The 115421-nt window shown below is 40.3% G+C and overlaps 2 protein-coding genes across 4 annotated transcripts; both read left to right on the top strand.

Annotated features, from left to right (window-relative positions):
• Positions 1-21861: 21861 nt before the first annotated feature.
• pold4 (DNA polymerase delta 4, accessory subunit) lies at positions 21862-35804 on the top strand. 2 transcript variants are annotated; one of them, XM_072383542.1, is made up of 5 exons: positions 21862-21915; positions 22597-22712; positions 23279-23362; positions 34221-34332; positions 35642-35804. In XM_072383542.1, exons 2-5 carry the CDS (start codon positions 22607-22609, stop codon positions 35664-35666), a joined length of 327 nt encoding a protein of 108 aa, XP_072239643.1. In that variant the 5' UTR covers positions 21862-21915; positions 22597-22606; the 3' UTR covers positions 35667-35804. The 2 variants fall into 2 exon arrangements, with proteins under 2 accessions (XP_072239643.1, XP_072239644.1); XM_072383543.1 differs by lacking the exon at positions 21862-21915 and adding an exon at positions 22150-22197.
• Positions 35805-35897: 93 nt separating this feature from the next.
• On the top strand, positions 35898-113917 carry LOC140304771 (sarcoplasmic/endoplasmic reticulum calcium ATPase 2). Of its 2 annotated transcripts, XM_072383537.1 has the most exons (24): positions 35898-39651; positions 40836-40955; positions 41696-41713; positions 41899-41981; positions 42316-42420; positions 58305-58443; positions 80085-80251; positions 81462-81617; positions 81758-81899; positions 82105-82271; positions 87024-87112; positions 87261-87363; positions 87456-87587; positions 91558-91683; positions 91783-92004; positions 92262-92373; positions 95176-95414; positions 95996-96216; positions 96375-96577; positions 97401-97486; positions 98090-98223; positions 109508-109625; positions 109824-109958; positions 110071-113917. In XM_072383537.1, the coding sequence occupies exons 2-24, from the start codon at positions 40838-40840 to the stop codon at positions 110251-110253; spliced, it is 3198 nt and encodes a 1065-aa protein (XP_072239638.1). In that variant the 5' UTR covers positions 35898-39651; positions 40836-40837; the 3' UTR covers positions 110254-113917. The 2 variants fall into 2 exon arrangements, with proteins under 2 accessions (XP_072239638.1, XP_072239639.1); XM_072383538.1 differs by lacking the exons at positions 35898-39651; positions 41899-41981 and having other exon boundaries at positions 40864-40955.
• The last annotated feature ends 1504 nt before the right edge of the window (positions 113918-115421 follow it).

Below are 115421 nucleotides of genomic sequence, written 5' to 3'. Positions count from 1 at the left end.
TTATTCTCCAAAAAAACAGAACAGGGAGCAAAGGCAAAAAACAAAGCGCGGCAGAGCCGGATCAAAAAACAATTAACTGTGGAAAGGGACTATGACAAAAACAAGACTATAAATAAACTCTATGACTATGATTAACATAACAAGGCTACGACAAAACAAGACTATGAGGCACGTAACCAAACTTAGCTTTTCGTGACGAAGCATGGAGGGATCGTGAGGATTCTGCGATGAATGAAAGTAAACCAGGAAGCTAAATACTGTGAGGGGAGTGATCAGTGACATGAGGTGCAGCTGTGAACAATTAGACAGGTGACGTGAGTGAACTGAACGTGACAGGGGAAAAACATGACTAGAACATAACATGGTTAAACAAACTGTGACATAACAATACAAACTAATAGTGCAGACTGTGACAGCCTCACTAGTGGTCGCTTTTTGCTGTAGTTCTGTTCATATTCTATTTCTATTTGTATTTTGCATTTTAACTCTGCTGGGTGGCTGTGCTGCTTTCTACTTGTTCTTGCAACCCAACATCTGTTATACTGAGAAAACATGTCAATGGAAAAGTTGTTTACATGTGGGGACAACTGATTGAATTTTCAAAAGCCAAAATAATAAGTAAGCAACATCTTGGATGTAAATCCATACTGATCATATCAAAACTTTTTTTTTTACTACTTTTACAGAATTTAGTATTAGGTGAACATATCATCATGGTTTGAAATCACAACCATCAAGACAAACCTTTCAATTTATTTCAGAAGTTCTGAGCAAAATTGATTTAAACTGCATTATATCCATCATGTATGAGGTTGACCACAGTGAATTAGAGGAGAAGTCATTTTGTTTAAAAGGCTACTCTAATCCCAATGGATCAGTCTCCACAGCCTAAATGAGCACGTCAAACCATATCCAGGAGATAACATTTCATGCTAACTGACTTAAACTGTCTTCTGTCTAATGCTATTGAGACTCAGAACTCCTCCATTAAACATCAGTCACTTATGATGATGAGTTGATAATGGACTGCCATTCGATAAGAACCAGAAAGTTGTCATTGTCTTTCTGCCTTGCTTTATTTCTTTCTTGAGGTTGGGTAAAGGAGCAAGGAGATGGGCGAAAAGAAGGTAGTGGAAATAAATTGAAGGAATAGCAAAACAAGGGAGTAGCTTTTTTTGGACAATAGAGTCTGGACTGGGAAAGACTTGAAAGGAAATAGGAGGGAAGAAGTAGTAGAGGACAGAAACAGAAAGCAAAGACATATGTTTAGGGCTGTTTTACACATGTTTACAAGAAAAGCTAAATAAAACAGAAAGCCCCCTTGTTTATGTTATGGCCAGTCAGACTGACTACCCACATTCCAGGAACATGGAGAAAATATATCCACACACACAAGTGCTTAAAGACACATACACATACTCAGCAAGAGGTCTTTAAGCTCTAGACCACATAGGGCAAAATGTTTTTATGGTCAGCGACAATATTTGTAATGACATTTTGATACTTGTTGGTGTCACTCTTAACTCTGTGTAGCTTTTATCCCATGATGAGGGGTGTCAGTGCTTCAATTATTTTGAGGAGGCTCATTCCCATCATACTGTCATTCTCACTCATTGTCATGAAATGCAGCCATGCCTTGTGAAACACATAATACTTGTTTTCCAATATTCCAACTGTGCCCTCTCCTGTACTCAAAGCTCTTTCATTTTATCTGCCAGTGATCTAACATTGCCAATGAAGATCAAATGTGGAATTAATTTAACGTTCCTATTCCTTTTTCTGCACTAAGTTCTAGAATCTACCAGGAGAATCATTCGGATAGCATCCAAACTAGTTTTTGCCAGTTGCTTAGTGTGTACACACATAAACACACACAATCTTGACAAATCTTTACTTTCATCCTAAACTACACCTAACATAATCATAAACTAAGTCTTCACCATGAAATGATACTATCTACTTTGATAGTATCATTTGCTTTTTGTCTTCAAAATAGAAGTAGTTCTTTCTAATTAGTATAAATGCATACATTATACATACACATTATGCATACAAACATAATATGAGCAATACAAGTAGACACCCACCCACACATGCCTTGATTGGATTACATGAAAGTGATCTTACATGATAGAAAAATAAGGTAGACGGAGAAGAAAATACCATGGAAGAAGGGTCCAGAACCCCTAAAAAAGATTTGTATTGATCTGAACATTCACAACCAAAGAAGAAGGGTGAGAGAGCTTTCTGCCAGCAATTGTAATTAGGTTAACTTCTAACATTATCATCATAATTTCCATTTCAAACAATGCTTTCACCAAAGAAGCTGCACAGATCATATCACTAGAGTTTTTATGGGCCTTCAACCACTTTGTGGGAGCTAATGGGAATCCAGATAAAGATTACAGTAAATGTCTTCTTTTCATTGTCTAATGGGTTAACGTTTATGCGTTCATCCACTGGTGAGTTTAGCTCTCTCTGAACTGAGCCTGTTGAAGCAAATAAATGATCAAATGAAACAGTTTATAGTTTTTGTAATTTTGTGTAAAGTTATTTATTTCACCATTTTTGTATTTTTAAAAGGAATAAATAAATTACTTACATTAGTAAGGTATTAAGTAAACATTCAGTTTTCTTTATGAAAACTCAAATGAGAAAAAAGAGAAGTAATTTTTAAAAAGTAATTATTTGAATGAGACTGTCTCATTGGAGACATCATCAGTATATAGAACCAGTCAGGCCAGTTTATTGATGTAGAATTTTAAAGTAATAAAATAAATATTAAAATTTCAACATTGTTTATTTTCTTATCTTTTTTTTGTTTACCACAAGATTACATACATAAAGGGAAGCTTAGCAATTGATGAGCCAAGTGGAAGAACCAATAGACACTTTTATGAATTGATCTGGGAAAAAGGGGGTTCACTGATTTAACATTAAAATGACAGCTATAGAGAAAGGAGTAGTTTTAAAATGGGACAATAATATAGAGGTTCTGCCTTCAGTCAGGTAATGGGAAAAGCCAGAAACAAGAAGAGAGAGTAAGTGTTAAGGTGGATGGAGTGGAACGCTTAAGCCAAAGTGCGAGGCTGAAGAGCAAGTTTGACAGTTTTATCTTCAACCTAAAAGATGACTGCAGAATGAAAGCAAATATCCTGCGGCAGGATATCTTTTGACTGCAGGAATGTACTCAAATGGGTGAATACAGGTAGAGCAAACAAATATGTACCATTATTAACTGTGAGAAAGAGAAGCTAAATATAAACTAGAAAAAGCTGTTCCTGCAAAACAGCAGTGAAAATGCTTATTAGCTGAATGGGGATAGCTGACCATGCTCAAAAAGTTGAAAATAGTGAAAATTTTGCAGAAAACCAGTTGCTGAAGTCTGGGTTGAAAGAATTTCAAGATTGAACATTGGAATGACTTGAACTTACTGGAAAAAAAAAAGAATTTAAAAAAAGGCAGTCTTAAAGAAAGTTACAAGTCCTAGCAGAAAAAAAAATTATATGAATTCTGTTCATAATGCAGAAAAATGTGAATATTTAAGCCACCTGAAGCTAGATGAAGGCAGAAAAGTACAGGAAAGAGAAGAAAAATGCAAAACTAAAAGGGAAAAAAAAATCAGATAGATGTCAATATTTAACAGAAAAGGATTTGCTGGAGTTTCAAATGGTCGGAAATGTGATTTTGAAAGGAGCTGAAGCGTTATGAAGTCAGAAAAGTACAGAAAAGAGAAGAAACATGCAAAAAGGACTGGCAATTGGAAGATGATGTGCTGAGAGGCCTGCTAATTGCCAGTCAAGCATTAAATATTGCAAATCCAGTCTGAATGCCAATACCTTGCACCCATAATAATGAGTATGAACAATAGTAATATGTGTGCCTTGTCTTTGGCATTGGCACCCATAACTAAATAATTTCTGAAAAAATTTGCCCGCCGACAGACAGATGCTGTGCTCTGCTAGTTTTATGTTTATGTTTATGTATTTAGCAGACGATTTTATCCAAAGCGACTTACAAATCAAGATATAACAAGTTATACAAAAAGCTAACAATAAACTACATAGAAGAAACCCAATAGTCCGACTCTGTCAGAGGTGACAGAGTAGAGATAGGGTGCAGGCATAGAAGGAAGTGCAGAAAGATAAAGTGCAAAGATAGAGGGGGTAGGGAAGTACAAGGTAAGTGCTAGGATACGAGGTGCTCTCTGAAGAGCTGGGTTTTCAAGATTCAAGTTACCAGTCAAGCATTAAATATTTCAAATCCAGTCTGAAATATGACAGTCATGATGCCTAAAGCAGTAAGGTTTCACCAGACCAGTATGAGGGAAAGCACACAGTAGGACGTTCTAAGCCAGAGACAGAGGAGGACAGATTGTGCTTCTTGAGAACAATCAGCTGCTTCAATAGATTTATAAGTCATAGTAAAAGACTATTTTGACCTGTTAATAGCAGAAAGGTATGCTGCAGACAGTTAAGTTATTTCTATCAAGGTCCTGTGTAGAATACAAGTTTTACGGCAGTTTTAACACAGCCCTCACTATCAGTTTAAAGGAGAGAAGTGCAGCTTCTTTATAATGGAAGTTTGTGCTGTGATGGCTGAGAGACAGATAACATCATGTTACATTGCATTAGGAGCACACATAACACAGGCTGGCATAAAGCTTTTACAATAGGGCAGCCAGGTTGGCTGGAGTAACTGTCAGCAAAGAAAAGCTGAAGGGTTAAAAACAAAAGGATTTCAAGCAGATAAGTGAAAAGTGTCGACATTTCTAAAGTGTGAAATTTCTAATACTCAAATGTGAATATTTAGCAGAAAATTATTTGCTGGATTTCCAAAAGGCTTGAAATGTGTTTTTGAAAGGAGCTGAAGCGTTATGAAGTCAGAAAAGTACAGAAAAGAAACATGTAAAAAGGACTGGCAGTTGGAAGATGCTGTGCTGAGAGACCTGCTAGTTGCCAGTCAAGCATTAGATATTTCAAATTCAGTCTTAATGCCAATGCCTTGCCTTCCATAATAATAAGTATGAACAATAGTAATATGTGGGCCTTGCCTTTGGCACCCATAACTAGACAATTTCAGAAGAGATTTTGCCCGCCGACAGACAGATATTTCAAATACAGTCTGAAAAATGACAGTCATGATGCCTAAAGCAGAACGGTTTTACCAAGCTAGTATGAGGGAAAGCACACAGAAGGACGTCCTAAGAGAGACAGAGGACAGGTTGTGCCTCTTGAGAACAATCAGCTGCTTCAATAGATTTATAGGTCATAGTAAAAGCAAATTTTAACCTGTTAATAGCAGAAAGGTATGCTGCAGACAGTTAAGTTATTTCTATCAAGGTCCTGTGTAGAATGTAGGTTTTATGGCAGTTTTAACACAGCCCTCACTATCAGTTTAAAGGAGGAGGTGCAGCTTCTTTATAATGGAAGTTTGTGCTGTGTTGCTGAGAGACAGATAACATCATGTTACATTGTATTAGGAGCACACATAACACAGGCTGGCATAAAGCTTTTACAATAGGCAGCCATGTTGGCTGGAGTAACTGTCAGCAAAGAAAAGCTGAAGGGTTAAAAACAACAAAAGGGTTTCAAGCAGATAAGTGAAAAGTCTTGACATTTCTAAATGTGACATTTTTAAAACTAAAAGTAGTGAAAGTTTAGCAGAAAGCAGGTTGCTGAAATCCTGGTTGACGAAGTTTGAAGGTGAAACTTAAATAGTGGAATAATTTAAACCAGTTGGAAAAAAACTGCAGTCTTAGTTGAAGAAGTTGAAAGGTTAAACCACCAAAACTAATTCCACTTTAATCTAATTCCAAGAGATATAGCAGTAATCTCCTAAAAGAGCTGAACATTTGGATACAAAAGTTGCAGAAATCGGTGAAAAATATGCAGTAGTTAATGTCCAAAAAAAAATTGCATGTCAGTACCAGAGAGGGATTCAGGACGCAGATGCAGGGTTTTAGGGTTCAAGATGGTTTTATTATCAACACAAGACAAGATCACAGCGGCACTGCAGGGCGATCTCCCGCAGCGCAAACGAAAGGGGCTATAAACGCCTAAGCGCTCTCCTCCGTATCTACGAGGGAGGAGGAGCGCGGCTATGAAAGTTAACAAACTGAAAATCTCTCCACAACGGGAGGAAAACCAAAAGCTATGAAATCTTAACAAAACAAAGTCACGCTCTCAAATTGAGGCGGAATAAAACAAAGGCGCACTCTTGCAAAACAGAGGCTCTATAAAACTTTAACTTTAACTGAAAGGCTCTCCTTTAACAGAGGCGACTATGAATGGTTACAACTAGTGATGGGACGAACGACACTGGTGCGTCAGCTCTGTGTCGAGAGCCCAAGAGTGAAACCCCGTATTGGTGCGTGTATCACTTTAAGAAAAAAAATCACGTGACCGATACAGGAACGGTATCGCTTGAATGTGACGGCGCCAAATTGTGTTTATAAGAAAGCAAACTGTGTCAACATGTTGTGGGTTTGTTGGATGGAGTTTTGTTGTTGGAGTTGGAGTTTGTTGTTATCCAAACCTTCATCAACTTGCACTGAAAATGTTGTGTTCACCCTCTTCATCTGTACCCTGTGAAAGAGTTTTTTCCAAGGCAGGGGAACTGGTGTGTAAGAGGAGAAATCGCCTTGGAGCAAACACCCTACAAAAACGGTTGTTCCTCAATAAAAATGCATAAATTAATCTATATGTAATTTGTTTTATTTTTTATGCTTTAACACTTACGTTAACAAACTTCCACACATAAGATAAAAAGTTGAACTCTGAATTTTAATACAAATTTGCTATATTTTACAAACCAACTCAGTTTAGCATTTACATCAACAAGGTTTGAAGCCTATTTTGAACTCTTCTCATGGGCAACTTGACTCACAAATTGAGCGAATGAAGTTATACAATAATGAGATTATATCTTAAATAAAGGACTGGTGATTAAATGTTTCGCAGGCTCATGTTGGATTTGCCGCATTTTACCTGGTCCATCTTCTTATTTCATTTACCTGCAATGATTTCAGAACACCTGAAGGGGTCACTATTGAGTGACCAACACAGTTTCAATACAGTGCCGACACAGTTTGTGTAGTGTGTCAATACACTCCTTGAGGTAGCATCATCCCATCACTAGTTACAACGAAAAATCACTCCGTGAAAATGGAGGACAAACAAAGCTATGGAACTTACCGTGACAATAAGTAAACTAAGGCTATGGCTGTGGAATAAATTACAAGGCAAGGTGCGCTGCAGGAGAGTCGCTCACTGCAGGCTCGTGGGATCTGTGGCAAACAAGACGAGGTGGCTGGTAATGACGCTCGAACAGAGACAACATACTGGCACAAGACAGGGGAAACGCAGACTATTTGAACACATGAGGGACCAAGGGGAACAGGTGGAAACACTTGGAATCAGGGAAGACAATCAGACGCTTGACACGGGAGGAAGGGCAAGTTACCTGAAACGAGAGGACAAAATTAGTGCTTTTTCAAAATAAAACAGGAAATGACGAGACAAGACATGGAACGGAAAATAAACTGTGACATTGCAGAAGTCTGAGTTGAAGAAGTTAAAAATAACAGAAAGCTTTAAATCCTTCAAAGGCCTTTTGCTGGAGTTTCAAAAGGCCTGAAATGCATTAATGAAAGGATCTGGAGATGTATGAAGGCCAAGAAGTACAGGAAATAGAAGAAACATGCAAAAAGGACTGGCAGTTGGAGGTACTGCTGTGATTCAAAGACTTCTAATTAAAAAAGTTAAGTCCTGAAGGCTATGAAAGTCACATTGGCTGAAAGAGGACACAGTTACCTATGTTTTAATTCTAAAATTATTTCTGTGGCTTAAATATTTTAAAAATAGTGACAGGTTAAAAACTTTTTTTCTGAAGAATCGTTCAGTATTCTTCCACTCTGCCAGTTGGAGCCTCCACTCTACACATGAACATTCCGTGTCATTGGAATGCATTGTAAACTCAGAAATCATAAAGAATTTTACACGATATTTAAACTGTGATAGTTTAAAATTGACTGAATATTTTGAAAAAGCTGAATCATTCAGAAATAGTGGAATGTCTTGTGAACATTTTAAAGTTTAAATAGTGTCTCTAGCTGAACGTATGCTGGAGTAGTTAAGTTTGAAAGAGGAGGAAGCTCTCTGAATGATTTGAAAGGATTTACCATTACTTTTAAAGGGAGAATAATTTGCACATAAACCTTAATATTTTAAAAACTATAAAACATTAGAAACACCAAAAGTCATGGCCATCATGTCCAGAAAGAGCTGAATGTTTTGTGCAAAAATGGTTTAATTTGCTTAAAGTGTGCGGAAGTAGTTAAACAGCAAAAAACCTACGGAATATATTATAATAACTACAAAAAAAGCTGTTCCTGCGAAACAGCAGTGAGAATACTTTTTAAGTTGAATGGGATTAGTTAACCAAAAGCTGAATCTAGTGAAAATTTAGCAGAAATCAAGTGAGTAATAGTTAAAATGGCTTCAGTGTAATATACAGCAGGGAAGTTGAAGAGTGATGTCATCAGTGATAGGAATGTTTGTAAACAGCTGCGGCTTAACAAGCACTCTCCCTGTATAACCTGCAGAAATTTTTTTTAGTTACTATGACCTCCTGTGAGAAAACTGGAAGAGCGAGGAAAATAATTTGAAGACCGTAAGAACCAGAAGGCTTGGAGGAACGCGGCAATGTAGTTTTTATGTCAATTGAGTGCAAAAAATTTAAAGGGCAGCCAGTTGACCAAAGTTGAACCTGTCTCTGGTGTCAGACCAAATTTTCATTGGAGTTAGTGAGAGAAATTTAAAGGTTTCTCTCGCTTCAAGACTCATAGCTGAAAATTCTGTAAATGTGAGCTCTTTAGTAGTTACATCAGCTGAAAGAGGACAAGTGTACCTACATTTTAAGGTATAATTTGTTTGGCTGAGTAAAACAATATAAAAGTTAGAGGAATTTGTTTGAATACGAGAAAAAGTTCAAATGATCAGTGTGCCACTCTAATCTTCTCATTCATAAAAATCAGGAAGGAGCAAAAATGTTCATGTTTCAAAATTGGCTTAATATTTTAAAAAGCTGAATCTTTTGGTAATAGCTGAATGTCTTGTGACCCATTAAAAGTTTGAATGGTGTCTCTAGCTGAACGTATGCTGAACTAGTTAGGTTGGAAAGAGGAGGAAGAGCTGAAAGCATTTCCCATTCATTTCCCAGTCGTTATGGTGTTTTTTCCCCCCTCTTTTCCCTCTTTTCTGTCTTCTCAAACCCCAGCTGGTCGAGGCGGATGGCCACCCTTCCTGAGTCTGGTTCTGCCAGAGGTTTCTTCCTGTTAAAAGGGAGTCGTTCCTTTCCACAGTCGCCACAGGCACGCTCAGGACGGGCGATTGGACTGAAGACAAGTTTCGGTGCAATCTGTTGGTTTCCTTAGCTAGGATATTAATTTTTTTAATTGGCTCTATATGAATTAATTGGATTATGATTGCAATGAATTGAATTCCAATTGGCTTGAATTGGACTATATTACTTAAGTGCCTTGAGATAACAATTGTTGTAATCTGGCGCTATATAAATAAAATTGAATTGAATTGAATTTGAATGACGGGAAAATTTGAATAAAAGTTAAATAGTTTAAAACGTATAAAAATGATAAACACCATAGCAATAATCTCCTGAAGGAGCTGAACGTTTTGATACCAAAAAAATTGGTTAAAGTATGCAGTTAAGCATCAAAAAATGTACGAAAGAACTAAGAATAAAGAAAAATAATCAAGAGAAACAGGAAAACAATAGTGAGAATGCCTTAAAGCATTCTCACAATGATAATAATGATAATAAAGAGAAACAGGAAAACAATAGTGAGAATGTCTTAAAGCAGAGTGGGGGATATCGGCCGACGGCCTGTACAGGTCCGGTAGCGATATCCTAGCGCTACTTTCTGTAAGTGGGTATAAAATGGAGGGAAACGAGGGGGACAGAGATAGTTTCAATACTACGGAGATGAGTGAAGAGCAGTTTGAGATTGATCAAGAGGGTGGTGAATGGGAGCAAGTAGGGAGAGGAGGAAGGGGTAAAGGGAGAGAGAGAAACAAGTGGTGATGGATATTGGGCAAGAAATTGAAAAGAAAATGGTGGAGGAAAAAAAGAAAGATTGGTAACATTCATAGCAGGGGTCATAAATGCGACTGCAGATGTTAAATCTAAAACAGAAAGAATACAGATCATATTTAAAGCAGCAGTACAACATATGGGTATGAGAGGGATAAGATGGGAAGAAATGAGAGATGAGATGAGTGTCAGGCTACTCAAGAATCATCATGTATTGGATAGTATTAATAATAATGATAACCCTTCAATGGAATGCAAGAAGCCTAATTGCTAATGGTCAGGAATTTAAACAATTCATCTATAGTCAGCAGGAAAAAACAGATATATTGTGCATCCAGGAATCATGGTTAAAACCAAATTTAGCTTTTATTATTAAAGGATATGTGGCAGTCAGAAAGGATAGGGAAGAAGGTATAGGAGGTGGGTGTGTCACGTTTGTAAAAGAGTTATCGATATTGGAGTTGAGATGGAGACTATTGTAATAGAAATATGGATAGGGAAGAGAAAGTTGGCAATAATACATTTTCATAACCCATGCAGGAAGTTGGATATAAAGAAACTGGTAGAAATGGAAGGCAAGAGCAATGGAAACACAGTGTGATGTGGAGATTTTAATACTCATAATACATTGTGGGGCAGTGAGAAGAATGACAGTAATGGGGAGATAGTGGAAGAAATGTTAGATGGACAGTATCTGGTTTGTGTGAATGATGGAAGAGGGACGAGGATAGATGTAAATACTGGGAAGGAATGTATTAACACCACTGTGGGAATGGAATGTGTATCAAAAAGGGACCATAGGAAGTGATCACTACCCTATATATATTAAAATAAATATAGCGACAGTGCAGGACATGGAGAGAGTAGGGGGAAGATGGATCTTAGAAAAAGCTAATTGGATAGAGTTCCCAAAGGAAAGCGAAAAAAATCTGGCTCGTGTTAGTAATAACATGGAGGTGGATATGATGGACAGGGACATAAAGCAGGGGATCATATCAGCAGCAAACAGATATATACCTAAAAGTTAAGGAAGAAGAAAAATGAGTTAGTACCATGGTGGGATGAAAAATGCAAACAAGCAATAAAGAGTAGAAATAAGGCGTTTAAGTTAGTTAAAAGATACCATAACTTTCAACATATGATTCAATATAAGCGCAAGCAATGGTAAGGAAAAGAATAAGACAAGCAAAGAGGTTGTATTGGAGGAAATTTTGTGGATTGATTGGGAGCAAAACGAAGATAGGAGAAGTATGGGGAATGTTGAGGAAAATGGGTGGGGATAGGAAGGATTGAAATTATCCAGTCCTGAGTTCTGGAGATGAAGTGGCTATAACTAATAAAGAAAAGGCGAAATTAATGGTTAAAACTTTTGTTGAGGTTCACAGTTCAAATAATTTAACTGAGGAGGGAGTGTTAAGGAGGGAGTGTTAAAAAGAAAGGAAAGTAGAGAAAATGAATTAGATGTCCCATTTACAAGTAGAGAAATGAAAAGAGCAATAGAAAATACAAGACGGAGTGCACCAGGCAAAGATGGGATATGTTACACTATGATCAAACATTTAAGTGAGGGGGGATTAACAAAGATATTATCATTATTCAATAAAGTCTGGAAAGAGGGGAAATTACCACGAAGTTGGAAGGAGGCAATAATAATACCAATTAGGAATCCGGGGAAAGATCATAGTAAGACAATACAATACAGACCCATAGCACTAACATCACATATAGGTAAGATAATGGAAAGAATGATAAATGAAAGGCTGATGTATTATATAGAAAAAATGGGATTGGTGACGAGATATCAGATTGGGTTTAGAAGAGGTTGGGGCACTGTGGATCAAGTAGTGTGCCTCAAAGATGGTATAAGAAAAGCACAAGTAATTAAAGAAACGGTGGCAGCAGTGTTTTTTGATGTTGAAAAGGCATATTACATGTTGTGGAGAGAGGGATTGCTAATTAAAATGCATCGAATGGGAATTGAGGGAAAATGTTTAATTGGACTATGGATTTTTTATGTGAAAGAGTTATACAAGTTAAAATAGGGTCGGAGGTGTTAGAGAGCTATATGGTAGAGAATGGCACGCCGCAGGGCAGTGTGATAAGTCCAACGTTATTTACAATAATGATAAATGATATATTTGACAGTATACCAGCAGGAATGGGAAGATCTTTGTTTGCAGATGATGGGGCATTATGGAAGAAGGGAGGCAATATACATCACATAGTTAAGAAACTACAGGAAGGGATAGATCAAGTGGAGAAATGGGGAGAAGAGTGGGGTTTTAAATTTTCAGTGATGTAAAGTAAAGTAATATTCTTCTCAAAAAAGAAAATTAGTGAAACTAAAAAGGTAAACTTTTATGGAAAGAACTTAGACAGAGTAAACAGCCAGGAGTGATTTTGGATTCTAGATTACCATGGAGAGAACCATGTGAAGGGAATAGTGGAGATAAGTAAGGGAGTATTGAATATTATGAGGTGTTTGGCCAGGATAGAGTGGGGTGCTGATTTTACAGCGTTAAAATATATATACATTGCATTAATAAGGTCTAGAATAGATTACGGCAGTGTGGGATATGGATCAGAAGCAAAATCAGTACTCTCGCAATTAGACATAATTCAAGCTAGATCATTAAGAACTTGTCTAGGAGCAATAAAAACAGCACCAATATGCTCCCTCCAGTTGGTTGAAGCAGGAGAAATAACATTATGACTTAGAAGAAAACAGTTAATAACCAATTACTGGATAAATTTAAAAAGGATACAATGATGAACATCCAGAAGAGTTCTGGAGATGTGCTGGTGTTGTGTTGCGTTTCTTAATAAGGACCGACACTCTTTCAGCTTCAGACTGGACTTTTATTGCCTGGATAACAATACGGAAACCGACTGGTCAGCTCATGGTCAAGCACAGCACTCATTCGGCACAGCATGGGGTCAATCTTCGTATACTGGCACTGCATCTACATCACAGCCCATATTTATTTGCTGAGGAGAGCCCTTCCAACCAGTGAGCATCCATAATACACAAGTAAAGGTAAATATGATTGGCAGTCATTGTGGAAGTGGAATCAACAGCCAACCCGTTGCACTCCCACCTGCTGAAATCCACTTGCACACAACACTGACCAAAACAAAAAACAACTAAAGCGAGGATAAAGTAAAAAAAAAACAACAGCTGAGCACGTGAGCAACACATCAGGCACCAAACATAAGCACAACCCAGAACAACATAACAACAAAGATAACAACACAATGTGAAAACAACCACAGCAGAGAAAGAAAAGAAAGAGGGAAAAAAAAAGTATGACAAAGTGAGCACCTCCATGAAGTCACATGCAGCCTAGTCAAGAGACCATTCTCCGAAATAATTAGAAGAGAAAGAGGCCAAACCTCCTAAACCACCTCAGGTAAACATGCCTGTTACATGTCTAATACACAATGTGACACCACAGTAAAAAATAATGCCCAGAGACATAATCATGGGAAAGAAAACTGTCCCATCTTGACTCCACGCATGGGAACCAACCCAAGCCACACAGAAGTGAGAAAAGAAGAAATAAGAAAAGCAACTCACATCTCAAGTGTAAAAGCAGTCATACAATCAATATCTTATTGAGCAGTGAGAAAGGTGCACCCTCTTAAATAATCCAATAGAACCATAACACTCATAAACACATAACAAGAGAATATACAAAACCCCAGTACACCCCCGCAAACTTCATTGAACCACTATCAGTTAGCCTTTATTTTCTGGTCCATTATCTCAATAAGCCTAACCACAGGCTTAAACAACCTCCCCACTCTAGACCTAATACTTCCTAAAGCTTCCACTGGTGGCACTGGAACAGCAGCATCAAATAGTGTGGGAACATGGTCACTAGACTCAGCAACATCAGCCAACGCAAGGCAAGATCCGTCACTCTGACCAGATCCTACGTCACATAACTCAGAGACTGGTGTTCTGGGGTTCTGAGCTTGAAGTCCCACTGACACAGGTGAAGGGTCATCTGGACAACTAGGTTGGTCAGAGCCACCATCGTCTGACTGAGCCTGAGATGGTTCAAGATGTGTCTCATGCAGGACATCGTGACAATGGTTATCAACCTCCACACTTTGCTCACCATACGCCTCGGTCTGTGTGGGAGCCAGAGAAGTCCCGCTCATCTTCGGAAACCAGGTCAGGCAATGGCAGAAAGTTAACCGGTGTTATCAGGTTCCGATTAACTGTTTTCATATTACCAGTCATGCTATGCTGAACCTTAAAGGTGTGACTGTCAACATTCACCCCAATGACAAGGTAAATGGCATCCTCCCAACGGTCAGCAAGCTTGCGCTTACCACGTTTACCTTTGTTGGCCAACAATACACGATCCCCGACCTCAACTGAAGCTCCCCGGACCTTACGGTTGTACAGTTCAGCCTGTCTCCTCAACTGTTTGGAAGCTGAGACTTGTGCAACCTCCGTAGCTTCCTTCAGACTCCGCTTCAGAAACTGAACATAGTCATCATTGTTCACGATCTTGGGGACATTCAAGACAGAGCTGAAAGCTAGATCAATAGGCAGCCTAGGCGTCCTCCTGAACATCAGGAGAAATGGGGTGTACCCTGTGGTCTTGTAAATGGTACAGTTGTAAGAAAATGTGAGAGATTTCAGCGATTGAGGCCACCTATGCTTTGATCTTGGGGGCAGGGCCCAAATAATGCAACCCAGCGTCCTGTTCATCCTTTCACATGGGCCATTGCCCATTGGATTATATGGCGTTGTGTGGGATTTCTGAACACCGGCAATCCTCAAAAGATCAGCAATAAGGGCACTCTCGAAATTGGCCCCACTATCTGAGTGAATTTGCTTCGGAAACCCATACACACAAAATCTTTTTTTTTTTTTTTGCTTATTATTCATCATTGATAGAAGAGAATAAGAATAATCCCAGGTTTTCTTTTCAGCACTGTTGCCAGGCTGACAAAGAGTCCGAGCTCTGTTGAGCCATGTATTCCTTTAACTCTCAGCAGTGATGATTTCATGAGATTCTTCATCAATAACATTGTTTCTATCTGAGAGAAGATTAATGGAATCCTTCCCACTATTATCACTGATGTATCATCAAGTAGAGCAGCTTTAGAAGTATCTTTAGAACCTGATTTGTATTTAGACGGTTTCTGCCCAGTTGATCTCTCTGAGCTAACAAAAGCAATAGTCTCTTCTAAACCATCAACTTGTATTTTAGACCCAATCCCAACCAGACTGTTCAAGGGGGTTTTCCCCTTAACTGACACTTCCATATTGGATTTGATCAATTGGTCTTTGTTGACAGGATATGTACCTCAGACTTTTAAGGTTGCTGTAATTAAACCTTTACTTATAAAACCTACTCTTGATTCAAAAGTGTTGGCTGATTATCGACCTATATCCAATCTCCCTTTTTTGTCTAAAGTTCTTGAAAAAATAGTTGCAGTTCAACTTTGTGATCATTTACATAGAAATAATCTGTTTGAAGAGTTTCAGTCAGGATTCAGAGTGCATCATAGCACAGAAAGAGCACTAGTGAAAGTTACCAATGATCTCCTCTTAGCCTCTGATAGCGGACTTGTTTCTGTGCTTGTCCTGTTGGATCTCAGTGCTGCATTTGATACGATCGATCACAGCATTCTGTTACAGAGACTTGAACATGTTATTGGGATTAACGAACTGCATTAGGCTGGTTTAAGTCATATTTATCTGATAGATTACAGTTTGTTCTTGTAAATGAAGAATCTTCCTCACACATTGAAGTAAGTCGTGGAGTTCCTCAGGGTTCCGTACTTGGACCAACTCTTTTTACTTTGTACATGCTTCCATTAGGTAACATTATTAGACAGCATGGCATAAATTTCCATTGTTATGCTGATGATACTCAGCTGTACTTATCTATGAAACCAGATGAAACCAATAGGTTGGTCAGACTGCAAGCCTGTCTTAAAGACATAAAGACCTAGATGACTCAGAACTGTCTGCTTTTAAATTCAGACAAAACTGAAGTTGTTCTCTTTGGACCTGAGCGCTTCAGGGAGAAATTGTCTACTTATATAGTTACTCTAGATAGGTATTTCCTTGGCTTCTAGTTCTACAGTGAGGAACCATGGAGTTATTTTTGACCAGAATTTATTTGCAACAATGTTCTTAGGACCCGGAATGTATTTGATGTCGAATTGGTATGGTGCCAGCTTGGTGACTCATCTCTGTTCGCATGCATCAAGTTTAGCTTTGGACAGAATATATGTTAATGGATTATTATCCATTATTATCCATTATTATCCGTCCACACAGTAAAAGGGTGTCCCCGTAGCCAATGATGGAATTTGTCGCAAACCGCCCATTTCATAGCAAAGAACTCTAACCTGTGTGCCGGGTACCTTGACTGTGCATATGAGAGTGACTTGCTCGCAAAGGTAATCGCCATGCTATTGTGCCCCCTTCTGGCACCTGCGACTGGACAGCTCCAAGGCCCTTGCTAGACACGTCCACTGAAAGGAGGAAAGGTGGCCCGAAATTTGGGTGAGCCAAGACAACTTGATCCAGCAGAGCCTACTTCAACAAATGAAAGGCCTGTCTACACTCCTCTGTCCAATCAGCAGCCACCAGTGTCCGCTGGAGAGGGCGACACTTTCTTCTCTTTTGGAGAAGAGCGTTAGGTCCAGCAGTCAGGCTGAACAGTGGTTTAGCTAATGAGGAAAAACCCTCAATGAACTGCTGGTAGAAAACCACCATTCCCAGAAAAGATCGTATCTTCCGCTGCGAAGGGACCCCTGTCCCATCTTCTATAACGTCCTTCTCAGATAGGGAATCATGGCCCAAACCTTTTCGGGGACAGTAGCGATGCCCTCCGCACTCACAATATGACCCAAGAACCTCACAGATTTTTGCAAGAAATTATATTTCTTTGGAGCGAGTTTCAAGTTGTGCTCCTTAAGACAGCCAAAAAACATTTCCAGGCGCTCCAAGGCCATATCCTCGGTAGGAGCAAACACTAGGACATCGTCCAAGTAGCAAAGGAGACTCAGAAAATTTTGTTCCCCGAAGATAGAAGCATCATCTGCATGAAAGTTGCAGGGCTATTGCAAAGACCCTGCGGTAGGCGGTTGTATTCATACAACCCAAATGGTGATGTAAAAGCCGTATATTTCTTGTCATCTTCATGGACCTCAACATTGCAGTAACCAGATGTGAGGTCCATGGTAGAGAAAAAGGCGTTTCCACCCAATGCCGCCAGTGCATCTCAGAGTCTCAGGTCCCCTGACTTTTTACAAAGAGGACCAAAGGCGAAGCAAAGTCACTACTGGACTTTCTTATGATCTCTTGTTCTTCCATGATAGAGAAAAAGGCGTTGCCACCCAATGCCACCAGTGCATCAGCCTGATGGGGTAATGGATGTGTGTCCTTAATGGTGCAGGCATTGATCCAACGAAAGTCGGTACATAGTCTCAGGTCCCCTGACTTTTTACAAAGAGGAACAAAGGCGAAGCAAAGTCACTACTGGACTTTCTTATGATCTCCTGTTCTTCCATCTCAGTCAATACTTGTTTCTCGTACTGGTACTGGTTAGGTGTAACGCGTCGGTATGGCAACCAAAAGGGTCTCTCATCACTGAGTCTAATTCGGTGAACACAGCCCTTAGCCTTTCCACAGTTCAATCTATGCCTGGAAAAGATGGACTGGTACCGAACTATCAGCTGCACAAGTTTCTCTGTGCAAGCAGAAGACACATCACAAGAATCCACATCAATGTCACCCAACCCCAGGTCAAGTAGGATTGAGATCGGTCCATCATGAGACCCACTGGGACCTCCATTCTCATCACAACAGTATGGGAGGCTATGTCTGAATCCTCAGACATAAGATGAAAGTCTTTCCCATCATCAGTTAAAGCATCGCCTGTCTCTTGCACCTGTTGTTGGACAATACATTGTGTGCTGTCATACATATCAGAGCAGTCAAAGTCTTCCAATTCTACACAGGGATAAACGTGCTTGGTATTTCGTTTCAGTGTCGTAGTCTTATCAGAAGGATTTATCACTTTAAGAGGCAACCAACCATCACCATGAAGCAATGCCACAGTCCTCCCGATCAACACAGACTGTGGACATGACCTGGCAACAGTAGGCTCTATGATGACAACACTACCAACTGCTATGTTGCCAACACTGCTGAAGCTGAGCCCAAACTAAATATTCCCTTAAAGTATCAAGAGTCACAGACTTCTTTATCTGTACCGTGCCCACCTTTTTGGGGATGTCACTGCCTGACCACATCTCCACATTAGCCAACAAGCTTAGCAACCTACGTTGCTTAGCATCACTGCGGTCAGGTGCAAGCGTGCGGTTTAAAGCATCCTTTGAAGATTTCAAACACAGAATCAAGTGTTCTAGAAGGTTACTCCCCACAATGAGATTCCCCACATTTTTGCGTAGCGAACGATAACGTTGGGACAATCAGTGGGAAGCCAAACAACTCAATCTCTAGGTCACAAACTCCTAAAGGATTGGTCCGTGACCCTCCACAACCAACCAAAACCACATCTGTGGGTGCCAGAGAAAGGTTCTTCATCACTCCCTCTTAGGACAGTCACTTCCAAACTCTGGAACTCAAGCTGCATGCCATTGAACCACTGTCGAGCATAGGATCCACTTCCACTTTGTTACCAATCAGTACTATAGCATGGAAGAGCTCGTCATAAGGGGCAACTCTCTGGGTGTTCTGTAACTCTCTGGGTGTTCTGTAATATGACTTTACTCTGGCGTCCTGGTCTGTCATAGTACTGAGCCTGCTGAGGTCCCTGCCTGAGAATGTTCTCCAACATGTTAAGTATACGGTCTAGAGGCTCTGCAGGCTCTTGAGATGACTAGCATAATGCTGGGCCTGTATTGTGTTGTGCAGTCCACTGCTGCAGAGGCTTGCATCTGAAAATCAGGGACAGCTCAGAATCAGGGCAGTGTCTGATAAACATAGTAGTGAGTTCACGTGATGGATCATCCATCGTCCTATTCTGTCTTTTCAGACAGTCTTCAGTCACGTCCATAGCCTTGTTCAACCTGAGCCAGTACTCAAAAGAGTCCTCACTAGGGAATGGCAGAGTGGATTAAAAATCAGCCAACGGCGTGATGGAGGAAACTGTGTCACTGAAATGTTCTTTTAATATGTCAAAAATGGGACCTGGGCCATCAGATAGAACAAGAAGGGGGTTACTGCGGATGCCTACTCTAACCACCTCCCTTGCCTTCCCCATTAGCCTGCTCATGACCTCTTCTGCCTGCTCTGCTACAGGTATTGCCTGCTTTCTGAGATATGTCATGACCACTGTCTCCCATTCATGCACCGTATAGGTATCTAAACTATTCCCCTTAAAGCATACTGGCTCTTGGATTTCCAACTTCACTACCCAATTCACGAGAGAAGAGTCTGCCCCCCTTGATCCGGATGTGTTACTAGCAACATTCGTATCTGCTCCACTACTAAGCTGTGATGCAAAGCAGGAAGCAATACTCTCTCCAATTGACATCATAATTTCTTTAGCTATGCTAGCAATAACATGAACTGAAGAATTGCTCACAGTTGTGCCAGGTAAATCGTGCCCAACACAGCCAATTTGGGGTGGAGTAGCAAAAGCATCATCAGTATTTGATATGTCAAGATTTGGCATAGGATTGGACATGATAGGTGTAGACTGGAACCAAGCCCTTCCCCTACCCTTACCCACAGGTGTTATAGGAGTGCACATGAACGCACCTCTCCCCCTGCCAACACCAGCACCAAAGTCCATGGTTAGTACGGCAGGCACAGGAAAGACAGAATAAAAATATTTTAAAATAAAAACACAATCAAGTGTCTGAATATACACACCAAAAAAAAAAACACCCAGGTGATAGGCAAAACTTGTAAACGAAAACAACTCAAACAAAGTAATAGAAAATAACAGTCATATGAGCAAAATCACTAATAATCATGAATAAAAAACTTTTTAAAAAAATGTTTTAACTGAAGGCACACAAACAACAGAAGCAAATAAATCACAAACACCAAAATGAGTAGTAAAATAAAATAATGTTCAAAACACTCACAGGTAACCTGTCAAAAACTTCACCTCAGTATAGGAAAACAGTGAAGAAATTGACTCCTGCTGTCACCAAAATAAAACCACCGCCCACCTACTGGCGAAAGAGCAACACTGCACCAATTAAACAATCCCGTGCGTCAGCTGCAACCACGGTAGTTTTCTCCGGGAATCGATGACTACTCTCCCGACGTGAGGAGTCCTGGAGTACGGTCACGGCACCATTGTAACCGTTGTCTGCAATTGTGTTGCGTTTGTTAATAAAGACCGACACTCTTTCAGCTTCAGACTGGACTTTTATTGCCTGGATAACAATACGGAAACCGACTGGTCAGCTCATGGTCAAGCACAGCACTCGTTCTGCACAGCATGGGATCAATCTTCATATGCTGGCGCTGTACCTGCATCACAGCCCATATTTATGTGCTGAGGAGAGCCCTTCCAAGCAGTGAGCATCCATGATACACAAATAAAGCTAAATATGATTGGCAGTCATTGTGGAAGTGGAATCAACAGCCAACCCGTTACACTGGGAAAAAGGGAAAATGAGGGTTTGGCAGAACAACAAAAAATACAACATATGGAATTCAGTCCAACAGTTCTTTGGACAATACCAAAATGGATGTTACAAGAAACAAATATAGACTTAAATATGTGGAACATCAAGGAAATAAATAAAACAGCAGATCTGGTACAGGAATTTTATAACTATGTGGAGGAAAAATATAGAGAATATGTGTATATATATATTCAGATGGGTCCAAAGGGCAGGCAACGGGAGTAACAGCAGCAGCCATGGTGGATCCCATTTATAATAGGACAATTTCAAAAAGAACATTGGATCATTTAAGTATATATGCAGTGGAATTATGTGCAATATTGCTAGCAATAGAATGGATGGAGGAGATGAGGGATAGGAGAATAGTTATATGTAGCGATTCATTTTCATCACTCTCAATTATTAAAAACGGAACAGCAAAAACACAGGAAATTTTATCTGAAATACAGTTGAAAATATACAGGTTAACGCTATAGGGGAGGGAAATAGTGTTCATGTGGGTACCAGCTCATGTAGGAATAAAAGGAAATGGAAAAGCAGACAAAGCTGCTGAGGAGGCAGTCAATAAAGAGGTGGTGGAAATCAAAGTGAAATTATCAAAAACAGAGGGGAGAAGTTTAGTATGGAAAGAAACAAACAAACAGTGGAATCAGGAAAAAGGACATTTATATACGTAAATTACAAAGTGTAGCAGGAGAGGCAGGGTGTTATGGACAGAACAGAACAAGTAATTATGAGCAGGATAAAAATAGGCCATTGTAAACTGAATAATACACTTAAGATAATGGGGAAACATCCAACTGGGCAGTGTAGCTGTGGGGAGAGGGAGACAGTGGAACATGTGTTGATAGCATGTCCCAGATATGGAAGGGAGAGGGAAATAATGAAGATAGGGCTGCAGAGGGCAGGAATAACAGAATGTAATTTGAAAAATATAGTAGAATCTACTACGTCTACAGAAGGGAGGAGAATAACAATAAGATTCTTGGTAACTACTTGAATAATTAAAAGAATATAATTGTCAAAAAAATCAATTTAGTCCAGTAGATGGCGGCATATGCAACACCAAGGATGCCAGCTGCCATTAAAAATCAAAGAAGAAGAAGAAGAAGAAGAAGAACAACAACAACAAGCAAAAGAAAGGCGTCACCGGTGAGTTCATTTAGTTTTCGTTTAAAACCATAAGCTTGAACTAAACATGCATTTTGCGCTGAAACTAAACAGCTACTACAATGCGTGGCTTAAGTCAAATTTCGAATTAATTTCTGCAGCTATTGATAAGGTGAAACTCTGAAGCGTTGCTCTTTGTTTGAACCGATAGTTTCTTCAGCTATTGAATGAAATTATGTTAGCGATGATTTAACCAGATATGTTTTTATGTGCGTCTTACTCCAGTTGTTAACAGTGGCATGGCAGCAACTACTGTATTTTAAGGTATAAACAAGTATGAAGGATTGAGTTAAGTGTATCAGCAGTGTGAAGTCCCGCACATACAACTGAGTCGAGGCTGGTTACCTAATAATAATAAAGCTAATCATTTGAAATCACGGATTTTTGCCATACAGACTCTGTGAGGCTGCAGACTGTTCTATATAACGTGGAAGAAAATGTCGCAAAGTATTTGTATCATGTGCATCACAGAACACGCAGGATGCGCAGAAGACTCAGAATGTTATCAAATTTAAAGAAACCAAAACTTATGGTTATAACTGGTTATAAAGCTGTTAAATGAGCTGTGTTAGCAATAACATAAAGCATGCCATAAAGGTGAGTGTTAAGAAATGTACTTTTTTTTTAAATTAAATGTATTACTACTATTAACGTGTGTTCTAGATTGGTCACCATGACAACCAAGCTTGGCCTGATAACTGATTCCTTTAAGGTGGTAAGGAAAACGAGAAAAGGGGGGAAGCAAGGGAAGAAACCCATCCCTCCACCACCACAGAAAGGTGAGGAGCTACACCACAATAATAAAGGTGGTGTATGCTTGCAAGCTATGGTTTACTCTTAAAGGTAGAGCAGGCTTTAATTGTTCACAACATCATTTAGAAAAGTAGTCTGTTTACAGAATAGAATAGAAAAATACTTTATTCATCCCCCAGTGGGGGAAATTAAACTTAGTCAAGTAGCTAAAACAATTACATATTTACAATAATTGTATATTACAACAATAATAATAAATTAATAAATACATTTGAGAAAAAACATCACTGTTAAAATGGGGACAAAGGACCTCCTGAACCTCTCAGTCCTGCAGTGCAGAGAAGAGCCTCTCACTGCAGCTGCTCCTCTGTCCTGCCAGGATGCTGCGGAGAGGATGTTTATTGTTATCCAAAACAGAGTATAATTTCTTCAAGTTGTCTTTTTGTATTCTATTTATTCATTCCATTTTAATTTGGAGTCATCAATTTGATATTTCATTTTGATAATGTTAATGTCAGTGTTGAATTTCCCAGAAACTTGGTTTTGGTGAAGCAATGACTTGATTTCTCTCAGAATTGTCTTTTTTGAACAGTGGATGTGACTAAAACTGTCCGGGAGGAGGAACTACAGAAGCTCAGACAGTTTGACCTGGACTGGAGATTTGGACCCTGCACAGGTAATGGGCCTGTTTCTGTACTGCTTAAACAAATTTAATTAAAGTTTAATTATGGTACAATTTTATTATTTTAGTTGAGCAGCCAAGCTGGTTTACTTTAGATTATGCAGTATTTACAGTTACTACAAATGATAAACACAACTAGAATTTCAATGTCCTGCAGAAAAGGCTGTGTTACAGCTACAGGCTGTGTGAACCAATGTTATCTGCAACTGCTAAAGCTGTCTTACTTGATAGCTGGTCACAGGGTGGTCCTGTTGCTACAATGCTTGACTTCCTTAGTGTTTCATAAAGTAGTAGCTCTATACCAAATTCCACCTCTGTCGCCTTTACTGTTTTAAAGGCATTAGTAAATGCTTATACTTTTTGTTAAAAGTCAAACAAGACCGAAGTAAATATGGGGGGGGGGGTGCTTTGCATGTGAAAAAGTGTCAGAATGTTTACAATGTCTTCAGCAACATTCCCTGAATCATTTTCTCCCTACACATCAGAGTTGCAGAGAGAATTGAAAAACTTTTTTTTTTTTAACTACTTTTCTCATACGTGATTCCAATGCTGGAGCCTCCAGTATATTATTCTGTGAGGAACAGGAGCTTGGGTATACAGTACACCTAGTTTTACTCTTGTAGCTTAAATAGTTTATATTTGCATTTTTAATTTTCTAGACTTTCAGCTTTTTTTGTAATCATGTCTCAGTCAAAGGAAAAACATAAAACAATTCAGAAAAAGTCACCATCACAAGCTACATGAATCAGTAACATGACAAAAGAAGGACATGACAAATGAAGACTAGAAAGTCCAACAAATAGATCAGTGAGACTCATAAAATATCTTTAAAAAACAGTCAAATTAAATTTTGGAAATACACCTTGGTTCCCACTTTATCACAACAAAATGAAAAAAATAGTTTGAATGCACCCATTTATGTAACTTAGTTAACTCCATGTGTATGTTTTTTATTTTATTTTTTTTTTATACTAGGTGTCAAAACAAACATATCTCTTCATTAAGTGTTCTTTTAGAAGGTATTTCTCTATTCCTAATTGTGAATTGCCAAGACTTATCACAGTCAGACTCTGTGAAACAAAATGTGATCTATTCTCACTTACGTTCTTGGAAATAACTTTTTTTTTTCCATTGACATTTACAATGGAACTTATTTGAATATGGAAGGGGTTCAGTGTTGACTGTGCAGAACTGTCAACTAGTCATGTGCACGAACAGCACACATAGTGGACTACTTTTTTTTTTTTTTTTCGAAAGTCAACTAATTTTTGTTCGGACAGGGGGATAATTGTGTTTCACTTCATAGAGATGTGTAATTAATGTTTACGTTTTCTGATTCTGCCAGAGTTTGTACCTATAGCAACATACTGGAACGGATGTTGATAACAAAACTGAAGCATGTTGTGTATTTCACTCAACTGAACAACAAAGTCGAATACGCATTATGTGAGATGAAGCTAGCTTGCCATGATTCTAATAGCATGATGAGGACTCACTTACTAAACCATCACAAAAATGTTGCACTTCAGGAGCAAAAAGACCAGACACAAAGACAATGGAAAAAAATGACTGATTAAACAAGTGTGTGACTTCGTACTGACAGATACCATGATACAGTGTAAACAATGACACAGGGATCACACAAGCTTGGGCCTCAAATTAGATCCTTAGGCTCTCCATTACATTCATTCAACAAGTCCAGCTCCATCTCTAAAATGTCCCTGTTGCTATTTCCGTGACTCCATCAATGTCATGATCTGTGTCTTTTTGTGTTTTTTCTGTCTCGTCTCAGTCCTGTTCTCTTCCTCAGTCTCTCTTCAGTCCAGTCATCAGCTCCACTCCCTTCACCTGTGTTATTTCCATCAGCGGTCTTCACAAACCAATTACCCTCCTCTGTATTTTAACTCCTGGTTTCATTCACTCTTTGTCAGATCCTCTGTTTTCCCCTGGTTGTCTGCCCAATTTGTCGTTGCAGGCCTTTTTCAGTTCTGTATTATTCCTGGCTTTGCTAGTTTGGTCTGCTTTTCGGTTTTGTTTTCTAGTATTCTTTTTTTGGAAATGGTTATCTGGCTTTGCCATACCTTTCGTTTAAAATAAATGGTTTTCTTTTAATTTTACCTCCTGGCTCTCATGCTGTGTCTACACTTGGGTCCCCACCTCCCTCACGTGACAATCACAGGGTATCCGCGGGGTCTTAAAAAGTCTAAAATCCAATTATTTGAATTTAAGGCCTTAAAATGTTTAAAATTCTCTTGAAATCTCATACAATGTCTTAAATACAATTTCAATTTTGAAAGGTCTTAAACATATACTGACGTGACTTTTATTTAAGAATGAATATATAAAGTTCAGTTTCGCTTTTAAATGTTTTGATTTTTGAGGACGCTATAATGGAACTAAAGTACCTGTGCAGCCCGGTCAGAATTAATCAAGCACAACCTGCTAATATAGTATGCTGTTCGTGGTTGCTAGCAAAGCGGCGACTCGCAACGCAGTGACTGAGGAGCGGGAAATCAGTGAACGCTTTGTTTAAGATGGGTAAATGCAAATTTGACAATGTGTGGCTTCAGAACAAAAAATTTAACTCATGGTTAAAGCCGCAAGATGGAAATATTTATGAAGCACACTGCACCTTGTGCAAGAAAATTTTGAAACTCGGCACATTGGGCATCAAGGCCTTGGAGTCCCATGCCAAATTAGAAAGGCATAAAACGATCTTAAAATGCCAGCAGCAAACTCATTCCATCCAGTATTATTCCACATCAGGATCTGGAGCATCGAGGTTTGGTGCGACCCAGTCTACTACAACTCCAGTTTGGGTCTATGCCCTCACTAAAAACGGAAATGCTCTGATCTCTTCACACTGTAGCTAAGTATCAGTCATATACTGGTAATGAGAACATTGATGAGCTGTTCCAGACCATGTTCCTGGATTCTGAGGTAGCGAAAACCTTAAAGTGTGGAAAAGACAAGACGGCGTACATCGCGCGATTTGGATTAGCGGATTACATCAAGAGAGACCTAATCTCCAAAGTTAAGGGGCCTTTCATGCTGATGTTCGACGAAAGTCTGAATCGAACGAACAAGACCAAGCAGTTGGACCTGCACGTACGTTTTTGGGAAGGCGAGCGGGTCCAGTCAAGGTACCTGGGGTCCCAGTTTATGGGGCATGCGAAGGCTCAGAACTTACTGAAACATGTCAAAGTAAGTAATTTTTTTTCATGATACTAGATATTGAGCAGGATACTAGATATAATACCAGAAGCACTAATTCAATATACTGTATATATGTTATAACATACTTACTGTATCTACAGTAAGTATAATTTATTCAATCCATACCTGCACTACTCATATGTAAATACTTTGAACTTCTGGTTAGATGCTAAATGGCATTTCATGTACATGTACCTGTTACTGTGTACAGTGACAATAAAGTTGAATCTAATTTAATCTAAATAGCAGAATAAACTTGATATATAAAATTACAATGGTTGGATTTAATTTATTTATTTATTTTCATCTCAGGAGTGTGTGAGCCTAGTGTCCATCTCAATAGATGGGCCCAATGTGAATTTCAAATTTTTTTTAACTTTTCCAACAAGAGTATGCAGAACTGTATTGAGGTGCTCAGCTTGTTTCTGTGGGTAGCTGTGGACTGCACACATTGCACACATTGCACATTGCTTTTAAAAGTGGATTCACCATGTGGCAGCTGGACAACCTTTTGAGAGCCATGCACACACTGTTCCACAACGTACCAGCAAGGAGAGAAGACTACAGCACTGTCACAAAATGTCACACCATCTTCCCCTTACCGTTTTGTGGTCATCGGTGGATTGAGAACCTGCCTGTGGTAGGGAGGGCTGTTGCAGTCTGGCCATCACTTCGGCAGTATATGGATGCAGTGAGAAGAAAGACACTTTCAAACCCTGGGACAACATCCTTTGATATTATTGAAACAGCCCTGAAAGATCCACTCATCTTGGCCAAGTTACAATTCTACATGACTGTTGCCTGGACATTTGATCCCTTTTTGAAGAAGTATCAAACAGACGAGCCAGTGATACCTTTCTTCAGCAAAGACGTGGCTGAGCTGATTAAGGTAATGATTTATATGGGTAGCACACCACATTAACACTACGTCACTATATATGATACCTTATTAATGTGTACACTGTGTTGTTGAAGAATAGCTATATTCGTCAGTTTTTGTCATGCATTAGAACTTTGATAATGATGCATTATAATTAACATGAATATAGTTGACAGGCTCTACTCAGGTGCTTTATCAAGAGAGGTCCTGTAGGACAGCAGCACACTGCAGCTAACTGGCACCAGCCAAAGGACACTGACATAGGCTTGGGTGCTGAGTCAGCCCTCAAGGTAGTGTAATCATTTAGAAAGATCATTTTATAAATTGTGGTCAGGATGCAACTAGCACATTTTATTATACATATGATTTACAGCTTAGTCCCCTTTTCATAGCAGCAGCAGTTCAGAGCTCAGAGTCCTTGAGTTTGGAATGGACTGCATGCAGGGACTATCAAACATCGTCAGTAAAGTGCAGGAGAAGAGCCCCCTCAAATATCCAACAGTTAGGCAAATGGCGTATCTGGACCCCTCTGCCATTTTCAGAGACCCAGACAAGTGCAAGAGGCAGATGAAATGTCTTGCTCAAACATTTCTACAGGACAAACAGTTGACAGGAGGTGTTTCTGCTGGTAGGAATAGTTCTGGAATTTTAGTTCTTTTCTAAAAAAAATTTTAACAAAAGTAAGAGGTCAGCACTTTTTTGCTCCACTTTTAAATCGACAAGTAATTTATTAGCAACAGGCCAATCATAGACATAAACATTTCACATAATCAATTGTAGTGCATTTTTACAAGTTTCTCTATTTTCAGTGGACCTATAATTTGCTGTGTGCACTTTTTTTCTCTACTGGATCTCTTACTTTTGTCATTCTCTCCCCACAACGTTGCACTTGTTCTGTGTGCATTGGCTCACTTGTATTGGAATAGGGTTTGACATTGTACACCATTATAACCAAATTTAGTTAGGACACTGAATTTCTCCCCAATTGGAACTATTACAGGTTGTTAATATTTTTATAAATATATGATTTATCAATATATTTCCACTTTTATTTTATTTCTTTTATCTGAATTTTTCTTTTTTTATATAGGTGATGTCATTCTCCAACAATTTGACGCCTTCCTGTCCCTTCAGAGCAGAAGTGAAGAGTTCCCCTCCTTCCAACCGATGCAAAAGAGGCTAGACACCTTCTTGTGTGGTGTCCTTGTGTGGTGGCCCTATCCACAACTTTGGGCTTTTTGCCAGAAGCTGCTCATTTTGTCCCATGGACAGGCCACTGCAGAGAGAGGCTTTTCTGTTAACAGGGAAGTTGAAACTTGCAACACTGTTGTTGCACACAGCCTTGTGTGCGATTATGTCACTCAACACGGTGGGGTTACCAAGGTTCTCCTCACAAAAGAGCTCTTGACTTCTGTGGCATCAGCCAGGTCCAAGTACCGTGTCCACCTTGATCAAGAGAGAAGGAAGAAGGAGTCTGATGGACAGAGAAATAAGAGAAAGGCTTTAGAGGATCTTCTGGAAGAACTAAAACTTCTCAACAACTGAAACACCAACAATGGCATGTTCATGGAAGCATATAAGCACACACACGCATGGGATGCGTAGATTTCTAATAGTTAATTTATCTATTCAAAATATGAATTTATGCATTGCAAATATATGTGGTCCAAATGTTAATGACCCCTCATTTTTTCACTCCTTTTTCACTTCACTCTCTGATCACTCAGATAACACACTCATCATAGGAGGGGACTTTAACATGGTATCTGACTCAGGAGTAGACAGACTCAGTACTTCCGGAAGTCAGCGGAACTGGGAGTCCACGAATATTGTTAAACAGTATATGAAAGATTTTGGTCTTTATGATGCTTGGCGCTCCCACCACCCCACTCTTAGAGAATACACCTTCTTCTCACTGGTACACCACTCATATTCAAGAATAGATTATTTCTTAGTTAGCAGTTCCTTGATGAGGGATATTTCAGACACCAAAATCCACCCCATCACTATCAGTGATCACGCTCCAGTTTCTATCACACTGAAGAATAACAGAGTTATACCACCAGCTAGGAATTGGAGATTTAATACATCATTACTAAAAGACCCTGATTTTATTAATTATTTCAAAAGGGAATGGTCTGTATATTTAGAAAATAATGACCTGCCAGGAATGTCAGCTTGTACTCTCTGGGAAGCCGGAAAAGCAGTTATGAGAGGCAAAATAATCTCTTTTTCATCAAATAAGAAAAAGAGGGAAAGTTCAAGGATATCAGATTTAGAACTCAGGATTAAATCATTAGAAATGGTCTACAGTACCTCCAAAGAGGAACACATACTGAATGAACTAAGAAAAGCTAAACTTGAATTAAACAAAATTATTGATAAACAAACACAGTTTCTGATACAAAGACTTCGCTTGGAGAACTTTGAGCACGGCAATAAATCTGGAAGGTTCCTAGCTAACCAACTAAAGAGAAACAAAGAGAAAACAACAATCACTTCTGTTAAAGACTCAAAAGGAAATGTCACCCATGACCCCGATGTAATCAACAATGCTTTTAGGGACTTCTATAAAACCTTATATTCATCACAAAATGATCCATCAAACAGTAACATAGATCAGTTTCTTAGTAATATCAACCTTCCAAAATTACAAACCGAACAGGCAATGGCTCTGGATTCACCTCTTTCAATAGGAGAACTCCATGAAGCCCTTCAACATATGCCTAGTAACAAAGCCCCGGGACCAGATGGTTTTCCAGCAGAGTTCTACAAAGAATGTTGGACTGTTTTGGCACCTGCATTTCACAAAATGGTATTACAAGTTAAGCAGAATGGCAGATTATCCCCACACATGAACTCTGCTAACATTATCTTGCTACAGAAACCAGGAAAAGACCCCATACTTCCATTCAGCTACCGCCCAATATCTCTAACAAATGCAGACCTCAAAATAATTTGTAAAGCCCTCGCCAAAAGAATGGAAAAAATAAATCCACTTATAATACATCCTGACCAGACAGGTTTCATGAAGGGTAGACACTCATCCACTAACACTCACAGGCTAATTAATCTCATAGACTATTCTACCATCAACAACCTGGAAACCACAATAGTCTCTCTAGATGCAGAAAAAGCATTTGATCGAGTGAACTGGAAATTTTTATTCGCAGCATTAAACATATTCGGGTTTGGGTCTGGATAACTGGATAAGGATATTATATAGCTCCCCAAATGCAAGTGTCAGGACAAATGATCAAACCTCTCCAAGCTTCAGTCTGCAGAGAGGTACAAGACAGGGTTGCCCACTTTCTCCCTCACTTTTTGCTATTTTCATCGAACCTGCAGCTATCAGACAAGATAGAAATATTAGAGGCATCCAACCCCAAAATATTGAGCATAAAATAAGTCTTTATGCTGATGATGTTTTACTTTTCCTTCAGAACTCTCAAATGTCTCTCACTCACACGATCACACTCATAAATAAATTCTCAGCACTTTCTGACTACTCTATCAATTGGTCTAAGACCACAGTTCTGCCCATTAACTGTAGAGTCCAGAATATACCTGCGATCACTTTACAGTCAGGAAATATTAGATATTTAGGCATAAACATTTCCTCCAGGCTCTCAGAGCTAACAAAGCTAAATTATGTGCAAAACCCCTTATGTCCAAAACCCTTCACACATGAAGGGTTTTGGGGGCGTGTGTGTTCTGTGGGGTGTAGTGGATGGGGCCACGTAGGTGGTCCCCTTGGCTGCACTCTGCAGTTCCCCGCCCCTGTTTTAATTACACCTTAGACATTACTAAGGGGTCTGTGGTGGCTGGGGGACTGCTGGCCCCCTGGTGTGCCCCCTGTACTACACCCCAGCGGAGTCGAGGGAGGACGTGTGGATGTGTGGATTTATGGGACGTGAAAGTGTGTGTGTGGTAATGACTGAGCCTGGATCTGGGACTTGCTGTCGCCTGGCCAGCCTGTGCTTCTCCCGATGGGTGGGCGGCGTTGCCTCTCCCCGCTGCTCACGACCTCACCCACCTGTGGGCACGTCTTGACTCCCAGGGCACTTGGCCAGGGGCGCTGGGGCAGGCGCTGACCCACTGTGTGGCTGTCTGGGGCGCTTGGCCCTCCTGGGTATTGGGTGGGGCCTCTACCGGGGGGTTTGGGGGCGCTCGGGCTCCTGGGGCCCGGGTCCGGTGCACGGCCCATGTCTGGGCGGCTGGGGCCTGGCGGGGTCGGTGGGCTGTTGCCCCTGGCTCCCGGAGGGCCTCTGCCCTATGCTTATGGGGGCTCTGTCCGGGGGCTTCCTCTGCAGTCTTCTGGGTGGATGCATGGTTGTCCCTGCGGTGGGCTTCCTGGGTTCTGTGCTCCGTGGGGGCTGCTGGTGGCCTGGGTCTTGTGGCCCTCTCTGCCTGCTTCTGATTCCTTGGGGGGGGCTGTGGATTATGGCCCTGTACGCTTATACAATCATAACTAAGCACGGTTATCATGTAGGTCCTGTGCCATGGGTGTTGCATGTTCTCACACACACACACACACATTCATTAGTCCAGTAGCATGGTCGCTAAGCAGTTGATGTATTATCATGTCGTCTCAGGTCATCTATATCCACAGCTGTGTTGTATGCGATTGCCGCTTCTTGTGCTTGTTTTTGTTTGTTTGTGTGTTTGTTTTTTTGCTACAGGTGTAGCAGCGGGTTGTCTGGTTTTTGTTTCTATTTTTGTTCTGTTTCCTCTTCTTTCCTCTTCTTCTTTCCTTGTCCCCCGGTCCGGTTCAGTTCTATTACATGTTATATATTGTAAAAAAAAATAAAAAAAAGGAAGAACTAAAAAAGAACAGAAAAACTGTCCAAGAAGTTTCTTGAAGTTTGGCCAGAGACAGGCTTGCAGAAGAGGCTGAGGGCAAGGCTGGCAGTCACATGATCCAGCTCATCACAAAGTCCAATGCTTTGAGGAGGAGCTACAAGGAGAAATTAGCAGAGCTGAAGAACATTGAGGAGGGGATTGCAGCCAAGAGACAAGAGCTTCGATAATGTAATGCAGTTCTTGTGTACACACATATAATACGACATATAATATAAATATTGTTTGTCAATATTTTTTTTTGTTCTGAGTTCCATTCAACTGTGAATAAATTCATATATCTCTCAAGTAATTTCGAGCCTCCTTTTTGTCAGTATGGATGTGAAATGGGTCTTAAATTGTATTAATTATGGTCTTCAAAAAGTCTTAAAAAGTCTTAAATTTGACTTGTTGAAGCCTGTAGATACCCTGCAATGACTGTTTTCATCGGAACTCGTACAGGAGTGTCATTGTGAGGAGAGGAACAGGTGGCTGCTCTCTCACATCTATTCTACATTCCTTCACATGCTCCGGTCTCTGCTATTGCACTGCAAAAGAGGAGGGGGAATAGCACGTATTTAAGTGCCTTGAGATGGCATTTGTTGTTATGCACGGTGCTGTGGCGGTTAGCACTGTTGCCTCATAGCAAGAGGGTTCCAGGTTCAACTCCTGGCTGGGGCCTTTCTGTGTGCAATTTGCATGTTCTCCCCGTGTATGCGAGGGTTCTCTCCGTGTACTCTGGCTTCCTCCCACTGGGATGCCTCTCACCCAATGACCACTGGGATAGGCTCCAGGCCCCAACCCCGCTATTAAGCGGGTATAGAAAATATTCATATAAATGAAATTTAATTAAATATTGTTTTGAGATTAATGGAGTATGGATTCAGAGAACTGTTTATAGTTTATAGCCATTTTCACACGAGAGGATTTATTTTGTCCACGAGATGCTCTTAAAGGGTTGCGTGTGAGACAGCAAGTATCTACAAGCCTACAGCCTTATACTTTCAGATAATTTCCCATTTGATATCTGAAAGATCACTGAGTGAGGCTTTGTATAAATTCAGCAATTAAGCTTCTGGAATGATGATTACTACTTGTGAGTGTTAATGCTAGTAAGAGCTGCTGATTTATTGTATTCTTTTCTTTTGAATTACATGTTTCAGTCTGTCAGTATTGCAGATATGTTTAAATACAAGTGATGTTGACATCCATGTATAAAAATAAAATAAACATGATATTACTACTCTGTATTTTAGACGACATGTCCAGTCACCTGTGCACTGAACCTAAATTCTGCTCTGGAGTATTTCAGGCTGTGAGAGCACATCATCATGCAGAATCTCCCCCTGTATTGTCTGCACTTTATCTCTCTGTTGTTCATGAATGAAAGTGGTTTGTCTTTTCACGAGGAGTAAGGGCACCTGTTGCTTTCTCATACGCACACACACTTTGCTTTTAATGTGGGAAACTGCAGAAGAAATTAAACCAGCTTGCCTAAAATTGACCAAGCTTGCAAAGAAATCTGAACAGAATAAACTAAATCCATTCCCTGTTTCATCTCAGAAGACTTATAGCCACTAAGTGCTGGTACCCAATCAAGTTAATTTAGAACCAGGTTTTTATTGGAAACCTTTTTTAAGAAAGAAGTACAGCTAATACATATTATGAGTACATGTTAATGAAACAGGTCATAGTGAGTGGAATAAATAAATGTTTGTTTAATTGTGTTTCTGCTCCATGAATCTCTGTTTGATATTACTGACACTATGTCCATGTTCTTCTAAGGTGTGTGTGTTTATGTGTGTCTTCCACTTAATGTCTTGTAGCTGTAACGGTCTATATTATTTTAGCCTTTTAGGAAAAGCAAAACTGCTGTGATACAGGAACTATTTAATTCAAATAAATCTTTCCTTTAAGGGATCAGCAGGCTGCAGAGGTGGGAGAGAGCAAAGCTTCATGGACTGAACCCACCTGAGGATATCAGAAACCTGCTACTGAAAACACACAATGAGCTTGAGTATAACCTAAGGTGATTCACACACACATGTATTCCAACAGAAGGAGTTTTGTTGAATTCTTGAAATTCAACATTGTCATTCAACATAAAAAATAGCTTCCATGAAATATCAGGTTATGGCTGGAACAACAAAAACAATGGCAAAGGTTTAGTTTATTTTACCTTTATATTTAGTAGGCTTATGCCCTATCACACTGAAGTCCCTATTGCCCTGAAAAAAAACATGAACACTCACAAACATCAGGCTTGTGTGTGCAACAGGAAAATATCAAATCTGCATTCAAATTTGCTTTATGAGTCATTCTAAGTTAAGAGAGAAATGGCACTGCAACTGTAAGTCTGATTTTAGTAACAAAGCTGATTTACATAAAGATGCATTATGAAAATATTAGCTCACACTTTGCATGGTAATAACAAAAAATGAATTGAAATTCAAACAGAACAGAGTATCTCTTTACTACAATGTATTATTACCAACGGATATTGATGACCTTTTACTAAACACAAATACAATCCACTGAACTCGACAGTTTAGATAAATTACTGATGTATTGAGGTTGACTGCAGTTTGACTTTAGCAGGAGTCATTCTGAAAGGAGTCACTGCCCTTTTCCCACAACATCACACAATTTCCTGAGGCCTGGATGAACTGTTCGTGAAATGCTTTGGTTAAAATACCACTGAGATGCAGCACAATAGCTTCCTTTACAGGCATGTCTTCATAGCTCTGTTCATAGCAATGAGTATTCAGGGGTCCAGTGAGCCGTTCCACTCCACTAAAGCCCCCCTCTTTTGCAGGGTGAAGGCATTTTAAGATAAGCTATACAACTTTACTGTTCCATGTAAGATTAATAAGTAATGTTGGTATAAAATGTTGAAAATATCTTTTATTTGGATTTTCTTTTTTAAATTAAAAATGTAATTCTCTCCTTTTTGCCCATATTTTTTCTTGAATCAGTCCCTATATTTTGTTCTTATATAATAGTAAGTACAGTATGTTGTAGACATTTTTTTTAATTCAATTGGGTTAAGTTGCTTTTTACAGTTTCTTTAGATTGTTTTGGATTTTATTGTCAAAAAAACCCACATTTCGTTGATTTTTAAAAAAATGAAAATAAACCCCCTACAGCCAGCAGAAAAAGAGCAAACACTTTTTGTTCAACTCTTGATGGAACCTCTTGTCTCTCTAAATGTGTTTATATCTCTGCCTTAATCATTCTGACTGGTCAACTTTTTGTTTTGATATCCATTTGAATGGAACATATAGTTATGGCAGATTCTGCATCTCTTTTGCATATCATCACTGTGTCCTGTCTTGCAGCCTATGGAGTGAATATCCTCTCTGAGCATGGCATCATAAGGAAAAAACTGGCATTTTGGTATCAAGTGTATTTGTAGATGGATGTTTTATAACCATGTTTGCAACCATCCTTTTGTCTTTTACTCAAAATGTTTAATTTTATTAATAAACAAATTCCACCAAATCACTCTTTTTCTGTTGTGTGATGGAGAGTTTAGAGAAGGACAGGAATGACTGTTGACAATGTAAAAATAATATGGTGAATCAGAGATCAGTGACCAATATATATATTCAGTGTTTTGCTCTCCTCTGGTACCTCCCATGTGGTATGCACACAGACATACATTTGCCATGTCGCTTTATAGTTGATGGAACAACACAGTCTCTCTGTTCTACTCTAAAATCTATTAAATATTCAATGGAGAAATTGAGTGTGCACTGCCAGCATTAATTAATAAGTATATAATTTACAGCACTGTAGTACTCTTGACAGCTCTACAGTTTCAATGCGTACAACACTGGACAATGTTGCCCCTCTGAAAATGAAGGTAATCAGTCAAAAAGGTTAGCTTCTTGTTATAATTCACAGCTGCCAGCTTAAAAACAGTCTGTAAGAAAGCTGGAGAGAAAATGGCATTCTTCTAATTTAGAAGAATCTTTATTAGTCTGGAAAGATAGTTTAATAACGTATAAGAAAGCCCTTCGTAAAGCTAGAACTGCCTATTATTCATCATTGATAGAAGAGAGTAAAAATAATCCCAGATAGAACCTGATTCGAAACCATCAACTTATATTTTAGACCCATGCCCAACCAAACTGTTCAAGGAGGTTTTCCCTTTAATCAACACTTCCATATTGAATTTGATCAATCTGTCTTTGTTGATAGTATATGTACCTCAGACTTTTAAGGTTGCTGCAATTAACCTTTGCTTAAAAAAAACCTACTCTTGATTCAGAAGTGTTGGCTAATTATCAACCAATATCCAATCTCCCTTTTTTGTCTAAAGTTCTTGAAAAAAAATAGCTGCAGCTCAACTTTATGATAATTTCCACAGAAATGATCTGTTTGAAGAGTTTCAGTCAGGATTCAGAGTGCATCATAGCACAGAAACAGCACTGGTGAAAGTTACCAATGCTCTCCTCTGATAGCGGACTTGTGTCTGTGCTTGTCCTCTTGGATCTCAGTGCTGTATTTGAGACAATCACAGCATTCTATTCCAGAGACTTGAACATGTAGTTTGGATTAAACGAACTGCATCTGGCTGGTTTAAGTCATATTCATCTGATCGATTCCAGTTTGTTCTTGTAGAGAGCCAGAGACAGACAAAGAGACAGCCATGAGGCCACAGGTGTCTTAAATCGCCTCAGCCTTATCAGGAAGCAATAGGGAGGGGCTGGCCTGAACACCAGGGTGTGTTCAAGAACCCACTACTTAGTGTATACAACCCTGGTTTCCCCATCACACACAAATAAAACGGTTTCTAGGACTGCCTCTCTTTGGACCTGAGCGCTTCAGGGAGAAATTGTCTAGTCATATAGTTACTCTCGATGGTATTTCCTTGGCTTCTCGTACTACAGTTAGGAACCTTGGAGTTATTTTTGACCAGAATTTATCATTTGACGCTCATATAAAACTGGTTTCTCGGACTGCCTTCTTTCTCCTTCATAATATTGCCAAAATCAGGAACATCCTGTCTCAGAGTGATGCAGAAAAACTAGTCCATGTATTTGTTACTTCAAGATCGGATAACTTTAAATCTTTAGTATTGGGCTGTCCCACAAATTCACTGAAAAGCCTTCAGCTGATCCAAAATGCTTCAGCCAGAGTTCTAATGAGATTTTGCAGTAGAGATCATATTTCTCCAGTTTTAGATTGAACATTGGCTCTCTGTTAAATTCAGAATAGAATTTAAGATTGTTTTCTTCTCATATAAAGTCTTCGTGTCCAAGGTCCATCACATCATAAAGATATCAATGTAAGATATTTTCCCAACAAAGCACTTTGCTCCCAAACTGCAGGTTTATTTGTTGTTCCCAGAGTTTCTTAAAGTAGAATGGGAGGCAGAGCCTCAGTTATCAGGCCCCTCTCTTGTGGAACCAGCTGCCATTATATGTCCGGGACGCAGACACCCTCTTTAACTTTAAGATTAGGCTTAAAACTTTCCTTTTTGATAAAGCTTATAGTTAGGGATGGCTCAGGTGACCTGAAACATCCCATAGTTAAGCTGCTATAGGTCTAGACTACTGGGGGGCCTTTTATGTCACAACTTTCCTCACTTTTCTCATGTGACATTATGTACATTTGGCATTAACTGTCATTGACTTGTGTTTCACTGTCTCAATAGGTCCCCTCTTTTTTGTCCTCTCAAACCCCAGCTGGTCAAGGCGGATGGCCACCCTTCCTGAGCCTGGCTCTGCCAGAGGTTTCTTCTTTTTGAAAGGGAGTCGTTTTTCTCCACAGTCGCCTCATGCATTGGACTGGTGATTGGAAGAGATCGAAGAGAAGTTTTGGTGCAATCTGTTGGTTTCCTTAGCTAGGAACTTGTTTTTGAACTGGCTCTGTATGTATGATTTGGACTAATTTTGAATTGAATTAATTGGATTTGATTGGACTATGATTACAATGAATTGAACTTCAATTGACCCTTCGCTAAGCCCCGCCCCCCTTGGTTACTGTTGCTAAGCCAGTCAAGCTTTCCCTCCTAGAGCAAGAAACTGAGTTTTTACAGGTACCGTTAGGTCATATTCATCAGGAATTACCTGAAATTTTCTGGCAAAATTCTTCAGAGGTGTCACAGAGAAGCAGACAAAAAGGTTTCCAATATGTGTTTGAAAGATACATTCACCCTCCAAACTTCTTGGATATCGACTGTCGGACTTGCAAGTCCCCGTATACACACCGCTTCGGCATATTGCTTTCTACCGAAAGCTTGACAAGCCTCTTGTGCATAGTTAAGGTTGCTAACGTAGTAACGTAGTCTGTTGTAATTCGGCGCTAAATCAATGAAACTGAATTGACTTGAATTGAACTACATTTCACACAAACCGTAACTTTTAATTTTATTAAGAGTAATACCTATCACGGAAAGTAATTTCACTTAAACATACAGTGCAATTTAGCATGACAAACGGGATTCAAAATTAAACATCCTTTATTTACAACACAAACGGAAGGACTCAGCGTTGAACACTTATTGGCTCCCACGTATCAGGTCTGTGACTGTGGACACACCGCCCGCTGATTGATCGAGAGCTAGATACTGGGAAGCTGAGCATTTACCTATAAAGGTTCTCGATAGGCCGAAATTGTAAGAGCTCCTACACGTTGATTCGTTCAGACGAATTCCATGGCCTCTCATTGGTCAGTTTTTAGCTCGTTTTTTCTGCAAAAGTTTTTAGTGGCGTCCACTGCTGAGCGGCGTCAAGCGGCGTGTTACACAATCACGGCAGAAGTGTGACCGTTTTAATTTGATCTTAACGCTTAAAACATATTATGTTCACTGAGTATAACACGAGTAGTTCTCAAAATGACCTTGAAACAATTACTTTATCTAAATCTACATTTGAATCATATACTGATGCGAATTATATCTTTGTATGAAGCTTTTACTTGGAAACTTTATTCCGGAAGTTGTATTTTGTAAGCAGTGTGTTGGCCACGGTAACCTAAAGGGAGGCTCCTGCAGTTACGATGAACAATTTTAATGTTATATTGCATCAATAAGACGTCTTGAATTATATTAAGACAAAATTGGCTTAAATTAGCCTTCATTTTTGAGAGACAACATTTTTACCCTTCAGAATTACCTGAAAAACGTTTTAATGGAAGTACGTTTGTGCTGATTTTTTTGCATTCAAAAGCGTCTGTGACTGTATCTAGGGAGCCTGTTATGAAAAACAATTTCCCGAATTCGTTTCTTTTTATTGATAGTTGGAAGGGATTCAACCTAAACACATGGTGCTTTGATATTCTATCTTCCTCAAACTGAAGGACAGTGCTCAGACGACACACGGACATACTGATTGCTCTGGTAAGCAACCTGTTCATCTCCGGAGGATTAACGTTATACATAATGTTAGCTCACTAGCATCCTCGCTAGTCACCTACAGTGACAGCCCTGTTGCTCACAAGCTAACAGCTAGCTTGATGCTCAAAGACTTTACTGAGTTGTGATTTTTCTCGGGTGTCATTTGATACGCAATTCATGAACCTAAGTAGTTAATCATCATACTGTAAATTCCAGTTGCATTTATACTTTGCCTAAAACCAACATATTGGAGATGTCACGCGAAAAACCTGCGATTATTTCAAATGTATCTTTTATTATTTCAAATGTATCTTTGAAATAATTTGATTGCTGGGCCGCTGTGCTGAATGCAGTTTTCATCTCTCGAAATTGTATTTTGCACATGTATAAACTAAATTATTTTTATCTAAAACACAGACCTAGATGACTAAAGCTGATTTATTTAATCTTTACAACTTTGCGTGTTGCAGTGGGGAAAGGTATTATAACACTCGCCCAATTAACGTTTTTTTAAGATTATTATTATTTTTAATTTTTATAACGATTCCTAGCTGCTCGCTTGCGTTATAGTGAAAAGACATTTATTCGGGATAAAAAGGGAATAGTTGAGCATCGTCCATAAAGAGATGTTTCTAGGTGTAATACGCGTAACTTACGAATGACCTTTATCTGTATGTAAAAGGTTTTGAGTCGTGTACAAATTGGTGCCTTTTAGGCCTTTCTCCGAAGGAAAGACCAAAATTAATATTTTCCAGAATGATGTAAGACGGGGCATGTCTCTGTGGATTCCAGTCTGTGTGGATCATACATGATATAGCATTACCTAGCCAGCTAATTTAACAAGAGGATTTTTACTTTTGTATTTCTGATGCCTAGATACACATTCAAGCAGCAAGCTGCTTTTCAAGTCTGGAAAACTGAAACATTGTTATGAAAAATCTGTTGTGCTCCACCTGGAGTTTAGGAGATACAAGGTCTTATGGAAATCTATGAACATTCAGGCATATTGAGAATCATCAATGTATATATGTCATTTATTTTAAATACAAGGTAGTCTTATTTGCCTTCCAAATTTTACAATTCTGGAAAGGTCATTAAAGGAGGTAATTGCTTAATTTTAAACTCTCAGAACTACAAAGATAATTGCCAGTATTACTACCCTAATAGATTTTCTTCTCCCTTTACAGTGATGGATAATGCTCATACAAAGACAGTGGAGGAGGTTTTGGGCTTCTTCGGTGTAAATGAATCCACAGGTCTGAGTTGTGAGCAACTGAAGAAAAACAGAGAGAAATGGGGACCCAATGGTACAAATCTTTGCTTTATCAAACTGTCATTGAATTTCTTAAGAACATGTCAACTTAGCACTGTGGGCATGCTGTATGGGAATGGAATGGAGAATGCAAACAAAACAAACTAACTTAATTTTTATTCTTACTATTTTTTTTTTTATTAATCCAGGATATTTCATGTTTTGTCTCATCACTCTAATTCAATATGTTTTATCATGGAAAAGAAATGGTCTTGAAGGCAGCATATGTTGCTGTAAAAATTCTGCTGTTTTACTTTATCTACTTTTCTGCATTAATGCTGCCATCACCTAAGTATAAATGAGCTTTGCCAAGGGCACTGATACAACTCCATACCATCACAGCAGGTGATGGTATGGAGGTCGAAAGGACACAGTGTCTATCTTTTTTTTATAGATCTTGAATACTTATTGGTCTGATCACCACAGATTGTGTTATGGACCATTCTTTATTTATAATTAAATTTTATAATACCATCTCAGCCTATTTTGATTTGGGGTTGTAAAATTACCACTACTGACCTAAAAAATAACCGTAGTTAAATAAAAAAAAATTACATGCCAAACTACATGACAGCTTTTCTAAGTCTTCAGTTATATTCACAAATACAAATAAAAATGCATATCTGTGTTTTGTGTAGGTTTTTCAGTCTGAATCATATCAATTATATATTCTGTTTTTAGCTATGTTAGCAATACTGATATATATATATTTTATTTGTTTTATCCATATTCCAGAATTGCCAGCAGAGGAAGGTGAGTTATCTTTCTTTATCTTACTGGATGTGTATACACAGTCTGTGTATTTGCTTTATTGTGCTGCTTAGGATCTTATTACAGCAGTTTTATCACTTTATTAGGCCTCATCCAACACAGTCTGCTTTTGTTTGCTTGTTTCCTCTTTATTCTTCTCACTGCATACCTTGTTGTCCTCTCTGCAGGGAAGTCACTTTGGGAACTGGTCGTGGAACAGTTTGAAGATCTGTTAGTTCGAATATTGCTGTTGGCTGCATGCATCTCTTTTGTAAGAGAATGCAATTGCAAACACACGTATTTCCAAAGACAATGAATCATACATTTTCCTACAATAAATATATGTATAATTTGTATTTGTATAAATCGTACACTGTATCAGTTTATTCATATAGTATACATTGGTGATATAGTGGTAACACAAAATCCACAGTTGGATAAGAATTTTGGTTTTAGAGTTTTGGTACAACAGAAAATACAAAAACATATTTATGAACACATGAACTGTTACACCTTCAGAATACCAAAAGATGACAAATGGATGCAGTACCACAGTGGACACGAGCCTTACCTTTCTCTCTGGTTCATTCATTTCTGTCCTGTAGACCTTGGCGTGGTTTGAAGAAGGGGAGGGAACCATCACAGCCTTTGTTGAACCCTTCGTCATCCTCCTCATCCTCATCGCTAACGCTATTGTGGGAGTGTGGCAGGTACCTGTGTGTGGTTTACTTATGTTTAGTGCATTGGCTTGTCAATATTGTAGTTTGTTGACATTTGAAATTACCATGTTTTTTTTCTTAAGCAAATATTTGAAACAGTGCTAGAAAATAAAGATGTCGAATAAAGTACTGAAATAACACTCAATGGAAACTTAGCTTTTTGCTCATGATTCTTTTAACAGAAATACCTATACACGTAATATTCTTTTAATGAATAATTAAGTTCACACAATGCCCCATCAAGCAGAGAGAGCTTCTTGCAGATGTTGTGTGCAATTTCCCACCTGCTCTAACATCAGAATGCTCTGATTTTTGTACCAGTCTATTACATGTATTTCAGAAGTTGCTGGGAGTATTGTAACAAGTTGAATAGTGTGCCAACACTTTAAATTACATTCTGCATTATAAATTGAAAGAAAAAGAGTAAAGAGTTTTTCATACTACTCTGCCTATGCAGATCAAAGTTATGCAATCTTTTCTAACTGGAAACATGCAGTCTGACACCAGGAGTTGTTAGAGTTACCTGCAGGGGTCTGTTTCACAAAGCAGGTTTAGTGAAAACGCACACGCCATTTAATTTCCTCATTCAGTCACTCAGCTGACGAGTTTTGCCGTAGCCTAGTTCTTCTAGTTCTAGACGTCCATTAAGCACAGTAGGAGGCGACTTTTTTTCACAAACATAGCATGTCTTTTTTACAACGATCCCGTTAATGAAGATGCAACATTATTGCTGTAGCCAAATTATATATCGCCGGCACACAAGGCACCAACAATATATATTTATAGCGGACACACGTAGCGTGCTGTGATAAGATATAAGGATTTATCAGAAAGTTCTCACTATCTGAATAAGCCTTATTTAACCTCGTTTTAGGGCACCACCTTCAATCGAAGGAAAAAGACAGAATCTTACGATTCTGGTATGTTAAATTAATAATCAATGATTAATTAATAACTAATAAATTCCAGTCTCATATAGTCGCTACTCGTGAATTCTCGTTTTGTTTGACTCACACGTACGTAAAAAACACATACACAAAAGCCGGTTGATTTTTATATATATATATATATATATATATATATATATACATATGAACTATTTATTAAAATGACATGACCAAAGACATGAACCTTAAGACAACCGGAGAAATGCTTTGAATATGGATGATTATATAATAAACACTTAGTGAATTGAAAAGAACTAAGGGGAGGGGATGGATGGATACCGGAATCATTCAAATAGTCGCGTTGTGTTACTATTTGAATTTAAAAGCTAACAACTTGGGTTGATTTATCATTTTAACAGCGAATTCTCTCGACACCCACCGCATACCGTCTGAAATGTAACAACAGGGCAGATCTTACGGTTAGGTCAGCTCCGAACCACAGGTCATCGCCAGTGGGTCCCACTGGGTCTCTTTCTGTTCCGCGTCTCGCGGCCTTCGTTGTGGTTGACTTGCAGGGACTGGACCAGTCGCTTTCCTGCGCCGGAGAATAAACCTTCCTTCTGGTAGCTTGAAGACGAGCGGGGTAGTGTGTCTGAATTCACAGCAAATAATGATAAAACTGTCCAAGGGTCGAGTTGGTTTTGGTTGCTGACCAACTCTGATGAGGTGAACTTAAATTCACAAAAGATTGACAAAAAGGTTTACAAGCTGAACGCTGGCTCCTTTTTCTGATCAAAAATAGGTGAGGATGCTGCATCAGCAGAGTTTAAAACGTGCTATAGAGAGGAGACAGGATGACGGACGAACAAAAACGCAAAATATATCTTTCTACTACATTCTTCTCTTTCTGTCTTTGTTCAGACCTTCTTCTTCCATCTCATCTTCCTCTCCTGCCATTTTCAAAGACTCTCCGCCAGACTCTCATTCCATCAATTCGAGCTCTCTGCTCTTCATCTTCTCTACTGATCTGGACCTTCAATATTCTCTTTCAATATTCTGTCCATGTTCTATTCCAGAACTGTCAATATTCTGTTCAATATCTTATGCCATAACTGGGCAATAACTGACTTTTCCTCGCGGTTTCCGGAGTTTGATTCGCGGAGGCGGGGCATGACATAGGCCTACGCTACACTTTCAGCCAATGGTATGCCTGAAACTGTTGTGACGTCTGCCTGGGCGTATTTTGTAAGGCGACCTGCAAGGAGGTTTGCCTCAAAGCAATTCCACTCCTGCATTCCTCCGTCTCATAAACATTTGTTCAGAGGATTCTAAAACACCATAACTTGTTAAGATATAAAGGGAAAGATATAGCATAAACTTAGGATATAAAGACATAAAAACAACATAACATAACATAACATAACATGATGGTTATGAGTCTCAAAATTCAGATGGATATCTGTAAAGTTATGAAGTATGAATAACGAACCAACCAATGTTATTTGTGTTATAGTTGTTGTTATCTGTGTTAAACACAGAATACAATAAGAAACAGCTGAAGCATTGGTTAATAGTTGCATTATTTCAAATAAATGTCACATGTCATATGCAAGTTGTTGACTTAATTTTGGATTTAACTATTCAGGACTACGGACCACTCGGGGGCAATGTGGCTCCATAGGATGATTAGTAATTTTCCAAAATAATAATATCTTCTGTATCGTTCCACGTACGATCATGAAAAAGGTATTAAAATGCAACTTGTGATATCACTGAGAACATGAAAGAACTTGTACAAAGATACAAAGCACATTTAATACAGTTTCAAGATTCAGTTAAAAAGTGATTCTGGGTGAGATCCTTTTGAAAGGTCCATGCAGCGGCTGTCTCTGGCTTGAATCAGAGTCAGGGCAAACTGTCACCATTGTTTACTTTGAACCATATATGGTCGGAGGGGTCCTGTTCTGGTTTGCCCCAATACTCTCCTGAGAGGGTCCGTTGTTTGTTCAGCTTAGTTAGTACTAAGCTATTAATGCATTTATCTAAATTTATGGCACAGGTCTGTGGAAAGAGGGGCTGAGAAAACTCCCCCAAAATGCTTTTGTGGGCAAAGGTGGTTGTAAATTTCTCTTCTTTGATGTAGAATCCCCCATCTGGTATTTCCACACCGACCATTCCCACAAAAGAATGTTGCAGTCATTTAAAATCTTAAGTTTGTATTAAATTCCACACTTGAGTTCACTACATTGCGCAGAGAATTAAATATTCGTTGGGAGATGATGTTTTAGCATTTCCAGACAATTATCTTTTTGAGCGGTACCGTTTCATGTCACAGTCTATCATTTACATACACAACCTAATCCGTCCTTACATTTGCAACATTACCAACCGTAGTCATGCTCTCACATCCAGGCTGATCTTGTGTGTTGCACTGTGTTCTTTGCAAATTGAATTTTTTTTTGTACAATGTCAGAGATGCGAGCACTTGAGCAAGGAAACTGTTTGCAGGGCGGTCAGAGACAGCATATGCAATAATCCCTTTAGAGTTTAAGTCACCACCATCATCACCACCACCACCACCACAGCAGTCAAATAAAGAGATAATACTAATTTAATTTGGTCTTCTTTATTTCCTAAAAATACAAGAGCTAGTTCAGTTAATGTTCCAATAGTTAACATAATTAACATAATTCACCTGTGACCATGCAGTCACCTTTAACTTGTGCTCCAGTATTTAATTGCCACATCTTTCTTCCTAATCTGGCGGTCCAAGTAGAGCATTTCTTTATTGTTTTTTTTATTTTTTTTATTTCAGCAGGTGAATTTTATAAACCTGCCAACTGGGAATACAGAAGGAGGACATTAAATTATACAGTTGCACATGAATTCCACAGAATGAACCTCTGGTGTTTACAGAACATCCATCTCTCTGTGTCAATCTGTTCAGTGGAAGTTGAGGGACCTTCCTGCTGCTGCCCAGCCATGCTCTGTTAAAAATGAGGATGTGGTTGTGAATTCACTGGTGTGAATTTACAACCTGGATGAACCAATGCACTTTAGATAATTTCGAATGTCAACAAACTTCTTCGCCGTATACAGCCATTAAGATCGGAATAGGCAACTTCCGGAAATTATGTTCTGAGCGGACCAATAACAACCCTTACGGCCCGCTTCTACGCGACGTGTAGTTAGAATTTTTTGGAGGTGCACGTCAGGCTACGGCGAAGGGGAAATGAGAGGCAATTAGCAAGACAACCCCTATAAAGGAGTGGTTCTGCAGGTGGTGACCACAGACCATTTCTCTGTTCTCATCCATTCTGGCTGATGTTTTGGTCAGTTTTGCTTGTAGTCAGTGCTCTCACCCCGGGAGGTAGCATGAGGCGGTGTCTACAACCCACAGAAGTTGCTCAGGTAGCTCATCCAGGATGGCACATCAATGCGAGCTGTGACAAGAAGATTTGCTGTGTCTCTCAGTGTCCAGAACATGGAGGAGATACCAGGAGACAGGACAGTACACCAGGAACCCAGCAGCAGGACCGCTTCCTCCTCCTTTGTGCAAAGATGAGCAGGAGGAGCACTTCCAGAGCTTTGCAGAATGACCTCCAGTGGACCACTAATATGCATGTTTCTGCTCAAACTGTCAGAAACAGACTCCACGAGGGTGGTATGAGGGGATGACATCCACAATTGGGGCTTGTGCTTACAGCCCAACACCGTGCAGGGCGATTGGCATTTGCCCAAGAACACCAAGATTGGCAAATTTGCCACCGGCACCCTGTGCTCTTCATGGATGAGAGCAGGTTCCCACTAAGCATATGAGAGAGTCTGGAGACGCCGTGGCGAACGTTCTGCTGCCTACAACATCCCCCAGCATGACCAGTTTAGCGGTGGGTCAGTAATGGTGTGGGGTGGCATTTTTTTGAAGGGCTGTGCAGCCCTCCATGTGCTAGCCAGAGGTACCCTAACTGCCATTGGGTACCGGGTTGTGATCCTCAAACCCATTGTGAGAGCATATGCTGGTGCAGTGGGCCCTGGGTTCCTTCTGATGCATGTCAATGCCTAGCCTCATGTGGCTGAAGTGTGTCAGCAGTTTCTGCATGATGAAGACATTGATGCTATGGACTGGCCTGCCCATTCCCCAGACCTGAATCCAATTGAGCACATCTGGCACATCATGTCTCATTCCGTCCACCAACGCCATGTTGCACCACAGACTGTCCAGGAGTTGACTGATGCTTTAATCTAGATCTGGGAGGAGATCCCTCAGGAGAACATCTGCCGCCTCATCAGGAGCATGCCCAGACGTTGTAGGGAGGTGATACAAGAACGTGGATGCCACACATGCAACTGAGCCTCATTTTGACTTGTCTTGAGGAATTTCCACTGAAGTTGGATCAGCCTGTAAAGTGATTTTCCACTTTTATTTTGAGTACGATTCCAAATCCAGACTTCCATGGGATATTAATTTGGATTTACATTGATCATTTTTATGTTATTTAGTTGTTATGTTATTACTTCCTGCTTCTGCAGAGTGCAGTCTCTGCTTCCTCCTGCTGCTTACTGCTTTATTTGCTTTTAAATCATTCTACTTCTTTCCACTAGTCTTGGATATAATTTCATTCTTTTATTCTTTTTCATGTAAGTATATATTTGTAAATGGTATTAGCCCTCCTGTTTGCAAAGAGAATCGGACAGCATATGTCTACTAACCCTGCATTATCAGTGAGCTGCACAGAGTGTGAGCGACTCTGTGAGGATAACGCAGCTTGAGAAGAGGATTGAAACGCTGCAAGAAATTCGTGCGAGTGAGGAATTTATTGATTCTATTATAGCTCCTGTGCAGGCTGTGGTTGTGGCTGTGGAATATCTGGTGAAGCTCCCAAAGCGGCCGGTCCGACTGATATCTCTTACTAGAACAGCGTTGTTGCCAAAACAAAATCATCAACCCCAGCCAGGACCTGGTCTCATGTTGTCCGTCGCAGAGGTAAACCCAGCACGAAACCTAAACCTCCAGCACTTACTCCACCACCTGAAGTACCATTGCATAATAGATACCATTCTAATTGGGGACTCTGTAACACAGTATGTCAGAATGGCAAAGACAGAAAATATAACTTTTTCTGATACATCAGTCAGGGAAATGATAGATATCTTGCCGACCATTCTGTCTACACATCTAGATGGCATGAGGATCATTATCTACAAGGGGTCTTTTGAAATTCTGAGAAGGAAGACTGGCTCTGAGATCCTGAAGAAAGACTTTTCTCTGCTGTTAGAGATACTGTGTCACTATGGAGCACACCATGTCTCCATTTCAATCCCCATTCCTACAGTGGGTAGAGGAATTGGAACTTTTCAGCAGACGTCTTGGTCTGAACACATGGTTATCAAATGCATGCATCGCCCATGGGATTAAGTTCATTGATAACTTCAATATCTTTTGGAACTGTAAGGAGCGTTTCAGAATTGATGGCGTGCATCCAAATTGAATTGGATGCAGATTACTTGGTGCACACTTACGTCATGCTGTTCGAACGGCAAACCCAAACATGACTGTACAGATAAGGGTGAAGGACACAGCAGCGAGGCAAACAACCCCCAGCCCTCCCCCCTCACCAGCCCTTTTACTCCACATCACCAAAGGTCTCCAAAGAATGTCTCTATCCAAGTCAGGACTCCAGTGACCGCGATCTACCAGGAAATTCAGGGCACTCCCTCCTCTTACATAATCTGTCTTGGCAGAGTAGGGCACAAGGGGATGTGCAGGATGTTCAAGGAGCAGCAGCAGTGCCATGATGCGTTTAGGGTATAGTAGTCTTACTACTGACAGCTGTTCTGAGAACAAGCTGGGACCCAGTAGGATTCCTGTATTAGTTAGCAAAAGAAGGAATCGAAAACAGTCAACTTGCTGGGTGAATCTATCTAATCTGTTAATGGTACCACGTATAACTCAGAATACAACAGAGACCAGTGTAAACTCCACAAGCTAGCTTTACTTAGTATTAGATCTCTGTCCAATAAGTTACTGTTAATTAATGACTTCATAATTTCACACAATTTAGATTTTCTTTCTTCAAACAATTTAGATTTGCTTTCTGTTAACCAGAAACATGGTTAACAGAAAGCACAAGTGCTACTGTTCTTAATGAAACAGCACCCCAAAATTGTAGTTTTATGGATAAATGCCAAAATGGGAGGAAAGGTGGGAGAGAAGCTGCCTTATTTAAAGATATATTCCAGTGTAAAGAGATCTCATTCGGTGATTTCACTTCTTTTGAATATCTTAGTTTTATTTTAAAGGGTGTTCCTAAAATTCTGTTCTTAATCATTTACAGATCTCAAGGATACTGTACAAGTTTTATTGATGAATTTTCTGAATTATTGTCTGTTATTTCAACTGATTTTTAACCATTTTATCTTGACCGGGGACATTTTAACATTCGTACTGATAATATGACGGATGGTAATGCCAAAGAATTTTCTTCTGTGCTGGACATGTTTGGTTTGTGACAACATGTAACAGAACTGACCCACCTTAGAGGTCACACTCTGGACCTGGTCATTTATAAAGGTGTTGATATTTCTTCTGTTGTGGTTATTGATTTGGCCTTGTCTGACCATTTCTGTATTTTATTTGATTTATTGATTACTCAGAATGTTCAAACAACATTAATGAGGTACATTAATGAGAAAATAAGTGCTCAGTTTAGGGAGACCATAGCTATGTCACCTACAATGAGCGATGACGGACTGCTGGATCATTTCAACTTAAGAATTTTGAATGTAATGGAAGCTGTTGCACCGATAAGAATCAAGAGCACCTTGAGCAAACAGAAAACACCATGGAGAAACACCACTACGGTCAAAAACCTGAAAAGAGAATGCAAGAAAGCGGAACATAAGTGGAGGAAAACAAAGCTTCAGATTTACTATGCGCTGTACAAACAAAGCCTGCGTAATTATAACAATGAGCTGTGCAAGGCCAGACAGCTGCATTTATCTGAAATGATTAATAAGAATGCCAACAATTCTCAAACTCTGTTTGTTATGGTTGAAAAACTCACAAGTCCTCCGAAACAGTTAAACCCAGACCTCCTATCTACTGAGAAATGCAACGAATTTGCCGACTTTTTTTAGCCGAAAAATCGAACTAATTAGAAAAAAAATTCACGCCACAGAGACCAAAACTAAAAAACTAATATGTCTCTAAGACCTAGAAATAACTTTGACGGTATGTCACAATTTAATATTTTTGATTTAAAAATCCTGGAAGACACAGGCATATGAAATCAACAACTTGCACTCTGGACATAATACCATCTGACTTTTTAAAAACTGTTTTTACTTTTACCCAAGTCACTAAAGACTCCTAAAGAAGAGAACTCTAAACAGCTCTGTGATAAACAACTACAGACCTGTCTCTAACCTCTCTTTTATATCCAAGTTTATTGAGAAAGTTATATTCAATCAGCTCAGTGGATGCTCTGAATGAAAGTGGAAGTCTCGACAACTTTCAATGAGGCTTCCGACGTCATCACAGCACTGAAACAGCTCTGGTGAAAGTGTTAAATGACATCAGATTGAATAATGATTCGGTTTATGTTTCAGTCCTGGTTCTGTTGGATCTCAGTGCTGCGTTTGATACTGTAGATCACAGAATCCTGTTGGCCAGGCTGGAAAACTGGGTTGGACTTTCTGGAGCGGTCCTTAACTGGTTCAGGTCCTATTTAGAGGCTGGAGTTATTTTGTTACAATTGGCAGCTATGAATCTGAGCGAGTGGCCATGACTTGTGGAGTCCCCCAGGGGTCAATTCTTGGACCTCTTCTGTTTAACTTGTATATGCTACCTTTGGGTCAGATATTGCAGAACTTAAACATCAATTATCACAGTTATGCAGACGATACACAACTTTATGTGTCTATGTCACCAGACAACTACAGACCAGCAGGCGTATTGTGTCAGTCTCTGGAGGAAATAAACACCTGGATGAGAGAGAATTTTCTACAATTAAATGAAGACAAAAAAACTGAGATAATTCTGTTTGGTAGCAAAGAGAAGAGTGTCAGCATTGGTAAATACCTTGAGACCTTTACAATCACTGACCAAGTTCATAACCTTGGAGTGTTGATAGACTCAGATCTGACTTTCAGCAGCCACATCAAAGCTGTCACAAAGGCAGCTTTTTACCAACTCAGAAACATCAACAGAATTCAAGGTTTTCTCTCCCAAAAAGACCAGGAGAAACTCATCCATGCATTCATCTCCAGTATACTTGATTATTGTAATGGTCTATTAACTGGACTTCCCAAAAAGCATTAAACATCTGCAGCTCATCCAGAACACTGCTGCTTGAGTTTTAACCAGGACTAAGAGATCTGAACACATCACACCAGTTTTAAAATCTATACACTGGCTTCCAGTCAGTCACATAATATATTTTAAAAGCCTACTGATGGTTTACAAATCCCAGAACGGTTTAGACCCAAAATACATCTGTGATATGTTCAGAGAATATAAACCTAGCAGAGCTCTTAGATCCAAGGACTCAGGTCAGCTGGTCCAGTCCAGAGTCCAGACTAAACATGGAGAAGCAGAATTTAGTTGTTATGCTGCAAACAAGTGGAACAAACTGCCTGTGGAGATTAAACTGTCACCAAATGTAGACATTTTTAGATCCAGGTTAAAAACATTTCTTTTCTCATGTGTCTATGCATGAAATCTGCACAGTATCTTTTAACTTAAGACTATTGCCTGTTTTTATTAATTTTTTTATTTAATTTAATTTTAATAATTTTAATTTCTATTTATATTCTTTTACATATTTTTTATGCTTTTTCTGCTTCCCACTGCAATGCTTTTATTAGGCTTATTTTGTTTTGTACATGAAATGTGCTATACAAATAAATTTGACTTTGACTCAGCGCATTCCACTATGTAATGAATAACGATTTTCAACTGGAATATTTCATTTGAGATATAGGAAGTGTAATATTAGTGTTCCCTTTATATTTTTCACCAGTGTATAAAGACAAAGCTTAAAGTCATTATTATTTCAATCTTAATATTCAATAGTTGCATCAAATCTATCCAGGGTTATCATGTGTGCTATGACTAGCATACTTTTATATGAACAGATACTCACATTTTGATGAGTTGATGTTTTAGGATCAGAACAGTGCCTGACTTAATTGTTCTCATTCCATTAAATAGAAATCATAGGTTTTTGCTGCTGGAAGACTGAATACAATACTTGATTACCTTGTTATTTCTCCAGATGACCAATTAAACAAAAGTATTGATTGTTGGATAATCAGAGATTCTCAGCGTGCGTTTGCATATGTATCACAGAGTCTGTGCACAGTTGAATTTTGTCAGCTGAGGAGTGCAATTAGTTGTTTAATTGATCTAAAATGCATACATGTGCTATACTGTTTTTTAATTCATTTTTTGGTAGCACACTCAGTACAAGCCATACATAGCACAGGAAGTACCATACTCTATGCAGACTACAATCACCTGACTTGCTTTTTACCAGTGATCAGCATTATAGCAGGAAACAAGATAAGACATACAACTTCATAGTCATCTATGTTCTACATGTTTAATGTCAGCAATATTGGTGCCCAGCTAGGTATTATCACTGTAAGCTTCCTGTTGTCCCCTGTCAAGCATTTTACAAGTTACAGCAGCAATTTGCACAGTCTTCGTGTGATTATGTTTTGTTAATACTGTTGAAATAAAAATAAATTTTGTTTTCGATAATATATGTTGCACTAATAGATCCAGCATGCTTAAAACTGAAGGTTATGATTTTTTATTACATTGGAAAGCAATCATATTTTACATTTAATGTATGTCACTAAGTTTAAAACATCTGAACTATATTAATCTCTGAAAAATTAAAATATCAAATTACCTTGAAAATATGCACACCTCCGTATTTTTAAGTGATTTAGCCCTAATTGTGATAACTTCTGTCTGCCTTCTGGTATTTGTTTTTTTCTTTTCCTTCTGGTACAGTACAGTACCTATTGAGGTGTAGTTAGAGATGTTATCACATTCGAGATACCACAAATCTATGTGTCGTAGCGCATTCACTGTGCTTGTTGGTTTTTTTTTTTTACAGGAGGAGCGGTAGGGGCATGTCATTCTATCAATCCCCAAAAAGTCCCCCTCAGTTTCCAACGGTGGACATTATTTACTTCTATTAGATTTTGTTTCTAAAATTAACCTGATATGCTCAGCCCTGTCACACTAACCTATTCAGGTTTTTTTTTTGTCTTAAAATTGGTCTTTGTCATGATCTGTTTTTATTCTGTTTAGTCTCTTGTTTCCAGTTTAGCCTTGCCATTTCCCAACTTTCCTCAGTTCATTCCTGCCAGTCGTCAGCTCCTGTTTTTTTTTTTTTTGGTGTTTAGTTTTGTGTGGTACTTCGTTCGTTCTTAAATAAGCCATTTAAGTTTCCTCCTGGTTCCTGTTCCGTGTCTACATCTGGGTCCTTCTTCTGATTAAAGTTGGTTTACACAGGGTCAACTTCTTGAACTATAAAATTTCTTCTCTGTCAGGCTATGTATACTCTCTGTTGCTTTGTCTGTGAAAGCCAGTATTCTGTCCTTTTTAATAAGGTTCACCCTGTTTAGAGAACACTGAACACATTCTTTCCAAGTTTGATCTGGAAATGGTGTTACATAAATGCTGCACTTTTTATTTCTACATTTGCGATTGTGGCGAACTGAGACCTACGGTTGCAGTAAGGTGAATTAAAAACCGACCACACCTCCCTGGGAATTTCACCCAGAGAATATTAAAAATGAATTAAACAAATGTGATGCTACAGTTGCAACCCCAAAATCAAAGACACTCAGGTCTGTTTTACTCAGAACAATAGATGTGTGTGGCTTACTAGTGCAGGAGGCAGGTTAGGAGTTGGAAGACCTCTCAAGATCACCCCACAGCACACGTCACCCTCACAATCACACGGTGATGCAACCCAAACAAAAAAGTGTGACGCATGCAGCACACTCGGGAGACTGCCACAAAAAGGATCCTGATCCCCACCACCGGAAGCCTATCAGCATCTGAAATAAGAAAAATGAATTAAAATGATCTATATGGGGAAAAAAGGAAATTTAGATGATATATTCACAGCTTAAAATACATAAAATATACAATCAATTGGGCAGCGCAGCGGCATCATCTGCTGCCAAACAATGATCCGACTCGATCAGCTGTGCAATGGGCACCATGTGAGCCGTGCAACCTATGGATCTATGCCACAAGAGTCTGTGTGGAGTCCAGGTAACAAAAATTAAGTGTAGGAGCAAAGCAGCAGCATTCCTGTAGCTTAGGCCACAGTGGCAGCCAGGCAGGCAATAGTCACGTCCCACTTGCACCATGGATTTGGAGCCAGCCAAGAATTCCGGCCATAAACAAAATGCGTTACAAAGTGACCACAGCAATTGGACTTTCTGGGATGCGGATGTTACGCACCGATCAGGCAGGTAGTCCAAACAAGCGGCAACGTGAAGCTTATCCACTCATTAGAAAAACTGCATAAACCTAAAATAAAACCATACGCTTAATGTACATATAACCAAGACAAATGACAGGTGAGAAGCAAACTTACTGGGAATGTTCCAGACACACGGGAGGTCACACAGTGAGGCGATCTGCACAAGCGATGACAGTAAAGTGGCTGGGTGGCACTCAACACCCGAGTTCAAGCATGAGAGACATAAATCACCGTCTTCCTTTTTTACCTGATTGGCTAGTAATCCCAACATGCCGGAAACTCCATGGGCATTTCCTGCTACAATCCACCCCCACTTTTTGTGTTCTCGCCCCGACGATAAACCGCTTGACCTTAGAGTTGGAAATTAATTTCAAGGCCTGAAAAGAGCGCGCACTGAATGGGATACAGGGTCTAAGGAAGCAGCAATCCTCAGTTATCATCTCCCCACAGGTCCTGGAAGATGGTTAACATTTGAATGCTGACCGGCAGTTGACCTTGTGGTCCTACACACTGCCATTTGTATATAATTTGACTGGCAACTTAATGGAATAACAAAGGAGTCATGCTGGTACAACAAGGGATGGGCGGTACCCTGGTTTGGCACAGCAGGAGGATCTGAAGAAGGACCAGCAGTTAGTTTAGGTTGTATATGAGGAGCCATCTGCGTCAATGGTAAATGGACTTGTACTTGTATAGCGCTTTTCTAGTCTAACTGACCACTCAAAGCGCTTCACTACATGCTGCATTCACCCCACTCACACACATTCATAGAGCACGTCTTAAGATTCTTAACTACGTGCTTTTTCTAATCATTCACACACACACACATACAGTTGTTGATTCACACACACACACACACACACACATACAGTTGTTGATACACTGGGAGGCATTCAGTGTCTTGCCCAAGGACGCTTCGACATGTATCCTGGGGAAGCGAGAGTCGAACCACCGACCTTCCGATTGGTGGGCGACTGCTCTTCCTACAGCCGCCCCCAAATATATGCGACCCTGATCTGCATTATATGCGAGCAGGGACACTCCGTCACTAAAACGTGAGCAATTGTGGAGGCATGCTGGTTACGGGTCGGCACCACCCATGTGTATATACTGAAAACGTCTGTTATTACAAGAACGTTTTTCAACCCACTACTGGTTGGTTCAAATAGAGTGAAATCAATGGCCAAAATCTCATTAGGCTGTGAAGCCAAAAGGTGACCCATGAAGGAACGAGCAGCTGGCCACGTATTCTTGGCAAACTGACACCTTTTTGCAATTTTGACACCATTGAACCACATCAGATGACATGCCTGACCAATAACAGCGGGAGTGCAAGAGTGACAGTGTCCTATCTATACCTTGATGTCCATGTTATTGATGGATTTCTTTTCAACACCTAATTTTTTATCAACTTCCAGTAGCAATAACTGCAACACTGTCTCAGCCTCATCTGAACGGAAAATGTAGTATCCCATTCTCCTCAACTAAACAATCCCACTGACAAAGAAGAACCAATGCAGTTGGAGAAAGGCCTTTACGAGCCTCATAATTGGGACATTGCTTCTGTTGCCAGAAGACAGCAATTTCCTGGATCACAAGGTCAGCCTGCTGAAGTGCATTAATGTCAGAGGCAGTATGCTGAGGCAAAACACAAATTGCAGCTTGCACTACTTCAGCCCTTGGTGGATACAAGGCTTGCTGGATGGGTTCAGGCAGAGAAGTACCAGGGAGCAGAGCTTCCAACACCTGCCTTGGTGTTGGATGTTGACGCAATAAAGCGTCAGCATTTGCATTGCTTCTGCTTGAACGATATTTTATCTAAGTCAAAAGCAGCCAGTTGTGCTGCTCAGTGTTGTTCTGTAGCACCAAGTTTGGCAGATGCCAAGTCAATGGATTATTATTGGTGAAAACAATGCATTTATGACCCAACAAATTCTCCATGAATTTTTCAGTCATGGCCCATTTAAGGGCCAAAAATTCCAATTTCATTTAACTGTAATTGAGCATGTTAGATTCAGGGGAAGCACTGATGCTATTGTAAGCTTGCCCCTTAGTTGGTTAAAGCTTGTTGACACTTTGGTGTCCAGTGTTCAGAAATATCTTGCCCTTCTCTCATTTTAGACTTTCATCCTTGTTCAGCTTGCAATGCAAATGCAGTTTTGCAAATCCCTCCAGAAAACGACAGTAGCAGCTAGCAAAACCAAAAAAGGAGCACAGCTCAGAAACGGTAGAGGGAGACTGCCAATTTGCAACCACATCTAGTTTACCTGGATCTGTAGAGACACCATGAGCAGATATTACATGACCCAAATAATGCACCTCTGGTTGAAAGAAGCTACATTTTGACAGTTTTGCCTTGAGACCTTGTTCTTTGAGCCTTCCCAACACAATATCCAACCTCTCCAGATGTTGCTCTACTGTGGAAGAGAAAACCACAATGTCATCAAGATAAAGGAGCAATGATAAGCATTGCTGATCACTAAAGATTTGTTGCATCGACCTTTGGAATGTACGAGGGGCATTACAAAGTCCAAAAGGCATTCTGTTCCATTCAAACAGCCCAAAAGGAGTACAGAATGCAGTCTTTGTCCGGTCCTCCTCAGTAACAGGGACCTGGTTATACCCTCTGGCCAAATCGGTTGTTGAAAACCAACAATAATCTGTGAGGACATCTAGGGGTTCCTCAATGTGGGGCAAAGGGAATGCATCTTTTATTGTCTTTTTATTAAGCTGTCTGTAGTCAACACACATGCGTAAGGTACCATCCTTCTTACTCACGAGCACAATGCTGCTCTCCCTGATCACTTGTGTCTGCAAAAGCTGGTTAATATGCTCTTTAACAAGGTCGTAGTCTGAGGGTGGGATAATATTCCAATGACGGGATATAAAAAAAAATGAGGTGAATTGTGCGATGAAATTATTTTTTTACTTTAAATTTTGCTATAACACTTTTGTGAAGTTTAGCTGAACTTAAAGACAGATTTAGAATTAAGTCAATTAATAGGAGTGTTCAAGCCTAATGAAAGATGATTATTTGTAGTATTATTTGTAATATTTTTAGTATATTTTTATATTAAAAAAATCGTTATGGACTTCCCTGATATATTTAAATTTCTAGTGATAACATAGTCCTCAGAGCCTCTAAAGGAAACTGGCTACATGTGGAACATGATGCATAATGTGGTTTATTTTGTGTTTATTTATGTTTTAGTCTGGTGCTTCCTGTTGACCCAGTTTTGAATTTAACTAAGGCCAAATTAGGTCAACCACATGTTTTCAAAGTCTATTCCCTTCATTCATTTACCATTGTAAATTGTGTAACAGAATTTTCAAAACTAGCCACTGAAGTTTTTCCTTAAAAATAATTAAGGAAATCACTCCACATGAGTTCATTAGCACCTATAGCTTTCATTCATTGAGAAGTTATGAAACAACATGTACCTGTGAGATGCTGACAGGTTACTGTGTCCCTCAGGAGCGAAATGCAGAGAATGCCATCGAGGCTCTAAAGGAGTATGAGCCTGAAATGGGCAAGGTGTATCGACAGGACAAGAAGAGTGTGCAGAGAGTCAGAGCTCGAGACATTGTTCCTGGAGATATTGTTGAAGTTGCCGGTAAGTTGTAGAATTAGTCATACTCATCGCATTTGTACATAATGAAGTTAAGAAATATTTGACAAAACTGTATTTTGATTTTGAGTAACTGAGAAAATATCAGCACACAGAATTCTCCCTTCACAGAAATATCATTGGAAAAGTGAATGCTTCTCAGCCAGACAAGCATTGTAGATGGTTTTAAGCCACCTCTCTTCCCTTGAAGATACATCAAAATTTCTAATTTCTAATATTTATGACATGGTGAATAACAGTTCATCATAAATCAAAGCAGTGTAAAATAAACAGTTATTACTACCCTGGTTATAAATGAAGTTCAGGTGCTGTGTAATGTGAGAATGAAAACAGAAGATTTGCTTATGAACCCTGTATTTTATTGAATTAAACAAAAAGAAAACATACATTGATCAAGCATAAAATTATGACCATTGACAGATGAAGTGAACAACACTGATTATGTTGTTATAGTGACACCTGACAGTGGGTTGGTCAGGCACATGAACATTCTGCCCTTGAAGTTGTAGTGAAATCAGAAATGTTGGGGCATGCATAAGGATTTTAGCATCTTCGTCAAGGGCCAAATTGTGATGACAAGACAGCCGAGTGGATTGTAGCGTCTCCACAGCTGCAGTGTTAGCACACCTGCAGGGGTGGGAGAGACTCAATCCAGCAGTCGTGGTGTGTATTGATCCTCAACTCTCTATCATCGTGGCTCTCACAAAATCAATCCACTGAGCATCCACTGATCGCAGTTACTGCATTTTACAGAACAAGATTGTTAGTTTGACCCTTCAGTTCACTTGAGCTGATGTGTTGCCAGGTTGGTTTTTTAACTTCCTTCTTCACAAAATTAATCCAGTTTTTCTTGTTCTCATTACTCTGCAATTGAAGTTGATAAGCCAAGATCTGCAAATTCTGTCATACAGGGAAGACACATTTTGAATGAAGGAGTGATGAAGACAGAACAGTTATTTGGCTAGTTGCTAGTCTGAGCCTAATACATTTTAGTAGACCAGTTTATAACATTTGAGTTTGGGATAGGGTCATCTTATGTTTGCCTTTTACACTCAATCCCAGTGAATCATGGAAAGGTGAATTCAGATCTGCCCTAAAAAATCCTCAACAGAAAATGAATGAAAAACTGTTTGACAGTCCAATTTAGTAAAACACATTTCTCTCCCTGTTAACATGTTTCCACACAAATCTCAGAATTTGGTTTACTCAGACCCAGATATGCTACTAACAGCTCTGTACCAGAAGCCTCAGCATACCTTCAGAGGCCTTCAGAGTCAATAAAAGGGGGACCTACATAATATTAGGCCATCGATCATATTATTTTTTGCTGATTGGAGTACCAGCTCTTAAAACATTGTCATATTTTGTTATATATATATGTATATCTTTTACATGTTTTTTTAATGTTTCCCTCCTTCTCCACACCTGATTCAAATGATCAGCCCGTCATCAAGCTCTGCAGTGGCCTGATAAGGATCCATTAATTTGAATCGGGTGCAGAGGAGGAGGGAAACATCGAAAACATGTAGGGCAGTGGTACTCAAGGACCGTAATTGAGAAACACTGGACATTTGTCATTGTGAGGCATAGAGAGAGGGAGTGAGCTGGGTCGCCGTATTTTTTGTTGACCGCTATTTCTTTGATCACTATGATTACTTTGAGTTTGTGCACTTTATCATGTGTTGATCATCTTTCTTTTGATAATGAAAGGTTAAATTTATTAAATCCCAGTGAAGTCTTATGTTAAGTCTCTCAGCAACTAATTTGTTTCATTGAAGTCGCTATATTTTGTCAACAAAAAAGGAATTAATTACAAATATCATCAGACCGAGCAACGGAGCTGAGATCAGGAGTAGGGATCGACCGATTATCGGCCGGGCCGATTATCAATTTCAAACTGGGTTATTTTGGCTCTGATGCAGCCGTAGTCTCTACCCTGTCTCCAGCATTGACCCACCCACCGCACCATCTAATTGGTTACATACAGAGCCAGGTAACAGCCAATCATCAGTGAGAGCTGTGCACGCACACTGCTTACACACACCTTTGATGAGAGGAGAAGCTACGGAGAGCAGATATATGTTTCGAAGGTAAGTTTAGGCGGCAAACTCTCCCGAAATTGTAATAAACATCCTAGCCCTCTACAACTGACAACTACTTGTAACGTCACTGTGAGCCCAATAATGTTATAGAAACAGAAGCGGCAGCTCTGCTCGCTCGCAGGCGCCCCAGACAGGCTGCTGAACATATCGATATGGAAATAGTTCGTGATAGTAGACGTATGTGTGTGAGTGAGAGAGAGAGAGAGAGAGAGAGTAAAAACCTAATGAACTCAGTTCAGTCCAGTTTTATTGCAGGGAAGCACGTTGAGGGGATGACTAGAGAATAGTGTGAGTCTCTCCTATTGCTATTGTACTATTTTTTCAGCTATGGTAACAGTAATTGTTAGTAGAGTAGCAGCCTAGTTTTAAATGATAGGGTCCCTGCTATCCAATGTTAGAATATAACATTTACATAACAAAATCAACTACAGGCTTCCCAAATGCTGTAATAAATTAAGCATTAGACACGCTGCTGAGCCTTGGAGCTCCCTGTACTTTTTGTTAGACAATAGACATCTTAGACAATAGACAAATAGACATCATTTGTTTCAAAATTCTAACAAAAAACTTTAACATGTTCTGTTATCTGAAAATCTGTTTAATAAACATATGCTTAAAGGCGTTTAAACAAATTGTTGGAATTTGTATTACCCAAAATTTTGACAGCACATGGTACTTTTATATAAAACATATGATACATGAAACATGAAATAATGTATGGTATAAAGAAAAAGCATAAGAAAACAACATGGACTAAAATAATCAGAATCAGAAGCATTTATTGTCAATCAAGCATTACAATAGTACTTACAAATGTACTCCATAGGGAGTACAATGTGGGGCCGGGAAAAAAACCTCAGCACATCAAGAACAGTAACATAGGTCACAATCCAACATAAAAAAGACATAAACAAACATTTGCTCGTTTCACACATAAAAACGCAAGACATACGAAGGCGTGGGACGGGGGTAAGCGAGTTGCTATGGCTGGCTCTCAACCAATGTTACAGTTCACAAGATGTCATCGTGATACCACAGCAGGTTGCCATGGAGAAGTCCTTGATTGGGTCCCAGTCAGAGTCAACAATCACCTGGGGCCTCATGTACAAAGGGTACGTACGCACAAAAAAGTGGCGTACACACTTTTTCACGTCAACGATCAGATGTATCAAGAGTGAAATGACCGTGGAAATGTGCAGTGCCTCACGCACATTTCAGGGCTGTCGTACGCACTTTTCTACAGCTGCTGATTCTTTGGCGACACTTACAGGTGATGTTGGGAAACTGTTATAATGAATAAATTTAAACACAATTTGTCCTCAGAATGAGCGATGTGCACATCTGAGACACATGAACAATTATCACTGATAAACAATTAACACACCCATGTGTATGCAATTACAGTGGATATAAAAGTATGCGCAAAGTGGTGCAATGCATACTATTAAAAACAATGGCTGCTTTAGCGGTGTTGGAAGACATAGCAAATGGTGCAATAAGGAGAGAGGTGTATTTAGAGACAGACATGATTTGTTGGCACATGAGGACAAGTGGCTCATCAGCCGCTTTAGGTTCCCGAGGGCAATCCTCTTGGAGCTATGTGCAGAGCTGCGGCCGGCGTTGGAGCGCAACACAGCGAGGAGCCGTGCGCTGCCTGTTCCCATACAGGTGATGACCACGTTGGGGTTCCTGGCAACCGGGGAGCTGGCCGACCGATCGGGACTGTGCCAGTCGACCCTGAGCCGAGCCATGCCAGCCGTATGGGACGGAATTATCCGTATCTCAGCCAGGTATATCAAATTCCCACAATGCAGCTGAACAGGCCAACATTAAAGCGCAATTTGCAGCGACAGCTGGTTTTTGTAATCCGGTTAATGTAATCGGAGCTATCTACTGCACACACATTGCTATAAAAGCGCCATCACAGGATTCATTTGTGTATGTCAACAGGAAGCAATTCCATTCCATCAATGTACAGATCATTTGTGATGCGCAAATGCACTTAACTAACATTGTGGCGAGGTGGCCTGGTTCAACGCATGACTCATACATTCTGAGTAACAGCATTGTTGGGAACAGACTACAAGCTGGCACTGTGGGTGGCTTCTTGGTGAGTAACTTTATCCGTGTAATTGTCCTAATATTATTCCCCATGAAGTGCATTGAGCATGTGCGCAGAAAATTTCTATCCAGTCTTCACAGCATCATAGTTGGTGGTTAAAGTTAGTAACTTGCTGTTTTTTTGCTGGTTAAACAACAGCTTAAGATCTTTCTAACAAGCCCCTGATCATCTCTGTGTGTACATGTTAATAACTCCGTGCTTGTGAAATGTCTCAATGAGTATCACCTTTTCCCCGGCGCACTTCTGCTCTAGATTACTGTATGAACACGTTTGTTATGAGTAATATAGGTATTTACCTTGGGGGTAATCAGAGTCACTAACACTCCCACACCCACCACCCATGAGAGAGCAGTGTCAGCCATAGTTGTGTCGACTCTCTTTTCAACTCCTCAGCATTGAAGGCCTCGCTCACGCTCACCCACCCACTCCTCTTACGTTTGCTGCTTATATCATAGGACAGCATGCCAAAGAGCACATTTTTGCGGGCCTCCATTTCAGAAAGTAGCGCCTCCATCTCACTTTCCTTTAAGTTATTCTTTTTTCCATTTTACGCATTCTTTATTCTTTATTTTCTGATTGTGCAGAGAGGGGAATCGCAGGTGCAGGGCTCATTTAAATATGATTTGCATATTTAAGTAGGGGCGCGGACAGGGAGGAGTCGGGTACCCCGACGTGCGCTCAATTCCACGTTGATTGGGATGTACAAAACGAAATGTGCTTGGATTCATGCTTGCGCACACATTGATCCATCCGGATATTTTTGTACGTTGGAGGGCATTTTGGTTTGAGCATACGCCATGTTTCAGTAGGAAATTCACGCAAGTCTTTGTACATGAGGCCCCAGGTGTCCAAGAAGAAGGGAGGGGGAGAAGTAGTTCAGAGCGTCTCACAGCAGTGATTTCAGGAGAGTTGTTTCAGCAGCGGCCTTGGCCGAGGCCATTGCCAGGAAACCAGGAATGCAGATTAGATTATGATTGTTTAGGATTGGTTAGGGCGAGTAGTCGTTTTCAATGGACACAACTCACTCTGTTTGTCCATTCTGGTCACAAAAACGATCCATCCAACTTTGAAGCCACCAGCTTCACCAAGATGTTTTCCATATTGCGGTTAATGACCACAGTCTGAGTGCCAATAGCTCTGCCCACCAATTTAAACATGCCGGACAACTTGGGGCCTGTGACTGCTGTCTCCGACTTCCGAATTTTCTGATACACCAGGGCAATGCCTAATCCAATCAGCAGAAAGCCCGTTGTCATGGTTCCGAATATGTATAGCTCCTCCACGTCTTCAACGGAAAGAATCGACAGGCACACGATTCTCCACTTCTCCCAGGAGTCCCTCGTGTACCCAGTGGCAAACGTTCCGTCGGGACAGGCGGGTTCCCCTGGACCCGAGCTTATTGTAGCAATGATTTTGTCAATTGCGTTTAGAGACCAGCCGATCAATTCCATGATTTAGTTTGAAAGCAATGCAGAGAGAGGCACTGAAGTTGAGACAGGACCGGACAAGACAAGAGAAGCAGGAGAGATATGGGAGAGGGCAGAATCAGGAGAGAGTAGAAATGCGACCGCCTTCGTTAAGAGCCGGAAGAAGAGGAATGTTGATAACAGTGAGTTTCAAACACTTTGCTACCAAATCCAGATTGGAATTTGTAATGTTATACACATATAAAATTAGATAGAATGTTATCAGTGGGTTTTGACCACTGGAGCATATTGTGAAACACACAGTAAATTGGTTAACAATTTACTGTTACTTGCATGGCAAAGAACAATCTGGTAAAGGATTGAGTGTGGAGCTGGTGACTATATGCTGGCTGATTGCATGTGATGAGAGGCAGCTGTGTGCACAGGTGAGTGGAGTGAACTGATGAGGTGTGTGTGGCTGACAGGCTGAGTGGGGCAGAAGCAGGATCAATGGAAAATTTCTGATGGTTGGATGACTGAACTGTGACAGAACCCCCCCTTCAAGGGACGGCCCCTGACGTCCCCAAAACAAGTCCAAGGAACCAGAGTGGGAGGAGGGGGAACGGGAAGAAGAGCTAAAACTCGGGAGAACCCGAGAACTCCCCATCCTCAGGTTGTGAGGAAGGCGAGTTCGCCGGCGGGTCCACTGCCTCCTCCTCAGACAGGGAGTCCTCCCACTGGTCCGGGGCAGTGGAAGGGCCAGCAGCAGGTGTCCTATGGCGAGGGCCCCTGCCGATGTTGGTGAGGGAGGGCTTGACCTCGGACACATGGAATGTCGGGTGCACCCACATAGACCAAGGGAGCTTGAGCCGGACTGCCACAGGGTTGATGACCTTCTCGATGCCGAATGGCCTGACAAATTTCGGAGCCAGCTTGTTGGATTCCACATGCAGAGGAAGGTCACGGGTGGAGAGCCAAACCTTCTGGCCCACCTGGTATTGTGGAGCTTGAGAGCGACGACGGTTGGCTGCTGCGGAGTATTGGTCTGCCGCCTTCAGGAGGGAGGCCCTAGCATGGCTCCAGGTCCGACGACAGCGACGGATGAAGGCTTGAACTGAAGGGCAAGAGGCCTCCCCTTCCAGGGCTGGGAAGAGAGGAGGCTGGTAACCGTAGGCACACTGGAAAGGAGACAAACTGGTGTTGTGGGCATATTCCACCCACAACAGATGCTGGGACCAAGAGGATGGGTTCTGTGACACCATACACCGGAGGGCCGTCTCCATTTCTTGATTCTTCCTCTCAGTCTGGCCATTGGATTGCGGGTGGTACCCGGATGACAAACTGGTGGTGGTTCCCAAGAGGCTGCAGAACTCCCGCCAGAACACTGATGAAAACTGGGGCCCTCTGTCTGAGACCACGTCAACAGGAATCCCATGAAAGCGAAAGACGTGGTTGAGGAGCAGCTGGGCTGTCTCTTTAGCTGACGGGGGCTTAGGCAAGGACACAAAGTGGGCCATCTTAGAGAAGCGGTCCACAATGGTAAGAATAGCCATCTTCTCATTTGATGGTGGCAGGCCTGTCACAAACTCCACTGAAATGTGGGACCAGGGGCGATGTGGCACTGGGAGAGGCTGCAGGAGACCGGATGGTGCTTGACACGATGGTTTATTCTGGTTGCAGGTCTGGCAGGTTTTGACATAGTCCCGAGTGTCCTCCTGTAACGTGGCCCACCAGGAACGTTGTAGAAGGACATCCCGGGTTCTCTGGATCCCAGGATGGCAGGTCAACTTAGAACCATGGGCCCACTGGAGTACATCCGACCTCAGAGCTGCAGGCACGAATAAGCAACCAGTAGGGCAGGCACTTGGACCAGGCTGACCCTCTGTGGCAGCTCTCACTTTCTCCTCAATTTCCCAAGTCAGGGATGCCACAACACACGGGGACGGAAGGATGGTGTCAGGAGCACTGGTGCCATCATCCTCCCTCTGGAACTGACGTGACAGATCGTTAGGTTTGATGTTGCGGGAGCCGGGTCTGTAGGAGACGGGGGGAAATTGAACCTGGTGAAGAAGAGGGCCCATCATGCCTGTCGAGAGTTGAGTCTCTTTGTGGTTTGAATATACTCCAGGTTCTTGTGGTCCATCCAAACCAGGAAGGGCTGCTTGATTCCCTCCAGCCAGTGCCGCCACTCCTCCAGGGCCAGTTCAACAGCTAGGAGTACCTGGTTACCAATGTCATAATTTTTCTCGGCTGGGGAAAGATGCCAAGAGAAAAAGGCACATGGGTGGATCTTCTGGTCACTGACCAAGGCCTGGAAAACTGCCGGGGCATTGGTGAGGCCGAATGGCATCACCAAGTATTCATAATGTCCGGTGGGCGTGTTAAAAGCAGTCTTCCATTCATCCCCCTCTCGGATGCGGACAAGGTGGTAGGCATTACGGAGGTCGAGCTTGGTGAAGATCATGGCTCCTTGAAGCAATTCAGAGGCTGAGGAGATGAGAGGAAGAGGGTACCGGTTCTTTATAGTGATGTCATTAAGTCCCCTGTAATCAATGCAGGGGTGCAGGGTCTTGTCCCTCTTCTCTACAAAGAAAAATCCTGCCCCAGCAGGAGACGACGAAGGTCGGATAATACTGGCAGCCAGGGAGTCATTGATGTAAGACTCCATGAACTCCCGTTCAGGACCAGACAGGGAGTACAAACGCCCCTTGGGAGGTGAAGTGCCAGGCATCAGGTCAATGAAACAGTCATAAGGCTGATGAGGGGGCAATGAAGTCGCCTTAGTCTTACTGAACACCTCCCGGAAGTCATGGTACTCGGCAGGAACTCTGGACAGGTCAGGGCAGGAACTGGAGTGCGTTGTCTGCTAAGGTACAGAGGCCTCTTTAAGGCAGACCTGGTGGCAGGAGTTCTTCCAACCGAGGATGGCCCCTGTGGCCCAGTCGATGTGGGGGCTGTGTCGAAGCCAAGGGTAGCCTAAGATCAGTGCAATGTTGGATGGTCTCGTGGTGGTTACTGGAAAGTAGCATGTGGACAGGAGAAGTCTGGTGAGTAACAGTCTCCAGAAGATGGCCATCAAGAGCTTTGGCAGGAATTGGGGTGTCAAGTGTATGGCTAAGCTCTCGGCCATAATGTTGGCATCTGCACCAGAGTCTATAAAAGCGGGCAGGGTGTGTGCACCACCAGGAAGGAGAAGCTTGACTTGGAACAGGGAGTGTAAGCTTGAGGAGGAAGACTTTGCTGCCATGTGACTCACCAGGACTTCCTCACTCACTGGTGAGCCCTGTCTTTTAACGGGCAGCGGGAGATAAAATGTCCAGCTTGTCCACAGTACATACACAGATTCCCCTTATGGCGGCGCTCTCTCTAGTTCAGGATTTCCATCATATTGCTCAGGGGTTCCCACTCTGGGCTCGGAGATAATTCTGGGCTGTGGCAGAGCTTGAGCAGGAGTTTCCGGTGTGGGGACTGGAACTGCAGGAGGGCGAGTGGACATCAGCTGTTGCAACTGGGCGGAGAGGGCTGCAAAGGCATTAGCGCTGGCCTCTGCAGCTCATCTGGCGCATGCATCAGCCAGGCTGGGTCAAATTACCAGGAGGCAGACGAAGCAGGGAATGAGGGACAGGCGAGGTCGGTACCGGGAAGGCTGGCAGGAGAACGCTGGAAAGACTTGCATGGCAAAGAACAATCTGGCAAAGGATTGAGTGTGGAGCTGGTGACTATATGCTGGGCCGATTGCATGTGATGAGAGGAAGCTGTGTGCACAGGTGAGTGGAGTGAACTGATGAGGTGTGTGTGGCTGACAGGCTGAGTGGGGCAGAAGCAGGATCAATGGAAAATTACTGATGGTTGGATGACTGAACTGTGACAGCGCATACATGGGGAGAACATGCAAACTCCATACAGAAAAGCCCCAGCTGGGAATTGAACCCCTTTGCTGTGAGGCGATGGTGCTAACCGAAGCTTGAGATGTCAGTGACAATTTTAATCAATTTGTATGACGGTATAAAACATGCTTAGTGTTGTTCTAATAATCTGGTTGAGGATGGCTCTGAAGAAAGTTGTTATTTTCCAAGGAATGATGAATGGAATTTTTTACAGGCCCGTATCTTGTCCGTGGGGTTAAGGTAAATAGGTGTCACTTTTGATTTGCAAGTATAGATAAGGAGGAAGCACCATTTGGTTAGTCTGTATCAAAGAGGGTTCTTTGTGTATTCCAGGCCAGCTCATTAGTTTGCAAAAAAGTGTTAATCTTTCCCAGCTATATCATGACCAAAAGGGGAAATGTTGTGTGGGAAAGTTTCTCAAATCCTCTTTCTAAGACAAAGGTGACTGTAAATACGGTGGTGTCTGTTTCTTACTGGAGGTGGAGACCTCCCTCCTGTATCTTTGAAACAGCATACACAGGCAAAAGGAATGTTAATGGGTCTTCTCCCCACTTGAGTATCCGTGAGACTGCTACAAGGTCTATACACAGTTCTTTGTGAAGTGGAATCCATAATCAACAGCCGGCCAATTACCAAAGCATCAACAGATCCTAATGACCTGGAAGCACGCCAAACCACCTGTCGTTGCTGAAAACAGTACCATGAGTACCCTTACCATCAGGAAACTTTCAGGAGGCTGATGAGTATGCTCGATGGTGATGGAAGCAGGTGCAATACATGTCGGACTTATTCTGGAAAAGATGGGTTCGAGAATACTTAGCAGGAGCGTCAGAGATGGTCTGGAGTGAAGCCAAACATTATTCCATATAACATATATATATATCCCTGTGTAACATCTCACTACTAACAACCTCTTTAAGTTTGAGTTTCTAAATAATAAAAACTGAAAACAAGTTTTGAATAGTCATGACCTTGAGGCCCTCAGTCGGCACTGCGAGTAAACGGGAATATCAGTGCACTGATATACAATATGTCTTGGACTCAGGTAGTGTGCACATGTAGATTACTCCACAGTCATAGTAAAAGAATGACTAACAGTATGTAAAGAAATAAACATGCAGTGCAATAACTCACAATTTTCTTTATTTCACTTAATACCCAACCAGTGGTAAGATGTGATTTTTAAAAAAGTAACACTATTACACAATTCCTACATCTTTAAGTAAGGTACACAAATGAGTTCTTAACATGGTTTCTCTGGTTGAGTTAAGGAGCACTCTATGTATTTCTCTAAATTTTCTGTATTTTCCACCAAGCGTCCATTTTAGAAAATGTGCTTTGTTATGGTAAAAGAGAATTTAGCTTACGATGTTATCCAAGTTAAAAACAAGGTTCTTAAAGGAGCTCACATTGCTTATGTTCTTCTTTAAACCATATACTATGACAGTATATCAGGCTTTTTTCATGCGTTTTTCAGGAAGTATTTTTACATGCATAAATGTCTTTATTTGCTGTCTCATTAAGTGTTTTCTGTGCTATAGTGGAAAAATCTGCATAATAATGCACACTTTTCCATTACATGGTTGTTTAGACATGGTTGGAATGACATTGGAGGATCTCTGTTTAGCCATTCCTGGGAAACATTGCAGTCTGCATGCCTGCTGGCTCTGCCATCATGGAAACCTGGCAAGAAGACCAAACAGCCCTCATGGGAAATATTTGATTGAATTGCATCTTAAAGTAAAGAACTTTGTATGTTATGCTGTAGATATTAATACAGACTAGGCTAGTCTGAAGGACATATATGTGATTGTAGTTGATGGCCTTTGGCACAAATCTTTTTTCAAGTGTTTTTATGCACCACTGTCTTTGCATTAGTGTAATAGAGTGTTTGAGAGCATTTGATATGTGACTTCCAGCATATGGCATATGTTTTCAGTGATATGGCTCTTGGAGAGAGCACTTGGAGTTTAGGGTTGTATGGTTTCTGACATGCTTTTCAGTGTGTTTTTAGCCGTTTTTCCATAATTTGCCTGAGTTTCTCTACTGTAGAAAAACTAGAGAGACAGATCCCCATCTTACTGGCCTGTGTTTTTTTGGTCTAAAAAAGTCAGATGTAGTTTCTATTTAGGCAAACACATTTTGGGCAGCTGCATCCATATAGAGACATGAAATTGTCTTAGCCCAGCAAGAAAACTGAATTGAATTCTCCTGATACCCATGGATATTTCAGGCTGCTCAGAGAAATGAAATGGGGTTATTACTGTATGAATGTATGTGTTTTTGTGTTAGTGCCTTCTGTCTGTAGTAGAATTATTTGTTTTTAAGAGCATGGGAACTCAGTGACACTTATCTAGTGGATGTGTTTTATGTGACTCATTGTTTAGTTATGCATGTGCATTGTTGATTTGGTAACTTGTGTAGTTAGGGCTTGTATTGATTAAAGTCATGTAAAGAGGAAAGTATACTCTCTTTTATTTTCTTAGGTTTTATGTATTGGGATGTATTAGACCATAGATTACAAACAGTTAGGAGCATCGTCATTATACAGTGAGAAAGATTATTTGCAAGTGGAAAACATTCAAGACAACGTTCCAGCAGTCTTTTTTTCCCCATTGTCCTGTCCAGCATTATGGCAGCAGAATTGTAATCTGAATACTGTTTATGCCAAACAGATGTTCCACATCAGGAACAACACAAGCAGGCCAGAGGACAGCAAGTCCCAGACCTTGGCCCATTCTTCACTAATATCAGATAAGAAAATAAATAAGTAATAATAATAATAATAAACAAATAAAAAATAATAATAGTAAAAAATTAAATAAGTAAATACACACACTCGCACATCACATACATCCGCACGTGTCCCCCCTCCCTCAACTCACATCCGGGGGCTAGCAGCCCCCCAGCCACCACAGACTCCGAACCAGCAGAACAACTCCTCCTCCCGGCCCCTCCCGCCCCAGGCAGCAACCAGGCAACAAGGTTGTGGGAAGACCCCAACCCTCGCCCCTCTGGCTCTTCAATAGTTTCTAATAGTGAGCGATTAAAATTGAGGGGCAGGCAACCTTGTAGAACTGGGAGCGTGGCCCTCTGGGCAGCCTACATACTCAAAGAGCCCCGCCCACTAGATACCACTAGACCAAATGTGTGTGTGTGTGTACGCGCGTCTGATAAGTGGTAATGTCTAAGGTGTAATTAAAACAGGGGCGGGGGGCTGCAGAGTGCAGCAAAAGAGACCACCAACGTGGCCCCATCCACTTCACACCATCCACAGAAAACAAACGCCCCCAAAACCCTATGTGTGATCCCTGGACGGGAGCCAGAAGAGAGAGGGGTATGAGATATAGACCAGGGGAGAGAAGCTCCCCCGGAGAGGTCAGCCAGAGACTGGCTGCAATAGGCACCCCTGTTTCCTGGGACCTGCCACAGGGCAGGAAGGCCTGATGTCCACCAGGTCTGGGGCCTGCAGGGACCGTATTCGGGGAGCTACTGTGCACCCAGAAGGCACCCACCCACCCCACCCCAGAGGGCCCCTACAAATAAATAAAAGGAAGAAAAAAAACAAAGAAAAAAAACAGACAAACACCCACCCACACCTTGGCGTGCCCAGGGCAACCCAGACCCCCCCAGGCACAGGCAGACATTGTTTCCATGCTAGTATAATCTAAAAGAAAATTTATAAACTGGCTAATACACAGGGCTGCATGGTGGTTTGGTGGTTAGCACCGTCGCCTCACAGCGAGAGGGTTCCAGGTTCCAGGTGATGGACTGGCGACCTGTCCAGGGTGTACCCCGCCTTTCGCCTGATGACTTCTGGGATAGGCTCCAGCCCACCTGCTACCCGACCGACGGATTGACGGTATAGAAAATGGATGGATGGATGGTTTATACACAGATTGTTCTTCGCTTTCCAGTTCATGAGAATAGTTTTCTTTGCGATACATAACGCTGTGAGGACCAGGTGTGCTGAGTTAATTTCCATGTTGATGTCATCTAAGTCACACAGTATGCACAGTGTTTGGCATACAGGAATGCTACACTTAAGCCATGTTGATAGGTCGTCACAGACTTCAAGCCAGAACTTTTGGACAGGCACAAAACCACAAAGCGTGTGTATAATCATCAGGTGTGTTGCAGGTGTGCAATGTGTGCAGATGTTTGAGTGTGTAAGACCCATCCTGAACATCCTTTGTCCTGTATGTGTTCTGTGAAGAATTTTGTATTGTATGAGCTGCAAATTAAGATTTCTAGTCATTCTGAAGGTGTTCAAACATATTTGTGGCCAGAAGTTATGATTAGAACTGATGGATCCATTTTGAGGATGGTAGAGAAATTGTGTCATCTATCTTAGATAATAATTTCAATATTTTTTATAGCAGTTTTGGGGTGCAGATGCTTAAAAACTCTGTTACCTTAATGTGGAGTTGTAAGTCTGGTTGGTGGAGGATATATTTCTTAGTTATTATAGACTTAAGTTGTTGATATTCTAGAATTTATTGCTGCCAATCCCATGTTGTGATATGTGTGCATCAAATGAAACTAAAGCTGCAAGCTGCGTTGATCAGGCCCGAACACGTGCGCACGTCGGGGTATGCGCTGGACTCCGTCCGATGCGCATTGCATAGCACAACCGTCCGTCAAGTGTAGAGCAGGATGTGAGAATCCAAGTCAGGCGTAATACCGCCGGACACAAAAAGTGACGTTTATGGACACCAGCAGGTGGTGCTATAAGCATGTGTAAGTTTGGTCATATGTATGCGTTCTGGGTGGAGCCTAAGTCCAGCCTATGAAGTTTGCTGAAGATTGGATAATGTATGGAGAAGTTATAAGTGACTTATTTGGCCACCAGTAGGTGGTGCTATAAGCTTGTGAAAATTTGGTCATATTTATGCGTTCTTGGTGGAGCCCAAGTGCAGCCTATGAAGTTAGGTGAAGATCGGACAATGTATGGAGAAGTTATAAGTGACTTATTTGGCTACCAGTAGGTGGCGCTATAAGCATGTGTAAATTTTATCATATGTGTGTGTTCCGATGATCGTGTGAGTGATGCCTTTGAGGAAAAGTAATACATTATCAGCATAAAGACTTATTTCATGCTCAATATTTTTGGGTTGGATGCCTTTAATATTTCTATCTTGTCTGATAGCATCTGCTAAAGGTTCAATGAAAATAGCAAAAAGTGAGGGGAAAAGTGGGCACCCTTGTCTTGTACCTCTGCAGACTGAAGCTTGGAGAAATTTGATCATTTGTCCTGACACATGCATTTGGGGAGCTATATAATATCCTTATCCAGTTGATGAAGTATGACCCAAACCCGAATTTGTTTAATGCTGCAAATAAATATTTCCAGTTAACTCGATCAAATGCTTTTTCTGCATCTAGAGTGATGATTGTGGCTCAATATCCGTGGTATGCGATATTATTGCACCATCTTTTTTTTTTTTATCTAGCAAATTCGTTGGTTAATTACTAAATTACTAAACCCATTGCAATATTTAATCTGAAACATGTCACTTACACATTTAAAAAAGGTTATAAAAAAAAGACATGGCAATTTTATTACACTTTTTATTTTATTGAATGCAGGTAGGTAATGACACAGATGCGAAATGCAAGTTGGTTCTCCGACTGATTGAACTTAAAAACAAAATTCAGGAGAAGGCTGAACTTTTAAATATAAATTTCACTGCAGCATCTCAGTGAAATAAAAAAGACATTGCCCGTTTTTTTTTTTTAAACTAAGTATACAAAATTAGATATACCAGGCACCATAATTTCACATTCACACACACAAAAAGGACAATTATTTATAGCTCGGTCATGTCCTTGTTACGCGCCAGGAAAACCAGCATGTTAACCTTATGCGGTTTGAGAGAGGATCTGAGAGGGGTGACAACATTTCCAGCGACACTTAAAACCCTCTCAGATGGTGGGCTAGTTGCACAAATACACGTACTTGCACCATGCCAGGGGGGTTTCATTAGGGTCGATGGGTTCCTCCTGCAGGTAGCGAGTGAGCTCCAGGTTGGCTCTGGCTCTCTTCGGGACTGTTGCTGACATGCTTGTCCATGACTTCAGCAGGTCTCTGAGTGTTCTTTTTTTGCCACTAATGACTGGTGGCACCGATGCCTGCGCCAAGGACTCTGGCTGGGCAGCAGCTGACACACTGGCACCGCTCTCTCCATCTTCGATGTTTAATATCTCCTCAATCAGCGCGCACATTGTCTCCTCCTCCGCATCATCATGAAAACTATTGGCCCGATATATTGGGTCCAGCAAGCAGAACTTTGCCAAGGTTTTTTGAAGAGCAGCTGGTCTGTACTTCTCCTCGAGAACACTGCACGTCTTCTGCTTAATGTTCGAGGTCAGAGTGGTGTCCTTGTCAGATGGTTTTAAAACATCCTCAGTGAGGAGTTTCAGAACTGGTTTGATGGAAGAGACTCGCTCGAGGTCTCGCCAGACAGTAGATCGGTAAATTCAGCTGCTGGTTTTAATGCCGCGTTCACCGACTCCAAAACTGCAATGTCCTGCCAGCTGGGGATGAGATGCTGATGCCGCCGATCATCCAGTACTCTTTGTATAGCGAGGATTTGCTCCAAGACTCGGTCCATCATTTTCTGTTTGGAGCCCCATCTTGTTGGACAGTCCTGCATGGACGGAGTAATGGTCGTATAATTATTGAACTGAAATTACACCTGCGGTCACATATGGTGATTGCGGTTTACTCTTTGTTTCATCTATTGTTGGTTGGCTAGGAACCTTCCAGATTTATTGCCATGCTCGAAGTTCTCCAGAAAAAGTCTTTGTATCAGGAACTGTTTGCTTATCAATAATTACATTTAGTTCAAGCTTAGCTTTTCTTAATTCATTCAGTATGTGTTCCTCTTCCTCAGGCACTGTAAGCAATTTCGAATGATTTAGTCCTGAGTTCTTATTCTGATATTCTTGAATTTTCCCTCTTTTTCTTATTTGATGAAAAATACATTATTTTGCCTCTAATAACTGCTTTTCCTGCTTCCCAGAGAATACAAGCTGACATTCCTGTCAGGTCATTATTTTCTAGATATACTGACCATTCCCTTTTGAAAAAAATAATAAAATCAGGGTGTTTTAGTTATGTTGTATTAAATCTCCCAATTCCTAGGTGGTGGTGTAACTCTGTTATTCTTCAGTGTGATAGAAACTGAAGCGTGATCACTGATGGGGTGGATTTTGATGTCTGAAATATCACTCAACTGCGTTGTGTGTTATCTGAGTGATCAGAGAGAGTGAAGTGAAAAAGGAGTGAAAAAATGAGGGGTCATCAACATTTGGACCATATATATTAGCAATGCATAAATTCATATTTTGGATAGATAAGTTAAGTATTATAAATTTACCTTCTGGATCTATAACTGTGTTGTTTACCATGAAATTTACTCTTCTACTTATCAGAATGGCTACACCTCTTTGTCTGGAGTTGTAACAGGCTGAGTACACATGAGGAAACTGTACTGTGGTGAGAACATCAACTGCAGTCTTTGATAAATTAATCTCCAGTAATAAAACAATGTCTGCCTGTAGATCCTTCAATTTATTGGAGATTTTTTATCTGTTCTCCCTGGACCCAGCTCCATGCACATTCCATGAAATAAACCTTAGAGTGGACATGCTCAGACTAACGCAGTGAGTGCTGGATGCTTGCTAAAAGCATCTCATGTGCATAGATGCTTGCATGAACATGCAATTGATTGTGCTTCTGTTCGTGAGTGCATGCGTTGTTGCTGTCGATGCTGTGTAAGCGTGGTATTTGAGTGTGAACTGCTCAAATCTCTATGTGCGCTGTGCATGTTAGCATTACATATTAAGGTGGAAACGCAGCAGGTTGGGGAAGAGAGACAGAAGAGAAGAACAGTACAAAAGAGTGGAAGAGTGAGCTAGAGAAAAAACACAAAACAAACCCAAATAAACAAATGTGACCTGCATAACCCTCTATGCTAGTGAGACTGGCAGTGAGCTATCTTTTTTGCCTTTACAGATTACTGTAAATTATGTAGACTATTTCAGAGTTACATATGTATCATCTACAGTGATATGATTTATAAAAGTTAACGAATTCAGATCACCTGGAGTCATCAGAGCCAAGGAGTGGTGTCCTGGTCACGGTACAGCTGCCCATTGATGAATAATTTATCCACCGCAATGACAGCTCGGGAGCCTCCTTCCATGAACTTTCTCCGGATGGGGAACAGGACCCTGTGTCTTTCCAGGATTTGTTTGGGAAACTGGTTGTTGACACTGAAGTCTTCTCAGCCTCCTGCTTCGGCCCCTCACATGAACTTTCTGTTTGTAGTGTTCGAATTTGGCCACAATAAGTCTTGGTCTGTGGGCATCAGGTCTCTTCCCTCCCAGGCGGTGGACTCAGTGAAAGGTGATGTTCTTCACTGCATATCCTGGAAGTTTCAGATGTATTTGGATAAAGTTTTTTATTGTTTGTTCAGGATCCCCGTTTGCCTGGGATTCAGAAAACACCAGGTTGTCCCTCATACTGCTAGCCTGGAGATCAATAATTGATTCCTTCATTCTTTTGTTTTCATCAGTAATTCGGCTCATTCCTTCATTGAGTGATTTCACCGATCCTCTGAGGGTTGCGCTTTCTGCAGCCAGTGTCTGTCAAAAAAATGTCAGTCGAATCATTACAAGCTGGACATGTCGCACTGGGTGACTCTTCGTTGCGACTTCTTTTGGAGGTTGAAGCCGTTTTTCTAGCAGACTGGGTTTGGTTAATTTCCCCCATGACGATCCTGTCAAAACACTTGTCGATTTAATCCGTAAGGCTTTCTTGACTTTCTTCACTGTACTCCAGTGTTTTGTTTTTGTTTTACCCGAAAGTATATCTATTTAAACTATAGTTATTGGCGGAATTATAATCTTACTATATTGTTTGCTCGATTAGAGGTGCCCTATGTTTGAATCTGCCGATAGTCTTCGAGTCACTACAGCATCCCCATCACTACCTGGACCTGAAAACAAGTTTTGAATACCCATGACCTTCAGGCCCTCAGTCGGCACTGCAAGAAAACGGAAAGGATTCTGTTGTGAATATCAGGGCACTGATATACAATATGTCTTGGACTCAGGTGGTGTGCACATGCAGATTACTCCACAGTCATAGTAAAAGAATGACTAACAGTATGTAAAGAAATAAACATGCAGTGCAATAACTCACAATTTTCTTTATTATTATTTTGCGCACTATAAGGCTCACCTGATTATAAAGCGCACCCTCAATTATGGGGTCCATTTCTGTACCTAACCCATACATAAGGCGCACCTGATTATAAGGCGTATGTATTACCTAATGTTCTCTGATTGGTTTATCGCTGCCAGCACACGTAGTGTATGTATTACGTCCCTGTGTCAGCGAGAAATGGTCCAACGGTCAAGGACAACATCGTCGGTCGTTTTTACACTTATAAACTTATAAACTACATATCGTCTGCATCACCCATCTCAGACTGAAGAACAGGCACTCACTGGGACATGGGCAAAAGCATTAATGATGACACGATTCAATTGCCAAGTACGAGCTGGAGACAATCTTCGCCCCATTCAGAGTGAATGGCTGGGATCCGCCTAACCCTGGATTCACTCCGAATGCAAAGCGAGCGACGGAAGTGGCCAGTTGCCATTCTTTTCCAATGTAAGAGAGCGAAGAGGCACAGCAAAAGTGAACGTGGTGGTGAGCGGCACGAAGGGAGAGCGGTGAGTGATGCGGAGGGGGACCAATGCCCCGATGAATGCTCGGCACTCCCCGTGGTAAATTCAAAATGGCGGTATCCGTGACAGATTTTGGAATTTGGTGCACACATAAAGCGCACAGGATTATATGACGCACGGTCGTTTTTTGTGAAAATGTAAGGCCTTTAGGTGCGCCTTATGGTGCGGAACATACGGTACTCCACAGTCATAGTGAAAGAATGACTAACAGTATGTAAAGAAATATACATGCAGTGCAATAACTCATAGTTTTCTATATTTCACTTAATACCCAACCACTGGTAAGATGTGATTAAACAAAAGTAACACTATTATACAATTCCTACATCTTTAAGTAAGCTACAATACGAACAAATGAGTTCTTAACATGGTTGAGTTAAGGAGCTCTATTTCTCTCATTTTCTGTACTTGCTGAAGGAAATCCTGCTGTCATGTTAACTCATAATTCTCATGGTAGTCTATCATACCACACCATGCTTACATCCCATACCTGATTTATGCTTTTTAACACAACCTTCTGGTATAAGACATGAGCTGATTATACCCCATCCACCCAGCGTTCATTTTAGAAAATGTGCTTTTTTATGGTAAAAGAGAATTTAGTTTACGGTGTTATCTAAGTTAAAAACAAAGTTCTTAAAGGAGCTCACATTGTTTATGTTCTCCTTTAAAACATATACTATGACAGTTTGTCATGTGTGACCACTATATCACTATATCAGGCTTTTTTTGAAGATTTTTTACTTTTTATTTACTAGATCGGACATCTATATTAGATTTTTCGTTCGCCCAAAGACGCAAAGAGTTTATTCTTGTATCATTCTTGAGCCTTATAATCAATAAAATAAGTTATTTGTTTAGTTTTTGCCCATGACAATTACGTTATGTTCCACCTTATTAACTGTAAGCTTGCTTTATGAATATTTTTTGTTTTTCTGAGGAAATAATAAAGTGGAATTTGAAGTAATTACTTCCTTAAGATTATGATGCATCATTTCTCTTTGTACCACTGTCCGTTTCTATATTTGTTGTATTTCAAGTGATTTAATGAATATCGTTAGAACAAATAGCCTTTATTCACAAAGTTGTTGTACTGATGAAAAGATCCAGAAGTCAAATTTTTCTGTGCAATTTTTCCATAATTCTCTCTGCATGTTTACTCGTGTATATAAACACTTACAAACAGCTCTGCTCTTCTGAAAGACAGAATGCTAACCATTCATCTATAGCAGTTGATTCTTATTTGCATGAAGCAGAACAGTTTTGTTTTAGCATGGCTTATCATTGTCTCAGATATTTTAGATATTTCAGATATTTCATTGTCTCTGTTAACTATGAGCTTGGTTTTGGCTTGTATTATGGCTACGTTTTTATTGAGGACATGCAGTTTACAAACCCTATTTCCAGGAAATATGTGAGTTTTCTAAAATGCCACAAATCTGAAATTGTTTCAGAAGTTAAATATTTATCTAACAAACAAAAGTACAGAGGAAATTATTTTCAGGGTTTGTACTGACCAGCTATTGTATTTAAAATATATAAACTCATCTTCTGTCATTCTTTTAAATAATCTCAGAACTCAGGATACAAATTACAAATTTAGAAAACAAAACATTTTCAATAGGAGATAGATCTGGACTGCAGGCACGCCAGTCACATCTTACAAAGCTATGCTCTTAAGGCAAATTTGGATCTGTTATTGTTCTCTTGAAATAACCAGACTTCTCAAGAAAAGACATCACCTTGATGGTAACATAAATCCTTCAAATGTTCAATATATATCTCTACAGCAGTGTGATCATCATGCCATGGACACTTTTTATACTTGGGAGGTAGAACCAGTTTATCCCAAATGCAGCTGAAACGTGGACTCATCTGATTTTGGAATGTACATCTGTGGGTGTACTGGAGTGGATGGTACCAGGATGTTAGGGATAGATCCTTTGATTGTAGGTTGAGGTTTGCGCAGACTCAGCTTTCACCCCACAGAGGTTATCAGACTGCTGTCTGGGAAGTTCTTTACACCATTCCTACGACTGGTCTGCAAAATCATTTAGGTAAAAGGCAAGTGTAACAACTGATCTCCATATAAAACATTGCATTCTAACAATATGAGCAGTGTGACACACTTTACTAATTTTAATGTTGTGGCTGATTGGTGTATGTTGTTATGAATAAGTATATACCTCTGCATTGTAAAAACATTTGTTTGTTTTTACTGTATCTGTTACGTACTTATTTGATGTGGTGGAGGGGATTAGATTCACAGACGGGAATATGATAATTTTCCTAATCTAGGTTCAGCGATGAAAGTGATTTTTTTTTTTCTCTTACCCCAAACCGCAAGTTGGTGATAAGGTCCCAGCTGACATCAGGTTGACATCCATCCGATCCACCACCCTCAGGGTGGATCAGTCCATTTTGACGGGGGAGTCTGTGTCAGTCCTCAAACACACAGACCCTGTACCAGATCCCAGAGCTGTTAACCAAGACAAGAAGAACATGCTTTTCTCAGTGAGTCTCAAGCACCATGTTTGTCTTTTATTTTTAGGACTCACTTCTGAACATGTTTCCTTGCTCACATTTAGTCACAAAAGACCAAACACAAAGACATGAAGATGACTAGTACTACTACACTGACAACTAATTGTTTAATTTCACAGAACCAATTCAATTAAATTAAATTCAGTTTTATTCATATAGCGCCAAATTACAACAATTGTCATCTCAAGGCACTTAAATAATATAGTCCAATTCAAGCCAATTGGAATTCAATTCATTGTAGTTATAATCCAATGAAATCCAATTAATTAATTTCAAAATAATCCAATTAATTAATATAGAGCCAATTCAAAAAGCAATATCCTAGCTAAGGAAACCAACAGATTGCACCGAAACTTGTCTTCAGTCCAATCTCCTGTCCTGAGCATGCCTGTGGCGACTGTGGAAAGGAACGACTCCCTTTTAATAGGAAGAAACCTCTGGCAGAATCAGACTCAGGAAGGGTGGCCATCTGCCTCGACCAGCTGGGGTTTGAGAAGCTTGTGATTGTCAGCTTCTAGATGCCCTTCTGTTATGTTGAATTACATATTCTTTCTTAATCATAAGCTCACACTTTTCAGTTTGTTTTGACTATTCCCACATAAGATTTGCTGCTGCCCCAAATCTTTGTTTAAATGACAACCCTTTATATAGAAGTGGTTGATTTAATTGGACCTACAAACTTGAGTCATTCTTTCACAGTAGCTTGTGATAATTGCCGACATAATGAGGCAGCTTTCTCTGAGCGCCAGAAGAGTAAACTCTGCAGCTCTGGAAAATGTTGTAGTGGTATAATATACAGATGTGACAAAAAAGCGCACACCCTTACAGTGTTCTTAAGGTTTAAATCTTTTGGACAATAAAATTCTGGACCTGATCTTAGAATTAAGTTAAAAACAACCTCAGATGAGTGTCTCATGATTTAGTCAATAAAAGCTAAGCCAAAATGCAGAAGAAAGAGTGTGTGCAAGTGGATAAGGCATCCACGGTATTAGTGTGTGTTTGTGTATATTATCAATTTTTTATTTTTTTTAGATTTTTTATTTCAAACCATCTCTCTGACAGACCCCAGGCCTGCAAGCGGTCTTTGTGCAGTTATATGACTATTACTATAACTATTATTATAATGTGATGTCCCACAGTGATATGAAGAGAATATATTAAACTCTGATTTTCTTTCCAGGGTACTAACATTGCAGCAGGTCGAGCCATCGGGGTTGTCGTAGCAACAGGTGTGCAGACAGAGATTGGGAAAATTCGAGATCAAATGGCCTCCACTGATCCTGAAAGGACCCCACTTCAACAGAAACTTGACCAGTTTGGAGAACAGCTGTCTAAGGCAAGAATCTCTGTATTTATGCTCCATGTTACTTTCCACTCCAACTTCAGATTTGTAGTCAGTTCTGACCTTTAAGATAAAACTAGTCTGTAAAATACATGTTGTTACATGCATGTTTTGTTTTTTACGGTAATCTGCAGGTCATCAGTGTGATTTGTGTGGCTGTGTGGGCCATCAATGTGGGACATTTTAATGACCCAGTCCATGGAGGCAGCTGGCTGAGAGGAGCTGTTTACTATTTTAAGATTGCTGTCGCACTGGCTGTAGCTGCCATACCAGAAGGTATTTTTTATTTTTTTACAATTGGAGGTATTTTTATGATTTTGTAAGAACAATCCAAAAATTTTCCTGAAAACTGAGTAGGGAAACAAATTAATTAGCTTTCTTTTTATGTCCTTATTATGCCTTATAAAACAAACTGGTATACAGCAGATTATGAAGCTTCATGAACTACTTCCTTAACCCCACTTGTTATATTCCCTCTCAGGCCTTCCAGCAGTCATTACAACGTGCTTGGCACTGGGCACCAGGAGGATGGCCAGAAAGAATGCTATAGTCCGCAGCCTGCCATCAGTAGAGACGCTGGGTTGCACCTCTGTTATATGTTCAGACAAAACAGGCACACTAACTACAAACCAGATGTCGGTCTGCAGAGTAAGTTTAGAACATCATAGCAATCTGACAGACGTCCAGCTAATGTTTTAACTGCTGTATGGACTCGTCTGCCTGATTTAGTTACTTTGATATTGATAACACACTTTAACTGATCCCAAATTAAAAAGTTATAATTTTCCATACTTTTTCATTAAATTAACAAAAGGGTTAAGACAACCTTGATTCAGTCCATTAAGTTAATGCATAAAATGAATTGTTATGTTAAAGACAGTAGTAAAATAATAGTAACTACCTTTACAAATGTCGGCCGTTTGCATTTTTGGCAGCCAACTACAATGGCTCATGCCAAAGATTTTTTCACATTAAAAGCAATAATGGTAAGGCTGCAATTCTTTGATGTGAAAAATCCAATTTAGTCATGAAAAATCTAGTTATTTTGAAATAATAAGAATGATGATGGAAGGAAGTAACAAAGGAGAAAGAGAACAGATGAGTGAGTGAGTGTGAGTGAGTCAGTGTGACTATGCTCTGGTGCTACCACGATGCAAACTTAACTATTCTTCCATTAATTCACAGCACTGATTCAGTCAGCAAAATAGACATATCAAGTACATTACTCCAATGCTGTGAGATTCTTGTCATGGCAGACATACAGCTTTAGCTGTCATGATACTTCCTGTGGATTTTTTAGACCCTGTTTAACTAATATTGGTAAAAATTAGAATTTTCTGCACCAGTAAAAGTCATTATTGTTCTTAATCCTGATGGGCTTTTAATTTAAAAACAATGCTACCCTGGCTGCACTTTCGACCAACCACACATTCTCCCACACCTCTCGTACATGTGGGCGAGGTGATTGAACGGGCCTGCTAATTTCCAACAAGTGGAAATGCAACCAACTGATACCTAATGCTAAATACAACACCTTTCAATTCCATGCCATCTTGGTAACTGCACTGGTCAAAATATTCATGGTTGTCATATACTGCCCAACAGGACAACTCAGTGACTTTCTAGATGAACTAGCAACATATTCTCATGAAAGGATTCGTATGGAAACGTACGAAAAGTTATGTACAGATTTTCATGCGTTATCCTATGAATATCCGATGACATGAGTGACCAGTGCGCATGCGCAATTCCCTGCAGTGAAAAGTGACTTCCATTCATTTCAGCTATTGAACACGCCCCTTTCCGTCGGCGAAACAGAGTGGCAGGAATCATGTCTAAATTTTTATATTTTCATAACATAGCTTTTCTCACAACATAAACTTAGATGTTAGGGTTTTACTTTTTTAGTTGAAGAATGCGCAGATATGTTTTTTAAACCCTAATTTCACAACCCTGACCATAACCCGGAAGAATGATATAAAAACTACAATTTCTACTAAATTGCCATACACAGTGGCGGGCAGCGCCATATGTTTTGTAGTTCGAATGTGTTTTTGTGTATGTGAAATTATGGCCAGGACTTATTATAGGTTTTGGGGTTGGGAAGCACATCTGTTTGGTCAGATTTGATCTTGCGTATAGTTAAAGGGGTGAAATCCCGTTTTTTCTGGGTTTTGACCCTACTTAGTGTGCCCCCTACAGGTGTGTCACAGGTGATGGTAGTATAGGTCAAGAGCTTTTCAAAACTGTTTACAACTGGTCTGTAGCCCATTTAGTTGCTGCTCAGTAAGCCTTCAGAAGTGTCTCAGATTCAAGGTTCAAAGGTCACCTCTGAGGATCAGGAGCTGCCCACAATTTTCATACTGACATATGTTACTCCCTAGGTCAAGACCTTTCCAATGATGTCTTCACTTTTGTCCTACACCAAAGTTTAAATTTCATCTTGCTCCAAGGCAAGACCCTTTGAGGTGTACTTTCTTAGATCCTTATTAAAGGGGACCTCCGGTATTTTTAAACCTAGACCTTATTTCTGGCATGAAATACGTTTATTTTTATACAACACCGAGAACAGTTTGGCGAAAGTTGGTGTCCTTCGGAAGCTATTTAGATAACTCGCGATCCATATAACGGAGTGAACAGTGCAAAGACGATGCAGCCTCTAAATAAGGCGTTATCTTTCTTTATTTCACCAATACTTTAAGCCGAATGAATGAACGAATGTGTACTATAGCTCTGTTAGCCCATAGATGCTGTTATGTGGCCACTTGCGGCTATAGGAGAGCTAACTGAGGGATTTCTACACAGGCACTCTACTGGGATGACTTCATCCTTACGCCCCCCGAGTACAGTTTATTTACTCCTTGCTCTGTGACAGTCGGCTAACTTCACACAGAGTTTGCTACATGTGTGCAACATGACAGGATATTTATCAAATTTTGACAATGTGAACGCTGACTTTGAGTAAGATGGACATTCTTACCGGAGTGAATGAGCTGTGCTGCAGCCATGCATGTCAATGAAGTCGTCCCAGTAGAGGTGTGTGTAGAATTCCCTCCATTAGCTCTCCTATAGCTGCAAGTAGCCACATAACAGTAGATATGTGCTAACAGAGCAATAGTACGTGTACTTTCATTCATTCTTAAAGTATTGGTGAAATAAAGACAGATAATGCCTTATTTAGAGGCTGCATCGTCTTTGCCCCGTTCACTCCGTTATATGGATATACGCAGATCGCGACTTAGCTAAATAGCCAACTTTCACCAAACTGTTCTGGATGAATAGATAAACGTATGTCATACCAGAAATAAGGTCTAGGTTTAAAAATATCGGAGTTCTCTTTTAAGATCAAGTTGGATTAAATAATTCAAACACTTTTTAAAGGGTAGTTAGTGGCCACATGTGTTCAAAATATTGACGTCTGCTTAATTTACTGTCAGACTTTTAAATTTGGACCAGTTTAGACCCGGTTTTCCCCATAATTTACAGTGAGTTTCATATTATATTTTCTAATGACCTAATATGGCCAATTATACCTACTGTGTCCCTTTCCTCAGGCTGACAGGATAGTCCGAGATGACCAAGACTTCAGTATATTGTAGTGCCAATACGTATCTGGATATACAGTTTTAACTTTTGCATAAATAGCTTTACAAATGTTGTTTATTAGCGATGATGTGAAGATGATGAAGGGATTTCTGTACACTTACAGTGTTTCTTAACATTTTGATCTTGCACTAAATTCAGCCAGCCTGGGTCTCATTTTATTTGCTCCACCCTGTCCAAACTGTTAGTTTTGCTCAAAACAGAACTGCTACAAGTGTGTGGTGTCTGTAGCTGTTTATTTGTTACAGCACCTATTTAATGATCATTTTTATTCTCTTTCATCCCTGACCATTTTTATCTGTTTTGATTTATTTATCCATGTTTCCTTATTTATTGTTGAAATTAACTGGACTGATCTCCAAACGGTGGATGTGTGAAACACAATTTTGTTTTTATATGACGACTGAAAATGACAAATAAAACCTATCTTTATTTTGTTTGTTTATATATTAGCTGTTTGTGAATACATCCTCCTGTAAATATAATTATTCTGGCTCTCTCCATTCGCCTCAGCACTCTGATTTGATGCAGAAGATGTCAGGCAGTGATCTTTCAGGATGCGCCGTTGTTCATCCAAAACAAAGTTATTTGTCTGTTGCCTGCGTGTATTTCCTTTATAGCTTGTTTCAGCAGCGAAGCCGGAACAAAAACAAATTAAAACAAACAGAAAAGTAGCCTATGGTGATTTCCGCCCTTTGCGGAAGGTACAGCGATAGTAGCGCCCTTAGTAACCACCATAGCAACGTTCGAAACAAAAATAAACTTGACAGGTTAATAATTAACAAACTAAAGCTTGCATACTTTCCCTGAGGGAAGATTGTTCAAATAAAAAGTAAATTTTTCGCTTTCACCGATCTATTATAATGTCGAAACTATTCTTAAATGTTTATTTTCCTCTGTGAATAAAAGGCACATCAGCCCTGACTTCAGGCTTTACGCAGGCACACTGGTCGCTCATGTTGATGGATATTCGTAGGATTATGCACGAAAAGCTGTGCATAACTTTTCGTATAATTTCATATGAACTGTGGGTGACAGCAGCCTGTAACTAGACACTTGTTCTCTTCCATCTCTGAACATGAGTATGGCCCCCTTCCACCATCCAAAAACATACACGTTAGGTTATTTGGTGATTATAGATTAACCCTAGGAGTGAGTGTGAGGGTGCATTGTTGTTTGTTTCTGTGTGGCCCTGTGATGGATTGGTGCCCTGTCAAGGTGTACCCCACCTCTGGCAGCTCCTGCCCCCTGAATTGATTTAAGTGGGTATAGACAATGGATGGATCTTTCACCCCATCAGTTTATTAAGACAGGCATCAAAGCTCAGCTCACCCAACAGTCCCATTGACAGCTCAAATGACTGTTTCTCCTCTACATACAGCATGCATTATTAACAGTGATTGAGCTCTCCTACCTGTGCTTTTATCTCTGGAAGTTGTCTTGAAACCTTGTTGTGTTCTGACTCCTCTGTGAGTCTTCCATTGCATGTGCACATGGGGGACAGGGAAATCTATGAATAGCATCAAGCATAAATGACTGCAAATGGAAATTATTATCTCATTAATGAAGTGGTCCTGACTGAATTGGTATCAGTGTGACACAGTAACATTGTGGCCTTGTACATTTCAAAACCTCATGTGAATCACTAGGAAATTGTCCTCAAATTAACTGTGGTGCTGACTTCAATATAAAAATGCGTTAGGCCTCAGGAGTAGAATGGATTAAAATGGTTTTTTTTCTGACATTATGAACTAATCAACTACTTCAATGTTTATGTGTGTATGTGCATATGTTTAGATGTTTGTAGTGGATAGTGTGTCAGGAGAGCGCTGCAGCTTGAACGAGTTCACAGTGACTGGATCTACTTATGCCCCTGAAGGGGAAGTGTGAGTTTCTTTAACCTTTAACACCTTTAACTAACCTAACCCTTACCTAAAAATAACTGCTCTGCTTGTTTTTCTTTTACTGTTTCAACACATTTCTTTCACTCTTCTGTCTTTATTTATTTATTTTTTCTGTTCTCATTTTTTTCAGTCACAAGGATGGCTCACTGGTGAAGTGCAGTCAGTATGAAGGCCTGGTGGAGATGGCCTCCATCTGTGCATTATGCAATGACTCATCACTGGACTACAGTGAGGTAAGAAATGCAAGATTGCAATCTGTACAAGATTCAACAGCACCCTTTAACTTTTAAGTCTTTTTTTACATATATATATGTGTGTGATCCAGGCAAAGGGTGTTTATGAGAAAGTCGGAGAGTCAACAGAGACTGCCCTCTGCTGTTTGGTGGAGAAAATGAATGTATTTGACACCAACCTGAGGGGACTGAGCCCTACTGAGAGAGCCACAGCCTGTTGTTCTGTAAGTGTGTTTGGATATCTAAAGAACTGAAAGATATGTTCCGTTTTTGTGATTTATTGTTATTTTTTGAGACAAGATAGGAAATGAGGCATTATAATTTTTACATAGTTTTTATAAACCTGTTTTTTTTGTACAGCTGTGTCATTGTGAGCATCACAGCTCTCGTTCACTGCTTTGCTCTGCCCTACTCCTAGTCTATGTGTGAATAAGCCTAAAGAGTTGTAGTCTTGCTCTCAACTTCTCCACTCTGTTGCCAACTTAGCAACATTTGTTGCTTGATTTTTTTTCTCAAAAAGGCATATTTGGATCTGTCTAGAACCTTTTTTGATTAACCATAACTAATTTACATTCAAGAAAGTAACCAGATGAGCCCAGTGAGTGCCAAAAGTAGCTTCTTTTTTTTTTTACCTACATCTGTGTTTTGCAAAGTCTGCTGACTGCACAGCAAGGAGTTGTGTTTGTGAATGAACTTTCTTTCTGACTGATCATTTCACATGTTGCCTGAGGTGATTATGTCAGACCATGTGGCAGTTATAAAAGCCTTGCCTGCTTGTTAAATTGTAACCTTTAAAGGAACTAATATATGGCCTAAATATACTATAATACTGGTCTAAAAGCATAAAGATACAGTACTATCCTATGCGGTGATATGTCCGTATACATCACATATACAGACAAAATCCGCATGGCCATACTTGACAGATTCTGTTTTCAGACAGCAACGGATCCTGAAAAATTCTAAAATCCAGATCTGCAACCTATCCAGAAAATACGTGTGTATTTGATCTCCCACAGTTCCTCCTTTGGATCTCTCCGCATACTCGCCGCATTTTTGGCATATCATGTTCACAGATTCACGACAATACACGGATGCCCGCTGGATATTTACGGATTTTTCATTTATGCAAATATGGAAAGCCGATGGTTTATGTACTAGTTATCTTCATTAATTATTAAATATGGCATGTAGGCATTCATGTAAAAGTATTAACTATCTTAAATTATTTTATCTTCTAAGATCTTACCTTATCAGTTTTCTACATCACAATCATAATCAAACTTTGACAGTCTTTAATTTTGGTTTCTGTACCATCATCATGTTGTACAAATCACTAGCTGGATCAATAAACACATTACCATTTCAAAAAGCATTTATGAAATATCAGTTTTATTAAAGGAATAGTTTATAAAGTAGATTAGTAAATCCGGTTTTTCACATCTACATAACTGCACGTATGAATGAAAATATATCAGACATAAAAATATTTTATTAACACACAAAAAAGTCTACAGTTTCATTTCAAATAAATGTTGTTGATGCCTCTTGGACACTGCCTCATGCTGCGTACGCCACTGGGCACTCTGTGGTGTATCCCATCCTGCAGGACTTTCTTTGTAGCTCAGCAAGTTTGCACTGGCAGCCACCTAAAATGTATGAATGAATGAATGAATGAAATCTTTATTGTTGTTATACATGAGTACAATGAAAATAAGCCCGGCAGCATATGCGTGCGCCAACTTTAAAGAGTTGCACAGAGTGGGGAGAGAGGGAGAAAGGGGAGGAAAACAAAGGGAAAGGGAAGGGAAAAAACACAGATCCCAACTATGCCCCTCAGGGAGTACAATGTGGGGCCCGGGAAAAAAACCAACATCAAGAACAGCAAACATTAGCTCACCATCCAACGTAGACTCAAAACATACGCAAACATTTGCTCGCTTCACACATAAAAACGTAAAAACAACTTGAAGGCGTGGGATGGGGGTAAGCCCAGAGAGTGGCTATGTCTGGCTCTCAACCAGTGTCTCAGTCCACAAGATGTCATCATGATACCACAGCAGGTTGCCATGGAGAAGTCCTTGAATGGGTTCCTGACGGTGTCAACAATCACCAGGTGTCCATGAAGAAAGGGGGGGGGGGGGGGGGTTCAGAGCATCTCACAGCAGCGATCTCAGGGGGGGTTGTTCAGCAGCGGCCTTGGCCAAGGAATTTTCTGATACACCAGGGCAATGCCTAATCCAATCAGCAGATAGCCCGTTATCATGGTTCAGAATAAGTAAAGGTCCTCGATGTCCTCAATAGAAAAAATCGCCAGGCACAGGACCGTCCACTTTTCCCAGGAGTCCCTCATGTAACCAGCAGCGAACGTTCCATCACGGCAGACAGGTTCCCCCGAACCCGATCTTCTCGTCGAGAAAATTTTGTCAATTGCGTTGAGAGACCGGTTGACCAATTCCATGATTTTAATTTTGAGAGCAATGTGGAGAGAGGCACCAAAGTTTGAGACAAGACAGGACAAGGCGTCAAGAAAAGCAGGGAAGATAAGAGAGAGGGAAGATAGGTGAGAGAAGAGAAATACGACTGCATTCGTTAATAGCGGGAAGAGAAATCTGTCTTTAGTTAAACTGACCCCTTAAACAGCTGATGACAGAACACCACTCTTAACTTCCACTTTGGTTTTAATTTAGCTTTGTATGTGAAGTAGTATAGTTATTGCACTCACGTCGTACTTCGATTAAAATTAAAATGGCCAAACAGAAGTAAGGTTTATCTCATTGTCGGAGACTCGGGCCTCTGCAGCCACGCAAGAAATGTAATGCATTGAAAACAGTGGCTGACTTCAGGTGATAGGTGATTTACACAATTTAACACAAAGACATCCGGAGTCTGTCAAATATTGCATCCATAAAATCAATTCAATTCAATTCAATTCAATTTTATTTATATAGCACCAGATTACAACAATTGTCATCTCAAGGCACTTAAGTAATATAGTCCAATTCAAGCCAATTGGAATTCAATTCATTGTAATCATAATCCAATTAATTCATATAGAGCCAATTCAAAAATTAATATCCTAGTTAAGGAAACCAACAGATTGCACCGAAACTTGTCTTCAGTCCAATCTCCCGTCCTGAGCGTGATTGTGGCAACTGTGGAAAGGAACGACTCCCTTTTAACAGGAAGAAACCTCTGGCAGAACCAGACTCAGGAAGGGTGGCCATCCGCCTCGACCAGCTGGGGTTTGAGAAGACAGAAAAGAGGGAAAAGAGGGGGGAAAAACACCATAACGCCATTCAAAGGATATCTGTTGGAACAGGGAAACATACGTTAATAACCACAATAATGTCACATGTACATAAAATCAATTGTGAAATTAAACAGGGGGAAAAAGAGAGCAAAGTGAGGAAAGGTGTGACAGATGTGGTCCCCCAGCAGTCTAAGCCTATAGCAGCTTAACTATGGGATGTTTCAGGATTACCTGAGCCATCCCTAGCTATAAGCTTTATCGAAAAGGAAAGTTTTAAGCCTAATCTTAAAAGTGGAAAGTGTGTCTGCTTCCCGGACATTTACTGGCAGCTTATTCCACAAGAGAAGGGCCTGATAACTGAAGGCTCTACCTCCCATTCTACTTTTAGAAACTCTGGGAACAACAAGTAAACCTGCAGTTTGGGAGCGAAGTGCTCTGTTAGGAAAATATCTTACAATGAGATCTTTAAGATATGATGGAGCTCGGTCATTAAGAGCTTTATATGTGAGAAGAAGAATCTTAAATTCTATTCTGAATTTAACAGGGAGCCAATGAAGAGAAGCTAAAACTGGAGAAATCAGTACTCACATTAATCTAAAAAGCCTCACAAATCACATTTGTAATGGTTCCTTTTAATTGGCTGCCTTTGAGTTTTAGAGTCATTCTGCTGTCACATACCTGGACAGAAAAACACAGATAGACAAAAATCTTAAAAACGGCTTTAATAGGAATACTTGTTATGTAGCACTGTTATAATAATTATTGTAAAACTGAATATCAATAAAATATATATATAATATATTTGATAATAATAACACACAGTATATTATAAAAACATTAATATATGAATTCTGGTCCTTATCACCAACCCTATTTCACAAACTTTCTCCTTTCTTGCTTTTCCTGTTCACATCTTTCCTGGTTTTATTGTTTACTTTCAGGTCATTAAGCAGCTGATTAGGAAGGAGCTGACACTTGAGTTTTCCAGGGACAGAAAGTCCATGTCTGTATTTTGTTCATCCAATAAACTCACCATGTCAACCTCTGGAGCCAAGATGTTTGTCAAGGCCAGTTACATATCACATTCTATGACACATTTATTTGTCAATTGGTTATAAAGAGATAGTCATGTCCTTGTGTATCTTATCTTGTCATCTTGTCCTCAGGGAGCTCCAGAGAGCGTTTTGGAGCGGTGTAACTACATCCGTATCAGTGGCTCTGCTCGTGTGCCTTTGAGCCCGGTTGTTCGAGAACAGCTCCTGTGCACTGTACGGGAGTGGGCATCAGGGCGAGACACACTACGTTGCCTTGCAATGGCAACCAGAGACACACCACCTGACATCCACAGCCTGAACCTGGAGAACTCAGTAGCCTTTGCTGATTATGAGGTACTGATGAAAGTAGCCAAGTCTGTACTCTAGCACATGTATAAATAGAAAGTATAAATACAGTATTAAACTTGTTATTTCTATCACTATGAATGTGGTCACTTTTTTTTTACAAAAAGAAAAAAAAATGCCTTCTGACATGAAATTGGGTTTTCTACTTTTTCAGTCAGTGGCTCTAATATCTGTTAAAGAGTCTAATGTCTGTTTAAAGAGTCAAAACTGATTGTTTACACCATCTCTTTTTTTTTTCATCCCAGTCAGACCTGACTTTTGTGGGCTGTGTGGGGATGTTAGACCCCCCTAGGAAAGAGGTTCTTGGTGCAGTTCGAATGTGTCGACAGGCTGGCATACGAGTTATCATGATCACAGGTGAGCATGCACACAGACAGCAAAACGTACCCTTACATATGTAGAATCAAATAATTTAAGCAGTCTAATAATATCTTATTAGAGAGCAATTTCATTTTTATGTTATTGTTTATATTTATGCATTTAGCAGACTCTTTTATCCAAAGCGACTTACAAATGAAGATGTAACATTACAGCTAACATCAAAGCTAATACTAAGCTACATAGAAGGAAACCGCTAGTCAGACTCTGTCAGAGGTGACAGTGTAGAGATAGAGTGCAGGCATAGAGGGAAGTACAGAAAGATAAAGTGCAGTAGAGGGGGTAGGGGAGTACAGGGTAAGTGCTAGGATAGGAGATGCTCTCTGAAGAGCTGGGTCTTCAAGACTTTCTTGAAGATAGACAGTGGCGCCCCTTTTCTAGTAGTGCTCGGTAGGTCATTCCACCATCGTGGAACGACATATGAAAAGAGTTTGGATTATCTTAAGTGTGGTGTAGGCACTGCTAGACGACAATCCTGTGACGATCTGAGTGACCGAGTTGTGACATAAGCCTTTTCAAGAGCATTGAAGTAGATGGGGTCGTTCCATTAAAGACTTTGTAGGCTAACATCAGTGACTTGAATTTGATGTGGCTATGTGTAGCCATTAGGGTTCAATGAACATGAGGGGTGACGTGTGCTCTTTTCGGCTGATCGAAGACCAAACACGCCGCCGTGTTCTGGACCATCTACAGCGGTTTCACAGCACAGACTTGAGAGACCAGTTAGGAGAGCATTGCAGTAGTCAAGGCGGGAAATGACCATAGCCTGCATCAGGAGCTGGGTGGCGTGTTGGGTTAGGAATGGCCTGATCTTTCTGATGTTTAGCAATGCTAAGCGGCATGATCGAGCAACGGAGGTAAAATTATCTTTGAAGGTTAGTTGGTTATCAATCATGACACCTAAGTTTCTAGCTACCTTTGATGGAGCAAGAGATAGGGATTCCGTTTGGATGCAGATGCTGTAGTGTATGGTTGGTTTGGCTGAGAAGACAAGCAGTTCAGTTTTAGAGAAGTTTAGTTGGAGGTGATGGGCTTTCATCCATTTCGATATGACAGAGACTCTGACAGAGATGTGTGCTCGTCAGGTGGGAATGACAGGTAGAGCTGGGTATCATCAGCATAACATTGTTATGAGAAGCCATGTGATCGGATTATCTGGCCCAGTCAGGTGGTGTATATGGCAAAAAGAAGAGGTCCCAGTACTGAACCTTGGGGGACCCCTGTGGTGAGGTGGTGCGCTGCAGAAGTGTGACCAAGCCAGGATACTTTGAATGACTGAGCAGTGAGGTATGTTTCAAACCAGGAGTGTGCTCTCCCTGTGATGCCCATGCTTAAGAGTATGGACAAAAGGATACACTGGTTAACCGTGTCAAATGCAGCCGATAAGTCGGGCAGGATAAGTATTGAGGACTTAGCTGTCGCTCTGGCTTCTTTTAAGGCTTCTGTCGCAGCCAACAAAACCGTTTCAGTTGAGTGGCCATTTTAAGGTCAAGGAGGTTGTTTTGTGAGACGTATTCAGTGACCTGCTTAAGACCGCCCTTTCAATGGTTTATTTAAAATGATGTTTGCTTTTCAGCTTTAGTTTGGAATTAGGAAGATAAAGGAGTATCAGAACCTAAAAAGACACATTGATTCCACTCCTGTGCTGCTTCATTCTCAGCTCAGTGTTTTTGATTAAAATACACTCGATAAGATATATAAAATGAAATATTATTTTAAGATATGCATTATTGAGTGATATATTGGTTACCCAAGGCACATGTATTGTCCCCAGGTTCCCCACTCCTGTGCATTTCAGATCTGGCTACAATTACCAAAAGTGGTAACAGTTTAATTCCAAGCTTTGAAACAGCAGTATGACAACAGACCACTAACTGCATGGGGAATTCAATACAATGATGATTGAATAATTTTGCTGGTGACTGTGTGCTTATCTCTATTTTTCATACACAGTCAGTGTCTAGACTGTTTTAAAATAGAACTGATCAATTCTCCATCTTCTTTAAGATAAAAAAGGCCTGTGTTTGTTAATGATTTTCTTTGACTGCACATGTGTAATACAGCCATCATCATGAGAGCAAAGATATCCCACACTGATCCTGACTGTTGGGGCTTATTTAGATTTATTTTGATGTTTTGTTACAAGCTAAAATAAAGCAGATCAACATCTGATATTTTCTTACCAAGAAGAGGGACTAGAAATTTAGGAATGTTAGATACCTCTGCACTGTTTCCAGTTGTGACCACAGGAAGAAATACAATGAAGGTGAAAATAATAACAGTGAAATTTCACCTTCAGAAACCACACCTTAAGAACTTTAGAACAAAAAAACATTACAAATAGTATATCCATATAGGCTACACAGAGCTTTCTTTTAAGCTTTCACACACATTCGTACACAGATGGACAAAGGCAACGTGAGGTCCAATTTTTTGTCCAAAGGCACTTAGACATGTGGCCCAGAGAAGCCAGGAGTCAAACCACCAACCTTCCGATTAGTAGGTGACTGCGTTTCTTACTGAGCTACAGCCACTCCTTACTTATTCATTTTTTACCTCTCTACTCTGTCACTTGAAAGGGAAACTCCCATGACTGTGCATGCAACAGGACCAGCCGAACAAATTACTTTATGTAAGCCTTAATACATCCTTAAAACAACAAACAGGCTTTGTGTCAGTCTTTAGTGAATCTGTCAAAAAACCTGTTTCTTTAGTTTCTTTCTTTTTGGACAATAAAACAAGATCATTGATGTGACAGCTCACCCTTCTGTTTTCCTCTAGGTGACAACAAAGGGACAGCTTTGTCAATCTGCAGGAGGGTGGGCATCATCACAGACCAGGAGGAGGAGCAAGAGGGTGCAGGGGTCATTGGGGGGCTGACAGGGCGTGAGTTTGACGAGCTGCCGCCTCACCTGCAGCGCCAGGCCTGTCAGACAGCACGGTGCTTTGCCCGTGTGGAACCAGCTCATAAGAGCCGTATAGTGGAGTATCTGCAGAGTCTGAGCGACATCACTGCCATGGTGAGAGTGTAGGCTTGTATTTGCATTTTAAAGATGTATCATGTAGCTTTTTGATAATCAGCACAACAGCAATCAGCAGAGAAAAGGAGATGAACATTTTGGTAATTGCCGGGAACTTGCCTCCTCACTTTGTGGTCTTTCATATAAATTCAGAAAAAAATCTGTGCTTCAGACTAAATTAAACTGATGCTCGGAACAGAGATGTTCAGATTGTCAAGTATTGATTGTGATGTTACACCAACTAACATCTTCTACGCTTTCGGTGTTAAATTTTTTTAACAATTTTTACGATAATAACCCATATCTAAAAGCATAAAGACAAAAATAGTAAAGAGAAGAAAATGCTTCCCTCTCTACGTTTCAGGGCTGGATTAAGGTTTTTATCTTGTTGCTGGGTTTTTCTCTGAAGATAGTGTTGTGCATTTTTCTTGTTCACCTCTTTCTTAACAGCACATTGTACACCTGGTAAGATCTGTATAGAACAGCCACTCATTGCATGAGCAGTCCATATGATAATTCCAAAGAATGTCCAATTTCAGTTGTAACTGCACTTCTTTCCATCCCCTCTTTCACTGGTTTAGACAGGTGATGGGGTGAATGATGCTCCGGCGCTGAAGAAGGCAGAAATTGGTATTGCTATGGGCAGTGGCACAGCGGTGGCCAAGTCTGCCTCGGAGATGATCTTGGCTGATGATAACTTCTCCACAATTGTGGCTGCTGTGGAGGAGGGGAGAGCCATTTACAACAACATGAAACAGTTCATCAGATATCTGATATCATCCAACATAGGAGAGGTGGTCTGGTGAGTGGGGAGTACAATGTGCAAGTGAATACAGAAAATTGAGCCTAAAAGCTTGGCTATTTGTAAGTGTGGTCCTAATTTGTTAGAGAACGAGAGAGACGTCTATTTTATATAAACAAGCTCAGCCTGTCTCCTCCTTTTTCGTGTGTCCCCTTCAGTATTTTCCTGACAGCGGCACTGGGCATGCCTGAGGCGCTGATCCCAGTCCAGCTGCTATGGGTAAACCTGGTCACTGATGGTTTCCCAGCAACCGCTCTGGGCTTCAATCCCCCAGACCTGGACATCATGTCTCGTCCTCCTCGCTCTCCCAAAGAGCCGCTGATCTCCAGATGGTTGTTCTGTCGCTACCTCATCATTGGATGTGAGTCATGGTCACACTGTCACACGCATATTTTAGATTAGAAATGGCTCACTGGTTTAAATATCATTTTCTGCCACACATAAGACTGTTATTAATCATTGAGTATATCACCCATTTGAATAAGAGTTCATTTTTAAATAAAAACTGTCATATGGAAGCGAATCGAGCAAAGACGGCAGAGTATGCAGCTAAGCTCTCTGACTTGTTCTACTCGGCCACGGGCATCAGACCCAGATATATTATTAGATTCTACCTGCTCAGCTAATTCTAACAGTGTTTTTGAGGCAGCGCCATGATCTGTGATGCCTCCTCTAAAGACCCAGCAATTCAATCAATTTCCCGGCACATTTGGAATGTAATGCAATGCAGATGTGCACACCGCCCCCTACCGAACAAGATGGGTAGCTCGGTCAGCAGGGAGCTGAAGAAGAGCTGACGTCACTCTGCTGCACCGCTCAGATTGCTTTTTCGTTTTCGAATCATGAGCAGTATTTTATGGGCAGACCATGAAAACGAAAAAGCACTAATGTGCAATCTTGAAGAAGAAAATGCAAATGCAAATGGAATGATTGATTACTAATTTTATTTATGAGTCCAATAATGCAGCCACATTCTTAAAATGAAAAAGCATTTCTGCAAATGCATTTTAATTTCAATTATGGTTACGATTCGCTTCCATACTGTCATGCATGAGGGTTTGACATTTCTATTTTTTGCATTGTCTTTGAGAGTAACTTTAGCCTAAATACTGCTGACCTTTCACAATGCACCACATCATCCAATAATCAGTTTCTTACCACTGAACAAGTAGTGTGTTTTTTAGGTTACGTGGGAGCAGCCACTGTTGGAGCTGCTGCCTGGTGGTTTATGGCAGCTCACGATGGACCAAAACTTTCTTTCTATCAGCTGGTAAACTTCTGTTTCTTCTGCAAGATTCAAGATTAGAGTTGTTTGATATATATACAGGCTGGTGGTAGCAAAGGTACATAAAAATGATTGTGCGTCTCTCTCAAATTTAACTTTGTAAGTTTATAACACATATTGGGCTCATTGACTGCAAGCTGTCAGTACACAGTAGTTTCAGCATATTATAGGTCAGTTATCAGATCTGATAAAAAAACAACAACAATGTTTTGATATGTGTTTTAGAAAGTTATTATTGTCAGTGAAACTAGAAAACAAGGGATAAAAAATATTCTGGTTTCTTTTCATACTTGAAATTGTTGGTTGGGTTATGAAGAACGTCCATTTCCAAGTATATGAAAGCTATTTCTGTCAGGATTATTTCCACCATGGTCTCATTTTACATTGCTCATATGATTGCTCAAGACTTTCTGTTATTATTTATGTTTGATACAAGTTGAATAGAATAGTGCCTGCTAAATAGTAACACACAAAATCTGTTAATTAATCCAGAGAATTTGATGGAACCATTAAAGATGTCTATAATTGTACAATAAATAGAATGTGACATAACATAGTATTGTTATATACCGATTGTGTCCACCACAGTCCCATTATCTACAGTGCAGTGAAGGCCATGTTGAGTTTGCTGGTGTGCAGTGTTCAGTCTTTGAGTCTCCGTATCCCATGACTATGGCTCTGTCTGTGCTGGTTACCATAGAAATGTGCAACGCCTTGAACAGGTAAGAACAGAACAATCATTCCAAACATTGACAGCCGTAGTATTTCAGCCACTTCAGTGGTCTGCCTCCAAAAGAATTCAACTTGGAAAATGATTAACCTGAGAAGCACTATTTAAAGAGTGCACTGTGCTATTGGTTACAAGTGTCCTTTATTTAACCACAAGCGTTTTAGTTTGATAACTTGATTTTCACTACATTAGTCATGGCTGTGTAAAATCTTGTGAAAAGTGTTATCTGAACCCTTACCTTGCAAGTGGAGGCATCCTTCCCCTGACAACATAAGACTCTTCCTGTCAGCACTATAATAAAGAAAATTATCTCACATATGGGTGTAAAGATGATCATGGATTCCAATAAAGATTAAACTAATTTTAATGTTAAGGTATGATTATTTAATGTTAATGTTCAGGTTCTACATAGTGGCATTGTGCGATGTCCACATCAACTTGTGATTAAAACATGAGAGAGGGTCCACACACCTGTGATGTGCTTGAGTCCTCACACTATAATAAAAGCACCCCCTCGCTTTTTGATACATAACATTATGGTTTTTTGAAGCAGGTGTTCATCGGGGAATATTTCAGCCATTACTTCCTGTATCTCAGCTTCAAGGTGCAAGAGGACACTTGCACACTTGCAGGTGTGATTTAAAGAGTGGGGGAAAGACAAAAAATGGGATTTGACTTTTCTATTATAAAAAGGCTGATCATCCATGGATTTTTATTTTGAACCAAAAATCATCCTTTTCGACCAGAACTCAATGGAGCAATGGATATTCTCAGCTGAGGGAATAGGTTATTTAAACATGTTCACTCACGAGGGATGTGCAAGACTAATCAATTAGGAGAAACAACGCACATTGTCAATTTTTGTTTGGGGCAGGAGGAGACTATGTTTCACAATGCAGAGATGCAGAACTAATAGCGCTGTTTCTGGTGAGTTTGCACCTGTCGCTGAAGCAACAGAGATGTTGGCAATGACAACAAAACTAAGTCAAGCATGGCAGTATTTCTCTCAACTGGACAACAAAGTCTAATGCACATTATGTGGGATGAATCTTGCTTACCACAGTTCAACCAGCGCAATGATGATTCACTTACTAAACAATCACAAAAATGTTATGCTTCAGGAGCTTTTTTTTTTTTTTCTAACTATGTAACAGATTCGTTGGTTAATTACTAAATTACTAAACTCATTGCAATATTTACTCTGAAACACGGTGCTTACACATTTAAAAAAGGTTATAAAAAAAAAAGTCATTTTATAACACTTTTTATTTTATTGAATGCAGATCAAAGGGCAATAACAGCACAGATGCGAGATGCAAGTTGGTTCTCCTACTGATTGAACTTAAAAATAAAATTCAGGAGAAGGCTGAACTTTTAAATACAAACTTGGCTGCAGCATCTTACTGAAATAAAAAAAACAAGTGCTTGTTTTTTTTACTCTTCTCGAGTATTAGTGACAAAAACGTCCACTGGGGTAATTTTTCCTCTTAATTTCACTATAATTTTCACAGTATTGCAGCAAATGGCATGATTTTTTAACATTAATTTGACATATAATTTGAAATTATGATTTCAAAATTTTCGCTGAGTCAATAATACACTGTAGACAAATTTACTACCCTTTCATGCTGTAAAAATATATCAGATAAATGTTTTTCTCAATTTTTTATGCATAAATCTGCTAGTCAACCTCAGTTCTAATCAAAACTACAAATTTTTTTTTTTTTAAATGTCTGAATTTTAACCCTTTAAATGCCAATTTAAAACTTAAAGTCACTGATATGGGGAAAAATACACACAAAATGACCATTATAACCACATTTTTGAATGCAGACACATGACACTATATAAATATAATTTTTTCATTCAGGGTGGTTAACCCTGTTCAGAAGGGCTCGAATGAGGTTATTTTCCTGTTGACCACCTGGTTTACCCATTTACCTATTACATAGGCCTGTTGTATTTATAGTCTAGTTTCTGTATTTATATAATGGAGTTTATGAGCATATTAGTGTGTGTATGTGTGTGTGTGTGTGTGTGTGTGTGTGTGTGTGCGTGTGCGTATGTCTCTGTCTGTCTAACACCTGTCTGTCTGTAAAAACAGCCACTAACGCCGTGAAAGGAACTTTTTTTTTAAACGCCCAAGAAGGGTTAGATTAAGTATACAAAATGAGATGTACCAGGCACTACAATTTCACATTCACACACACACACAAAAAGGACAATGATTTATAGCCTGGTTATGATACAAATCTTTGACACATCCAAGACTGTGATAACTAGTAAAAAAATCTCCTTTTTCCAATCATTTTTCATATTGAAAATAGGTAATTTTGTGTTTTTCCCCTCCCAAAATCAGTGACTTAATCTCCTTAATTGGCACTTACAGGGTTAAAATCTTAATTTATTTATTTTTTTATATTTAGTAGTTTTGATCAGGGCTGAAGTGGATTAACAGATCTGTGCAAATAAATTGGAAAAAAATATTTATCCGGTATATTTGTACAGCAGTTAAAAGTTAGTGGCTGAAAACAGCCACTAACCCCGTGAAAGGAACTTTTTTTGAACGCCCTGGAAGGGTTAAATTAAGTATACAAAATTAGATGTACCAGGCACCATAATTTCACATTCACACACACAAAAAGGACAATGATTTATAGCCCGGTTAAATGGTAAATGGTAAATGGACTTGTACTTGTATAGCGCTTTTCTAGTCTAACTGACCACTCAAAGCACTTCACTACATAGCCAGGAAAACCAGCATATTAACCTTATGCGGTTTGAGAGAAGATCTGAGAGGGGTGACAACATTTCCAGCAACACTTAAAACCCTCTCGGATGGTGCGCTAGTTGCGCAAATACACATGTACTTGCGTGCGACTGTGAAGACCAAGGTAAATTTCTCCTGGTTGTTGCGCCACCATGCCAGGGGGTTTTCATTAGGGTCGATGGGTTCCTCCTGCAGGTAGCGAGTGAGCTCCAGGTTGGCTCTGGCTCTCTTCGGGACGGTTGCAGACATGCTTGTCCGTGACTACAGCAGGTCTCCGAGTGTTCTTTTTTTGCCGCTAGTGACTGGTAGCACCGAGGGGCTGATGCCCCCGATCATCCAGCACTCTTTTTATAGCGGGGATTTGCTCCAAGACTCGGTCTACCATTTTCTGTTTGGAGCCCCATCTTGTTGGACAGTCCTGCATGGACGGAGTAATGGCCGTATAATTATTGAACTGAAGTTACACCTGCGGTCACATACGGTGATCGCGGCAGCCCATCATGCAATTTAATTTCTGCAGTTACCACGACAGCCCTATACACATGTCTGATGATGCACTGACAAGAGGATAATGAGTTCTGTGCCCGCCCAAGGTAGTCATCATGAAACAGATTTCCTAATGACCACCTGATTTATATGCCCTCATTGTAGATTTGGCAGCCTTTCCTAAGATGATAAAGGTTCTATTTATACATACTGTATCTCTGTGTTAATGTGTTAATATTTGGTGAGGCCCCTAGTATTCACATAATGATCATAACATTGGCACACTCCATCAGGTGCAGCTAATACGATTATGGAGATGAGTTTCCTGACTATTCTTCTTGTCTCATAACGTTGCCCAAATTAGGGCAACCGGTGGAGCTGACATCTCATATCATGTAGCCCTTTGAGAGACTCCTTGTTCATCGCATCAGATTACAGGTTGCTAAGGATCTTGACCCCATCCAGTTTGCCTTCCAGAAACACATAGGAGTGGAAGACATGATTCTGTACATGCTGCATCGGGCATATGCTTATCTGGATGTGCCTGGTTCAAATGTGAAAATCATGTTCTTTGACTTTTCCAGTGCCCCCAACACCATACGGCCTCCCATACTGAAAGACAAGTTTCAAGCTATGGGTGTGGCCCCCTCCCTGACATCGTCGATTATAGATTATCTGACTGCCAGACCACAGTATGTCAGGATGGGGAGATGTGTTTCTGTAACACTGAAATGCAGTACTGGGGCTCCGCAGGGTACTGTTTTGGCTCCTTTTCTTCTCACCGTGTACTTCAGGTACAACTCGGAGTCCTGCCACATGCATAAGTATTCTAATAATACGGCTGTTGTGGCATGTGTCCGCGGTGGACAGGAGAAGGAGTACAGGGACCTTGTAGAGTTCTTCAGTGGCTGGACCAAAAAGAACCGTTTGCTCCTGAACACTGCCAAGACCAAAGAGCTGATGATGGAATTCAGGAGATCTAAAATTCCATGCCAGTCAGTCTGCATTGATAGAGAGGAGATAGAGACCTGCAAATACAAGTGGGTGTTGCTGGATAATAAACTGGAGTGGTCTGCCAACATAGAGGCAGTGTACAGGAAGGGCCAGAGTCATTTTTTTTTCCTGAGTCGGCTCAGGTCCTTCAATGTCTGCAGTGACATGATGTACATGATACACGCTATCATTGCACTGTTCTATGCTGTTGTCTGCTGGGGGAGTTGTACTACAGACAAAAACTGTAGGCAGCTGGACAAGTAAGCAGAAGGCTAGACCCTCTCAGTGCTGTGGTGGAGCAACGGATGAGGAGGAAATTATATTCTGTTGTGGAGAACAATAAACATCGTCTCCACAGCATCCTGGCAGGACAGAGGAGCAGTTACAGTGAGAAGCTCATTTCACTGCGCTGCAGGACTGAGAGGTTCAGGAGGTGCTTTGTCCCCACAGCCATAAGGCTTTTTAACAGTAATTGCTGAAATGTTTTTTTCAAATTTATTTATTTATGTATTAATTTATTGTTATTGTTGTTATTGTTCTAATATACAACCATTGTAAAAAAAATGTTTTAATTAGTTGGACTAATTTTGAATTTCTCCCATTGGGGGATGAATAAAGTATTTTTCTATTGTATTCTTTTCAACCGCTGTCAATTCAGTGGGCAACAAAGTGAACAAAGAGCAGCACCACAGATGGCAAATGTAATGAGAGTGGGAGAGTGAGAGTAAAATTAAGACATATGCAGTAAGTTTACATGTACTTTTAGTGGAGCTACGGTTACACCTCAACTTGCATCGTTATTGGGAATCCAGCGATATTGATACATATGCTCACAAGTCACTGTTTTCACAAAGAGATGTTCGTTATCCCTTGTGGTTGTTCTTTGTTGTTACTGGCTTCCTCTTCTATGTACTGGATGGGAACAGTGGAGCATGTTCAGAGCTCCAAGGCCAGTTTGAGTCTGATTCGACTTCCAACTGCAATGTCTGGATGCAATGATCCAGCTTCAAGAAGCTCGATTTCATACGATTTCAGACTAACATATTTAAACATATTTTAAAAGTCCAATTTTGGTCAAACTAACACAATATATACATCATTAGCTGAAAAGAGCTTGAGCTATTCAAGGTTAACACAAGAAATTTGCGCTAAAAAAAATAAATTTAAAAATGGACGAGACTCAGTGAATAATTCCCTATAACCCCTATATAGACCAGTGAGCAGTGCTGGCCAACATGTCATTGGGGGCATCAGGTGGGTACCTCCTATCATCTGTGTTTCATCTAGTTGGGCCTACGACACTCAAGGAGGCTAGACAGTGATCACTGACATCCCAGAGTCACTCCTCTAATGCCGGCTATCACTGCTCCTCACACCACAACAACAATCTTTTTTTTTTTTTTTCCACAATCACAAGCTACCCCAGCCTCTCACCAACTACACACCAGTCATAGTAGGATAGTAGGGTGGGGATACAAACCCTGGTTTGGGTAGGGGGTAGAAATATGTTAGCCCGATTTTTTTCATTGGACGCTCAAGAACAAGCTGGAGAAATCGTTTATTAAAAAAGTATTTATTAGTGGTCACAAGTAAAGTATATTGCAGCGCTGGACTCGGAGTGCCAGAGCTCCCGCAGGAAATCCGTCAGGCCGAGCCCCGATATCCGGAAACATGTTATATTTATATTCAGCTTTATCTCACAGAAGTTGTTTTCACACTTGTCAGAGTATAATTGGCCAGTTTTGGGTGACATGCTCAGGCCAGCTGCTGTCCTTGTTGTGTTCTTTGGATGTGATAAACAATGTGTGAGTGTGTGAGTGCTGTTTTAGGCGTGGATCTAATGTATCAGACCTATCTGCCCTAATAGAGATATTTTGTCTGACCCAGTTGTTTATGTCCTTCTAAGGTCTTGGACCATTTAAGGTCATCTGTTGTGCAGTATGAGCAAAGTGGAAAAGTACCAGCTAGGAACATAGGTTATTTAGGAAAATACAGAATATGAATTTATAATGTCTAAGATCAAAGCCAATTATAACAAATAGAAGAAGCAAAGATTAATAGGAATGGAATTCAAACCCTGGTTTGGGTAAGGGGTTAATGAAAGTAAAGAGGGTGCCAGAGGTGGAGGCAGGACAAGTCACACAAGTAGATTTAACGAACAAACTCACCTAAACAGGCCTACAATCACTGAAAATGCCTGCAAAAACAAGGCCAGACAGGCCAACTTACCTAAAATGGCCGCCTGGTTTCAAAAGGCCCACATGGGCCACACCCTCCTCTTAAATACATCCTGGATTTCTTCCTTGCTTCTTCCAAGAGTCTGTTTACCCTAAGTGACCCCCTCCTGGGCCCCTAGCTACCATTGCTTCTTCTGATCCAAATCCTCTGACTGGACTTTACTGCTTCATCTGACACTTCCTTCACTATTTTCCTCACACTCTGTCCACTTACACCCAACTCCCACAAAAATGAGACAACAGACTTTACAACAAATCCTCTACATCCTACTTCCACTGGACAGATCCTAACTTTCCATCCCCCCTGCCTCTGATTCTGACATAACAAGCTATATAAAAAGCTAACAATAAACTACATAGAAGGAACCCACTAGTCCGACTCTGTCAGAGGTGACAGAGTAGAGATAGGGTGCAGGCATAGAAGGAAGTGCAGAAAGATAAAGTGCGAAGATTGAGGGGGTAGGTAAGTACAAGGTAAGTGCTAGGATAGGAGATGCTCTCTGAAGAGCCGGGTTTTCAAGAGTTTCTTGAAGATAGACAGGGACGTTCTGGTAGTGCTCGGTAGGTCATTCCACCATTGTGGGACGACACATGAAAAGAGTTTGGATTGTCTTAGGTGTGGTGTAGGCACTGCTCTACGACAATCCTGGGACAAACAGAGGGACCGAGCTGTGACATAAGCCTTTGCATGAGCATTCAAGTAGATGGGAGCCGTTCCATTAAGCACTTTGTAGGCTAACATCAGTGACTTGAATTTGATGCGGGCGGCTAAGGGTAGCCAGTGGAGTTCAATGAACAGAGGGGTGACGTGTGTTCTTTTAGGCTGATCGAAGACCAGACGTTCCGCCGCGTTCTGGACCATCTGCAGAGGTTTCATAGTGCAGGCTGGGAGACCAGTTAGGAGAGCATTGCAGTAGTCAAGGTGGGAGATGACCATGGCCTGCACCAGGAGTTGGGTGGCATGTTGGGTTAGGTATGGTCTGATCTTTCTTATGTTTAGTAATGCAAAGCGGCATTAACGAGCAACCGAGGTAACGTGATCTTTGAAGGTTAGTTGGTCATCAATCATGACACCCAAGTTTCTAGCTACTTTTGATGGAGCAAGAGATAGGGATTCAGTTTGTATGCAGATGCTGTGGTGTATGGTTGGTTTGGCTGGAAAGACAAGCAGTTCAGTTTTTGGGAGGTTATGTTGGAGGTGATGGGCTTTCATCCATGTTGATATGTCAGAGAGACAGGCTGAGATTCATGCTGAGACCGTGTGGTCGTCAGGTGGGAATGACAGATAGAGCTGGGTATCATCAGCCTAACATTGGTATGAGAAGCCATGTGATCGGATGATCTGTCCCAGTGAGTTGGTGTATATGGCAAAGAGAAGAGGTCCCAGTACTGAACCTTGGGGGACCCCTGTGGCGAGGTGAAGCGCTGCAGAAGTGTGACCAAGCCAGGATACTTTGAAAGACTGACCTGCTGCTACTGCTCTACTCCACACTGGTTTGCTTGGGCCAAGCCCCAAGCGTCCCCAGACTATTTGAACATTACCCACAATCTCTGTATTTCTAAGAGTTGCTTCTGCCTCCTGAGCTGCCATTCTTGGATTCCATTTCCTCCCCTTAGTTGGGTTTGGAACCACCTTACTAACTACCACATCATTACTCCCAGCTACAGGAGCTCTGTAATAACTTTAGTACATTTAAACTCCTCTACTTGACTTGATAGTGTGAGCTTGAGTATGCCTTACCTATACAGTGCCACAGTTCTTAAGCATCTAGGAACACCTAGCCACGTCCTAATGTAAAAGCTAACTTATCTTGCCATTTTTTCTGCAAGAGATAATGGAATATCATACACAGACAGTGTATGAGATTATTGCCTCTGCCAACCTGTTGTACTTAGGCACAGTCTAATATCCTGGAAATAAGCTCTTATTTAGTTAACAACAACTGCAGGTACTCTAAAATAATAAAACACTTTCCAAATAAGGCTGTGTGGCACTGAACCAAATATAAATAAGAACGCCTCCTGCCCTACACCATGCTCTAGGAATATCTGTTTCTCCCAAACTATTCTTAATGGCCTCCACAAAAACTTTAAGATATCAGGTGCACTTTTATAAACCCGGTAGGGGACTCCATTTGGCCCTGGGGCCGACGAAGCCTTTGCACGCCTGACTAACTCCTCAACCTCTTTCCACCTAGGTGGTCTAACATCCATCTTATGAGCTATTTCTCCTAATGGTGGCATGTCCGGTGGAAGGCCTACTACTCTACATTGCTCAATATATGAATATGTATTTCTTCGATACTCTTCCACCTCTGACTTTGTTACTTTAAGCTGCCCTCCCGTTTCCTGGTTAAACAACCCTTTAACAAACTTGAACTGGTCCCTATAAAATGCAGTCCTTACATATTCTATCTTCTTTCTCTTTTCTCTTCTGAGATATTTAGCCATTCTGCATATTGCTAGCCTGCTTCTCAATTCTTTCTTCAAAACATTCATTCCCTCCTTCTCTTCCTCTGCAGCTCTTTTCCACTGCTTTCTTAAGTTTCTTCTTTCCTTAACCAGTTTCTCCATTTCTCTTTGCCGTCTCAACTTCACTAATTGTACTCTTTCAACCCTCTATCTTGCACCCCAAATCTTTCATCACCATAGGAGTAAATTATATCTCCCATCTTCTCTAGCCTATCGCTTGCATTTCCTCCTAGCCTACTTAATATTAATATCAAATCTTTGACTGCCTCCCACTGTTTTTGCCATTTGCCCTAGGCCACTTAACTCTAGCTTTCTGCTCCATATTTCTCTCTCTAACTGGCCTATTCACCTCAGTATCAGCTGCATCCCTTCCTAGAACCTCCTGCTCCGTAGCTGTGTTTTTGATATCCTTTGGACTGTAGTTTTCTACCTGCCGCTGGACTTCATCGGACTTACGATTGACTTCTTAAAAAGTGCTACCCTTCTTTTACCACGCATCTCTTTCTTCCCTGATACATTTTAAGGCCTTTAACTGACGTTACTTTCTGACAGCCACAAGGACAAACCTGGAGCTTATTTCTGTCACGGCCTCAGGACACAGATGCAGGATCAGTTCAGAGTCAAGAATGTTTATTTATAATAAACAGCAGGAGGATCTCCAAACAGAGCAAATAAAGAGGCTGTGAAATTCCTGAAGCACTCTCCTTGATAACTATGGTGAAGGAAAGTGCTGCTTTGAAAATGATCCAAATCAAAACCTCTCCACTCCAGGAGGAAAACAAAGGGCTATTAAAGATTACAAATAAACTCACGCTCTCTCACTGAGGCGGACTTAAACAAAAGAAGCTCTCTCAAAAACAGAGGCACTATGGAAAGGTTACAAATAAAAACCTCTCCAAAAACGGAGGAACGAAACCAGGCTGTGGAACTTACCGTGGTGCAAACTAAAGCTATGGCTTAGAGGATAAATTACAACAAAAGGATGTGCTCTGCAGGAGGATCGCTCACTGCAGGCTCGAGGATTCTGTGGCGGTGGAAACTAAGGACGTGGAAACTGTGGACCAAGACGCGAGTAATGAAGCTCATAACAGAGACAACACACTGGCCCAAGACAAGGGAGACGCAGACTATTTGAGCACAAGAGGAGCCAAGGGGAACAGGTGGAAACACTTTGGGAATCAGGGAAGACAATCAGACACTTGACACAGGAGGAAGAGCAAGGTACCTGAAATGAGAGGGAAGTTAATATTTCAAAATAAAACAGGAATTGACGAGACAAGACATGAATCAAACCTAAATCGCGACAATTTCCCTCTAGCCTACTACTTTTATTTTCTCCAGCTACGCTCTCTTTGCTCTGAGAACTATTCTGCCCAGTTCTAGCCCTAGAGAACAGGTCCGTGCCCCTATTCTTAGTCTTATCTCCACCTCATAGTTGTGTTTGTTCCAGTGTCAGTTGCCATGTAGTCTGCCTGTGAGTCATGTAGGTCTAGGCCAGCTAGGCCTCGCTACTGCTACCATGCTATCTTTAAACCACCACATGCATGTAGCCTGAGGCCTAAAGGTCTGGCTGAAAAAACTATTTTCATTTAAACTGTATGACTGATGGCACTGGAGCATTGCTCCAAAACCAGCCCACAGTATACAGTGCTACTATGAACATCACCCAATCTGCACTAAAACAATGCCAGAATGAGACTGTGTGTAATTTGCTCACAATGTATAGCAACAGTAAATAATTGTATAACTGCAAAAGGTGTGCAGAACCAGTACCAGTCATAGTAGATCCAGCTACAGATCTGGATACAGTCACACAGCCATGCCCAGTACTTTGGACAGTGCAGTGTAGTAGCTGAGAAGGAAATAGGATGTGTGTTGGCTCCTTAGCTACCTTGTTCTTAAGCAGCTAGTGTCCCCATCTCAACCAACAGAGCGATGACCCCATCATACATCGGTTAGCCCTGTCTGGCCCAATGGTAGACATCAGGCCAAAAGCCCTGGCCCCTAGCCCAGAAGGGAGCCCCTATCAAGCCCTGCTTATACAGGGAAGTGGAGAAGCTATTGACCCTGGCATGCACACGCTCACCCACTATTAACAAAGTACTGTGACAGCGGCTCAGCAAGCCTGAGGAGGAAAACAACGAAAGTGGATAATTACCATTGTGTTACCCGTTATCTCAAGAATTTTAAGTTTTGTTAAGCCAGCTAACATAAACAATGGCTGCTGTATTGAGCATTATTTGAAGTATTCCCCTCAGGTGAGAGATGTTAGTTGCACTGTCAACAATTAATGTGACTTCTTTCTTTTTTCTGTCCAGTCTTTCAGAGAACCAGTCCCTGTTAAAAATGCCTCCCTGGTCAAACCCCTGGCTCGTGGGGGCCATATGTCTATCTATGGCCCTACACTTTCTCATTCTATATGTTGACCCACTGCCGGTAAGGATTCATACATACACTATGTCTTTGAAAGGTTGCCCACTGGTATTTTATGGAAGAGCATTATACCCTTATGGGACAATCAGAACACGTGATCATAGAACTCAAGTATCATCCAGTCATTTTTGGTGAATGCACATGAGCAGATAAAATACCCCAAAATCACCAGCATCATGCTGTGGGTGCTTGTTACCTCAGGTGATTTTCCAAATACGACCTTTGTCATGGACTCAGTGGGTGGTGGTGTTGAAGATGTCACTTCCTGTTATCTTGATGGATGAGGCCCTCAAGTTCCTAGCTCGCAACTATATCGAGCCAGGTTGCCAGATCCAGGTAAGAAGGGATCGCTGGGGTGTGGTACACAGCAGGTTATTGCACAATTAAATACATTTAGTCTAATCCTGTCATATTCCTGCCTTTTGCTGAATTCCATTTTACAAAAAAGACAGTAGAAGAGGAGGAGGAGCTGCAGAGGTCAAGGGCCAACTTGGGATTTGTTGGTGCAGCGATTTCGAGACTATGTCAGTCAGTCAAGGGCGTGTCCTGGTCATTCGTCCTGATTTCTGCACCGCTAGTGATCTGGATCTTCAGTCTGGACTCTGATATCACCAACATCTTCTGGGAGTGACGGAAGAAAAAGAGGATGGGTGGGCTGCAAAGGAAACACTGAAACACAAGAGTGGGGGAAAAAAAGCAAGTGTTGGGGCGTAGAATGCATGAGGCTGAGGGTATGTGGAAGCAAAGATATATATATTTTCTGAGTAGTGTAACAACAATGTTCAGAAGAAGGAGTGAAAAAATTTTGCCAACAGACAATCAGAAAAAGAAAAATACAAAATATGTAAGGTTGTTTTATACGACAATTTCCTCATGAATGAAGGCGCTATGTGTAGCCATTTTTCTGTGATCACAACTGTTCATTCCCCTTGCTCACTTGCACTGTACAAGTACCTATCATTTCCTTTTGTTGGCTGCCAATATTGGTCTGTTTTTTCATTTCAACACTTTCGGCGATTGACAAAATACCACTATAGACCCTTACATGCTAAATTGTGTACGGCTGCATATTACATCACAAATACTTTCAATTATCCTTAGCTTACTAGCACACTGAAATTATGTACCGTAAATTCCAGACTATAGAGCGCACCTGAATATAAGCCGCACCCTCTAATTTTAAAAAGAAAATCCATTTTGTACTTGCATAGGCCGCACCGGATTATAAACTGCGGGTGTCCACATTGTAATATGAGATATTTACACAGAAAGATGTTACATGTAACGATTTTAAAACTTTTAGTTAAATGTGTATGGTAACATAAACAAATACATACTGCAAATGCTGTTTTTGCTGAACAGTACTTGTAACACCAACGGTTTTAACTTAAATCAGTAACGCACAAATACAATAAATGTATTTTTTTCGAACAGTGCTGGTAAAAAAATCGTACAGTAGCCTACCAGGAAAAGTCATTGATCGCCTTCTTCATCTTCTTTCTGCACACTAAAAACATCAGTCATTTTCAGTGTCCGAATTGAACAGCCTCAGAACTTCCTCACTCATTTCAGTCTCTTCGTTGTCGCTCTCACAATCTCATCTCAGATTGATCGCCTTTAGTTTAAAAGCTGCATCATATGTATTTCTTTGTTTGTTTTCCATGTTGAGGGCCAGGACAAATGACGGATTTACAATAATTTTGTAGTGTAAGTGTGTTTGATTTATCATACAGTTTCATTGGACCACTGTGAACTATACGTTAATTTTATTGGTCTAATGTTATGAGGCAAAATATTTTTGGTGGCATAAAAAGAAAAGAAAAAAAACATATATTAGCCGCACCGTATTAGAAGGCGGTGCTCAAAGCCTGGGAAAAAAGTAGCAGCTTATAGTCAAGAATTTATGGTACTTGTTTAGAGTAACTGAAATTGATTAAAGCCAATTAAAACAAACATAAAGATTCAGCACTATCAGTATAATTATAATTTATGTTATAAAATCAGTCAGCATTTAGATATCCTGCCAAAATTACCCAGAGACACAAAAAAAACAATGCCAATCACTAGTTTTCTTCTTTTCCCTTTGAATTTTTTTGTCTTTTTTCTTTCTTTTTTGTATTTATATTCCAAAGAGTTTGATTTTGTTAGCTTTCATCTTTTTAAAAGACCTGGACTTAAACCAGCCCATTTGTTTGTAATCCTTCCAAGTTCTCAGGAACCACTGACTAGCTTCAAACAAGTGATGCAACTGAGGTTATACCAATGAAATATCTGAAAACAAGTTGCTTGGAAACATCTATGATAATGGCCAGTAAAAACAACAGGAAGTCAGAGGTTTATGTGTGTTTAGTTTATAGTTTAAGTTAACATAGGCTGATTTTTTTTAATGCAAAGCTAACTGATCCTTACATCTTAGTATAATTATCACTCCATTTTTTAAGGATTGTTTTGTGGTTGCTTTTTGTGCTTGACAGAAAAGTGGGAAAGCGTACAGCTTACTTTTTATGAGTTTACCTCTTAGTTTAATATTATTTAGATAGTAAATGGGTTCTGTTGTGGTACTTAATGTTTTGCCTTTTCTGTTATAACAGTTTAAATATTAATCTGGCTAATATTTAATCTGTTAGCTCAGTTAGCTAAGCAACTCTTCGTCTTTGCAGCATGGACTTAGTCTAAATGTTTCATCATATTTACCTGAGCTAATCTCTACATAGAATTATATATTTTGTGTGGTGCAAACTATTTTAACTAACCTACTTTGTCACTCTTAAGTTTGATCTCATCATAGAAAGATCTCATACATATAGTTTCTGCAAAGAACAAGTTGGGGCATAAATGGTGGTAAAATGCTACGCATAGCACCTTTTAGAAGAATGTGTTTGCTTGGAAATTTTGTGGACTATACACACAAATGCACGTATCATCTTTACATCCTTAATTACCATACAACAGTAATATGTGCCCATTAACAAGTAATGATACCTGATATTTGCATATACAACAGAATCTTCCAGCTGGTGCAATCTTTATACTCCACAGCAAAAATATTCACTATCATTGCTCTAATTTACTTGACACTAAGAGAAGCACCTAACCAGTGAAAACTGTTAGCAGACCATTTAAGAATACAAGCCACACATTTCTATTTTAAATTGTTTTGAAATGGAAGTTTAGCCTGAGTTTGTCATATAATTATTGATCCTGCAGAAATGTGCAGGTGATGTAAAGCTTGGTGGGTTCTCAAAGGTATTCACTTAAACTGAGGCTGTGTCAGGGTCCTGAATAAACTTCAATACAACCTTTGTTCTATTAGATCTATAGTGTTTTGTGTTTATTGTTAATGACACTGAAAAGTCTTAAGTGAAGACTGGTGGTTCTTCAGATATATTGAGGCTTCACAGATGGGTTGAAGCCTTTACACCAGGATGACTGATATGAATCTGTTTCAGCAAAAAATCTGAATATTTTGAGATTAGTATAATTTACTGTAAAAGAAAAAGTCACTGTAAGTTTGGATACATATAATGCTAATGTAAGGCTTTTGTTTATTTACTCTACTCTGAGCATTGTGCAGAAAAGCTGAGGTTATGTCTCCTCTGTTTAGCTAACACCATCTGATGGCTGACATTAGTCTCACGCAGGTTTGATCTTCAGAGGTTATTATTATGTTAATGTCATGTTCTTGTATAACTTTACTTTTTTTCAGTTTAGCTCAACAGAAGTTCTCTTACGGAATTTTCTTGTAAAGCGGTCACTGTATTAGATATATAATCTATTATTCCCAATTTCTCAATCCAGAATTCTTTCCAAAATATTTCTTCAAAATATTGCTCTAGAAATGATTTTACCCAAATAATGTGATATTTGCTTCATACCATTTATATAAAAAAAAACTTGTTCCTTTGAGACAAAAAATGTTTTATAGTTTTGTTTGCTCTGTATTTGTTTTAGTTACATGACAACTCATCATTTATTCAAAACCTTAAAGTAACTTTTTTTATATATTATAGTCTGAAAATAAAAATTTGTTGCAATTAAGTTTTTTTTATACTGTTAAAGCAGAATAAACACATAGTTTTTGCAGCAATTTTTTTTAGTATTTATCAATACGTCATTGTGCTGCAAAGAGGAATGTCATTATTTATAAAACATCGTAACAAGTTTGTTTACACTTCTTGTTTATTAGTTGATACTCATGTTATAAAGAGAGGGAGTGTTGTAGGATTATCACAATGTTGCAGACTGCTCTTGACTGACTCACTTGTTTAAATAAAGATTAAACTGAGGAAGTATAATAGGGTTGTTAATTATGTTTTGCTGCTCTTCGTCATCAACAACAAGACTGAAGCAACATTTTCAAGATTTAGTTTTTCACTTTTTTCGGTTCATTCTGCTGTTAGGGGGTGTTGTCTTTAGAATTATGGGGAACAAACAATAAGAAATATACATATATATTCAAATCTCAAGTGCATGTTGTGTGTGTACATTCCATAATTTCTGTCAAATTTGTTTACAAGAAAAATAATACGTTTAATAACTTTGGTATCTGAATGGGGCATCTTTAAGTATTGTAATTTATTGGATGCTCCTGAAATTTCAAACAGGTGATGTTTTGAGTCTTTGAGAAGCAAATAGGGCAGAGGATCTCCAGTTTTTCAACAAATGTTTGAGAAAATCACTGAACTCTATTGAAACAATGTGTCTTGAATAAAGATTTGAAAAAAGGCATTTGCATATTTATCCCTCTACAGTGCAGAATATCACTAAATTATTCAATGAATAAGGACAAATTTTAGTGTTTAAAGGGCAATGGAGCAAACCTAAGCTGGGGGAAGGAAAGGAAGACCATTCTCCAGTGCTTTCAACACAATTTGGCATTGTGATGGTAAATTTTATGTCTCAGGACTGACAGACCCTCCAATCCACATTAACCATTTGTATCACCCAGACACGCTAATTGTTTTAAATCATTTACTTCTTAATTAACACTCAGACAAGATAGTTGTTTTAACCTCCTGTTTCTTAATCATCAAGACTGCATCCTACCCCCCCTGGAGGTGTGGTTACACACCTAAAGAACAAAGCCCCCCTCCTCAGGTATAAATGCTCTGTATTGCTTTTGTCTGTATCTTTTTATACCATTGCCGCTGAATGGTGTGGGCTGATCTTTTTCCTTGCAACGAAGAATAAAAACTTAGCCGGCCGGCAGAAAAAGTAAGTTTCTCTATTTCATTGCTCATCAGAGGTATTAGGAAGGAAGCGATTGAAAACTTCCATAACAGCATACACGTCGTAGAGAAAAGCTCCATAAAATAGAAACAGATGTATCCAAAATGTCCTGGATTATTGGCTGCAAATGTACCATGGCTCATGAGACTTAAGGTTTGTGTATTTCAAAAGATGATCAGCTGCATTTGGTGATCTGTGGCAGACAGTTCAATCTGCTTTGCAGCCATCTCTTGGGAAAGCATCATCAAAACTACTGAGTCAAAGAAAATGAACAAATTGATCAATTAGACTGGGTTTGTTTTAGGGACTGCCCTACAGTCTTTGCAAAAAATAGGCCTTATGTTAACCTTATCAAAAGCATGAAAAAAACTTTTCTGTTCTGTTCGACCAGGTGTACTGTCCTTAGACCAGTTAGCATTCAAGATCTCTGGAAGAAATGGGGGCTATGGACCACAGACAAAAAGCATCCAAGCTATTATCAGCAAAATCGTTGGCTCTGTGTTGGTATGGGCTTGTATCAGTGCCCTTGTTAAAGGTCTTTTACACCTTACAAGCAGTATTAATGCAAAC

Source organism: Leuresthes tenuis, unplaced genomic scaffold (assembly GCF_036924035.1).
Source record: "Leuresthes tenuis unplaced genomic scaffold, fLeuTen1.0.hap1 SCAF_4, whole genome shotgun sequence".
Lineage (NCBI taxonomy): Eukaryota > Metazoa > Chordata > Actinopteri > Atheriniformes > Atherinopsidae > Leuresthes > Leuresthes tenuis.
This window is presented reverse-complemented; position numbering and strand designations above follow the sequence as displayed.

What these genes read in the sequence shown, in the direction of transcription:
- LOC140304771 (XM_072383537.1), top strand. Translation starts at nt 40,838, where the DNA reads ATGGATAATGCTCATACAAAGACAGTGGAGGAGGTTTTGGGCTTCTTC. An exon ending in CTATTGTGGGAGTGTGGCAG is followed by an intron (nt 42,421 to 58,304) that starts GTACCTGTGTGT and finishes TGTGTCCCTCAG; the next exon opens with GAGCGAAATGCAGAGAATGC. An exon ending in AACTTTCTTTCTATCAGCTG is followed by an intron (nt 97,487 to 98,089) that starts GTAAACTTCTGT and finishes TGTCCACCACAG; the next exon opens with TCCCATTATCTACAGTGCAG.
- pold4 (XM_072383542.1), top strand. Translation starts at nt 22,607, where the DNA reads ATGACAACCAAGCTTGGCCTGATAACTGATTCCTTTAAGGTGGTAAGG. An exon ending in CCCTCCACCACCACAGAAAG is followed by an intron (nt 22,713 to 23,278) that starts GTGAGGAGCTAC and finishes TTTTTTGAACAG; the next exon opens with TGGATGTGACTAAAACTGTC. An exon ending in GAGCTTGAGTATAACCTAAG is followed by an intron (nt 34,333 to 35,641) that starts GTGATTCACACA and finishes CCTGTCTTGCAG; the next exon opens with CCTATGGAGTGAATATCCTC.